The 115,456-nt window shown below is 41.6% G+C and overlaps 1 protein-coding gene and 1 long non-coding RNA gene across 5 annotated transcripts; one reads left to right on the top strand and one right to left on the bottom strand.

Annotated features, from left to right (window-relative positions):
• Window positions 1–2,180: 2,180 nt before the first annotated feature.
• On the bottom strand, window positions 2,181–105,768 carry grid2ipb (glutamate receptor, ionotropic, delta 2 (Grid2) interacting protein, b). 4 transcript variants are annotated; one of them, XR_006314797.2, is made up of 24 exons: window positions 105,530–105,768; window positions 101,083–101,669; window positions 96,383–96,537; window positions 58,874–59,131; window positions 50,384–50,469; window positions 49,768–49,837; window positions 49,077–49,171; window positions 46,530–46,713; window positions 45,227–45,381; window positions 44,214–44,324; window positions 34,555–34,655; window positions 33,350–33,464; window positions 30,153–30,475; window positions 28,773–29,204; window positions 26,278–26,365; window positions 25,480–25,557; window positions 20,565–20,761; window positions 18,258–18,413; window positions 14,407–14,493; window positions 13,844–13,973; window positions 11,990–12,108; window positions 9,986–10,150; window positions 5,729–5,864; window positions 2,181–4,648 (listed from the first exon to the last, which is right to left on the bottom strand). XR_006314797.2 is itself a non-coding variant. In XM_043711733.2 (23 exons), the coding sequence occupies exons 1-23, from the start codon at window positions 105,642–105,644 to the stop codon at window positions 5,793–5,795; spliced, it is 3,879 nt and encodes a 1,292-aa protein (XP_043567668.2). In that variant the 5' UTR covers window positions 105,645–105,768; the 3' UTR covers window positions 2,181–5,792. The 4 variants fall into 4 exon arrangements, 3 of the variants coding, with proteins under 3 accessions (XP_043567668.2, XP_043567669.2, XP_087853881.1); XM_043711733.2 differs by having other exon boundaries at window positions 2,181–5,864; XM_043711734.2 differs by lacking the exons at window positions 96,383–96,537; window positions 101,083–101,669; window positions 105,530–105,768 and adding an exon at window positions 94,006–94,258 and having other exon boundaries at window positions 2,181–5,864.
• LOC122560740 (uncharacterized) lies at window positions 59,201–71,938 on the top strand. Its single transcript, XR_006314799.2, has 3 exons — window positions 59,201–59,292; window positions 65,677–65,735; window positions 71,285–71,938. It is a non-coding gene; the product is annotated as an uncharacterized LOC122560740 (long non-coding RNA).
• Window positions 105,769–115,456: the final 9,688 nt, after the last annotated feature.

The raw sequence follows: 115,456 nt of genomic DNA, 5'->3' as shown, positions 1-115,456 counted from the left end.
ATACAGTCACTACCTATAAAGGGAGCAGTCTGTAATGGGGACATGTACAGTCACCATCTGTACAGGGAGCAGTGTGTAATGGGGACATGTACAGTCACCATCTGTACAGGCAGCAGTGTGTATTGGGGACATATACAGTCATCATCTGTACAGGAGCAGTGTGTAATGGGGGCATGTACAGTCACTACCTGTACAGGGAGCAGTGTGTCATGGGGACATGTACAGTCACCATCTATACAGGGAGCAGTTCATAATGGGGACATGTGCAATCACTACCTGTACAGGGAGCAGTCTGTAATGGGGACATATAGTCACCATCTGTACAGGCAGCAGTGTGTTTGGGGACATTTACAGTGACTATTTGTACAGGGAGCAGTGTGTAATAGGGACATGTACAGTCACCATCTGTACAGGGAGCAGTGCATAATGGGGACATGTACAGTCACCATCTGTACAATTAGGAGAGAGTAAGAAAGCTGCATTTTGGGAAAGCAAATCTTAGCAGGACTTATACACTTAATGATAAGATCCTAGGGAGTTTTGCTGAACAAAGAGACCTTGGAGTTCAGGTTCATAACTCCTTGAAAGTAGAGTTGCAGGTAGATAGGATAGTGAAGAAGGCGTTTGGTTTGCTTTCCTTTATTGGTCAGAGCATTGAGTACAGGAGTTGGGAGTTCATGTTACAGCTGTGTAGGAAATTGGTTTGGCCACTTTTGGAATTTTGTGTACAATTCTGGTCTCCTTCCTATCAGAAGCATGTTGTGAAATTTGAAGGGGTTCAGAAAAGATTTACAAGGATGTTGCCCGGGTTGGAGGACTTAGAGTCATAGAGTCATACAGATGTACAGCATGGAAACAGACCTGTCCATGCCGGCCAGATATCCCAACCCAATCTAGTCCCGTTTGCCAGCACCTGGCCCATATCCCGCTAAACCCTTCCAAACCACATACCCATCCAAATGCCTCTTAAATGTTGCAATTGTACCAGCCTCCACCACTTCCCTCTGGCAGCTCATTCCATACACGTATCACCCCCTACGTGAAAAAGTTGCCCATTAGGTGTCTTTTATATCTTTCCCCTCTCACCCTAAACCTATGCCCTCTAGTTCTGGACTCCCTGACCCCAGGAAAAAGTCTTTTCCCTGGGGTGGGGGAGTCCAGAATAGAGGGTATAAGTTTAGGGTGGGAGGGAAATTTATAAAAGAGATTTAAGGGGCAACTATTTCATGCAGAGGGTGGTACACATATGGAATGAGCTGCCAGACGAAGTGGTGGAGGCTGGTACAATTGCAAATTTTAAAAGGCTACTGGATGGGTATATGAATAGGAAGGGTTTGGAGGGATTTGGGCTGGGTGCTGGCAGGTGGGACAAGATTCAGGTGGGATATTTGGTCGGCCTGGACGAGTTGGACTGAAGGGTCTATTTCCGTGCTGTACATCCCTATGATTCTATGGCTCTAAATAGTGGCTTTGTGAACAATAATCACACCCCATTAAAAAACAAAAGGACGAATGTACTGATTTTGAAAACAAAAAAGACAATGTCCACAGTGAACTCCCTGCTTATGACACATCACCAGATCCCAGGTTTGCAGCTGAAACAGATATATAAGGCAGTGTAGAAAGAAGCGTTATAGCTGAAATGTTGACTTCACCTCCTGATGCTGCCCAGATTGCTGTGTTCTTCCAGCTTCCTGCTTGTCTCATGTGGGATTTAGAGCTACACGATCAAATTCTGCTAACCAATTCCTTTGAACCCCATTACCAGACAGATGTTTTGTTCATTTCCAAAATGCAAATTTTCATTTTTTCCGCTGTGATAATTTAGCAGATGGTTGAATATCAGGAGGGATTTTCTGCCTCTTTGCCATTTCCCCCAGTGTTTCTATAATTCTTCCACTCACCCTTTTGTTAATTTTAATGTTATGATACTCATTTACAAACATTCCTAGTCTTATTCAAGCTCATTTGCTCCAGGACTTCACTTTGTCTCTCTAATAGTGCATATAGGGTGTTAGGACAGCACTGCTGGAGATCATCTACACTCTGGGCCCTCTGTGCATTATCCAAACTCATTCCGTTTCTCAAGAAGCACAGTGGCACAATTTACTACATCAAAAGGGGATGAAGGTGTGGTTGAAATTCAATGTCAATTCCAGAAACAGACAAAAGCATCCAAATTCTGATTAACTAACATTTTTATTGCCAGCTTTAATTACTGATGTGTACAATACAAAATGAAAAATAAGATTAATTCTGCATATTAGGAAGCATGAACCTAATCTCCAGCTGCAGCAGTTTTATAAATAAAATATTATTAATAAATAATATTCACAATACAAACACACTATCTGACACTTGGTTAGGTGCCAGAGAATCACGCGCTGGATATCTCAGATTTAAGTGCCACTCATTTCTGCTCTGTGAAACTCAAAGACATTTCATTACTTTCATACATTTTTGTTTTCACATTCACGGAGTTGGATTATATTTATTTTTCAGGTGGGTAATTTACCTTCTATGTAGCAGATGGGCCTAAGTTATTTGATGCAACGACTCAAAGTATCAAAATCTTCATGTCACTACAGAGACAATTGGAAAAGGGAATGAGGTCAGATTTAATTAAGATTTGGATGTGCCGGTGTTGGACTGGGGTGGGCAAAGTTAAAAATCACACAACACCAGGTTATAGTCCAACAGATTTATTTGGAAGAACAAGCTTGTGAGGCGCTGCCTCTTCAGCAGATGGCTGTCTTGATGAAGAGGCAGGACCTTGAAAGCTAGTGCTTCCAAATAAACCTGTTGGACTATAACCTGGTGTTGTGTGATTTTTTAGATTTAATTAAGGCCTGTTTCCCTTCTCAATCAGACAAAATGTCTGCCTATGTGTGTCCCCAGTGGAGAGAGAGAGAGAGAGAGAAAAAGAGAAAGAGAGAAAAGGGTGAAAAAAAAGCTCCAAATGGTCCTAAGAGCAATTTAATAAAGCAATTAGTTCAGAGGCTACCTCATGATTTGAACAGTGTAGGGTTCAAGTCCATCACATTTAAGCTAGGTTTATGTTCCTCAGACTGAACAAACCTGGCGAGGTCATACCTGTTTGTTCTTTGATACATTAATAAAACACAATAAAGACGTTTGGATGCATGAAACCTCTCTCCAGAGGGGTCTCTAAAGTGAATGCACCATTTGATGTGCAGACGACCCAGCTTCTGGTTCCAGCGGATTACTGCTGGATAGAGAATGCGAGGCAATGGCTCAGCAATCCTGCACCACAAGATTGGAAAACCAGGCAGGCTGCTTGAACCTGCTCGCTGCCTGGCAGGTCGTGTTTGCAAGTTCAAGTGTGCAAGTATCAGGCAGAAATGCTGCTGAAGATCAATGTGTGGATTCACATAAACAGTGGCCAAAGTATTAGAATAACAGCTCGTACTCACAAAACTGTAGCCCTGGAATAATCAGCAAATTCAGAAGCAAACAAATAGCAAAAAGGTTTTTCTTTAAAGTTAACCAATGAATATGCCAGGCTGAAGGTCCCTCTGTTTGGGAAGCTTCCTTTAGATTCACCTGAAATCTATGCAACATTCTTGCACAGAAGGGTCATGACTGCAAGTTGTGAATTATTCTGCTGCCATCTGGGAGGATATCCCTTTAACGTGAGGATGCAGATGTAATGAAACTGAACGGTGCAATGTAAGGGAGACAATACTTACCACAAGTGTTGGAAATCTTCTTGCCAGATGAACACCATGAGGCATTGTCTAGATCATAGCTAACTCTGAATTCAAACCAACTGGTGTATTATTTCTGTGAAGGTTTCTTAATCTGGACCCCAGAAATCATGCTCACACAATAAAAACAGTAATGAGCTTTAAGACCCATAACTGAGCTCTACTGAAATATATCCTGTCGATGGACCACCTGACCCAGCATCAAAGGCAGCACAAGCTAAAAGGGCTGGATTCAGATTTATTCAGCACAATGACCCAGCCAGATGGGATGACAGTTTTACATTTTATAAAAATGACATTATTTGAATAAATAGTGGCTTCAGACCGAATAATCGTTCCCTCTAAATCACAAAGCATATATCACACAGACCAGCTGGCACTTTTACAGGGTTTTAGGTAGAAAGCACAGGTTGTAAAATCCAGCAAGGATTGTCTAAATAAGCAGGAAACATGATAACCAAAGACTTGGGCCAAAACACTTGTACAAAACAGTAAAAGAGCAAATCTTCAAGCAAACTCTCAGAATAGGACCCTTTCCATTTCAGACAAGGTTGGGGAAGGGTTGGAACCACGGCTTCAGAAATGGTGAATGCCCATGATGAAAATTTAACAAAGAAAAGTTAAATAATCTCTCCAGCATCAGCAATAAAGGGGGCAGGGGTTGGGTAGGAGGGAAGCACATTTACTTTTAAAAGTATGAACACGGGTGGAATTTTCAGAGTCCTTGGTGATGGAAAATAACTTCTCCTGTTTCTGGGGTGTCAGTAACAATGGGCCCAAAGTCCAACTTTCTGGATGTTGGTTACTGAGAGACTCTCAAAATTCTTAGGGATTTCAGTTTTCCTCTTCTGAAGCCATTAACTCTGAACTGGCGGATGGTTTCAGATAGCCTCCCATAATTCCTTCAGTCGGGTATTACTCTGGTGTGTGAATGAAGACAGTGAATGTTAGCAGGGTGTTCAAAGGAAGTATTGTATTGGAAGCATCTCCATTTCAGGCGAGAGATTGGGAATCCTGATTGATTGTTTCCTTCCCAACCCCAATGGTGCTGATACCGAGTGTAATCACCAACCTGCTGCTAACATCATATCAACTAACTCACACAGGGTAGAGGGCACATGTTTTGCTCACATTGCTAAGTGCCCTTACCCATCAGCCTATCAGTTGGATTTCGGCCTTAAACGTAGAAAATAGGTGCAGGAGTAGGCCATTTGGCCCTTCGAGCCTGCACCACCATTCAGTACAATCATGGCTGATTGTGCAATCTCAGTATCCCATTCCTATTTTCTCTCCATATCCCTTGATCCCTTTGGCTACAAGGGCCATGTCCAGCTCACTCTTGAATATTTCTAACAAACTAGCCCCAACAGCTTTCGGTGGTAGAGAATTCCACAGGTTCACAACACAGTGAAAAAATTCTTCCTCATCTCAGTTCTGAATGGCTTATCCCTTATTCTTAGACTGTGACCCCTAATTCTGGACTTCCCCAACATCAGGAACATTCTTCCTGTATCTAACCTGTCTAGTCCCACCAGGATTTTGTATGGTTCTATGAGATCCCCCCACCCCATTCTTCTTAAATTGAGTAATTCATGGGCGATCAAACACTACTGGGATGAACTCAATTGATGGTGACCAGGGGCATAAAAATATAAGGAGACCAGAGGAGGTTCCACTGCCTCTCAGTCTGACCATGGTGAAGACGACTGATACAGAAAGCCTCACATTGAAGATTTGGTCTCATGTCCAAGCTTCCAACAGTTGACTATATAATCTGCCTATTGTTGGTGTCCATTGTAACTGAAATAAAATGAGAGTGAAGGTGGGGTGGTTAGGGGGAGCTATGGGACAGGCAGAAGACAGATGCTGATTCTGTCAATGCGGTTAAGTTGCTGCCAAGTTGATCTCAGAACTGCCCCTTCCAATTAGCCATTTCTCTTTCCATCGCTGTCATTACACAGAGAACACCCAATGTTGGGGCTATCTATCATCTTACTCACGTGACAGTCCAACAACACTGCACTTTTTGGCAAAACTGCTGTAAATGGAGAAGCGTCATTTATGTCACCAGGCAAGTGGGGAAACCACCTTCAGGTTCTGCAGGTTCACAGAGGCCTGTATATCGCTGTATGCTTTCTGTAATTCACAAAATATCAATACATGAGTTAGCAAAAGATTATGGCTCACTTCACGTCATCTAATCTAAAAGGTTTGATTTGATTGATATCAGGAATTCCACACTGACCAATAATTCCTCTGTACCAGATGTAAATAATATAGCAACTGCTGTAATCACACAGCTCCCCACTCCACAGGTTTGTCATAGAGTCAAACAGCACTGAAACAGACCCTTTGGTCCAACCAGACCAGGCTGAACATAATCCCAAACTAAACTAGTACCACCTGCCTGCTCCTGGCCTATATCCCTCCAAACCTTTTCTATTCATCTAACTATCCAAATGTCTTTTGTGTTTTGTCAAGCTGACATTGTCATAGGAAAGCAGTTGCAGCATTCTACCCTCAACAGCTGTGGTGACCTGCGTCATCTTAGGTTCATCACACTCTGGGCTACAGGCTTGGCAGATAGAAATATATTTGTAGACAAGGCCCCACAATGCGTCATTGTCCTTAAGCTTTTCAGCAGAATGCTCACTGTCTCCTGTCTTTAGTTATTAAAAGTAATTTATCAGCTTCAAGGCTTGCTCCTCCTGGGATTCCTGTTGAATTTCAGTAGTGGCTGCAGGCTATATGGCTGAGTGTTACAGCTATTGAAATATGTTGTCATCATTCACCATTGACAATTCTTTGGTACTCTAGTGCCAGAGTATAATCCATGGCATTGGACACTGAGACTACATAAACATACAGAAACTCATCTTAAAAATCAGGTAAGATCTAAATGGAAAGAAATGTTGATTTGCTTTGAAAAACTGCGAGGGAACTCAATGCTGGCAAGCTCTACCAGCAGCTCTGCTGGGATCCTCCAAAAATAGTCCTACTAGGGACCCCTGCCAATAGCCCTGCTGGGAAACCCCATCAACAGCCCTGCTGGGAAGCCCCACAAGAATCTCAACCAATAGCCCTGCTGGGAACCTCCAACAGCAGCCCTCTAGGCACCCCCCCCCCCCCCCCCACCCACCCAACCCACCATTAGCCCTGCAGAAGCCTCCACAAGACCTCTACTAACGTTGATGGGAGCCCCCAGCAACTGTCTGATGGGACTCCCTCCAACAGTCCTGCTGGGAAGCCCCCATTAGCCTGTGGATCTCATCCAAAAGCCTGCTGGGAACCCTCACCAATAGCCCTGCCTGGAACCACATCAAAAGCCCTACTGGAATCTCCCACCAACAGACCTGCTATACTGGGAGAAAAAAATAGAGTTCTTTTGGGAAGTAGACTGGAACAATGTGCAATCAAGGATTTTGTGGGAGTCTGTATACTTGAAACAGATGTTCCAACTCCATTTTGATTTAACCCCCTCCCCTTACCCCTACCTCTTCCTCACCTCTGATAATCTGGATTGCCCTTAATGGGCTTCGCACATTAATCAATCAATTGGAGAACACAGGTGATTTACTGTTGGTGGTTAGGAGATGAAAAAGTTCAACAGTGATGAGGAAAGACAGTGTGTGCATTTATGCAAGAGCACTTCTAGATATAGAAAAAAAAAGGATTTTGGTGGAATTCTTCAAATGTTAGTCCAACTCCATCCTATCATAACTTTTCAGAACAGCGAAAGCCAAGTTGGGGGGAGGGCGGGGGTGGGGGAGTGGGGAAGAGCAGGGGAGCGGAGGGGGCATCAAGATCAACAGACTGGACCTGAACACCCCAGGAGTCCCAAGATGTATTGTTGTTGAACTTACCTAACTATGCCATCAGTGAAGAAGCAACTGACGTTTGTAAAGCATTTACCTCCATAAACAAGTTGTACTTTTACCTTCTTGATTCACCCTGTGATCATCAAATACCATTCCCTTTCGACTGTTCCTGTTCACTATCTAATCTATTCACCTTGAACAGTTGATCAACTTTATTACCCTTCTCACCACTAAATTTCAGTCATAATTATACCCTATTCATTTTACTACATTATTCATTTTGAACAATTTTTTTCTTTGTTTTCAACAGCTTTCTTTGAGAAATTGGCTAGGCCACGGTTGGAATATTGTGTGCAATTCTGGTCTCCTTCCTATTGGAAAGATGTTGTGAAACTTGAAAGGGTTCTGAAAAGATTTACAAGAATGTTGCCAGGGTTGGAGGATCTGAGTTACAGGGAGAGGCTGAACAGGCTGGGGCTATTTTCCCTGGAGCGCCGGAGGCTGAGGGGTGACCTTATAGAGTTTATAAAATTATGAAGGGCATGAATAGGGTAAATAGACAAAGTCTTTTCCCTGGGGTCGGGGAGTCCAGAACTAGAGGACATAGGTTTAGGGTGAGAGGGGAAAGATATAAAAGAGATCTAAGGGGCAACTTTTTCACGCAGAGGATGGTATGTGTATGGAATGAGCTGCCAGAGGAAATGGTGGAGGCTGGTACAATTGCAACATTTAAGAGGCATTTGGATGGGTTTATGAATAGGAAGGGTTTGGAGGGATATGGGCTGGGTGCTGGCGGGTGGGACTAGATTGTGTTGGGATATCTGGTCGGCATGGACGGGTTGGACCGAAGGGTCTATTTCCATGCTATGCATCTCTATGACTCTATTACTCTAAATGTTACACACATTTCCAAATCCACCCCATCTTCCTTCTACATTCAAATATGATGATACAATTATCCCAGTTATGCTGTAAACTTATTTCATTCCAAATTTTTGTTCCCTGGACTATCTGTCTTTTGTTACTTAAGGTAACTGTCATATTTCCCTCTGTGTATGTTGCATGGTTAATTATATATTAACTCCCATTTCTAGCATATTCATCTGACACAAATATACTTGGCACAATATCATATACATGATAAGATAACTCTTCTCATATAATTCACGTTTTCCTTTGGTGTCCAAATCCTTAAACAACATTATTCAACCAGATGGGTTTTACAGCAATTAACGTTTGTTGTACTAATAGGCTAGCCTTTGATTACAAATTGTATAGCATTCACCTGCCACGATGTGATTCAGTCACCAGAAATTATGAAGTGGTGGTGTATTACTAGTGCAGAGACATTACTGCTATGCTGCCACCTGTGGGCGTTGCAAAGTACATTGCCTCCAGACACTCCAAAGGTCCACCCTTAGCCCCATTGTCTCCCTCATTTTCATACTGCAGCTTCACATCATCCACAGGCATGGGCTCAACGTACATGCCTGACAATGACACTCTGCTCCATTACCTCTTCTGAGTGTTATTAGCATTCACATAATCCTTACCTTTCTCAAGTGGGAAAGTTTAAGTCTTCAACCTCCATCACAACCGTCATGTCCTTGTCATCAATTTGAATTGTGTCTCCAACTGATGGAAACTGCTCAGATCGTGGAATTCTTTTCAATCCCAATTTTTGCTTCAGATCCATTCCACTTCATTAGAACCTCCACCTACTCCCACATCAATAACATCACCCTCTCAAGTGCTCTCCTCCATTCCTTATCCCTCATCTACTTTGAAGCCCTTAGATATGATTAAATTACTTACAGTGTTGAAACAGGCCCTTCGGCCCAACAAGCCCACACCGACCCGCCGAAGTACAACCCACCCAGACCCATTCCCCTACACCTAACATTACTGGCAATTTCCAATTCACCTAACCTGCACAATTTTGGACTGTTGGAGGAAACCGGAGCACCCAGAGGAAACCCATTCAGACACTGGGAGAATGTGCAAACTCCACACAGTTGCCTGAGGCAGGAATTGAACTCGAATCTTTGGCGCTGTGAGGCAGCAGTGCTAACTCCTGTGCCACCGTGCTGCCCTTGTCTTCATCAACTCCAGTCCAGATACTCTAATGCTTCCTGAACTGACATCTTACCCTCCAATCTCAGTTAGTTTCTGTTCATCTTAAATTGTGCATGTCACATATCTGCTCGACATGTCTTTTATATATTAGGTATCTTTCATATCTTTCCCTGCACACATCACGCAGTCATCATATAATAAATTTTCTTAAAATCAAAGGCAAGCTGAGAGACTAATGTTACTCGTTAGAGGCAACTCAAAGAATTGAAAGCTATAGGATTTTACTGACCCAGAACATTTTGGAATTGTCCAGTGTGATTGGTGGCCAATAACAGCACAAATTTGATGCAGACTAAACCTTACCTCAAACTTTGTGATAAATTCTGCAAATATCCCAAAAAAAGCTTCAGTTGTGGTCATCTTAGAATCTTCCCCAAAAAACGTTGAGACTTTGTGGAATTCCTCAATGGCTCGATTCTGCAGGGAGTCGAGGGAAGCAATAACAGGCTGGGCATCTCCAAGAAATGCCTGATACACCAGTTAAGATAGTAACAGCAGTGCACTCTCAGTCTTGAGAACTTAGGGAATTTTTTAGATCTTGTAGTGCGTGTGATATAGACAGGGTCCAATTCTCATTCATTACAGGAAACATGTTATCAATTGGCTTTCTCTCAAAAATTTGAACTATTTAGAGTCTAGCACTGGAAACGCTTTGTCTCATGTGACAAGCTCCTGTTCCCTAGACATTTCTTCTGACTCTGGATTTTAGCAATTCCCCTCTGAGCTACTTGTACAAATTACATTACAACAAACTCTCATTTAAGTCTCCCATTTAAAGTTTATCACTTTAAAATTGTTTGTTTTATTTTAATGTCCACCTCCTTCATTTAAAAGTGTCATTCACCATTTTCACATCCCTCGCTTCCTGGTCGCATTTTGTATTATTGTGCTTCTCATATCATTGCAACTTATGTCATCGCATTATCAGAAGGCCCCTGACTGTGCTGCTAACGTTGACACTATTGTGCTCTTCACCCTGGAATTGAAGATCATCATTGTTTTAAATAGTTGTCTCTTCAGGTACTGAAGTAAACTTCATTTATAATCTTTTTTAAATTTCTTGGCTGTTTTACCCAAACCTGTAGAGGAACACCTGCGATTTAGACTCACAAAAAGGAATTCTCTGTTATGGTGCACAAGTACAATTGTTGAAGACATGAACTTTTCTTTAAAATAAGCAAGAAGTCTGCACTCTTCACTGAAGCTTTTCTTATTTTGTTTTTTACAACTATTTCAGTTGGGAACATAGGGCTGCATATATCTGACAAAGACATTTACATGGGCTTTTCTGGGCAAAAAAATGCCTTTTCTTTAAAGAATTAGAAGTCCCACAGTGTGGAAACAGGACCTTCAGTCCAACAAGTCCATACCAACCCTCCGAAGAGTAATCCATCCAGACCCATTCCCCTACCCTATATTTATCCCTAACTAATAACCTACACTATGGGCAATTCAGCATGGCCAATTCACCCAACCTGCATATTTTTGGATTGTGGGAGGAAACCTGCACACTCACGGGGAGAATGTGCAAACTCCACACAGACAGTTACCCGAGGCTGGAATTGAACTTGGGTCCCTGGCGCTGTGAGGCAGCAGTGCTAACCATCGAGCCACCATACTGTCTTCATGAATTTAACTCTAGTTCTAATATTAATTCCTCTGATTAACAATAATTCACTTAATATTTTACTTAAATATTAAGTAAATTTGCAAATTTCAGGAACACCGAATTTTACACCCTTTCATTTAAAATGTAAATAACAACATGTACTTAAAGAATTAAAGGAATGTTTTAAGGCCCATTGCCTGTATTACACCTGAGAGTGGTTGATGTGGTAGTGGAGATGAAGCATTACTCTAGACTAAAACCATGCTGTATCTGACCCGAAAATGCTGGACAGGAAAGTAGTACCAAGGTAACTATTTATTCTAATCTATTAAATTGTTAGATAAGAGAATATCAGCAGGTCCATCAAATCTCCAACACACTAATGGCTGGACAATTCTTCTAACAGTGGCAAAAAATATGAAAAGCAAGGGGCAAGAAGGAAAACATGCCCTGAGCAATAACTCTCCAACTCCTATCTCAGGCAATAAAAACCAGCTCAAGACATCACACAAAGGGACGTACAATATAGGCATATGGACGAGAATGGAATAGTGTAGGTTAGATGGGCTCAAATTGGTTTCACAGGTTGGTGCAACATCGAGGACTGAAGGGCCTGTACTGCATTGTAATGTTCTATATAAACAAAGATGGTATGAACCAAGAGTGAGAGGCTCAGAGTTTTCTGTCAGAAAGGATACAGTCATGACTGCAGCAAATCGGTCCTCATCGGTGACTGCCATGTTCTCACAGACTGTCTGTATGTCCTTCCTGATTGTGTGGATGTCATTAATTTCAGAAGTTATCGTTCTCTGATTAACTGGAAAAGAGGAAGAATTCCACAATCTTCTGCATCATTTATCTACCCAGAATGGTTGCAAATCTTATATCTTTAATTGTGGGCAAGTCACGCTTCACTACAATTTTGACAGTTACTTTCTAATCAACCTTTTCAGCTGTGTCATCACATCCCTCTGGAATAGATGGGACTTGAACCCAGGCCTCTGGACTCAGAGGTAGAGACACTACCACTGTATCAAAAGAACCCTTAAACCAAATCAACGTGTTCAGAGATGTGATTGCACAGGAGTAGGTGGGACTTGAACCCAGGTCTCTTGGTTGAGAGGCAGGATACTGCCACCCCTTACCTTGAGATCAAGATAAGTTTTGTAATAATGTAGCGAGGAAGTGAACAGCAAACTGTGTTTTGTAATTGTTTTTAAATGACTGGAAGATACCTTCACAGTCTCACTCCTGCCTTTGAAAAGAGGAGAATCTTGTTATTAAACTTACTAATAAGGTAGAAATGTCAAGAAAATTTATTTTAACAAAAATAAGAAAACACACATTCATAACAATCACACTCTACAGGTATAGATTTCCAGCTAACAGTCTTCCATTTCATTCTGTTTTCCAATCACAGGCGAAAACCGTCTCAAATTTAGTTTTTCCAGATCAGCATAAGCATTGAAGTCTTTTTTTTATTCATGAGGGCATCATCAGTCAATGCCAGCTTTTATTGCTCATCCCTTATTGCCCAGAAGGCAGTTAAGAGTCAACCACATTGCTGTGGGTCTGGGGTCACATGTAGGCCAGACTGGGTAAAGATAGCAGTTTCCTTCCCTAACGGACGAGTGTGAACCAGATGGGGTTTTAGGACCATCAACAGTGGATTTGTGATTGTTATAAGATCTTAAATCCAGACTTTTTTTATTTAATTCAAATTTCACCACCTGCCATGGGGGGATTTGAACTCAGGTCTCTCGGGCTTTACCTGGGGCTCTGGATTAAAAGTCCAGTGATAATACCACCAGGCTGTCACCTCCCCATAGATTCATAGGCTCCTTACAGTGTGGAAGCAGGGCATATGGCCCTTCGAGTCCACACCGGTCCTTCGAAAAGCATCCCACCCACATCCCCCATACCCCATTCCTATAACCCTGCATTTCTCATGACTAATCCACCTAGCCTGCACATCCCTAAACACTACAAGGCAATTTAGCATGACCAATCCACATAACCTGCACATCTTTCGACTGTCGGAGGAAACCAGAGCACCTGGAGGAAACCCACAGACATAGAGAGAATGTGCAAACTCCAAGGGTGGAATCAAACCCGGGTCCCTGGCATTGTAAGGCACTGAGCCACCATGTCACCTCATTATCACTGCCAACAGCCTAACACCCCAACCTTCAATACTCTAGGGATTGCCCCTCACCTGAAGGTTAACTGGACTAACTATATCAACCTTTTAGTTTGAGCTTGGCTGTTTCATGATAAGAGCCTCAACTGTTGAACTCCCAGATCTTCTCAGCATTCTACAAGCCTCAAGTCAGCAGTGTAATGGCATACTTACCTCTCAGCTAGATGGGAGCAGCCAAACAATGGTCAAACATCCAGACAACATTGCCAATAGTGGACAGTCTCAAAGTTCCATCTCATGGGCTTTTAGCAAAGGGCAATACTTCTCCATATCAATAACTTTTTGTTGTATAACTTAAGCACAAACACTCCATTCTCTTTCAGGCAGTCACTGCTTAATGTTTTAAACTGACCTTTTGCAGCAAGGGCCACAGTTGGAATCTCCTTGGCAAAGTCCAGCAGCTCAGGAAAGTGTTGGCTCAGTGATTTGGCAAGAATGTGCAAAAAGGTAGATTTCCCATCTACAGTCTTTGTGGTGTCAAGCTGGGAGAAAGATACATGTCAAATGAGAAATGCAGCAAGGGGATACTTCCCCAACTCAAATTGGAAAATGTCCCAACACGGTTAACATTTAGAGTGCAAGTGTTTCCTAAGGAACACCGGAACAATTACCATGACCTTACCTTTTCCAAGAAGTGTCAACATTGGTAATTATTCATTCCATTTCCATTCCCAGTAGGCAAAGATATTGCTAATTACCCTTTGCCTAGGAGTACCTACACAATTAGCCACTCCCGTTTCCTGTTGTAGAAATGCTGCCATCATTAATCACAACTTCTCCCCATGCCACCCCAGGGTTGCCAATTTACTTAATAACTCACCTTCCCTCTCATACAGGCAAGCAACAATGAAAGCAACCCCTTTAACATTACTTAGTTATATTTGATTCCAGCTGCCCTTACTGTCAATTGCTCACCTCTGTCAGAAAATTAATTTTAAATCCTGTGGTTTTGGGGCTCTTAGGCTGTCCATTGTTGAGATAGTTTCCCATTGCAAGAACAAACTGTCAGAAGAAAGATAAAGAAACAATTATTGAGGAGAAATAAGAGTGCTGGTAACAATGATGTATCAGCTGACAGGTTCTGCTCTGGATTTCCTGTCTATACAGGGGCTCTCCCACTGAAGTAAACCCCAAATTATCTCCAATCACATGAGGTTTCAACTGCAGCATGACACCTTATTGATGAAACAAAGGGACCAACAAATATATATAGATCCATACAGAAAGAGACAACGATCCATAAAGAGACGATGAAGAGAAAAAGACACTCACACAATAACACAGGCCATATTGTAAGGATGCACATTGGATGGACCACCTCCCACCCTTAGGTAAAACACTGCATGATAATAATGGGCCAGCATTATGAAATCATTCTGCTGGACTTTGTCTTTGTTGAAAACAAGTTGATACCAAAACCAGAAACCTATCCAATGTTTTGAACTCATTAACGAATTCATTCACTCCAATTCTCAGTAATTGCATGGGCAAAACATTGGGAGTGATTTATGTTAGGTAAGAGGAAGCAACACAGGAGCAATTACCTCATGCAACTGCAGAATTTGCTGCTGATGGTGGCAGCATCTACCTGTTTGACTTTATTTTTTCAGTTTTTAAAAGCTAACATTACAAATAAGGAGACAGTGAGAGGGAAGCAAGCCAGGAAACAGAGAGGTGAGGATTCTACCTGGGAATCCAGAGTTCCCTGTCCCCTGGAAGATTTTGCACTCCGTAAGGAAACCTTTTACAGTGAGGAGGAAATATGAGTAAGGAGACAGAGGGAGCCAACTGCCTAAGAAGAGGTAGACTCAACAATCCAAACAAGGGCCAGCACTCGACAGACAACAAAAGCAAGCAGTCCATTCTGGGAGACAATTGCCCTGCACAGAGAGTCTACAGGCAAAAGGATGGATTACTTTGAACTCTGAGATCATCAATGTTTTCACAGACTGCATCTCCCCAGGAGGATAGTGACCTCTGTTTGTGAATTACTGGCTGCAGAGATCAATTTGAATTGTGTTGGTAGACACTCTAAGCCCATCACTCTTAAGATGAGAGTGGCCTTGAACTTTTATGCATCAGGGTCTTCAATGCACCTTTGCAGAATACTATAAATTCCAGCTCCTAAGAATCTCAAAGCCCTTAGGCCATTCTCCAGTCTCTCTACAAACAATGACCCTGCATTATTGTTGCTGGCCAACTCCAAAACATCCTCCCGTGGAGTTAAAACTGTCAGGTTCGGTGTTCTACCACAGTGTATGACCTCTCACAGGCTTTGTGAGCCCTCTTTTCCTGCAAAGGAAAAGGAACATTGTCATGTTTCTTCTGTGGAGAAATCATGCCGGCGCCGGTGTGCCCAATCTGTAACTGTGGACACTTCTTAATGATTCTTGCAAAGTAACAGGTCATTGATTTTAGACATCCTGGAGAAACCCTGGTGTCATGCAGTGTATTATGTCTGCTTCCATCCCTTCTATATATGGAACAGACACTGGGACAATCCCTCACTTGTCATCTATTCCATCCTCACACCTTCACTCCTCACTGCCTACAAACATTTCTAACATTCACCCTTGTTAAATGTAAAAAGTCATTCTGTCTCTCACAGCACTGCAAACCACTTCTGCTCTGATCTCCATTCAGGGGCTTTTTTAGTCTGGTGAGGAACACTCACCGATCATTCTCAGACTGAAGGAGCACTCATAGGAAGTCACTGACAAACTGTACGGGCTGTAGTCTCAGCCCTTCCACTTCATCAGACAACTGCAAGGAGGACTTACACCTGAACTGAAAAATGTGTTGCTGGAAAAGCGCAGCAGGTCAGGCAGCATCCAAGGAGCAGGAGAATCGACATTTCGGGCATAAGCCCTTTTTCAAGAATGATTCCTGTAGAAGGGCTTATGCCCAAAACGTTGATTCTCCTGCTCCTTGGATGCTGCCTGACCTGCTGCGCTTTTCCAGCAACACATTTTTCAGCTCTGATCTCCAGCATCTGCAGTCCTCACTTTCTCCTAGCAGACTTACACCTGATACTGCTGCAAAGCGCCAAGTTGACCTTCAGTGTCTGTGAAAGATAAGCAAATTGAAAGGATAGAATAGAACTCTTTTTTCTGAACATTTCTTATCCTCACAGGGAACGGGACAAGAAGTGTGTGCTCAGGTGTTACTTCTTCTCTGGGAAAGGTTCTGAATGATTCTTCTCTGCCACAATAGTCACCAGAAAGGGAAAAAAGAAGCTTTCCTTTTCGGCTGATCCATTGAGTCAGTGTCAGGGATGGAAGGTGCCCACTTCCTATATTTCTTTCAAACAATGTGGATCATTACTTGTGGATTTCGCTAGAAGCTGCCACCAATCTACTGCCAGCATTCCTTTAAATTGTTAGCTGTGGCTGATTTCTGACTTATAGCCCAAGCTCTCTCCCACTTGATGTCCCACTCTTGACTCCTAGTTTCATGCTGGGTTCCCCTACCCATCACTAATGGGTTTCCTTTCTGCCTGATGGCCACTTGAGTTGCTATGCTGAGAGGGTGCGAGTGGATAAACCACATCCATCCTGTTCCACATTTCTCACCCACAAGAAATCATTACATCTGGCCCATAAAGACAGACATTCAGAATTGCACACAAATTTAGAGAAATAAAGAAAAATAACTCACCTTTAGCATCCTCGTGACATGCCAAATATTTCACGACCAGTGAGAGAGTCAATGTTGTGATAATGACAAACAAGGCAACCAATTTGCACATTCTAAGGTCCCGCAAACAAATGACAAATGAATCTGTTTTGATAGTGTTGGTTGAGGAATATATTGGCCATGGCAGGTTATGCTTCACTGATACAGGGCACTGGTAAGATCACATATAAAGTACAGTATTGGTCTCCTTATTTAAGGAAAGATATAAATGCATTGGATACAGTTCATATTACAGTAATACCTGGAATGTGTGGGTTGTCTTAAGAACAGTGATTCAGCAATCTAGACTTGTATCTGCTGGAGTTTAGAAGATTAAGATGTCAATTGATTGAAACATACAAGATCCTCATGGATTTTGATGGGTGGATGTGGAAAGAATGATTCCATGTGGGTGAGAGTCTTGAATTAGGGGTCACTGTTTAAAAATAAGGAGTTGCCCGTTTAGACATAGAAGGATGAAGGGAAATGTTTTCTCACAGAGGATCATAAGACCTTGGAACCCTCTTCCTTAAAAGGTAATAGAAGCAGAAACTTTGAATATTTTAAAGTAGAGATAGAAAGATTCTTGGTAATCAAGGGAGTGAAAGGTTATTTGGGATATATGGACAGATCAGATTACTCATGACCTTACTGAATTTTGGAGCAGGCTCAAGTGGCTGAGTGGCCTCCTGCCCCTAATCCATGATGTGTTTGTCTGTATGTTTACATGAGATCAGGGTATTCATCTACTCGAGTATCATGGGATCTTTCATATCACCTCAGAGGGCAGATAGGATCTCCATTTGATATCACATCTGAAAGTTAGTGTACCTCCAATGGTGCAGCATCCCTTTGGCACTGCACTACAGTGTCTGCCAGGATTACGGACTCAAATCTCGGAATGAGACAAGAATGAACAAGCTTCTGTTTGAAGGCTTACTAACTGCACAGTATGCAAAATAAGCCTCTCAGTATTCTGCAGCAATGTGATCTTACTTTTAACCCCAGTTGCTATTACCTTGTCTCACAGACTGATTTGGTGAAATGTGAACAGCAGCTTATTAAATCCACTAGAAACCCTATACTGTTACCTCAAGAATCTTTGCCAGTTTCTTGCCACTTTTCAGTTCGACTGAGGCCTTGTAGATACACTGCAGTCCAGACTTTATCTCCTCTGTCTTCTCTTGCAATGTGACCTTGAAATGCAAGCTCTTCAGTCTGATTTTATATTCCTTTACTGACAGCATCTACACATGGGCAGGGATATAGAAGGAATAGTTTTTCATGAATCTCTGCCGAAGAAAGAAGCTTTGTGCAAAATATATCACATAGGGTTATGTTTCTTCTTTTTGCGAAGCTACTAATTCATGTTATCTGTGTTTTAGTAAGAACAAACACAGTAGGCCAGTAGTTGTTGCCTCACTACCTCTCACTCCTCTAATACGAATCTTCTCAGAACCTACCTTTTACCCTTTAGATCCTGTATGAAATGCCTTAAGTTTTTACTCCAAAAGGTGCTATATAAATATACCTAATTATTACATGAGGCGGCAATAAGGCAGACTGATGGATTTCATTCTAGGCTCTTATAGGAGTGACTAGCAATTTATTTCTCAAAGCTTGCTTGATTTGGGGATGGAGCTATTAGTTTGGAAGAAACTGAATGTAACTCCTTATATTCAAAAAGGGAGAGAGACAGAAAACAACAGGCCAGTTAAAAAATGCTGGAAGCTTTTATTAAAGTATTTATGGCATGAGCAATATGGTTTTGTGAAAGAAAAATCACGCGTGACTAATCCATTCGTCTTTGTACTTTGGGTAAAGGGGAGCTGGTGAATACATTGTACTGAGATTTACAGAATGCAGTTGATAAAGTGCCACATCAGTGGCTATTACAGAAAATAAAATGCTCACAGTGTATTATGGTATGGATAGAAGATTGGCTGGTTAGCAGAAAGTAGAGGCAGGCATAAATGGACCTTTTTCAGATTGGTAAACTGCATTGAATAATGTACCACAGGGATCAGTGCTGGGATCTCAACAGTTTCCAATTTGTACAAATCATTTAGATGAAGGGTTAAAAGATATGGTTACAAAGTTTGCTAATGATATACGAAGAAGTAAGAAAGTAAGTTGTTAAGAGAACTGAAGAAGGCTGCAGATATGAGACTGTGGATAACAATCTGAGCAAATTCATCAAGACACGGAAAATATCTAGGTTTAGGCTGACAAATGGCAACTAATAGCTGTAGCGTACAAATGCCAGGCAGTGACCCCTTCCAACAACACAGAATCTAGCCATCAGTCTTGACATTCGGTGGCATTGCCATTGTTGAATCCATCACTATCAATATTGGGAGCTGGCTACCATTGACCAAAAACTGAACTGAACGAGACACATAAATACCATGGCTACAAGAGCTGATCAGAGACTAGGAATCCTACAGTGAGCATCTTACCTCCTAACTCCATAAAACCTGTCCACCGCTTACAAGGCACAAGTTAGGAAAAAGTGAGAAAATAATCCCCACTTACCGGGATGTGTGCACTCAAAGGTTCTGACACCACCGAGGACAAAGTAGCTGCTTAGTTGATATTATATTCACATTCATGCTCTCCATCAACAATGCTCAGTAGCACCATCTACAGGATGCACTGCAAACATTCTCCTTAGAGAGCACCTTCCAAGCCCATAACCACAACCATTGAGAAAGATAGGGGTAGCAGATACATGGGAACATTACCGCGTGCAAGTTCCTGTCCAAACCACTGACCATTCTGACTTAGAAATATACTGCTGTTCTGTCAGTATCAATAGGTCAAAATCCTGGCACTCCCTCCCGAACAGCATTGTGGGCGCACCTACACCAAATGGACAACAGCAGTTCAACAAGAGAGCTCATCACCACCTTCTCAAGGACAACTAGGGATGGCCAATAAATGCTGGCCCAGTCAATGAAACAGATGTCCAATGAATGAATAACTAAAAATAAATAAACATAGACAGCTAGCTAAATAAATAAATAATGTTATGTGAAATCATCTGTTTTGACAGGAAGAATAATGAAGGGAACATATTATCTTAATAGTGAGAATCTGTAGAGCTTTGAGACGCAAAAGGATCTGGGTGTTCTTGTGCATGAATCACAAAAAATAGTTAGTATGCAGGTACAGCAAGTAATTCCGAAAATCCGAGTGTTATCCTTTATCATGAGGGTAACTGAATACAAAAGTGGAGAAATTACGCCTCGGTTATACAGGGCACTAGTGAAACCCATTTAGAGTACAGTCTCTCTATATTTGCCTCATTAACTCCAAAGTGTAAGAGAGGTTGATGAAAGTTGGTTTAAGTGCCTTTGACATAGAACAAGAGCTGTGACAGTTTAAAAGGGACCCACCTCCAGGGCGAATTGGTCCGGCTCACTCAGCTTACTGGGATCAGCCATGTGCCGCCTGAAATTCTTCAACTCTTCCTCATCAGGAGCATACAGTAGCAATTGTTTAATATGAGAAGGTTCCAGACGATCATTCTCCATTGTCACAAGGATCCGCCGGAGCTCTGGTGCAGAGAGTTTCAGGTGGGCAATGAGAATAGCTAACAGAGATAAAACCAGCACGAGAATCTGTTATCCCAAGGAAGTGAGAGGTGGAGAAGACATATTGCCACTGCCAAGTGAGTCAGACAAGCAAAAGGGACTGACCCGGAACTGCCAGCCGCTTCTGATGGGATATCGATTAGGGTCATTACTGAGCCAACTACACCCATTATTCTGAGTCTACTGCAATCTCGTGGTGGTTGAGAGATTAAAGTCAAGCTGCAAGGAACCTCATGCCCTCAGAAGGTTGCCCAGCTAAACTTGGCAGGTTTGCCTCCCATTTCCTGCCAAGGCATTTTGTGCCGATCTATACACCAGGCCTCAGATAGAGGACACACTGTTGACTAGAGATTATTGTTATACAGACAACAGTGTGTCATCAGTGTGAAAGATACTATTTGAGACAATTTAACAGAAATATAGAAAATAGGAGTAGGCTATTCAATATTATCATATCTAATCATCCATCCCAGTATCCTGTTATCAGTTTCTCCCCATATCCTCTGATCCCTTATCAATTTATGGCTTTGGATTTTTTTTTCTAATTTACTGTTGTGTAAAGATCAACTTTCTGAAATGTGCTCACTGGCCCTCCGAGTCAAAGGTAAAATGACATGTGACCCCCTCACCCATGTGTAAAGGTTCAACAATTCTGTTTTATAGGTATATAAAAAGGAAAAAGATTAGCAAAAGAAATGCAGATCCATTACAAGCAGTGTCAGAAGAATTTAAATGGGCAAAAAGGAAATGATAAAGAAACTGGACAACATTTTCTGTCTGCACGGAGGGAGGAAAATACTAAAATCCTCCCAGAAATAATGGAAGATCTAGGCATTAGTGTGAATTAGGAACTACAAGATACTAATGTCAATAAAAATGTAATAGAGAAATTAATGGGACTTAATAATTTAACTCCCCGACCCAATTATCTTTTTGCCTAGAGTGTTTTCTTTCAAAATTTGTTAGATTCTGTAACGGTACTAGCATTTTGGCAAATGTAACACTACTATTTAAAAAATGAGAGCAAGAACACACTGTGAACAATGATCTGTTAGTGGAACATTTGCGATAGGGAAATTGCTAGAATCTACAATAAAAGATGTGGTAATACGATAACTGAGAAAATACGATCGGATTGGAAAGAGTTCACACGAGTTTATGAAAGGGAATTCACGTTTGACAAGCCTGTTAGAGTTTTTTGAGGATATAACTAACAGAATAGGAAAGGACAAACCAGGGAGTGTGATATATTTAGATTTTCAGAAGGCTTTCCATAGAATTCCATGCAAGAGATCCATAAACAAAATTTGAAAAACGGAACAGGGGAAATGTACTGACATGAATTGAGAACAGGTCAATGGGTCAGGAAACAAAGTAGGAATGTACGAGTTACTTTCAAGTTGATTCTCTGTGACTAGTGAACTATGTCAAGGTTCAGTACTTGGGTCCCAACTATTCACAAATCACATCAACAAGTTAGATGTGGAAATTAAACATGATATCCGAAAATTTACAGATTATGCAAAACTAGGTGGAAGTGCGGGTTATGAAGAGGAGCAACTCAATGTGCCCTCTAAACTGACACTCGCTGACCTCGGAGGTCCACACAGCAGCAGGGAAAATTAGAGGGAACATGGATGCAAATATACTTCAAGGGAACTTGGAAATGCTAAGTGAGTGAGTGGGCAAGCACTTAGCAGATGGAAAATAATTTAGAGGAATGTCAGGTGATATGCTTTGTTAGAGGAAAAACAAAATTACCAAGCATTTCTAAACTGAAGTGTTTACTTTCAAAAGGGTCTTGGATGCTTTTGTTTAGGAATCACTGAAAGTTAACATGCAGGTACAGCAAGCAATTAAGAAAGGAAATGCTATTTTAAGTTTCTATTACAAAGGAATTTGAGTACTGGAAAAAAATGTCTTACTGCAATTATTTTGAGTCTTGACAAAACCACACCTGGAGTTGTGCAGTTTTTGTTTCCTTACCCAAGGCAAAATATACTTGCCATAGATGGAGTGCAATAATTTCGAATTCTTAAACTAATTCCTGGGAAAGAGGAAGTGCCCTGTGAAGAAAAATTAAATAGACTGGATCTTTGTTCTTTGACGTTTTAAAGAACAGGAGATGATCCCATTCAAACAAACAAAATTCTGTCAGGGTTCTAAAGGGTATATGTAGAAATTATGTTAACCCTGCTCAGAGGTATCCAGAGCCATTAGGCAGTGTCTCTGAATAACACGCAGACAACTTAGGATGCTGAATCTTTGGAATTCCTATAGTGTAGATACAGGCTGTTTGACCCATCAAGACATCACCAACCTTCTGAAGAACATCCCAACCAGATCTGCTCTATCCTCATAATCCCGCATTTACCATGGCTAATCTGTCTGACCTTCGCATCCCTGAACACAATGTGGAAATGTAGCATTGCCAATCCATCTAACATGTACATCTTTGAAAGGAAACCAGACAACCCTGAGGAAACCCATACAGACATGGGGAGAACATGCTTACACCACACAGAGAGTCACTCAAGGCTGGAATTGAATCTGGTCCTTGGTGCTGTGAGACATCAGTGCTAATCACTGTGCTGCCCAGAGGACTGTGGAGGATCAGTAATTGAGCATACCCAAGATTGAGATTGAAAGATTTCTAGTATCTGGATACAGGATGCCTGTTTCAATTATATATTCAACTAGAAATGCTCATGAAAAAATACTTAGCTTATGAATAATCAATTGATAGCATAGAACTTGGACACTGCTGAAAAGAGACATACAGTCAAAGCTTTTCATTTTGCATTCATCAAAACAGTTGCAAGAACACAAAATTTGAAAGGAAACATTAATTTACATAACATGAGAAAAGAATATTATAAATATCAAAGGTTATGGTCTACTGCGGGGAAACAATGCTGAAGTAGAATTAGCCATGACCTCATTAAATGGTAGAATGCACCTGAAGGGCTGAATGTCCTAATCCTGCTCCTGTTTTCTATGTCCTTATTTACTTCCTTTCTCCACCATCATTACACAACATACCACTCCTTCTCTTGCTCAATCCTTCTCAATATAGGCCCCTGGAACAAAAGTTCTTAAACATTGTTAACAGACAAGAAGTTGAAGCTTTTCACTTTGCACTTGTCAGAGCTAGGATGCCAGAAACAGATCTGAGAAAGGAACACCATTTTAGACTGCATGAGAAACAGGTGCTGATTGGTTGGACTATTATTGACATGGAGATGCAAAAGTAATAGTTAATTGTCAATCTTAATTCTAAGACCAAGCAGGTAGACTCTGAATCATCAGTGCATTGCCATAGGGATGCACCTGTCAGTTGGCTGTTTCCATGACCCTTGCTTTGTGAAATGTTGCAATGTACAAGTTCCTTTACCTGCATAAAACAACACCCTGATTATTTATGTACAGAGCTTCTAGCACAAACAAAGCATCTCACTGAGATTGACTGATAATCTTAAATTGGTTCTGGTGTAACTCCTAGCACAGTCTGGATTATTCAACAAATGGTTTCCAATTGTAGAGTCACGTCTATTGGAGGATAGACTCTTGGTGAGGCTTGCAAATATGGGCTAGTTGAGCATGATTGGTGCACTGTCCACTGTGAATAGTCAAGGGGACATGTTAATTGATACAGTTCACCAGTCACTGGGATACGTGACATCACATCAGCACTGAGATTCAAATATCACCTTACTCATTTGTGAGGCAGGCAAAATGTATTTTTGACTTGATAACAGCATCCAGTTAGTGGAAAAAAATTGCTGATAGATTTACTGCATAGAGCAGAGTGCGACAGCTAGTTCGTCTGCTGCTCAAATATTTGAGACATTTTCCCTTTCCAGGGCAACCCAAGGTAGATTGGGCACTACTCAGAACCAAAAGTGATAGACATTGGCTCTTTCTTGAATTTTCATGATATATAGCAAGTGATAATTTGATCATGCTGGTATCCATCATGATGCAGGATAGATTTTTATATGCACCATTTCAGCATCAAACTCACATGGTTAGGGGAAGTGAGAATAGGGCCCTATTCACAAGGTTGCCCATGGAATTGATTTGTAGCCTGTGAGTCTACAGCAATCCCAACAGGTATATTGACAAAAAGACAAAAAGGAGTCAAATCTGATTGGTTGAGGTATTGTCATGGAGAATTGCCAGGGAAACATCGATCCTATGTTTTTCTTTAGTTCAAAAATGGAGCAATAACTGGACATGTTATTTATGCTTGCAAAGGATAGGTGCTGAGTATAAATACATGCAGCATAAAGCATGAGTAAAGTGAGCTACATTGTTAGCGCAGCTGATAATTCTAAATTGGCTGTAAGAATAATTCTTAGCAGACTCTGGATTGTTCAGCAGAGGATGAAGTATTAAATTCAATAGCAATTCCTGGTGCATTCTTCATGGCGACACTTGGCTAACAGAGTCATGTTGTCAACCAATCAGCACTCTTGCCTCATGCATATAATTTATTGCTTCCTTTGAATTTGGCTTTCTTATATCTATCCTAATGAATGCAACACATAATGTTATGACTGGATGTCTCTTTTCAGTAATATTCAAGCTCTGTACTCTCAAGTTGCCATTCAAATATTAACTTAAGTACTTGTCAATGAGCAATTCCAGTTGAGTTTATCATTGAAAGAGGCATTCTGTTCCCATAGCACAAGGTCGAAAGAGGCAGGCAACTTACATATATTGTAGGCCTTCTTACGAGATAGTATTTCCACCACATCCTTCTTCTTAAAGGTTTCAGGTGCAAAACTTGCTTCTGTAAAAAAGAAAATGAGTGTAAAGAGGAATATTCAAACCAGGCTTCTATGAGCATCCGATCACCAGTTGGCAACAGTCCATGCCTGGGCCATGTGACAAAGAGTCCACGTAGACCCATTTAATGATCACACCATATGGACCTTATCTCTGAAGGGGAATAACTGGACTGTAGTGCATTAATCTGGATTAGTGGTGCTGGAAGAGCACAGCAGTTCAGGCAGCATCCAAGGAGCAGCGTCCAAGGAGCAGCGAAATCTTTGACGTTTCGGGCAAAAGCCCTTCATCAGGAATAAAGGCAGCGAGCCTGAAGCATGGAGAGATAAGCTAGAGGAGGGTGGGGGTGGGGGTGGGAAGAAAGTAGCATAGAGTACAATGGGTGAGTGGGGGAGGGGATGAAGGTGATAGGTCAGGGAGGAGAGGGCTGCCTGAACTGCTGTGCTCTTCCAGCACCACTAATCCAGAATTTAGTGTATTAATCCACCACTGGCTTCACCAACATAAAAAGTGACAAAAATACTTCGAGAATGACAAAAATACTTCGAGAAAGTGCTGCAATTTAATGGAGATTATCCACACATGGTACATAATCACTGTTTGGCACATAATATGTGTAATCACTAACTGACAGAGTCTGGTTCACACTGTGTAGACTGACAAGTGCACTCAGATGGTGTGTCGTGTTCTGTTAGGTGCTGTGCAAAGCCTGGCTGTAACTTACTGTTTGGTCTCTGGGTCCCAAAATGCAGCTCCAGATCTAGATACTTGACCATATCGCTCAGCTTGTCATAATCCGAGTCCTCTCCAAACTGAGGAAAATGAAGTGGAAAGAACTGATTATCAGATGATGGCTTCAAATAAACACAATGCAGCACTGAATCCATGCTCTTACATGATGACCAAGCTCTACTGGGTTTTAGTACAAGGGAAATGCTCAGTATGACTGAGTAAAGGTAAAAACAAATGACTGCAGATGTTGGAAACCAGAGTCTAGATTAGAGTGGTGCTGGAAAAGCACAGCAGTTCAGCCAGCCCGAAAATTGACATTTCGGGCAAAAGCCCTTCATCAGGAATACCTGATGAAGGGCTTTTGCCCGAAATGTCGATTTTACTGCTCCTTGGATGCTGCCTGAACTGCTGTGCTTTTCCAGCACCACTCTAATCTAGACTCAGTATGACTGAGCCTGTTTCACATCTCGGTTAACAATTGGAAACCTACCACATGGGCAATGGGGCAAGCAAAAGGACAGTGACAGAAAATTCTGAAAATAAACCACACACTTAGCTCAACGTCTGGGCATAATGTGCTCACTCATTCCTTTTCCTGAATCTCATTGGCATAAGATTCAAAAAGCACCGGTTGTCTCTCAGCCAATCAACCACTTTTCACGTTGCTACCTAGTGGCTATTTGACTACAAGACATACCATAGTCTGGGGTTGATCTGGACATGCATATCTTCAACCAGGTCACTGATTAGTGAGCAGGAGCAAAAACCCTCCAAAATATTCCAACATATTGAAAGAAAAGTCCTACTAATACCACTGTGACTAAGAACAGATAACTGCAAAATAAAATGGAATCTGATTTTGATTTGTTTTATACTCAGTGCTGGTTCTGTATTCAATGTCTCAACAACTATCTTTTTTTCTTGTATTGCTGCAGTATCCAGTTTGAAACAACTTTTTTTCCAACACAGCAACATTGACAGGCAGGAAAAGATCAAACTCCTTTAACTCATTACAAAGATCCCTCATCTCATTATAAGCAGAGAGTCTCCTCCTGAATGATCAAACATGGACCAAATGTTATTGACTAGCCATTTACCTCAGTAAGATGTGATCCCTTCCCTCTTCAAGAAAGGACCCCAACTCCCTCATGAAAACAGAAGGCCAGATTTTCATGGACGAGATGAATACTGGGAATCAGGAATTTTCTCTGTCTCTATCCGAGTCCTATCACCCTACTTACATCGCAGGGAGATAGGCTTGGGCTGGAGACAAGTCTGCTGGGCCTAGAGACAGGCCTCAGGGCATGATGGGAGGTGTGCAAGTGGTGATGTCAACAGTTAGATGTTTACTCGGAAATTGATTCACGTGTACACATAGTTGCCAAACTCTCTAATCTATAAGTCCTCCTCCCCCTCATACCTGGTGTCCCCATTCTCCTATCTCTCTCTCACACACACACACAAACATACACAGTTTGTATGAAGTTGGAAAAGGGTCCACTGGATGTATTTCACTGACAGTTTATTACTTGAAAACAATGATCAAGTATTACAACAGTTTTTCTTTCAACTCTATTGCCCTCATGATCTTTTTTCCAATGAACGCTTCTGCTTTCTGCCCTCTGAAAACACACCCAAGTGTCTTCGCTCTCCCTGTCACTCACTCTTCAATAACCTTCATCCCGCAGTACACCCATTCTCCCCAGTGACACACATATTGTTTAACTAGTCGTTTAACTAGTGTGGGGGAGATTATTTTTCCAAAGGGAATGCCGAGTGCCTGTTTTGGTTCCCAACTCCAGATTAGGGCTCCGCCGATGGTTCACGCGCCTTTGTGGAACAGTGAACAATATTTCCTCCCAAAGCCAGCTTGACTGCATCAAGGTAGTAGAGGATGTGAAATGCCCACCTACAGTGGAGCCAGTAAAGAGTCCAGAGAGCGATCTGGCTTTCAGTGATAATGAGACAGGAATTCCAGAACTGGGTCCTGTTCACCAGATTTATAGTCCTTTCGTCTCTGTTCCAACACAGGCAAGAAATCCAGGCCAAGGTGTCAGTGACCATCAAATTTTGTTGCAGCATTTATGGCCTGAGTGTTGGAGGCACTGATGATATGGATGGAGCATTTGTACCTTTAAGCTTGCAGGTTGAACACCTGCATTGTCAATGACTTGAAATAAGTCGTGGGCCCGCTGAGTACACAGGCTCCACATTGGGCTGAGTATAACAGCTGGAACCACTGACTGCTCAAGCTACTGAACGCATATGTAACTAATGAATCGATTGTAAAGACCTCCCTTCTCCAGATATTTCCCAATCTATCCCTTACCCTTCCTGAAGTCAGGAATATTTTCCCAGTTTGTCTCCACTACACTCACATCGCAGTCAGAGTTCATCCTCTTCCTGTCTTAGGAGTGCTTGACGGGTCAAACTTGGAAGGCCAGCAGAGGAAAGCAGCCTGGACTGTAAAGTAACAACTTCACATACCTGACCCCAAATGGTGCCTTCAGAATTCTCCACTTGTTCCCATCGCAGCCTCTTCACACTCATGTGACTGGATTCACTTCTACGGTGAAAGCCACGGTGCAATGGAGGGGGACCAGTCGAGGGTGGTAATGGAGGAGGAGGAGGTGGTGGTGGGAGAGGAATAGACTGATGGTGGCTAGAGGAGTAAGAGGGGGGTGGAGGTAGTGGAGGTGGAGGTGGGATGACCCTTTTCAACTCAGAGATTAAGGCGGCAGGTTTTGGGTCATTGAACTGTATGGGTGGTGGAGGGGGGGGACTTTGAGGAGGAGGTGGGATAGGATCCGAACATGATGAATACGTTAAGGAGCTTCCATCATCACTGCTACTGGCATATTCACTGGGGCTGCTTGGGTCATTTATGCTATAGATTCCCTGCTCCTCTGGAAAGGTCATCTTGGGAAAGAAAAGAGCAAGTTCAGCCAAAAGTGAAACAGTAAAAGTCTCAGAATCCCTACACTCCATCAGGTCCATACCAACCCTTCAAAGAGAGACTGTCCAGACCCACCCACTACCCTATCCTTGTAACTCTGCATATTCCATGGCTAATCCACCTTGCTTGCACATCCCTGGATGCTGTGGGCAATTTAGCATGGCCAATCCACCTAACCTGTAAATCTTTGGACTGTGGGAGAAAACTCACACAGACACATGGTGAATGTGCAAACGCCACACAGACAGTTGCCCAAGGTTGGAATTGAACCTAGTTCCCTGGCACTGTGTGGCAGCAGTGCTAACCAATGGGCCACTGTGCTGCCCATCTCACAAATCCTTCCCATAAAACTCCATCGTCATGTCTCCTACCCATGTATATATAAATACCCTTCTCAGAAGGACTTTTCAGGTTATATAGAGACCATTCACTTCGGTTTGAACCTTTCCATTATTCCTGGTTAGCTATTATTCTATGTATAAACCATTCCAATTTACAATTAAATTCCATCTTAGAGGCACATTTCTGAAATAACTGTCTTCTTCAGAATCCTGTCAACAATTCAGGTCTGAATATATAAAAGTTATCTATTTGAAATAAATTTAAAATCTTACAAATGTACAAAATTGGACAGGAGAAGGTCTAGCGGCCATGATGTGACCACTACAAACCATCACCCCACATTATCCCCTCAATGAGCCTCTTCATCCCAATAACTTCTCCCCCATTCCCAACACGCTTCCCTCTCGGAGACCCTTCTTCAATGACTTCATCCCCCAGTGACCCACTGACCTTTTAAGTATTTAACACCCAGGAAGATCCCTAGTTCGATTTTCAATGTGAACATGCTGTCACCGCCGATCTAACTGCTTGCTAATAGTCAGCAACTCTATTAGGTTTGAAAAACTTACTTCTTCGTAATCGTTCTCTGGGTTCATGAACTCGTCCATGATGGTCACCTTCTGTCCTAGCTGCTCACTCAGGGCATCCAGAAATCGGTCTGTATCACGGCTGCGAGGAGGGCGGGAGAATGTGAAGAGCTTCTTGCGACGGTGTGGGGGACTGTTCATGACTTCCACGTTCTGGGGTGAGGGGCTAGGGCTGCCGTCTAGGCTGACATAGGGGTGTGGGTCCGAATTAGTCGGGGAGGGATCATTAGGAGCTTGACAACGACAAGAGTGCATGGGATGAGGCTCTGTCTGCCATGACAGAGACATCCCCAACTTTTTACTGCCTGCAATATTAACAAAAACACATCACTTCGAGAATGTGCTTTCTTCAAATGAACAGACATTGAGCAGAAATATGGAGACCCCTCTTTGATGAAAACACCACTTTGTGCAAGGCAAACCTCAGTAGTCAAGACTATTGCAGAGTCAATGGGTCTATTTTCTTTCTACTGTATTGGACTGTTTATGAAAAGACCAATATAACAACTAATGGTGGGAAGCTGCAATTGACTCAGTTCCACAGGCTAGGAGGGAGCTGTCCCATTTCGCCACATTATAACAAACTACAGCTCAAAACTTACTTAATCAGCCGTAAGGTGTTTTCAAATAACCTGTGGTGGTGAAGGTACTGTAGGGCGGCTCAGTGGCTCAGTGGTCAGCACTATTGCCTCCCTATAGTGCTGGGGACCAGGGTTCATCCCAGCCTTGGGCGACTGTCAATGCGGAATTTGCATGTTCTCCCCATGTCAGTGTGGGTTCCCCCTAAGTGGTCTGGTTTTCTCCTACAATCCAAAGATATGTAGGTTAGGTGGTTTGGACATGGAAAATGCAGTGTTACAGGCATATGGTGGGTCTGGGTGGGATGCTTGTCAGTGTGGACTCGATGGGCCAAATGATGTGCTTCTAACTGATAGGGATTCTATGAATACAAGGTCTTCCGATGTGATCCTGCAGCAATGCCTTCAATGCTCATTCTGCTAAATCTCCTCTAATGTCTGCTGTTTTCTTCTGCAGTGTTTCCACCAACAATGTTTTACAAATAAACCAGGCCTTCATGCCTTAAAGATAGGAGTCACTACAGAGAGTAGAGTCAGCCAGGTAACCACTGATCATTTCTGGCCACATGTGACATATTGAAGGAAAACACAGATCCAGTGTGTGGCATACGGGTACTCAAAATATACCAGGTGACAAGTGGATGCATCTCCAAAAGTCCCTAAATCATCTGGGAAAATCCACCAGAGGAGTGACTAATCAGAGAATAGTCACCCCTTCAAGCTAAACAGAAGAAAAGAGTGAAGAGCTGCTCCTTCAATCACAGCAATGTGTTCTGGAAGTCCAAGGACCAGGGGGCTGCCATTGTTTTGCCAAGACCAAGAAAAGGTGGCAGGAGGCACGGCCGGGAACAATGTTGATGCTGGGAGAGGGAATGGAGGACTACCTAATCGCCCTCTGCAAGGGTGTGGGATGTTTGAGCGGACATGGAGGCTGCAAGTATTCTGGGGAGAGATTGGGGATTGTAGGAAACTGGGAGAGGAAGGCCCAGAAAGAGATATGGGGCTACAAGGTTCTAAATGGAGCTGGAGAACTGCAAAGTCTGGGTGGTGGGGGAGGGAATGTTAAGAATGTGGGGGTGGACAGTGGGAGGGGAATGAGGTCAGGTGCAAACAATAAAGGTCACAAGCAGGGTATCGGGTGGATTGGAGATGAGGGAAGATGAGAGGCCACCAAAGGAGCTGTAGGGAAATGGGGGGTGGCTATGACTGCAAGGGGATGGGGAAGCTGCAAGGGGACTGGGAATTGACAAAGAGGCCAGAGAAAAGCTGAGAAAAGAGAGTGAAGCTTCTTGTAAACAGATGCTAGAAAGATAATAGTACAGAGAGAAAGAGGCTTTAGGGCAGTGGGACAGACAGGGAGGGTGCACTGTGAATGATGAAGAGACAGAAGCTATTATTAGGGGGTTGGAAGAGAGAGGCAGGCTGTAAGGAAGGGAAAGAGATAGAGAGGCTGCAAAGAAAAAACAGTTCAAAGCAGTCGATGAAGGACTATGTAGCTAAAGAGGAACCAGAAAGTGCGAAGTAATGAATTACTTGCAAACGAATGTGTTATCTCTAACTTAAGGCTGTACAGTATACATTCAAGGAACGTTTTCATGGATGCTGTTGTAAAGAACACTGTGTCAATGATTAAATGTAAACCTGAGATTGAGATCTGAGATGCAGTACAAAGGGTAGTGTGGCCTACTTATCATATTCCAGTTTTGTGAATATACAATGGAAAGCTATGACCTCACCATTCTGTGGAAATTTTTTTTAAGGAAATGGCTTTTTGTGTGTAGAAATATGTATCAGTTCTTTGGAAAAAATGTTCTTGCTAATTTCTGCCTGTTATCTTGTTCCAATTTAAATACAGGTATCCCCTGCTATCCGAAGGATGAGCGTTCCCAGGAAACCTTTCGTACGCGGAAAATGGCGTAAAGCGAAGGAACATGATTTATATGGGAAAAGTTTGCTGTTTTTCATAAAAGTGAAAAATCCTCTTGAGATTTGCGAAAACAGGTACTAATGTAGGTCTTTTGTAAAAGTGAAGTGGCATAAAGTGAACATTTGAAAAGCGGGGGATACTAGTATTGTCATATCTGAGAGATAAATGCTCTTCAAAGTTGCAACATTAAAGTTTAACTGCATTGATAATAAATGAGGCAAATGATAAATTCTTCTAATTCTGTTGCTATGTGAGTCCAATAGAAATGCAGAAGACAGTGGTACTATCTGACTCTATCACCTGCTTATAAAGGAGTTAGCAAGAGTAATAAAGTAGCCCCCAAAAATCAAAAGTAGATCTCGAGGGCATTCCTCAAAAAAACTTTTGTCGTGTCACACTTTATTCATTAAGAAAAGTCAAAACTGGAAAATCATAGAATCACATAATTTTTAGGGTGCAGAAGCCATTTAGCACATTATGCCTACACCAGCTCTATGATCAGGTGAGGCAGAAGTTAAAGACACACGTGCTTATGGAGCTACTGTCATGGATTATCGTCTCCATTATAGATAGAGCCATGTAACAGCAGTTGGGTCAGGTCCTGATTGAAAGCCACTTCATTGCTGGATGGTATGGATGAAAGAAGTCATAAGCTAGTGGTTGCATCACTCTACCTGAATGGCTCAGTTGTTCAGGTACCGGAGATGTTCTGGGCAGTGACGGTTTCATCATTTTTCCTGCATAGCCAGACCCTCCACGGGTTTCTATTTCAGCATAGACAGGAGATATCTGAGAACAAAGTCCCACTCCAGTCAGCATCATAGAGAGAGAAGACAACAATAACAATAAAGTCTTATAGTTACAGTGCCATTAATATAATAAAACCTGCCAAGTTGCTTCACAGGAACATTATAAAATGAAATCATGCCACATAAGCAGATATCAGACTATATGGTCAAATGTTTGGTCTAAAGGCTAGGTTTTAAAGAGTGCTTTAATGGAGGCGGGTGATTGATGTATGGACACGAGGTAGTAAGGAGGGAATTCCAAAGCAAAGGAACTAGCTAATGAAGGCGCAGCCACAAATGCTGGAGTGATTAAAACCGGAGATGCACAAGAGACTGGGATTAAATGACCACAAATATTTTGGAAGTCTGCAGGGATGGAGGAGATTACAAAGATAGAGGAAGGGGGGAACGGGGGGAGGTCAAGGCCACGGAGAGGTTGGAAGACAAACATTACAGTTTGGAAATGAATATGTTGCTTGATCATGAGCCATTCAGCAAGCACTATGTTGATATAATAAAGGGACTTGGTGTGAGTTAAGACAAGGGCAGCAGGAGTTTGAATTACCTCAAGATTACACAGCATAGAGTATGGGAGACCAGCAAGCAATACATTGGAATAATCAAGTCGAGAGATATTAAAGGCACAAACAAAGGTTTAATTAACAGCAAAATAACCTATAGCATAGGCAAAAATGGATACGTTTTGGAAATGAAAATAGACAAATATAATAATGGCTCAAATATATGGTCAGAAACTTGCTATGGGTCCAATTTAATACCACCAAGACTGTGAAAGGATATTTTTAAGCTCAGGTTGTTGCCAGGAAGGAAGCAAGTCTGTAGCTAGGGGTTTGAATCAGGGACCAAAAATATTGACTTTATCCTTCGCTGTATTTAATTAGAGGATATTATTTGCCTGGTAAGTGGTTGTTGGGTAAGCAGTCTAATGACTTAGCATCAATGGAGGAATTGCAAGAACTGGTGGTGAGGCACAGCTCTTGCACCTCAATGCCAACGTACATGTGAAAATTAATCACTCAAGTTATGTCACAGGGGGAGTGACTGGAAATACATTGAAATGTAGTACTCACCTTTCTCAGGTTGGGTGTCTCAGGGAGAGATGTACCGTCTCCTGATTGTCGCTCTCCAGGAGTAAGGCGGATATACGTATCTACAGCATCCCCAGGACCTCCTGCAAATAACGTGTAGATTTGCAATCATCATATTCTGGTATTTTGACATTGTTACTGTGAGAGATGTGGGGTATATTAGAACACTTAATATATTGATGGGTCTGAAATAAGTCAGTAATTTCTCAAAGTAGTACAGTGTTACAGAAATGACGATAGATCAAGTACACAATGCCATAAGCTACTTTGGTCGAGCAAGAGAGAATCAGAGTTGAATAAATGCTGCTGCAAACAGCTTCACGTTGGCTGGATAAACCTGAGTAACCAAACATTGGCTTGATTCAGTGGACACAATGTTGCCTCTGAATCAGAAGGTCATAGGCCAAGGGCTCACATCAGATCTAGGCTGAGTCCAGTATGGTACTGAGCGATTGCTGCACTGTCAGAGGGATCATCTTCAAAGACAGCATTAGATCTTTGCCCTGTTAGCCATCAGCTGGATATGAATATTCCATTGTACTAATCAAGACAGAGAATAGGCTGTGGGGCAAGGTACAAGCCTAGTTTTGTAGTCACAATTCTAAGTAAGCCTCTGAGAATAACATCTAAATCTTGAATAAAGCTCTCAGTATTTCTTCAAATGTCTCTAGAGACCTAGATCTGTCCTGTCAGATAACAAGAACTGATGATTCACAAGATCTCTTGAATTCCTCCATAAATTGCTTTTCTGGCTGAGCATCAAGGTATTTTTTCTCCTTAAAATGAGCAGCGTTACATTCTTCTCTTAACACAAATCACTTTAATTACCAAATCTGAAAGACGCTGACAGGATCCAATTTCCTCATTTCCATCAGACAATCTGCCTTTTATCAAATACGCTGGAATTCTGCAATTCAACTCTAAACCCAACCTCAATCATGGACAGTAACCATTTTCAAAAGGAGAGTACTATACTGAATCACAAAGATGTAGTGACAACCTTAGCAATAACAAATCTATATGTATGTTCATTTACACACACACACACACACACCTTGTTGCGAACAACATAGCTAAAATCTAACTTACAGAAAACAAATTTAACCTACAAAACAGCAATCTAGACTCAATGCAATGAAGTAAACCTCAAGTACAGGGGAAGTAAAAAGCCCAACTCCAAACTTTGATGGGATTGTCACTCTGGCTGGACATATCTTGGAGATATCAAAGCATAACCCCCTACCTCCAACCACTCTATCCATTCCTGGTGTTGGTCCACCTTAACAAGACCTTACCTCACAACAGCCATGTGCAAACAAATTGACTGCTTTTTTTCTAATGATTCCTGACAAACAGCAGTCAAACATGTCAACACTTTTTGAACTAACAAATACAACTATTCAAATATACGCTGTTAATGCCCCTGTTTTTGCCCTCTCTCAAGCATTATTCACTGCAGTGATCTGCAGATGGCATTTAATTCCTGGAAACTCCACTCTCTGAGTACCAAATCAAAAACAGGCAGTTACATGACGATAAGACCTAAATGGAAAGGGCCTTGGGTTACATGACCTAATTTGTTTATTATGATCAAAAGTAGCACTAAATAAAGCCTCACTGGTGAGACTTCATCTATGTGTAACAAAATGATACCTGGTCTATGGGTACTGAAATAAACAGCATGCTTCATTACTGCATTTGCTGGAAAGGCACAGACTTAAAAGGAGTACAATCTAAATTATTAACAGCTTAACTAATTGTGGAAACGAATGTGATAGGTTGTACAAAACATTGGCCATCAATTAAATTGAGAAAACAGAGAACGAAGATGGTTTTGACAAAGGTTTATTTACAGAGAGCAATCATGAAACAGCAACTTGGGAATGACTGAGTGAACTCACTCCTTGCAACCCTTCAAGAAAGTGTTAGACATGTTTTGTTAACCTATTGGAGATTATGCCAAGGGAAGCTAAGAATAATTAATGGAGTGCAGTTTGTCTTCCATTTGCCTGACAGCCTGAGAGGATGTTTTGATCAAGGTTTCCTGAATTGGCTGCAGTTGGATAGATTTTGTGCAGCTTTTATTTGAAATTCATTTACAGGATACAGGTGTCATTGGATAGACCAGCGTTTAGTATCCATCCCTAATTAAAGATCAGTCATGTTGCTATGGTTCTGGAGTCAAATGTATATCAGACCAGTTATTGACTGCAGATTTCTTTCCCTCAAGGAAATTGTGAACCAGATGGTTTTTAACTTTTTCTAATTGCAGCATTTCTGTTCTGCTGAATTTGAATTTAACCATCCATGATGGTGGGATTCAAACCCTCAGAACATGAACTTGAGGCTTTTACTTGTCTCGTGACATTACTACTATGTCACTGCTTCCCAAAGCTAATTCAACATGGTGTTAGGTACATATTGATTAAGATAAATGGGATAGCTTTTTCATTGAAGCAGCACAGACATATTGGGCTGAACAGCTTCTTGTGGTGTATGACTCATTGATTCTCAGTCTATTTGCACCTGGGAGGAAAAGAGACAGAAGGTGAGTCCAAAAGAAACTGATAAAAGGTTACAAAAGGAGATGAAACATATTTGCTTGGTCTCCTTTTGTCACCTTGTGTATATTGCATAGCAAAACAAACCCAACTGCAAATCAAGAAACAATCTCAGACAATGAATTCAGATTCAGAGACAGTGTGATAAAACTCCAAACTGAAAGTAACACCAAGAAGCAGATAGTCCAAGTGAGCAACTATGCCTGAGGAAAGTGTAGCCAGTCATTGTAAATGGTATGTTTAATGTGATGGTATACTTGAAATCGCAGGATTTGAATGAGGATTGAGACGTTCGTTCAGAAAGTCTCTAATGCAAAACATTAACTTGTTTTCTTCCTCGTTGTCTTCCTCGTTGTTCTTGAGGATGTTACCATGTATTTCAAGCATTTTCGGGTCCTATTTTTAATCTAATTTCTGTTGGCCATAGTCATAAGTTTAATTAAGACAAAGGATGGGAAGAATGTTTGTGATGACTATTGAAAAAAATGTAACACAAGAGCAAAATGTTTTGGAGTGTTTGGTGAGTGACAAAGTGAAAATGAAAAGACAAGGTTTCAAATAAGATTAAGTCTTGGTTGTGGAATGTTGTTTATTCATTTTCTTGTCTAAATGGCTGAGAGATGGAGGAATGTGTGTTGGACTCAGGTTCTCGTTTATCCAACATTGATCCTCTGAGGAATGGCAGCCATGGAACAAAAGGTCTTGGGTTAAGTTCCAGCAGCCACTTTAATCACTGTCTGTAACTGGAGAATGCAAAGTGAGGTTGACTCACAGAGGCAGTGGCAACACTGTGCCTTTGTTAAATAACCATCCTGCTTTGGAAGGACAGCTACTTGGCAAGAGACAGCTCGATTAACATTATCAGTTGGATGCTTCTAAGCAAATGCACCTTTTGCCTTAACAGATGGAGACAGCGTTGCTGTTCATATTTCATCACTTCTGTTGATCTTTTAGATTTCCAGCTGCTTCCTTTATTCCTCATTGTTTACTATAAAGATTCCCTTACAAGCATAGCCATCTTATAAATTCAATGCTGCTGTCTGTTGCTCTTCCTTCAGTGATTCAACATGTTTTCCATGTGTGACATCCTGTACTTGAGGGAATGGGCAGAAAGGCTTTCCTCTTTCCCTGTATAATGGCAGCACAGGCAAGCTACTTTTCTTGAGTATAAAGTGGAACATTTTGCAATGATGACACTGGTGCAGGGATCAGGGGAAGACTGTTATGACTCTTTAAGACTCTTTGATGTCTGTTTCTGTGCTGTACAATTCTATGACTCAATAGGGTGCTTGTTGTGGTTCAGCATATAGCATTTTTGCCAGAATCCCATTCCAGAGATTTGAGCACAATAATCCAGGACAATGCTTTCAGTGTAGCACTGAAGAAGCACACATCAGAGTTAGTTGTGGAGAGAAAAAAAATGTGTAAAGACTGAGAAATTAGGCTTCCTTCATTAACATTGCATTAAGTTATAATCTTCCCAAAAAGAGGTTAAACCAAAGCGCTTTCTAATCTCAGACAGGCATGAAAGATTTCTTGACTGTATTTCAAAGCATATTTCTCCCTGAACTATCATTACTAAACCAGATGATCTGATCATTATCACATTGCTGTTTGCAGACCTTGCTATGTACAGATTGGATGCTGTCTCTCCATGAGTGTATCTCCTGCAGAAGCACTTTAGCATGAAATCTGTGACACTAATGTTATCATTGTACAGCCACACTGCACTGGAGCCAGAACTGAAAGAAGTATGCCCTAACTGTTGGCTCTCCCTTGCTGCCCTACTGCCTGCTCCTAAATTACTGGTCACTCCCATCATTACGGAGCACCCCACTGGCCACTACTCTAGCCACTGGTCATACTCCTATTCACGACTGTTCACTCCCCTCATCACTGGCCTCTCCCCTCATCACTGGCTGATCACTGGCTGCTCCCCTCATCACTGGCTGATCACTGGCCGCTCCCCTCATCACTGGCTGCTCACTGGCCACTCCCTTGGTCATCACTCTCAATATTGGCCACTCCCCTCATGGCTGACCACCTCATTGGCCACTTCTCTCATCACTGGCCACCACATTGACCTGGCCCCTCATCACTGGCAGTCCCATTGGCCACTCCCCTCGTGGCTGTTTGCCCCTGACTTCCCTCCTCATCGTTGCACCTCTCTGACTGTCCAGCTGGCCCACCCCATTGCTCACCAGCCTTACTGTTAGCTGTGTCCCTTACTGTCCCCCTCAATACCCTGCTCATCACTCACTCACAGGTGGGAGAGTGAGTGAAGTACCAAGACCTCTTTCTGTGTGCTCCTCTTCCTAGCCCTTTTCAGGGGTACCAGGCTGCTACATGAGATACGTTTTAAATATTAAGTCTTTGCACAAATCCTGTGTTGCCACTGGAAGTGACCTTAAAGGATCTGTGACTAGATTTCCAGTAAGAGCACCCCCCCCCCCCCCCCCCCTACATGGATGCTGTCTCTCCATGAGTGTATCTCCTGCAGAAGCACTTTAGCATGAAATCTAAATTGCTTCTATGAAATCTAATTACCCCCCTGTGGTAATAAACACAGCCTTCCTACATTACAACAGAAACATCAATCAGACATGGGACACCCTGAGATTATGAAAATCTTTATACAAAAGTAAAAATTTCAGCATTTTGCATTAATATCAATAGGGCCTTGTCAGAGTTGATGAACAATATAGCCATCAGCAACGGTTACCTTCATCCTCTTTTCTGCACCATTTGGAAACTCATAAATAGTTGAAGCTAATGGGTAGGTAACGCGAAAGAGAGCAGAGAGAAGATGCTATCTTATTCCTTCAACTGATGCCCATGTCTGGTAAAGTATTGGTCTCACCCTGTCACCCCTGAAGGTGTACTTTACAAACCTGATGTGGCTGTAAACACTGACATTCCAGCACAACATGAAACTGAAGGAAAATTCTGCGAGACTCCTGACTGGAATAAATCTGAATCTCCTGGGCCTACAGAGCATAAAGAAGTGGCAGGTGGAATACAATGTGGGAAGGTGTGAGGTTGTGCACTTTGGTAGGATGCATAGACTATTTTCTAAACAGGGAAAGGCTTTGGCAATATGAAGCACAAAGGGACTTAGGAGTCTTAAATCAGGATGTTCTTAAGGTCAACGTGCAGGTTCAGCTGGCAGTTAGGAACGCTTTGTAATTTTTGCATTCATTGCAAGAGAGCCAGAATACAAAAGCAGAGATGTACTGTTGAAGCTGTATAAGGCTCTGGTCAGACTATATTTGAAATATTGTGAGCAATGTGGGCTTTGTATGTAAGGAAGGATGTGCTGGTATTGGAGGGGGTCTAGAGAGGGTTTATAAGTATGACCCTGGGGATGAAGGGTTTGTTATATGGGGAGCAATTGAGAACTCTGAGTCTGTACTTGAGGGAGCTTAGAAGGATGAAGGGGGATCTCATTGAAACTTACAGAATACTGAGACACCTGAATAGAGTTGACGTGGAGAAGATGTTTCTGCTAGTAGGAGAGTGAGGACCCAGCCTTAGCATGAAGGGACAACCCTTTAGAGCTGATATGAGGTGGATTTTTTTCAGTAAGAGAGTGTTTCTTCTTATTCGTTCATTCTTATTTGCCCCTCTCTAAGAGTCAACCACATTGCTATGGGTCTGGAATCACATGTAGGCCAGACAAGGTAAGGTTGGCAGATTCCTTCCCTAAAGGATAATAGTGAACTAGATGGTCATCATTAGACTCTGAATTCCAGATTTTTATTGAATTCAAATTCCACCATCTGCTGTAGCAGGATTCGAATCCAAGTCCCCAGAACATTACTTGGGTCTCTGGATTAACAGTTCAGCTCATTTTCACAGAGGACAGGTCATTGAGTGTATTTAAGATGAGATAGATAGATTCTTGATTAGGAAGGGGATCAAGGGTTATGGGGAGAAGGCAGGAGAATGGGATTTAGAAACATATCAGCCATGATCAAATGGCAGAGGGAACCCAATGGGCCAAATGGCTTAATTCTGCTCCTGCATCTTATGGTCTTATATTTGCTGAACATAAGCCATCAGAAATTTCAAGGTCTGCCTTTTTAATGTTCACCTGTCTACTCTATTGATGCCATCTGGCCAGATTGAGGATTTGAAGCAGCCAGTCAGCAGATTACAGTGTGGCGTGTGAAAAGAACAATTATGTTCATATGAAATGAACATAAGATATGAAATGGAATTATCCTTCACACAGTGAGCTAAACAGGTCTTGATAACCAGCAATGATTAATCTGATTAAACTTGAAGACGATATTATAATAGAAAACAATAGGAGCCAATATAGAAAACTAAGACTAAAAAGTAGTAGGAGAGAGTAACTAGTGAGAATGAAATGCATTAAACATACCCATGGTGCAGCTGTGGACATGCATTCTGCCACAGCCACTGACTGCGATGTGTATAATTAGTTTAATCAAATTTTAGCAAAACAGCTTTCTCTATTTCATGATTGTGCTGATTTGTGTTGAGATACAATTCTTGTGCACTGACTCTGTACCTCAGCAAAATGTTTAGTGTGTGAATGCAGTGCCATTTGGAAAATATAGACACAGGAGAAATCATAGGTGAAAGGCAATACTGCAAATTAGGGTTGGGAGTGTGGTGTTAGAAAAGCACAGCAGGTCAGGTAGCATCTGAGGAGCAGGAAAAATCGACATTTCAGGCAAAAGCCCTTCATCAGTAATGGGGCTGGGAGCCTCGGGGGTGGACAGATAGATGGGAGGGGGGTGGGGCTGAAAGTAGCTGAGAGTGCAATAAGTGGATGGAGGTGGGGGTAAAGGTGGTAGGTCAGAGGGGAGGGTGGAGCAGGTAGGTGGGAAGGAAGATGGACAGATGGGACAGATCATGAGGGCAGTGCTGAGCTGGAAGGTTGAAACTGGGATAAGTTGGGGGGAGGGGAAATGAGGAAACTAGTGAAATCCACATTGTTGCCATGAAGTTGGAGGCTCCCGAGGTGGAAGATGAGGCTTTCTGCCTCCAGGCGTCGGGTGGTTAGGGAATGGCGATGGAGGAGGCCCAGCACCTGCATGTCCTCAATGGAGAGGGAGGGGGATTTGAAATATTCGGCCTTCAAATCTCTCCTTTGAAGCCTTCAACTTCCTCCAGACCCCAGAAGGGGATAGGCATGGGCACCCACATGGCCCCAGCTATGCCTGTCTCTTTGTTGGCTACATAGAACAGTCCATCTTCCGCAGTTACACCAGCGCCACTCCCCACCTTTTCCTCTGCTACATTGAGGACTGCATGGGTGCCACCTCGTGCTCCCACAAGGAGGTTGAACAATTCATTAACTTCACCAACACATTCCACCCCGACCTTAAATTCATCTGGATTATTTTAGATTACAGATTAGATTACATTACAGTATGGAAACAGGCCCTTCGGCCCAACAAGTCCACACCGACCCGCCGAAGCGAAACCCAACCCATACCCCTACATTTACCCCTTACCTAACACTACGGGCAATTTAGCATGGCCAATTCACCTGACCCTGCACATCTTTTGGACTGTGGGAGGAAACCGGAGCACCCGGAGGAAACCCACGCAGACACGGGGAGAACGTGCAAACTCCACACAGTCAGTCGCCTGAGGCGGGAATTGAACCCGGGTCTCAGGCGCTGTGAGGCAGCAGTGCTAACCACTGTGCCACCGTGCCGCCGGCACCTCCCTCCCCTTCCTGGACCTCTCCATCTCCATCAATGGTGACACACTCAAAACACTGACATTTTGTGCAAACTCACCGACTCCCACAGCTACCTAGATTACACCTCCTTCCACCCTACCACTTGTAAAAATGCTCTCTCTTATTCCAAATTCCTCCACCTCCACCGCATCTGTCCCAAGAGGACCAGTTCCACTACCAGAACACACTTCTTTAACGACCACAATTTTCCCTCCCACATGATCAATAATGCCCTCCAGTGCATCTCATCCACGTCCTGCACCTTGCCCTTGAATCCTACCCCTCCAACCGCAACAAGGACAGAACCCCCCGGTCCATCCCACCAACCTCCATATACATCACATCATCCTCCGCCATTTCTGCACCTACAAATGGACACCACCACCAGAGATACATTTCCCTCCCCACTCCTTTCCACTTTCCATAAAGATTGTTCCCTCCACGACTACCTGGTCAGATCCACGACCCCCAACAACCCACCCTCCCTTCCCAGCACCTTCCCCTGCAACTGCAGGAATTGCAAACCTGCACCCACACCTCTCCACTCACCTCCATTCAAGGCCCCAAAGGAGCTTTCCACATCCATCAAAGTTTCACCCCCGCTTCCACACATGTCATTTACTATATCCGTTGTTCCCGATGCGGTCTCCTCTACATTGGGGAGACAGGAGGCCTACTCGCAGAGCGCTTCAGAGAACATCACCGGGACACCTGCACCAACCAACCCCACCACCCCGTGGTCGAACATTTCAACTCCCCTTCCCACTCCGCCGAGGACATGCAGGTCCTGGGGCTACTCCATCGCCACTCCCTAACTACCTGACGCCTGGAAGATGAAAACCTCATCTTCTGCCTCAGGAGCCTCCAACCCCATGGCATCAATGTGGATTGCATCAGTTTCCTCATTTCCCTTCCCCCCACCTTATACCAGTTCCAACCTTCCAGCTCAGCAGTGCCCTCATGAACTGTCCTACCTGTCCATCTTCCTTCCCACCTATCCGCTCCACCTCCCCTCCGACCTGTCACCATTACTCCCACCTCCATTCACCTATCGCACTCTCAGTTACTTTCCCTCCAGCCCCATCGCCCTCCCAACTATCTGTCCACCCCGGAGGCTCCCAGCCTCATTCCTGATGAAGAGCTTTTGCCCAAAACGTTGATTTTCCTGCTCCTCGGATGCTGCCTGGTGACAGGAGAAATGATAGACAGGTCTGTTTCTGTCCTCATCTATTGTCTGTACAGATCCTTTCTAGCATAGCTCATTGGACAGAAAACAGAAACAGATACCTTTGACTAAGTCATTACATGAACTAGATCACCAAGCTTTTCACTAAAACATGCGCATTAAATACTGCTACCTGCTGTGGATTCTTTGGAAGCACGAACACGCACACTGCCATGATAAACCGATGAGGTTCTGACAGAGTTACGACGAGGCCCTTCAGATATTAGCTCACCTTCTCCGGACTCTGCAGAGAGGGTCAAAAATGGTCATGTGCTGTGATTAACATAACAAATGTACTCTAAACATTGTGATTGTAAAAGTCAAAAACACACCATAATTCCATGCAGAATTTGAAATTAAATATCATAGATTGCACTGTGTATGGAAATTAAGTACCAAGAGTGGTCAGCACGAGAGAAAAATCACCAGAATCCATCAGCCAGTGTGAGAGGTCACAGTGATCCCTCAAGCGTGAGAGGTCACAGTAATTCCCAGTGATCAATTAGCATGAGAGACAAATCACAGACTGGTTAGGGTGAATGAAAAACCCAGGGGTCAGTCAGTGTGAGTGTGAAATCAGGATTGAACTGCATGAGTGAGATCAGGGATCAGTGGATGAGAAATCACAGGGACGGGTCAGTGTGAGTGAGAAATCACAGGGACGGGTCAGTGTGAGTGAGAAATCACAGGGACGGGTCAGTGTGAGTGAGAAATCACAGGGACGGGTCAGTGTGAGTGAGAAATCACAGGGACGGGTCAGTGTGAGTGAGAAATCACAGGGACGGGTCAGTGAGAGTGAGAAATCATCAGTTCAGTGTGAACAGGAATGAAGAACCATGACACAGAGTCAATTCAGGTGTTTAATTATAGTACTTGGCCTTTGCAAAATACTGCGCTATGGTGCAGGTGCTTATGCTGGAAGGCTGTAAAATGCCAATGGGAGAACTGCCAGAAAGTTCTGATGGAGCTCCTGTGTGAGTTGATATTTTTGACAGGTACTTTATTCAGTGCAGCCAGTAACACAAAAGACTCCTATCTCTTTCTATTCCAATGAAAGTCACGCTCAATTATTCCTCTCTCGGATTCCACAGATCACACTCCTTGGACAGCTTCACAAACCTCCCTTTTCTGATCAACACATCTCACCTGCAGCTGCCTTGTATCCCAGGAATCTGGCAATCTTCTGATGACAGTGTTCCTGCTCCTCATATGTCAGTAGCTGGTAGATGAACTGCCAAATTACCTGCTTTGCTGGCGTATCCAATACAGGGTAGATGTCAACAATCAAAGTATCAATGTTCCTGTGGGAACAGAAACACAGCTTCAGTCCAAAGCTTGGCCAACCCCTTGTAAAGCACAGAAAAACAGCTCTGCCTTTGGAACTTTCAGCAGAAGGTCAGAAAATGTTAACATTTTCCTCTACAAGTGGGCGGCACGGTGGCACAGTGGTTAGCACTGCTGCCTCACAGCGCCAGAGACCCGGGTTCAATTCCTGTCTCAGGCGACTGACTGTGGAGTTTGCACATTCTCCCTGTGTCTGCGTGGGTTTCCTCCGGGTGCTCCAGTTTCCTCCCACAGTCCAAAAATGTGCAGGTTAGGTGAATTGGCCACGCTAAAAAATTGCCCGTAGTGTTAGGTGAAGGGGTAAATGTAGGGGAATGGGTCTGGGTGGGTGCGCTTCGGCAGGTCGGTGTGGACTTGTTGGGCCGAAGGGCCTGTTTCCATACTGTAAGTAATCTTATCTAATCTAACCAAGAGCTACACAAGAGGAAAAAAAAATCTGGGTTCTGATTTTCCTGACTTCTTGTCATAACTTTGGTGAAAGATGGTGGAACTCCCGAAGAAACTGTATGAATGGGGCACCTGCACAACATTGGCATAGACCTGACAGTGTTTGAGATGATCTCTGTGCAATGTCTCCTCGATGTATGCACTGAGTATGATTCTGGATCATGACCCTGACATTGGAAATCACAGACCACACTGTGTGGGTAACAGTACTTCCAACTCCACCCCCAGGTAACCAATCCACTAGGGATGGTTCCAACAAGCCAAAATTTCAGTACATGGTGCAAACTTGTATCCATACAAATGAGACTTGTAGAATAATGTACAACCATAGAACTGGGAGAAACAGAATTCATACATATACTTAACTGCTGAATACAAACATATTAAAGCTCTTCCTCTACCCACCAGGTGCCTCACAATAGTCAATTTTCACAAGGGTCAAAATTCCTGCTCCTGATATCTGAACAGGCCCATAGTGTCTCAGATGATCCCTTACAAACTCCAGTCTATGTGAGTTTATCTCTATATCCAAGATTCTCATGCTGCAATCAACTATAGATTGTTACGTGAGATGAAATCACCATTCTTCTTGGATAAGTCCATACAGTGAGCTTCAAGCAGGCCAAACCTCTAATCTAACAGAAGAAGAGTCACGTACCTGTGCTGGAAGAAGCCCTCAAGTGCCTTACAGACACTGTACCGCTCATTGGGTGTCAGGAGGTGCTCCAGTTGCTGGGTGAAGGTTCTTCCTTGAACCTTTATACTGGGTGGCAAGATTTCAGACACCCACTGTAGAGATGTCAGTGATGAGGAGTATGTGGACGATTCTGCAGGGTCCGGCTCTGAGTATTGTGACACAATGAATGAAAGAGAGATAAGTTTTAATACACTGTCAGAAACACACATATCTATGCAACTAGGAACTTTTGCCCAACCACACATGCACAAATACATGGAGGGACAGTCAGGTACAGATATAGTGCATAATATTTGATCCGTCTTTCATATAAACATAGAATCATAGAAGCATCGCAGCATAGAGGAAACCAATGTACCCAGCCTGTGTTGGCTCTTTGAAAGAATAGTTGTGCTTAATCCCATACCATTATTCTTCATCCCATGTCTGTAGTTTGTAGCTACTGACTATATTCTGGTTGACCTGGGTCACTGAGATTGCTTGGAGCAACCCATGTAGATAATCTGGAAGTAAATCAATAATAGGCTATATAGGAGACAAGAGCTACACTCTGCCATCTTTTGGAACTGTCCATGTGTACGTGCAACTGGGATTTGTAGAATCATTTACAACCTTACAACTGGGGGAAGCAGAATTCATATATCCACCTAAGTGCTAAACACAAACATATTGAAAAATACTTGCCCTTCCTTTACCCACCTCGGCGCCCCACAGTGGTTAAATAGGAGAAAAGTCTGCCCGGAAAAAAGAACCAAATTCACTTGTCTAACCTAACGGGCTGTTAAAGCAATATAGTGATCAGCATTTGTAAAAATGTGGATATAGACAAATATTGTCCAGCAGAATGTGCTATCAGGCAGCACATAGTATAATAATTACACTGCATATCTTTGTCTTGGTATATTGATACTTGGAAAGAGGACATTCAAGCATCAAGTAAAATTTTGTTGCCAACCATCTTTAAATTGTGTCAAACGTATTAGTAGCTACCAATATTTAAGGAGAAATCTACACTCCCTGTAACTAACTGACAAGATTTCAGCTTTTTGAACAAACTTTACTGTATCCAAATAGAAACTAAACAAAACTAGTACCTCTAACTTAATGCTATAGTTAGAAGATATTTTCTAATCAGTTATTACACATCTCTGGAGCAGGTGGGACTTGAATACAGGCCCCCGGCCCAGAAATAGGGACACTTTCATACAATACTTTATAAACTTAGATCCACTTGTTTCTTACGCTCAAGAGTCTCACTATTGAAAAAATAATTTAGACTCGAAGGTCCATTCATTTTTCTTTAAGGACCAACTTAAGAAGTAAGCCTTAGCCTTCCAGAAGTCAGGTTGGCTTCTCTTCAGTGCTCCAGCCATTCTCGGAGATGTATGAAATTTCAAAGTGACCCTTCTATTAGATATTGGTTAAGCATCCTTCCAAATTACCTTAAAGGCCACACAACAGTAGATGCCTTAGCTCAAACCTAGGCTTTTTGTTACGTTTTGGTTCTCTCAACTCAGAGATTTGCAGTCTACACCTGACCAAAACTGCAATTGCCTTTTCTGTGAACCACTCAGACCAATCAAAAAGAGGAACCTATTCTAATCCCCAAATCCCATCTCTATGATAATGTGGCAGATTATAGCATATTCTTAATTAGAAATCTAAATAAATTATTTTACCTTCAAAACAGCTCTTTTATTATGTTACCCATATGCATAATTTCTATTTCTAATGCAATTTTATGCTTCTCTTTCCCCAAATTGTTACCTTTTAGGTACTTTTATGGTGATAACAATAGATACGTCGGCTCTACCAATAGATTCAGAAATGGGTCATTTAGTGTTCTGTGGTTTCACTTCTAACTCTGACATGGAAGACAGACATAGGTTTTTGTTGAGCTGTAATTAACTCTAAGCGTGTTTGAATTGCATTCACTTCAGGATCATTTATGAGTTTCTTGATCAGATGCATCCATTTATCTACAATTAAAATTTTAATTCCTACAATTTAAAGCTATATTTTAAAATGTACGAATTAGGAACTAAAATACTCATAACAGTGGATAGAATCCCAAAACACATGACCCACTACTAAAGATCCCAGTTGGTTTTGTTTCGGTGCCATAAAATGAAGGAAATAATCTTTAATAAGGTTGGGGATGATGAGTGTGCAGGCAAAGAGCTGGATAGTAGGAGAACACTTATGTTCTTGAAGAAACAGTAACCAGCCATTAACCTTTCCCCACAGAATTAATATTTAGGGCTCCAAATTTAGATCCATATTACTCCTGGAGCCAATGCTATGGAAGCAATTTTGTTTCGAATGTATAACCAAACACAATAATGGGAATTTGCCAAGTCGTTTCTCCAGATCATCCCTGTTGTTTCAGAACAAAGCCAATTTACGCAGTTTATATGGGGCTCCTGCCAAAGACCAAGAGAATCCAATGACACATGTTATTGCAATAGCTTTACACTCATTACGCTGTCCAACAATAATTTCACTTACCAAGGGGGTAATTAAAAGGTCCATCTTCCACCACAAGCGTGGGCATTGCTCCACTGCCCTGTAACATTGCCACCACCTTCTCATGGGAGCAGTTTCTAAAACACATGCAAACAAATCAGTGATCATATCATTGCACACAACTGAAACAAACTGTGTACGTTCAGAGCAGCTGAAAACTAGTGGACATTGCACTCCGGCCTACAACTGGATCCAGCCAAGATGGATTTGATGAACTCCTTTCACTTGGTAGTGTCTACACCATTCCAGGGAGATACAGCTCCCTCTTGCCTGTATCTGTCAATCTCAGACTGAGAAGCTCTGGGATGGAAACACTGCACTGACGCAGTAGGAGATGCTGTTCTATAGTTGAACTTAAAGCACATCATTGAGACAAAGGAGAGACTTTTCCTCTGTCTCACAGGTATCATACCTGACCTGGGAGCATTTGATAGGAGAATATAGAGGGCGCTTTATCCTACACACTTCACACTATACTTGACCAGGAAATGGTTCATGTAGCAATGTAGAGGAATGTTTACTCTATATGTACTCTGGATCATACCTGTCCTGGGAATGTTGAATCTGGCAATGTGAAATATTTTTCCTCTATGCATCCCATGCCGCAGCCCAATGGTAAGGTATTAGTGTGTGTTAATATGTACAAAACATGCAGTAAATGTTCTGAACTCACCTCATGTCCAGCCCATTGAGAAACAAAATTCGATCACCTGCCTTCAATCCGGATTTTTCAGCAGGACTTCCTGAAAGGGACACATGAATGAGCAACACAGGGAGATCCAGCAAACTTGTGTTAACTATCACTATTGCTGGAAACTTTAGACAAGTATACTTTTCAAACTTTCTCTTTGCTATTCCCTGTCTCTCCACCCTAGTTTACCTGTGCCTGAGAGATATATTATTGAAACAGCATTCCGATTGGGCAGGAGCCTGGCTCTGGACAATGGATTCAAGCAGTTCTTCAGCCATGACCACTACAGCACTCCATCCCATATACACAATGCCACAGTGCTTGCTGTGCCTCTCAGGATCCCTCCTGGCCACCCCAAGTGCAAGATTGTGCATTTTCTGAAGCTGATCTTATTATCAAAGCAGAGCAAGGATAAGGCAGCTAGCAGAACCCACCTCATTCATGATAAACTTTGCCAAGTTGATCACAGTGAAAAAGAATCAGTCAATGCAGAAATATAAAATCTGCAGCCGATTCTCTACAACAGCTCACTCACAAATTCCTTGGTGACTGTATGCACTGACAAGCCATCGCTTCACTGACACCAATTTAAACTCACCAGGGATAACGGACTCAAGCCATACAGGGCCATGGCCTCGCAGGGTAAAGCCAAAGCTTTTGTGGCCTTTGTACACACGGATCGTTCTATTGAAAAGAAATTAATAATTACAATTTATTTAAAAGATAAACAGCTTAATACAAGAGGAACATTTCTTTGGGAAAATTCTTGTTCTGAAAATGTCCCAGAAGTGATTGAGGATGCTAAGAATGCACATTAGTTTCTGGACATAGTTGAGCTTGGAGCTGTGATTTTTGCCAGTCTGTGTCTCGATGTTCTGGACTTAATTTAAACAGGGATGCTCCTACAGTGTATGCTCCTTCGTAGCTATGTTATGAATGGACAACTATATTTTCATCAAATTACCCAGCATGCAATGTGCCATTGTCCAGTGTAACAGACCACATATTTTCATTTTTGGGACTATAAACTGAAACGCAAGTTGGACTACCAATAAGTGGAAAACCAAGCGAGATTTATAACTTGAAAAATACCAAGTGCTGTATGTTTTGAGCTTTGTGATACAATGTTTCTTCTTGAAACAGTGAGAGGGAGAATTCAAGACTGACTGGCACCAAGAGACTTTTGAGGAAATCCTGTCTGACAACAGCTCTCCGGTTGGTTGATCTGCACAGTAATAAAAAGCCAAAAGTCCAGGGTAGCAGACTTGAGAAACATCCAGAGCCTGTAGACAGAAAGCATCCATCACCCCCTTTCTTTCTATGTGAGAGAAAGAAAGAAAGAGCAAAAAATCTTAAAATAAAACATTCTAAATAGGAAAAGGCCTAGGAACAACTGATCAATTATCAAATCAATGAATGACCATTACCCTATAGACAACAGCACGGCATTGTTGTTAAAATCAAAAGGATTGTAAGCAAAATAACTTGTATCTTGTGGCTTGGATAATCAATCTTCAGAATTTTGTTTACTTGTCCATTTTCTTTTTCCAACTATTGCATCTGCATTAAACCATTTGTTTTTTATATTCCTTAATTGTGGTGGAGTGAAAATGCATTGGGGTTATTGAAGGGAAATAGTTTTAAGTTGTATTGGAGCAGATTTAGAATCCTTTCTCTCCTCTGCTGTTGTTTAAGTTAAATATTTTAAAATGAACTATTTCCAATTAATGATAAAACATGGCATGAATTGCTTTTGTCCTGAATAGTAGTCAGGCAAATTGGTCATTCTGGTCACCTAATTGGGATTTTATGCATTTTACCATGGCTTCAGAAATACTGGGGAATGACTATAGGTACATTTTATCCAAGGTGATATGTGCTATTAGATACATTCTTAGCCAGTGCAATTAAAGCCAGCATTTCTGCTGTCTGTTGGAATTGGAAGGTGGACATGGTATGAAGTATAAGCAGAAGGTTCAGATATTTGCTCTGATAATCATTACCTGGATCAGGCATATATTAAAATATAGTCAGAAACCAACTTTGGCTTTGATTAGTATTTACTGCATGGTCCCGCTAGCTGCAGGCAGTGTCCTTGGCATCTGCTCCAAAAAGTAGATTAAAATCTGACAGAGCAGCCTCAATATGGATTTCTGGCTGGTTTTATGGGTAGAGTTTTCTTTTTCTTTCCCATCCTCTGGCTTAAAGTGAAGGCTGGGCAGGAACTACACCCCTCCTCAGCCACAGAGGATGTGAATTATTAGGTGCTTTTCAAACAGTGTTCTTCCATTTTCTTCCTTCACTCCATGAAGATCTAATCTGTCGTAATTGTAATAAGATCAGCCTGGTGGACACATAGAATATGAGCTCCCTGACTGGACCAGGCTAATAGCCCCATGTGGTGAGTCCTTGACACTGATCCAGTTTACTCAGAGGCACCTCTTGATGAACAGGGTGTTTGACATTCCTGGGTTTTTTTCTTTCTATTCACCCTCGTCTGTGAGGGATTTTCTGCCAATGATGAAATAGTCCCTGAAATAACCCCATAGAGGTCAGTATCCCGTCACCAAGTCACCCTTCATTTACACGGGGAGAGTCATTGACACTGATCCAGCCCCCTCAGAACCAGCTCTCAGGGTGAGCAGAACCTCAGACACTCCTTTTTTTCTCAGTCTCCTCTTTAACACAGAAAAATAGAGAGTCCTTCACTCACTGATCCAGCTCCCTCAGCCAGCTCTCAGAATGAACAGAATGTCTAAGACTCCTTTTTTAATTTTAATTTTGTTTTTCTTTTTCATGTGTGCAGGTGTCGGACACAGAGAAAAAACAACAAGTGTGTAAATCTTTATTTATATTCCATCACCAGGAAAAGAGGAAACACCCGAGTGGCCAGTGACAAGCAGTGCCCTTTTCAGAGGGCAATGCTGCGTGATCAAACAGTGACAGGGATTAAATCAAAATAGAGTTGGAGGGGGAAATAATACACTCCATTCCTGCAGTGCCCACCTTTCCCTGAAAAATCTCGAGGGTGTTGGTGGACACTGCGTGCTTCTTCTCCAGAGACACCCAGGCTCTGACATAACTGCGAACATTCCTGTTTATATCGGCTGATCAGGGATCCCTGATTGGGTCTGTTAGCCTGGTCCAATCAGGGATCTCTGACTGGCATTTAAAAACAGGAATGTCAAACATTCTGTTCACTGAGAGCTGGCTCCGAGGAAACAGGATCAGTGTCAAGGATGCTCCATGTGTAAGTAATGTGAGACTTGGTGATGGGATACTGGCCTCTGTGGAGTTTTATTTCAGAACCTTACTGTAAATAACACACCAGCACAGCATTGATGAAATAATCAATGAAACAGCTCTGGCCTGTTTACTTTGCCACCCCAGATTCAGTTGCCAGTATTTCAGAAATAACTCCCCACCTACACCCTCAATATGTGGGGTTAGTTATCACAGTTTTGTCTCCACAGCAGAGTTGTCATACAACAAGCATCCATTCAGAACAGAGAGACAATAATGAAATGCCTTTGTATTCCTTTGGTCACATTGCCTTCTAAAGGCAGTCACTGATTATCATTTTGTTTGCGTCCAGTTCTCTCCAAGTCACTTGCGTGAAGTAGCTGAATGAACAACCACATTTAAGGACATGACTGAGGAGGCAAATTTGAAAATCTGCCTCTTCTTTAAAAATTAGATTTGGCATGTGAAGTGAAGAGGAAATACACAGTGAAAAGTAAGAATGAGATGGACAATGCACCTACAAGAGAGCAAATTATGAATGGTTTTGACAGAATAAATGAGGAGAAGCTGTTTGTAGTGGCAAAGAGTTCAGGGACCAGAAGACAAGTTTATAATGATTGGTTTAAAATAAAAGCAAAAAAGTTACACGGGGAAACTATTTCCCCAAACAATGGTTAATGTGGAAAGATTGATGCAAGCAGATGCGATAGTAATGTTCAAAGGAATTGGATATAAACCTGAAAGGGGAAAATAAACAAGTTTATGAGAAGACAGCAGAGGGAGTAATTGGATAACTCCACCAAAGAACTGGTGTAAGTACTATTCATGTTCCCTCCAAACTGTGGAGCCACAAGGATCCACGCATGCCAGTCAGCGTGCTGACACTGTGCCAATATTTCACTTTCAATTTCTCCAGACACTGCCAAGCATGGACCTTGGCAGTCAGTGCAGCAGTGGGAGAAATTAGAGTTATGATGGGCCAAATGGCCTTCTTCTGTGCTGCAACATTGTATGATTTTAGGAGAGAGAGAAATCAAACTGAAAAAGAGTGGTCCTACACAGTTGACAAGAGAGGCAGAACACTGACACAAGAGATGAAGACAGATAAGAGACTGTGTTGGAACTAACTTTTTATCTCACACACATTGGTACAATTGGAAGGTGTATGTCATTGGACTAGTTATCCAGAGAATCATGGCAGATGGTGAAATTCAAATTGAATTAATAAGTTTGGAATAATAAAGGAAATCTAATGGTAATTATAAAACCATTGTTGTACAGAACAAGTTCATACATCAAATGACCTTTCCAGAAGCTTCTTTCCCTGGTCAAGTCTGCATGTGATACCAAACCTACAATTTGAGTGACTCTTATATGATCTCAAAAGTGCATCAAATTGCTATGATATCAAAGAAAAGGAACACATGTAGATGGACTATGCAGAATCAGGCATTAGAAACAACACCAGCAAACACAGCCCTCTCAATCTTGCAAAATTTGATTTACTAACATGTATTAAAATTGGGAGAGTCGTCCCATAAGCCTGACATAGTCATACTCAGGAAATTGTACCTTACAGACAACGTCCCAGACACCATTATCACCATCCTTAGCTAAGTCCACCAGAGGTGTTGACACAGTGGTATGCAGATGGAAGAAGTTGTCCTACAAGTGCTTAACATCGATTCTGGACTCCGTGAAATATTAGAACATCAGGACTAATATGGGTGCTGCTCTGCTAGAATCACTCCCCTACCCCCAGTGCTTCCCTCAGCTTCAACCATGTGAAACACTAATTAGCAGAAGCTCTGAGCACAGAAGGTGTTGTGTGTGGGGGACTTCAAAGTCCATCACTACAAGTGGTTTGGTAGCACAACCATGGACGAAGCTGTGGAGACCTAGGGGACATAGCTGCTAAACTGGAGCTGCTGCACGTGGTGTTGGAACAAACAGGAGGGAAAAAAACGACTTGACTGCATTGTCCTCACCGACGTACCAATTAGAGAAGTATCTGCCCATGATATTATCAGTAGGAGTGACGACCACACAGGCATTTTGGGGACAAAACATTGTGTGGCACTATTACTGTGCTAAATGGGTAAATTTCAAACAGACCTAGCAATTCAAAGCTTAGCAGCCAAGAGGCGCTCTGGGCCAACAGCAGCAGGTTATTCAAAAATACTCTGTAACCTCTTGGCCCAGTATGTTTTCCACTTTACTCATTCTTATAAAGCCAGGGGATGAACCAGGCTCAATGAAGAGTATAAAGGGTATGCCAGGAGCAGCACCAGGTTTAGGTGAAAGTGAGGTGTCAACCTGGTGAAGCTCCAAGCAGGAATACTTGCATATCAAATAGCGAATGCATCATGTGACAGACAGGGCTAAGCAATTCCATAATCAAGGGATCAGACCTAAGCGCTGCAGTCCTGCCACATCCAGCTGTAAATGGTGGTGGACAACTAAACTAGTAACAGGAAGAGAAGGATTTGCAAATATTCTCACCCTCAGTGATGGGAGGGCCTGGCCTTGTCAGTGCAAAAGACAAGGCTGAAGCATTTTCGTCTAGCATCAGCCGGAAGTACCGACTGAAGATTGATCTCCCCCTCCTCCTGAGATCCCCACTACCACAGATACCAATCTTCAGCCAATTCCATCTATTCCGGCTGATATGAAGTAAGATACCATTAGGAACTGGATACCATTAGGAACCCTGACATTTTTCAGCAGCAGTACTAAAGATTCACGTTCCAGAATAAACAGTAACCCTAGACAAGGTGTTCCATTAAAGAAACAATACTAGAATCTTCCTAGTAATGTGGACAACTGGTCTAGGTATGACCTGCACATAGGAAAACAGGGTTCAGTCTATTCCAGCCACTTACTGTTTTGTCACTCTACTTTCAATCATCAGCAAATTGTTGGAAAGTGTCATTACTAATACTACCAAGCAGCACTTGGTCAGTAATAACCTCTTCATTGATATTCAGTTTGGGTTCCACTAGAGCAACTCAGCTCCTGACCCCATTGCATCTTTGGTTCAACCATGGCTAAAAGAGATGAACTCCAGAGATGAGATGAGAGTGACTGTTTTTGACACCAAGGTAGCATTTGGCAGAGTATGGCATCAAAGGGCCTTAGTGAACTTGAAATCTCTGGGTGTTGGGAGGTAAAGTTTCTCGTTTGCAGTCATACTAACACAAAGGAGATCAACCATCTCGAGGTCCAGCAAATTGCTTCAAGTTCCACAGACTGCTGTCCTCAACCCAGCTATATTCAGGTTCTTCATCAATTATCTTTGGGTCATAAGGTCCAAAATGGGGATGTTCTGATGATTGTTCAAAATTCAGCTCCATTCACAACTCCTCAAACCCTGAAGTAGTCTATGTTCATATGCAGCAAGTCTTGGACAATGTCCAGGTTTGGGTTAATAAGTTACAAGTAACATTCATGCCAGATTAGTACCAAGCAATGACCATTTTCAAGAAGAATCCTTCACCCTGAGTGCACAGTTGACCAGAAACTGAACTGGACTCACTGCATGAACATTGTGGCCACAAAAACAAGTCAGACACAAAGTATTCTGTGGGAAGTAACTCATCTGCTGTCACCCCGATGCCTGTCCACCATGACAAGGCAGGGGTGTGATGGAATACTCTGCATTTGCCTGAATGATGACAGTTATGATGATACTCAAGAGGTTCAACATTATCTAGTACATAGGACCCTCAACTACCATATTCACCATGGGCACCCTTCATTATTAATTCACAGTGGCAGCAGGGTGAGAGTCATGGAGTACGAGAGTTATTGCAACACAGAAAAAGGCTCTTCAGCCCATCATACTGATGTCAGTCATCAAAAATCCCATTTTACAGCAATTTGCCGGTAGCATTTAATGCTATGGAGTTTCAAGTACTCATCTAAATAGTTCTTAAATGTCTTAAGGGTTTCCACCTCTAGCACACTCTTAGGTAGTCAGTCAAAAAACCTACAACTTTCTGGGTGATTTTTATTTCTCTAAACCTCCTGCTCCTTGCCTTAAATCTGTGCCCCCAGTTACTGTCCCCTCTATAAGGGAAAAAGTTTCAATTTCTTCACACGTTCTCTGTACACCTCAATCAGGTACCCGCTTCAGCCTTCTCTGTTCTAAGGAAAACAAGCACAACCTTCCTAATCTCTCTTTATACCTAAAATGCTCAACCCAGACAACATCCTGCTGAATCTCCTCTGTACTCTCACTGCTACAATCATATCCTTCCTTTAGTGTGGCAACCAAAACTACACACAATAGCTGTGGCCTCACTAGCATTACATACAGCTCATTATAACCTCCCTGTTCTTGTATTCAATGCCTTGAATAATAAGGCTAAGTATCCCATATACTTTCTTAACCAACATAACTATCTTTTCTGTTACCTTCAAAGATCTACGGACTTAAGATCCACTATCTACAAGATGCACTGCTGCAATTCACCAAGGATCCTTTGACAGCACCTTCCGAACCTACGACCCTATACCACATATATTACTATTAAGTAGGGAGCTCCAGGATTTTTACCTGGGAACACTGAAGAAACAGCAACCTACCTCTAAGTCAAGTTGGTGTATGATTTGAAGGAAAACTTGCCGCTGAGTGTTCCCATGCATTTGCTGCTGGCACACAGGAAGGAGACAGGAGGTGTAAATGAGTCTTTGTTCAGGTTTGCAAGATGCAATGAGTGGTGTACCAAAGGAATTGGTGCAGGGCCCTTAAATGTTTACAATTTGTATCAATGACTTGGATGAAAGGGTGGAAGGTATGGTCACTAACTTTGTTGCAGGACATGCCGGAAAGCAAGTTGTGAAAAGGACATAGGGAGGTTCCAAAAAGATATAGGTAGACTGGGTAAAGATCTGGCAATTGCAATGTAACGTGTGGAAATGTTAAAATGTCCATTTTGGCAGGAGGAATAAAAGTGAAGCATATTATCTAAATGAAGAGAAATCCTAGTGCTCCAACTGCATGAATCACAAATATTAACATGTAGATAAAGTAAGTAATTTGGAAAGCTAATAAAAATGTTATTATTTATCATAAGGAGAATTGAATACAAACATAAGGATGTTATGCTTCACTTATACAGGGCACTGATGAGATCACATCTGGAATATTTTGCAGGTGTTGTTCATTTGTTTAAAGAAGGATGTAAATACATTGGAAGTAATTCATAGAAAGAGCACCAACCCATTCACAAGGGAGCTCAAGACACACTCGCAACGTGAGAGAGCACCAATCCAGTCACTACCACAGTTTCCCATCATAAGCATAATACAACAACAGGGAACCAATATAGATAAAGCACAACAAAAAAAGAAAAAAAAAGACTCTAAAGTTCACAGATGCAAGCATGGCACGTCAATGCATGATAAGGCTATGTTAATGACATGATGATGTACAAATGTAAACATGATACAAAAACAATTCAAAACAAGGATAAGTCAAGATAGAAAATTGAAGTTGAGAGCCCATCAATGGAAACATTGGATAATAGCTCAAAACATACTGCACAAACATGTACCAACTCAAACAAAATATGTTATTCGTACATCTGAGAGACGTAAAGACACTAGCAGTCTTCAAGGGGCATAATAGAGCCTCATCCTATAAAGACTTTTAAGTTCAGATAAAGCAAAGTAAGGATACAGCTGTTACTACCTTAACAAGTTAATGAAATCTAACTAATGTGTGGTTACAAGGGTTGTTTTTCATGTCAGTCATAGTTGTAGTGTCAGTACAGAGCTCTGAGCATCCATATTACAATATGTGACTGACTGCAAGTTTGAAAGAGGCAATCTGTCTCCTTACCTGCGGGAGGTTCCTGCCCTCACGCTTCCTCCTAAGATAGAGCCTGTCTTTCGGATGCTCTGCCCTGGTTCCTCCGGATTCCGAGGAGTTGAGCTGGCACGGGTGGAGACAAGCAGGCGTTCTTGGTGGTCTTCGCTCCTGCTTCTACGTAGCCGGCTGCTGCTGTCAATCCTGTTCTTGCTGCTGCGAATCTTGCTGATAAGACTCTGTGAGACCACCTCATCGAACCGCTGCCGGTGCTTCTTTGGAATAAAAATCCTGACAAACATGATAGAGAAGAGAGAAAGGACACATCAAGCCTTCAACACAAGGCACAGCTGACTGACTCTGAGCAGGTGTGAACAAACAGTCAGGGAGGATTGAGCTAATCACCTCCTCCGGTTAACATTGCTTCATCTGCAGTCATTTACCTTGCCCACGTGAGTATCTATTTTCTGAAACCGTGGGTAGTGCCAGGCTTTCAGTTTAAGCTGACAATCTTGCAAAGTTGACATTTTATTTACTCACTTACACAGGCAGCTATTCTAACACACAAGGCACCTGCACTGGCGGTGTATTAATACTGGTTTAGCACTCAGATTGGCAGTTTAATAGATTCAGAGTAAAAAGGCTAGATTGAGATTGCTTTAGCTGCCCTGGCTGAGTATTTTCTACAGTAGAGGCAGCTGAGGTTTGAAACTTACAATACCAAGGGCACAAATGCTCTCTGTGCTAGTCAAATATGTTTTCGTGTGAGCATCTACACATTGTACAAATTTACTGGAATCACAGCTCTTAAGCCAGCCTGCCTCTTTAAGCTGTTCCAAGCATTGTCTGAAAGGATAGGTGGAACTTTGTTGAGGCACCAGTGGTCTTATGAGCCAGCTGGTCGGTCAGTGAGAGACACATTTGGCCTCTTTGAGAGAAAGCCCACAAATTCATATGCCAATCAAGTTGTGGTCAGACCAGCAGTCAGCCTTTCCCGAGAATGAAGACAGAGGTCAACAGCTCTTGTGCTCTGCCAACACTGCAGAGGAGACTGGGACTGTAGGTAGATTGATACCTCCAGCAACCCCAGATCATACAAGGCCCTGATCGAAGATAAATGAAATGGAAGAGTGGGGTTCTCAGATTCCAATTGACAGGGAACAGGGGCCAAGTGCTTCAGAAGAAAAGGCAAGAGTGGGTCCCAGGCGATACCTTGAGTCACCTGTCTTCCAGTGTCCAGTCCCTCAGACAGGCACTGAGCATCTTTGATCCAGGGCACCCATCCACAAGGTGACAAACCTGCAGGAGAGCAGCTATTGGTGATACCTTATGACAACAGGAACACCTAAAGGTGGGATAATCCTGAGACCTCTCAAGTGGTCTGATGCTCTCAAGTGGTCTTTAATTGACCATTTAAGGTCTTCTCTTGGTGGGTAGGAAGATGAACAATGGACCTTCCAACACAGAGCTTCATTCTGGTGGAGGTAAAAAGAGATTAGTTTGAATGCATGACAACCCCTAATCAAAGACCCTTCCTGCCTAAAGTCTGCCACCACCTGAAGATGATTTCACCCCGTGATGGTTTTAAGGAATAAGAGAGCAGCTTCTAAGCAAAACTGACTGCAGGGCAATCTACGCACACAACATAATGATGCACTTAGCTTCTGCTGATAGAGATGAATAGACGTTTTTACACAGCATTTCACCAGCTGAGAAGCCCAAAGCTAAATGCAACAGATGGTCTGGTCCTGATGTGACCCTTAGTGATTAAGACCCCACAAAAAGGAAGGACATGCAGTGAAACTGGACGAGAAAACTCAGTTGCACTTGTTAAATTGATTTTGTGGGAGTGGAAATTCTACGATTTTTAAATGTCCTCGTTCAAGCCCAGTGACTGCATGGCAAATTATTGAAATTAGCCTTCTGACAAATGCCCCAGTGGCTGTTTGCAGCATATTCTCTGAGCACCTGCATGAAGTGATCATCAAATAGCTTCCATGCTGATTGCAATGCAAGTGTCTGATCTGTGATTATTGCATGTTACTGTTTCTAACTTAATAATGCTGAACTTGAATCAAGTAACTAAAGCTGTGTTTTTTCTTAAATCCTGTGAGAATGGCTGGCAAGATTAGCCCTTGTTGGCCATCTAATTGTCTTTGAAAGGTGATTAACGAACTTCTACGTTGCTGTTTCATGCTATTCAGCCAATTAGACAATAGAACATAGAACATAACAGAGCAGTACAGGGCCTTTGGCACTCAATGCTGCGCTGACCTGTGAAACCAATCTAAAGCCCAGCTAACCTACACTATTCCATTATCATCCATATGTTTATCCAATGACCATTTAAATGCCCTTAATGTTGGCAAGTCCACTACAGTCGCAGGCAGGGCGTTCCACGCCCTTACTACTCTGAGTAAAAAACCTACCTCTGACATCTGTCCTATATCTATCACCCCTCAATTTAAAGCTATGTCCCCTCGTGCTAGCCATCACCATTCGAGGGAAAAGGCTCTCACTGTCCACCCCATCTAATTATCTGATCATCTAGTATGCCTCTATTAAGTCACCTCTGAACTTTTTTCTCTCTAGTGACAATAGCCTCAAATCCCTCAGCTTTTCCTCATAATTGCAGCACTTCTGCTGCTTCACCATGATCTTACCACTGGGCTCTGCCCATGATTGTTCTGGGTCCTGACAGAAGTTGGGAACAGCATTTCTGCCAAAGAGAAGGAAGGCGGTAGAACTTGCAGCTCATGTGACTGGAGGGAATCCAGGAACTGTTTCATCCCACGTCATCAAAGCTATTTCAGGGCTGCAGTCGCTACCTCCACTAGTCTACACATCAGCAGAGTAGCCATCAGTGAGATTTGTAACTTTCTGGAAGCTGGTTACACTAGATCCAAAATGTACAGTCACTCCAATTACAATGAAAGTAACCACAATAGTGACAATTTATGTCATTTATGCCACCATTGTAACAATCATTTTAATGTTGACCCATCAATTCATAAAGCAGGTCACTGAGCCTTGTTTACGTGAACAACAGGCAAAATCTGACCACCTTAGTCCCTGGAGGAATAACAGGCGCAATTTTATTTGGAACAGGACTTGTGATTACTCTTTTCCAGAACAAATTAATTAACAACCCACCTCTGGGTGAAAAAATTGTGAGGGAAGAGAAGCTAGTCCATTTAATGAAGCAACAAAGGTCTGCTACTTAAAAGGAATTGGTAGCAGTGTATGATGTGATTTAATCAGCGAAAAGCAGGAAAAAGGAAGACAATGTCAGGAAAAATGGATAAACATTGACCCAAAACCAATAAATAAAGAAATCTTTTAATTTCATTAAAATATCTAGAAAATCAGTAGTTTTTAAGAATGTTTGAAAGGGACTTAACAGTGTGTGTCAATTGCAAAAGGATCAATTGTAATTAAGATAACAAGAATTGCTGATCCTTATGATGTGACAACCATTGACCTAGAAGCAGAATCAACCAAAATAAACTTAAGGTATGGACACTGTGTGACCAGAGACAATGAAGCTACAGGAGAAGGAGAATGGAGGAGGCTTATTTACAGGGAGCTGTGTGTCGTACCATTAAAAGATACAGGAAGTTGAAGGCAGGGTTTCAGCAGGGATTGTGAATTAGGCAATTCAACTAACATGCTTCAGTTTAGTAAGAACTGACCAGACGATTGATGAGATTTATTAAAGGGGTCAGATAAAGGAGTCATTGGAGAATCTATTTCCATCAAGACCATCATGAACCTAGCTAAGGAGGTTCTGTAGGTGTATGCCATTTGTGTGATGCTGACCATCTTTGGGGAACTCTGGAGTGCAACAACTGTTGGCAGGAGACTTGAGCACCAAATTCATTGAGTGGGAAAAGTGAAAGATCTGACATGTTAAGATTAGTTGTAAAGACTAAGAAATAACATGTAGTGCCACATACGTACAGGGAGTGATACAATTGCTTGTAATCTTATGAGAAAATCTTGTTTACATCTGCTAGTCCATGTATGATTTATAGTTACTACTGATTATAATTTGTTAATTCAGGTTTAATTTGCATTGATTCTAATTCAACTAGTAGTAAAGTTAGAAAAAAAGTGATAATTACTTCATTTGGGGGTTGTTTATTAAATTTAGCTATTTTGGTTCAGTTTCCCCATGGAAAAGGATTCAAAAGATAACACCACAGTCCTTGAGTTGATGCAGGGAAAAGGTCAAAGTTGCCTTTTTGGACAGTTCCAAGAGTTGGTCAGCTAGACAACCAGACTCAGTAAACAGGCTTGTTGTGAGGCTGTTTAGGTTGTAAACAGTTGGACTATGATGCAGAGGACTGCATCCAGTGCCTGAATGGTCTAATAATTTCCTGATGTCCAATAAGAGTTAGCCCGTATCATTCTCACACTTCCTCAACAATCTTCCAATTGATATAACATTCTCTAATGACCTCTTCTGAAATCTCCATCTCAACAGACATTAGTTCACAATTACCCATACCCTGGTGCCCTCTCATTTTTTTCTCCTCACAAACAACTGTCTCAAATTTCTTCCTGCTGTGCAGTGTCATCACGTAATCCCTCAATGCCTTCCCTCATTGCAGGGTGAGAGCATACAGCTATTGGGAGAGGAAGAGAGCTTGGAAATGGTTCTGAAAATATTGTCAACTAGACTAGAATGGGAGAGCAAGTTGTGGATACCAGTGGGTTGACAGTTCAGGTCATTGCTAATGGAGGGTTAGAGTAAGCTCTGAAGCCTTACATTAGATATGACACTGCCACTTATGAATCAATGGATTGGGTTTTACAGCTCCTAGTGCATGTACCCTCAGCAGCCAGGCCATGTAAAATACATCAGATGACAAGCCATCCTCTGGACCACTCCAAGTGGTCCTCTATAATTTGCCAAATGGGTGGGTACTGAAACAGCAACCTATTTGGGATATTTAAATAAATAATTAAAACTCGATTAGATTTGATAGCTAGCCCATTGACTGTGATGCTGAGTTGGAGGCCATTGTTTGGTTACTTAGATGAGAAATGTGGGAAGGAAAGCAGGGGACAACATTTGGAGCTTGCCCTGTGTACAGTGAGGGCACACCCCACTGCCACCACAAAAACATTACCTCCCCTTTTTTCTTTGCCACATTCCCTGCAAAACCCAGTCCTCCACCCCTGCAAGTCTCCAAGTGCTCCTGGCCAAAAGTCTATGGGCTTTTCTTTCTGAGACAGCAACCACTCTCCTTCATGCTCACTCTTGAAGCCACAGCAGCACCCAGGACTGAGCTCTGGCACTGCCTGAACTGCTGGAGCTGCCAGTCTCGGAGAGGAAGCATTGTGTACACTCATTGAATGCAGTCCAATGTCATCAATATTAATAGTTATGATCTTGGTGACTTGGAGCCCTATTCCCGAGATGTAGGCAAGATTGGAGGGGGCAATAGCCTCATGGTATTATCACTGGACTATTAATCTGAAATAATGGTCTGAGTACCCAGGTTCGAGTTCCATGAAATAGAATTTGAATTCAACAAAAATCTGGAATTAAGAGCTTAATGATGACCGTGAAACTATTGTTAATTCTTCAAAAAACTTAACTGGTTTACTAATGTCTTTTAGGAAAGGAAATCTGCCATCTTTACCTGGTCTGGCCTACATGTGACTTTAGACCCACAGCAATGTGAGTGACTCTTAACAACCCTTTGGGCAATTAGGGATAGGCAATAAATGCTGGCCTGGCCAGCAACACCCACATCTCATGAATAAACTAAAAATAAATTGCAATTTTCATCTCCTGCGAGTGCTGGAGTCATGTATAGGATGGAGATGGCAATATCCTTTCAGTACTAGTGCTGTGGAGTTCCCTCCAATGGTTGTCCTACCTGCACCCACAGAGGGCCATACTTTGTCTTAGAGCAGAATGTAGTATTCTGCCAGGGAGGGAGAAGTCCCTAGAGGAGGAGAAGCATCATCAAGGGTCGCATGCTCACATTCCACAGCATCGAAGGACACAAATCATTTGATTCAGATTCACAGCTAGACATGGTTGAACACAGTGTCGACCATATTACACATGAGCAGGAAGCAGTACTGGAGAAAGGGACAACTGTGAAGGGTCTGCATTTAAAGGCAGCTGGGCACAGATGCTGAAGCCACAATAATGGCTTGCACATTTTGGCTGCCACTTTTCAAAGCCTTGATCAAAGATACTTTAATGCTTTGCCACTCTTGGTTAGCTCGAAGTGGGAAGAGGGAGAAAGGGACGATGGCTGTGCAACGAACAAGCTCCACTTCACAGCCCCTGCCCTCAGCACCAGCAACAGCCCCTCTCCACTGAACCCTGGCAGAGTGGCACATGATGTGTTCTGCCCAAGACCAAGTCTGCTCCTCTATGGATGCAGATAGGACAATCATGGAAGGGAACTTCACAGGCTCCAGTACTGAAAGGGTATTGGCATATGCATCCCATTTGTCAGAGCAGGAGAATGAGCAAATTGCATTTACTGAAAGCACAGGAATAGAGGCACCTAGGAGCAAGAAAAAGCAGACATTAAAACAGTTTTAGTTACACAGAGAGAGAAACCTGAGTGATTATTATGCTGTTACAGTCACATGAACAATGTTTACTGTAATGAAGGTATGCATTAATGTGACTGAACTGTTCATTCTCATTTCTGAGAAGAAAATTTTCCTCCGCTCAGTCCTGAATAGCCTGCTCCTCATGTGCCCTAGTTCTAGATCCAGCCAGGGAAAACATCACGCCACATTGAAAATGTTCTGAAGAAGGATCACTGTACTTGAGTGTTAACTCTGCTTTCTCTTCACAGATCTGCCAACTTCCTCCAGCAATTTCTGTTTTGTATCACACCACATTGACCGTGGGCAGGTAAATGCTGTTAACTGGCCTGAGAAGTATTGTTGTGAATTTAAAGCTCTGAATGTAACAAGTCTACATCCATCTATTATGAAGCTATTTCACTGTGTGGGGCAGGACAGGGAGGCTATTGGCTGTTGGCACGGTTCGATAGGAATTGGCACGGGGACAATTGCAATACTGCAAGCATAGTTTACAGCTGAAGCTGGATGAGGTCATTGCGAGAATCCTGAGCATGTACATCATTGGCTGCAGATAGTAAGAACTATTCAGGATGATTCTTTCCTTCTGAGAATACCAGGCAGGCATTCCCCAACACTCTCTGATACCATTTTCAGTGTTCTCTGCACGGCTGCATTGTACAGGGTGCAGCAAAACACCAAGCACGTTCGCCAGGCAATATTAAAGGGTCCCCTAACCTCACTACCTCATTTGCTCAAGGCAACTGACTTCCACTTTAAGCAAGTCAAAGGTTCGCTGTACTGTGACCTTTGTGGTGAGATGTCATCAGTTATACTTCTGCAGTGCCTCTGTCCTCAACCTTGAGTAGACACCCTTATGATAATGATGAGCCTTGGAAGTCTTGAGTAGGAAATGGGGAGAGAGAGAGAGATTTAGCTATTTACCTTTTGCTCTAAAAGGTACCTTCCGGTGCCCCTCCCCGACCTCTCCAAGAGCCATCCAATGAGACTATGGATGGAGGGAAGAGCTGCAGCTCCTGAGATTGCTGAAGGATGAATGCTTCATACTAGCTTCCCAAATACTTAGGACACCATTTTGTATCCTCTTACAGTGATCACATACCAGCAGCACATTCCAAAGAGTGATAAAATGCTTGGCTGTATCGATGGTGTGTTGATTGTCATATGGGTGCAGTCTACAAATCACTAGACCTGTGACGGAGGTAAAGACAGCCTTTACATTCTGCCTCAAAATTTATTTGTTAGAAAACCTTTGCAAACAAGGCATATTTGTCAAGTGTTTGTAGTGGGGCTACTTCCAGCTTCACCTTGGTATTAGCTTCATCTTGGGTCACAAGAAAACAAAGGAACAAGCATTAAAATACTATTACAAGGCCAACATGATACTTTGCAGACATGTAGCAGATGTGGTTACTTATTAATCCTCGACTAAGTGTGAAGAGCTTAGCAAGACAACAACGTTCAAGAGTACTTAGTTGACATAAAGCCACTAAGTTCTAATTCACCCTCTTCTTCAGTGGCATTCCAACCAGTTAGCTGGAATGTTTATCACCAATTGAGGTGACTGAGGTTCGGTTGTCAGCTACCAGGCAGGGTCCTCTCTTGAATGCTTTGAGAAATCATTAGTCTTTCAAAAGCAGCTCAAAAAATGCTTTCAGTCTGAAAGTACCTAGGAAACACGCACTTTCAGGAACATAGAACAGCAGCAGAACATTTTTCCCATGAGCCCATTCTGCCATTCAACAAACTTATGGATGGTCTACAACTTAATTCAATATATTTGTTTCTGTTCCAAAATCCCCCAATGTCTTTAATTAATAAATCTATGAATTTCAGATATAAAATTCAAAACATTAACCTAGCATGAATGCTACTTTTTGGAGAGTTCCAAACCTCTTGACAGGGTAAACATAGGAAAAATATTCCCAATGACCAAGAAGTCCAGAACCAGGAGTCAATGATTAAGGATACAAGGTAGTGCATTTAGGACTGAGGTGTGGAGAAATATTTTCACAAGGAGTAGTGAGCCTGTGGAATTCTCTGCTATGGAGGTCAAAACATTGAGATGGTTCAAGGAGGAGTTAGATATTAGGGCTTATAGTTCTTAGGGCTAAAGCGATGAAAGGGTATGGGGAGAAAGCAGGAATTGAGAACTGAATTGGACAGTTAGTCATGACCATAGTGTATGGCAGAGCAGGATCAAAAAGCCAAATGGCCTACTCCTGTTCCTATTTTCTATGTTTCTGTCACTTTTTATTTGTAGAATTAACTTCAGTACTGAAAAATATTTCTGTAATTTTAAAGCATTTTCCTCTAGCTTCAGTTTCCTTAACCAACAGAAATAGTTTATCTCTATTAGATCCCTTTAATACCTTAAAAACTTCAATTATATTATCTTTAACCTTCTAAATTCCATCAATAGTTAACTGTTTCACTTAATTTCATCCAAATTCTTCAAATTCTCTCACTTCATTGGAGACTTTCGGAGAGTTCCAGGCATAAAGGAATTGCCCAGAGGTATCACTAAACTCACAGGCAATTCCTTTGATATGTAAGATTGGGATTCTACAGAGCCCCCAAGCACAACTCCCACCTAGACTGGAATAAAGACTGTCAAGCCATTGGAAAATCTGGGTCATTACACTCCCACAGTTATCTGTAACATTTGTGTGATTGATTTCAGTGGGACACCTACATTCACCATCGTTCATAAACACCAATATTAAATATTTACTTAATTCCATCCTTTGGATATGATAGACCCAAGGTCCCATCTGCTCTCTCAGCTGGATGTAAAATCCAATAGCACTATTTGAAAGAGCAGTGGAGTTCTCCCTGTGTCATAGCCAATATTTATCCCTCAACCAATTTCACTAAAAAGCTAATCACCTCTTCGTGTGACCAAGCTGTGCACAGATTGGCGTTTCCTACGTTACAACAGCAACAGGGTTTCAAAATTACTGTAAAGCATCTGTGACATCTCACGGTCATAAAAGGTACTATATTAATGAAAATGTTTCATTTTTCACACATCCCTCAAAGTACATGATTTCTTTTTAACATTGATGTGGAATTGAAAGAATCTCCAATCTATTGGAATTAACAGTTTTTCTGTCCATGTGAAATATGTCACTCAGTTGTAACTATGTAGGAGAAAGGGAGTTGGGAAAACTGTCAAAAGGATATACTCTCTCCTCCTAAATATATATCAGGGTGACAAATTGAGCTTAACTAGATCCTGTCCACGATAAGATGACCAATGCATCACTCATGTCTGACTTAAAAGGATAGAGGCCAATATTCTATAAAGACTTGTCACTATCCTCCACAGTGCTTGCACCCATCCTGCAGAATCTTTTTTTCTTCAGTATGAACTTCTTTGACTTAATTAGATCCAGGTCTTTAACACACTTATTTATTCAGAGTCATAGAGTTATACAGCAAGGAAACAGATACTTCAGTCCATCTCATCTGTGCTGACCAGACATTCCAATCTGACCTAGTCCCATTTGTCAGCATTTGGCCCATATCTCTCTAAGCCATTCCTATTCATATACCCATCTAGAGGCCTTTTAAATGTAATTGTACCCAGCTCTCCCGCTTCTGGCAGCTCATTCCTTACACGCACCACCCTCTGTGCGAAAAAGTTACTCTTCAGTCCTTTTGTAAATCTTTCCCTTCCCACTTAAACCTATGCCATCTAGTTTTACATTTCCCACCCCAGGAAAAAACCTTGGCTATTCAAACTATCCATGCCCCTCATGATTGTTAATTGTATCAGAGAGAAAGAAAGCAAATACTTGCTGAGATGAGTCAATACTAAACCTTTTTAAAATCAAATGAAGATACAGAAGAACAGGTAAGATTGTACCAGTTCAGAAGGAGCCTCACTGGACTTGAAGCGTTAACTCTGCTTTCTGTCCACGGTACGGCCTGACCTGCTGGGTTTCTCCAGCAATTTCTGTTTTTGTTTCAGATCTTCAACATTTACAGTTCTTTGTTTTATTTGAAGTTTATATTCACTTATTTCCATTATTTGCTGCTTTCACAATTGCCTATTCTATTAAAATCCAATTCCATTTCTTCTTGGAACTTGTAGATAATTGGTGGGTGCATGTAAATAAGGCCTCATTTCCATTCATAATCCTAGTAACTGCCAGTTATCAAAGGCTCCCAGTGCAGAGAGTTATTGTCTGACACCATGGAGTCACTTCTACTCAAAGAGTGCAGCCAACACTCTGATGCTAAACTGTGAGAAGCCCTGTAAAAAGATCCTTCACAAATTTAAAGCTACATGCAAAGAGATTAAACACAAGGGGACGGAAATTCATTTAGGCTCTTTTCCAGGCACAGGGATCATAATGTGTGATTGTGCTGCACCCAGCCCTTTTGAGGGCTGCAGTATTAAGATTAGATTCCCTACAGTGTTGAAACAGGCCCTTTGGCCCAACAAGTCCACACTGACCCTCCGAAGAGCAACCCACGCCCCTCTGACCAACGCACCTAACGCTATGGGCAATTTAGCATGGCCAATTCACCTGGCCTGCACATCTTTGGACTGTGGGAGGAAACCGGAGCACCCCGAGGAAACCCACGTAAAGACATGGGGAGAATGTGCAAACTCCACACAGACAGTTGCCCAAGGCTGGAATCAAACCTGGGACCCTGGTGCTTTGAGGCAGCAGTGCTAACCACTGAGCCACCATGCCAATTGTTGAGAAAGTGACTGTTCCCTGACTTGGAATCGAACGCAGGCCGCGGTGGTGAAAGCGCCAAATCCTAAGCACTAGACCACTAGGAAATCATTTTTTAAACCAGGGTTTCCCACCTGACAGGCGGGGATACTAACCACTATAATACTGACAACTGGATAATTAACACAGTGCACATATATCCTGTGCAACACTGTGGGGCATGCTACATACTCAACATGATCCAGCATGACACGAGGCTACCCTGCACCCATTAAAAGGTACTTTGCATCCTTTCTAAGTGAGCGATACTCATTACACAGAAGCTGTCTATTTTCTCAAAAGGGACAGAGAGAAGGAAGAGTGCAAAAACAGAGCAAAAGAAAGGAATTCTGAGTTTTCTGATGTGGTGTGGCTGACATTAGTTCAATACTGGACAGGGAAGACACCATGTTTCTGCAGGTGATCAATTCCTGTTGTCTGGCCCAGAGTTCCTGCCTGGGGTACTACAAGAAGTTCAGTGACCTCACATAGCTGGTCAAGAGTAGTGAATCCATCTTCACATGATTTCTCCTACCCCATCCTTTCATTTATTAAATGCATTAAATCCCCATTCAAAATTTCTCGCAATCAGGACATATGTTTAACTTTGAGATACCTCATTCATCTTATTACGCATTAATACTACCAGCCTCATGCCTAACTCTTATGTATCTCCACATTCTTTCAACTATTCAGCCATGGCAAGCTCATCTTCTAAACATTCTGCAATACTTGCTGACATTTTTATCTCTTTTACAGGGCAGGATGGTAACATAAACACAAGGCACCAAACAGAAGTGGTAGCTGCAGGCATATCTGATCGCTTTCGCCCCCTGGAGGAGACAGTGCTCTGCATCATAAGGCCAGCTGTGACAGATAGCTACACCTGACATCAAGTATGTTCTAGATAGAGTCAAAGTCAAACAGCATGGAAACAGACCCTTCGGTCCAATCAGTTGAACATGATGGCATGCACAGCCTGTCATATGCCCCTTCCCAAACTGAAATGTATCCTCACCCATGAAAAGACAGCTACAGATAGTTATGGCAGTGAATCTCTTGTTTTCATGTGCTCCCCTCCTCCTTTCCTTCCTCTAACCCTACTCCTCTGCCTTTATGCTTCCAGAAACATACCTCCTTGCTGATTGCTGCAGTCTCATCATAAAGGATGGCAGCTACACCTTTGGTGAAAAACACTATCACTTGCCATGATAATTGTAGCCACCAGGTGACATACTGACCCTGTCTTAAAGGAGCAGCATGTGACAAGTCAACAGTTGTGAGTAGGGGCAGCTGGACCAAGAGGAAAGGATACTTTGCATGCTGACATATCAATGGGCAAGGCCACAGATGACATCTACTGCAGAGGCTCAGATCAGAGTTTCAAGCCAAAATGCTCAAGACAATGGTGATGGACATGCACAGCAAGATGCTTGGTACATTGATAGGCCAGACTTGGTGAACAAAACTGGACATGATTATGAATTATAGAGTGATTTACTCAATGACAAAAAACCTGTGAGATACTAATATAAATTAGGCTAATGACGTATTCAGATACAACTACATCCTCGGTCCTATCTCAGATTAATCAAAACCATAGAGAACTTTGCAACACGGACACTAAGGACCCTGAGGTGACCGAGGTGGGGTCTCAAGCTGAAAAACTGGCTTAGCAAGATGCCACTTTGTTGAAAGAGTTGAAGTCTATACTAGAAATGATTGCTCAGAGGCTTATTAAAAAGCTGTCACTTCTCATGCTTATTAAACAGGCTGCACACTGTTGCAATTAACACCCTCGCCTAACAGCAACCATTTGTTTGAACTTAGACATAGTGATTTAAATCAAAGTCAAAGTGATAGTCATTAGTCATGCTCATTGCTGCTGGAGGTCGGAAGCAAACTTCAGGAAAATGTCAGAGACTCACTTAAACATTTAGTGAAGACTTCACCAATAGTTACTAAAAAGGACAGACAGATTAACACAACTTTTCATTTTGCACTCATCAGGACAAAAACAAGAATGCCAAATTTCAAACAATTCATAGCGCAGGGAAAAAGGGTGCTTTCAGAAGTCAATCCTGATTGGCCAAGACATTTATGCCCTGTTTTCACTCTTTGCCCAAAATAATTCCCATCAAATATTGGGAGCAATATCTGGAATATATGTTCAAGAAGGCATCAGGAAAGAGAAACTAGTCTCTGTCAGAAAGGTTCAGTGAGTAAAGTATTTCCTTGTGTGATTATAAAGCAAGAGGATTCACAGAACTCTACTTGTTTGCATTGAAATAAAGATCTTTATGATGCTATGAAGAATCATTAATTTAGAAATCAGCAACTCAAATTGACAAGGTGAAAACAGAATTTAGAATTTATTTTCCCAAAGAGACCTGAAAATGTGGAACAAACACAAAGCAAGGCAGCTGATACTGTGCCAATTATAAAGAGCTGCATAATTATCTTTTATGGAACAAATTGAAGGTTATATAGAAAAGCATGGAGGATCAAACACACTACACCACAAGCCTTTCCTCTCCTGCTTGGGCCAGGAAATGCACTGCCCTTGAAAAAGGGAGTTAAGTACCTGAGTGCATTATTTCCTTATTAAATTGAGCAAGTAAGATAAGGTTCATGCAAGAGCAAACTGTGCTACTATTAAAGGGAGGATGCTTTTCAATATTGCTTTTTCATATTTAATGACTGTAACAGGGACTCTGGAGGGTGGCTGTCTGTATTATTCCTAGAGCACAGATAACAGTAGATTAAGGGAACACCCACATTAATTGAAATAGCAGCTACTGGCAGGAAGCCATCCCTCTATACTCAGGATAGAAATATAAAATGGCCAATACCAGAGTTCAGAAAGTGACCTGTATTCACTACATATTGAAACTGTCTTCAAATATCTGTTCAATGCCCTTTTAAGATTAGTGATGTTATCAGTCTCAGCGTGAGACCTTTCCAAAAGATTCATCAGTTTCAGTGTAATTATATTTAATCTGGCTATTCAACTTCCTGTTTCTCAGCTGGAACCAATGATTCCTCAAGATTATTCACAGCTTCTCAATAAGGTCCTGTGTGTTGCACACCCTGAGGGTACAGAAAGTTTTAAATGCTCCTGGTTACCTGGGTGGCAATAAACACAGGAAGTACTACTAGTTTGGCGAGCTTGAGTAGAAGCTAAAACAACATCCGGGTAACGTAAAGCTAGGAGTTACATGGATAGTAGTATTATTTTAGCTTCAAGAAATGCATTGAGGAACAGAATGAGTGATGACCAGTCAGAAAAAGGGAAGAAAGCAGATAGCCAGAAAAGCTCCAGACTGCATCTCACTCATGAACAGTTTTGTGTTGGAAAATGGTAAGAATGATGGTTGCACTGGGGAGTGCAGCCAGAACCCAACTACATAAGAGGGAGGCAGAAAGTGAGGAAGAGCAATAGTGGTAAGAGACTCACTAGTGAGGGGTACTGCATTTCGTGTAACTCTAGGATAGTCTATTGTCTCCCTGGGGCCAGAGCCAAGGATGTAAGTAAACTTCTGCAGGGCATTCAGCAGAGGAAGTGCAAGCAGTCAGAGATCGTGGTTCACACTGGTATCGATGACAAAGAGGATGAACGATAAAAAGGAGGTTGGGCAATAGGAATTTAGGGAGCTAAGTAGCAGAATGAAAAGTAGGACTTGAGGGTTCTTATTTCTGGAATACTCAGTGCCATATGCTAGTGAGTGAAAACAAAATAGGCAGAAAGTAGCAGCTGAGTGCAGGGCTGGAAAATTGATGCCAGAGGGAGCTCTTTAAATTCCTGGACATGTGCATGTATCTGTTTGCTAGCATTGTTGATGGGTGTTTAAAGTAACGACAGGGGGATGGGAGACAGAGTGGAGATACAATAGAGGGTGATACACAAACAGATATAGAAGAAAACGTAAGTCAGTCTGGAAGACAAAGTCAAGGCATGAGAATGCATAGCAAGGCTTGATGGCATGTATGTCAATCAAGGAGTCTTGAGAGTAAAGTAAATGAATTGAGAATGCTGGGGATTAGCACATGGGGATTATAATGTTATGTTATCGTGATGTTATCATGAAGACATGGCTGAGGGAGAGACAGGACTGGCAGCTTAGTATTCCAGGGTGTAGGATCTTCTGGCAAGCCAAAGGAGGGGTGTTAAACAGGAGGTGGTATTGCAATAATCATCAAGGAATCAACTATTACAATAAGAAGGAATGGCTCCTCAATTGAGGCCTCATGCGTAGAACTTAAAATCAAAAAGGGAAATCACATTGTTGTGAATGTATATTAGACCCCAAACAGTCAGATAGAGATAGAAGGTCAGATATTTAGGCAAATCACAGAAGTGTAAAATTAATAGAGTACTAATGGTCGAGGATTTCAACTTAACTGGGAGAGACAAAGTGTAAAAGGCTTAGACAGGGTGGAATTTTAAAAGTATATGCAGGAGAGTTTTTAAGCCAGTACATAGAAAATATTACAAGAGGGAGAATGGTACTAGACCTAATTTTAGGAAATGAACCAGTCAAATGATAGAAGTTTTGTATCGAAGGCCATTTTAGTGATAGTGATCATAATTCATTACAAATTTGTAGTAGTCATAAAAAGGACAAAGATGGGCCAGAGCACAGATTTTGAATTTGAAGGTGAGTTTTAGCATGACAATGCAGGATGTAGCTTGACTGGACTGGAAGTAGCTACTTGTAGGAAAATCTCAAGAACAGTGGGAGTCTTTCAAAATCAAAATAGTGGAAGTGCAGGGCCAACATGTTCCAGTAAAGGATGGGACAACAAATTCAGAGAAAGCTGGGTGTTGATGAACAGAGACAGTTGGATGGCAGGAAAAAAGGAAAGAAACAAAAAAAAACTATAGATGCTGGAATCCAAGGTAGACAGGCAGGAGGTTGGAAGAACACAGCAAGCCAGGTGGAATCCGGAGATGGAGAAGTCAATGTTTCGAGTGTAACTCTTCTTCACAAAAGCTTAAGGTAGACATTGAGGGCTAAAATACTGAAAGCCCTAGAAGTATAAAGAAAGTACAAAGGGTTGCTGAGAAACAGAAGTTAGGAAAGTGAAGAGAGGCATAAAAAATCAGTGGTGGGTAAAATAAAAGAAAAATGAAAAGGCATTTTGTAATTATATTAAGGGCAAAATGATACCCAGGAAAAGCATTAGGCCCATTAGGGGTTTTAAAATATACAAATCACACTATTGAACTGCATCATTTTCAAATTGTTCAACACCAGCTTCTCATTGGCATCTTCAAAGGTTGCACTATCTCACCCGGCTTTCTTTATCCTAAATATATTTGTAGGAGTGTCACGAACAGGATGAGAGGGAAATTTAATTATTTTATTGCTCTTCCTGTCCATTCATAAGCTGAGTTTTTAAAAAAATTTCTATGTTTCTTTTGAAATTGCAGGAATGTGTTTCCCCTAAAACTGTATATTTGTGAAATCCATTTTAAAATGACTCCCAGCAAACTCCTTACGGTTAAAATAGAAATATTGTTTTCAAGCAATCAGATCGGGGGATAATTGTCACTTCACATACACACAAAGGAAGATAGAAAAGAAGGAGGAAAGGAAAGGGCTTTCAGAATTCCTTTTAAAGTCGTAGAGTCAAACAGCATGGTAACAGAACCTTTAGTCCAACTCATCCATGCCGACCAGACATCCCAATCTGATGTAGTCCCATTTTCCAGCATTTGGTCCATATCCCTCTAAACCCTTTCTATTCATATTCAGGGTGCCTTTTAAATGTTGTAATTGTACTAGCATCCACCACTTCCTCTGGTAGCTCATTCCATAAATGTACCAGCCTGTGTGAAAAAGTCACCACTACGTCCCTTTTAAATCTTTCCCCCTTACCTTAAACCTATGCCCGCTAGTTTTGGAATCCCCCTCCCCCCCAACCCAAGGAAAAAGACCTTGGCTGTTCACCCTATCCAAACCCCTCATGATTTTATAAATCTCTATAAGGTCACCCATCAGTCTGCAACCCTCTAGTGAAAACAGCCTCAGCCTATTCAGCCTCTCCCTATAGTTCAAACCTTCCATTCCTGGCAACATCCTTGTAAATCATTTCTGCACCCTTTCAAGTCTAACAACATCCTTCCTATAGAAGGGTGACCAGAATTGTGTGAAGTATTCTAAAAGTGGCTTCACCAATGTCCCGTACAGCCACAACATATATCCCAACTCCGATACTCAATGTTATGAGCAATTAAGGCAAGTGTGCCAAATATCTTCGTCACCATCCTGTCTACTTGCAATTCCACTTTCAAACAAATATGCACCTACATACCTAGAGCTTTTTGTTTGGGAACATTCCCTAGGGCTCTACCATTAACTGTATAAGTCCTGCCCTGATTTACCTTACAAACATGCAACACTAAATTAAACTCCATCTGCCACTCCTCTGTCTATGGGCCCATCTGATCAAGGTCCCGTTGTACTCTGTGATTATCTTCTTCACTATCTGGGACACCAGCTATTTTGGTGTCATCTAACCATGCTTTCTGTGTTCACATCCAAAGTTTTATGGCACCATCCTATAACCAAACAGGGTTTGGAAATTGCGGTTACAGTATCTCTGTGATTTCTATCCTTGCTTCCTTTAGCAACCTAGAATGCAGCAAAGTTCCCAATTGCTTTTCCTGTTTTTAATCTCCTAGCAAACCCAGTTCCTGTAGTTTTTATACATTCCCTGATGTACATTGATAACAAAATATAGCATCTCAGTTACATCTTCTGCCTCCACATATTTCTCCATGTTAGCTCCTTATCAGCTCCATCAAAACTCTGATAATTCTTCTCCTCTATTTTGGGTTCTCATTTACATTAGCTGCTAATGTATTCTTGTATGGTTGCATTGTCTTGTTAGCTTCTTGTCCATTTCTCCTCTAACTTATGATTTCCACCCTGATTCACTTTGTATTATTAAGGTGGCATTATCAGAGGCTACCTTAATCGGTATCATCTTAACCTCCAGGTCCTCAGGTATTCACGGAACTTTAACATAAATAGACTGCAACCAGACCACTTCCTTTTTAAAGGCCACCCATTTCTCTTCTATATTTCTGCCTGTCAGTCCTTGACTCTAACTTATCCAGTCAGATGCCTCTGAAACTTATTAAAATTAGCTCTCCTCTAGTTTTAAGTAATTTTATTCATGGTTGCCCCTTTTGCTTCTCCATAACTAATCAGAACTTTAATTGCAAATTGCCAAATGCTCCCCACTTGTGACACACTCCACTTTATCTATTTAATTCTGAAGGACCAGACCCAGCAACACTCTGCTTCCACATTAGTCAGTAAATATAACAATGAAGGAACAAAAACAATTACTGGAAAAGCTCAGCAGGTCTCACAGCATCAGTGGAGAGAAATCAGAGTTAATGTTTCGGGTCCCAGTGACCTTTCTTCAGAACAATGAAATATCAGAGCACAAGAAGCATCAGTTACTTGGATTTCAGGAAGGAACACTTGCAAAGATAGATAAAATCAAATCAAGCCAAAATGAAAATAATTAAATAAAACTAAAAGGTAAAATAAAGTTAATGCAAGCCAAGTTAAATAGAATATAGAACATAGAACAATACAGCACAGAACAGGCCCTTCGGCCCTCGATGTTGCGCCGACCTGTGAACTTATCTAAGCCCAGCACCCTACACTATCCCATCATCATCCATATGCTTATTCAAGGACTGTTTAAATGCCCCTAATGTGGCTGAGTTAACTACATTGGCAGACAGGGCATTCCATGCCCTTACCACTCTGAGTAAAGAACCTGCTTCTGACATCTGTCTTAAATCTATCACCCCTCAATTTGCAGCTATGCCCCCTCATACAAGCAGATGTCATCATCCTAGGAAAAAGACTCTCACTGTCCACCCTATCTAATCCTCTGATCATCTTGTATGTCTCTATTAAAACCCCTCTTAGCCTTCTTCTCTCCAATGAGAACAGACCCAAGTCCCTCAGCCTTTCCTCATAAGACCTATGGTCCGTACCAGGCAACATCCTGGTAAATCTCCTCTGCACCTTTTCCAATGCTCCCACATCCTTCCTGTAATGAGGCGACCAGAACTGCACATAATATTCCAAGTGAGGCCGAACTAATGCTTTGCACAGTAGCAGCATGACATCACGGCTCCAGAACTCAATCCCTCTACCAATAAAACCTAACACACTGTATGACTTAACAGCACTATCAACCTGGATGGCAACTTTCAGGGATCTATGTACATGGACACCAAGATCCCTCTGCACATCCACACTACCAAGAATCTTTCCATTGACCCAGTATTCTGCCTTCCCGTTATTCTTCCCAAAGTGAATCACCTCACATTTAGATTAGATTAGATTCCCTACAGTGTGGAAACAGGCCCTTTGGCCCAACAAGTCCACACCCACCCAGACCCATTTCCCTCTGACTAATGCACCCAATACTATGGGCAATTTAGCATGGCCAATTCACCTGACCTGCACATCTTTGGACTGCATTGAACTCCATTTGCCACCTCTCAGCCCAATTCTGCAGTTTATCCAAGTCTCCCTGCAACCTGCAACAGTCTTCCACATTGTCCACCACTCCACTGACTTTACTATCATCTGCAAACTTACTAACCCATCCACCTATGCCTGCATCCAAGTGGTTTACAAAAATGACAAACAGCAATGGTCCCAAAACCGACCCTTGTGGTAACTGGAATCCAGGCTGAATACTTTTCATCAACCACGACTTGTTGGCTTTTTACAGAAAGCCAGTTTCTAATCCAAACTGTTAAATCACCTTCAATCCCATGCCTCTTCATTTTCTCCAATAGCCTACCATGTAGAATCTTATCAAAGATTTTACTGAAGTCCATGTACACCACGTCAACTGCCCTACTCTCACCCATATGCTTGGTCACCTTCTCAAAAAACTCTGAGGTTTGTGAGACACGACCTGCCCTTGATGAATCCATGTTGACTATTTCCAATCAAATTGTTGCTTGCTAGATGATTATAAATACTATCCTTATAATCCTTTCCAAAACTTTTCCTGCAACAGATGTAAGGCTCACTGGTCTATAATTACCTGGGTCATCTTTACTGCCCTTCTTGAACAAGGGTACAACATTTGCAATCCTCTAGTCCTCTGGTACTAACCCTGTAGACAATGACGACTCAAAGATCAAAGCCTTAGGCTCGGCCATCTCCTCCCTAGCTTCCCAGAGAATTCTCGGAAAAATCCCATCTGGCCCAGGGGACTTAACTATTTTCACACCTTCTAGAATTGATAACACCTCCTCCTTATTAACCTCAATCCTTTCAAGTCTAATAGCCCGTATCTCAGTCTTCTCCCCTAAAATATTCTCCTTTTCCTGAGTAAAAACAGATGAGAAATATTCATTTAACACCTCTCCAATCTCCACAGGGTCTACACACAACTTTCCACGTATGTCTTTGACAGGCCCTTTTCCTACCCTAATCATCCTTTTACTCCTCACAATCCTTTAGGGTTCTCCTTTATTCTACCTGATAAAGACTGCTCGTGTCCCCTCTTGCTCTTCTTAACTTTCTCTTTAAATCCTTCCGAGCTACTCTAACTCTCCATCACCTTATCTGAACCATCTCGCCTCAACGTCACATAAGCTTCCCTCTTCCACTTAACAAGAGATACAATTTCTTTAGTAAACCACGGTTCCCTTACCTTATCACTTCCTCCCTGCCCGACACCGACGTACCTGTCAAGGATACTCAATATCTGTTCCTTAAACCAGCTCCACATTTCGATTGTCCCCATCCCCTGCATTTTGCTGCCCCATTCTATGCCTCCTAAGTCTTACCGAATCGCATTATAATTGCCCTTCCCCCATCTATAACTCTTACCCTGTAGCATGTACCTATTCCTTTCCATCGCTCAACTAAACGTAGCTGAATTATGGTCACTCTCTCCAATGTACTCGCCTATCACTAAATCAAACACCAGGCCTGGTTCATTACCAAGTACCAGATCCAGTGTGGCCTCCCCTCTTGTTGGCCCCTGGACATACTGTGTCAGGAAACCCTCCTGCACACATTGGACAAAAACTGATCCATCCAACATACTCGAGTTATAGCATTTCCAGTCAATGTTGGGAAAGTTAAAGTCCCCCATTTTGACCACCCTGTTTCTTTTACTCCTGCCCAGAATCAATTTGCCAATCCTCTCCTCCACATCCCTGAAACATTGTGGAGGCCTATAAACAACTCCCAGCAGTGTGACCTCTCCTCTCCTGTTTCTAACCTCAGCCCATACCACCTCAGTAGATGAGTCCTCGTCAAACGTTCTTTCAGCAAAGAAATTGCACATAAGTTTTTCTAACAAGTATAGCAGAAGCTGAAAACACCTTTCAGAGTTACGGATGGGCTTGCGGTACATGTACAGTCATGGACATACCTTGTGTCCCATCTGCCAGAAATATCACCAGCTGCACCAGTTTGAGATCTGAGTTTAGGAACTTGAACTGTGGCTAGAATCGCTATCATCTATCCATGAGGCAGAGGACTATGTGGATAATACATACAGGCAGGTGGTTAGAAGTGCAGGTTAAAAGTGTAGAGACAGAAAGGGAATGGATAATCACCAACCAGTCTAAAAAAGACAAGGCAGATAAGTGCAGGACCCCTGAGTCTTTCATGCTTGTCAATTTTAGAGACTATTGAAGGTGATGGTTTCTCAGCTAAATGCAGCCACAGACAGGTCCATGTGCAAAGGATGTCTCAGTGATGGGAAAGAGAAGAATGCAAGGTCACTAGTAATCAGAGATTCCATAGTTAGGGGGTAAGACAGGAATTTCCACAGGTTGGTGTGCTGCCTCCTTGTACCAGGGTGAAGGATATCATGGAAGGGAGCTAAGCTGGTAACTGAAAGTAGAAAAACTAAGAGAGAGACTAGAAGAGAAATAAAGCCAAGCAGAGTATACCTCACATGCAGAATAATATCAACAAGATAAAGTTAAGACCACGCTACACAAGTACCCGCAGCATTCCTAACAAGACAGGTGATGTAAAAGCATAAATAGAGGTAAATGGTTATGATTGAACTGACGTTACAGAAACATGGCTGCATGGTGACCAGGACTGGGAACTGAATATTCACCAATTAGGAAGGACAGACAAGAAGATAAAGGATGTGGAGTTGCACTACTAAAACAAGATGGGATCAGTTTATTAGTAAAGACGGAACCTCAATTTAGAAGAACAATGTGTGGAATTTATTTGAATGGAACTAAGAAACAGCAAGAGGCAGCAAACATTGGGAGAAGTTATTTATGGGTCACCAAATAGCAATGGTGGTCCAGTCGTGTATACATCAGGAGATGAGAAAAGCTTGAAGCATGTGCAACGCAGTGATCATGAGCGGCTTCAATCTGGGTAAACAAATTGAGCACTATAGCTGGGGAAGCCAATGGCCTTAGTGAGACCACACCAGTGTGCAGTTTTGGTCTCTTTACATGAAGAAGGATATTCTGTTTATGGAGAGAGTGCAACAAAGGTTTACCAGACTGATTCCAGAGATTGACATACAAATAGAGACTGGATTAGTTAGAACTATATTCACTGGAGTTTAGAAGAATGTGAGGTATCTCAGCAATAGCTACAAAATTCTAACACTGCTATACAGGGATAATGCAGGAGGGCATTCCTGATGATTGGAGAGTGCAGACCCAGGGTTACAGTCTAAGGATACAGTGTGGCACTTTTAGGATTGAGGTAAAGAGAAATGTCTTCACCTGGAGAATGGTGAACCCATGGAATTCTCAGCCACAGAAAGTGCTTGAGGCCAAAACATTGAATATTTTCGCAAAAGTAATGGATACATGGTGGCACAGTGGCTCAGTGGTTAGCACTGCTGCCTCACAGCACCAGAGACCTGGCTTCGATTCCAGCCTCAGGTGACTGTCTGTGTGGAGTTTGCACATTCTCCACATTTCCACATGGGTTTGCTCCAAGTGTTTTGGTTTCCTCCCATAATCCAAAAATGAACAGGTTAGGTGGATTAGTCATGAGGAAAGCAGGATATTAGTGCGGGGGGGGGGGGGGCCTGGTTGGGGTACTCTTTGGAGGGTTGGTGTGGGCTCAAGGGACCAAATGGCCTGCTCCCACACTGTACGGATTCTATGATATACCCCTTAGGACGAAAGGGGTCAAAGGGTATGAGGAGAAAGTGGGAACAGGTTACCGAGGTGTATGATTAGCCATGATCATACTGAATGGCAGAGAAGGCTCAATGAGCCAAATTGCCGACTCCAAACCTATTGACGATATGTTTCTGAGTGTCTCAGGAATGGTTTACTAAAGTGGCACATTGAGGCGCCAACTAACGATTCAATTTTATGTAATGAAAAAGGGCTTTTTTAATCATTTGTTGTCAAAGACCCTTTAAGGATGAATGACCACAACATAATCGAATGCCACATTATGTCTGCAAGTAAAGTCGTTCAATCTGAAGCAATGGCATTAAATCTGAATAAGCAAAATTATGAAAGCCTAACACACAGATTGGCTGAGTTGGATTGGGAACAGATATGAAACAACAAAAATGCACATAGGCAATGTACAGCCTTTAAAAGAACTATTACTTAGTTTACAGTAAATAGGTTCCTTCAAGCTGCAATAACTCAAAAAGAACCAGTCAACAATGGATGACAAAGTAAGTTGAGGATTGTATAAGATTAAAAGGAAGGCTTTTAAAGTGGTCAGAAATAGTAACAAATCTCAGGATTGGGAGTATTTGAGAATGTAGCAAAGGAGGACCAAGAAACTGATGATGAAAAAATTGAATACAAATACAACCCATAAAATTACATAAAAATGGGCAGTAAAAGTTTCTACAGCTGCATAAAAAGGAAATATATAGAAAAGATAAATGTTGGCACATTAAAATTAGAGTCAGAAGAATTTGTGATGATGAATGGAGAAATGACAAAGAAGCTCAATTATTACTTTGCGTCAGTTTTCACCGAAGGAAATACAAAAAATTCCCAGAACTAGCGATCTAAATAACTAGGGAGAATAGGGAGTTGAACGATTTGAGTAATGATAAGAAGCTTTGTTTGGATAAAGTTATGGAGTTGAAAGTTGTTTAGTCCCTGGGGCATGATATTCTACATCCTAGAATATTGAAGGAAATGGCTATACTCAATCATTGGTAGTCATCTTCCAAACTTCCACAGAATCTGGAATGATTTCTGCAGATTGGAATTTCTCCCATGATTTAAGAAAAGAGCAAGAGAGAAAAAAAAACAAGGAACTACAGACACAATCAGCCTTACATCAGAAGTAAGGAAAACACTAGAATTTAACATCAAGGATCTGATAAAAGGACACTTGGACGAAAACAAACTGATTAGGCATAATCAGAATAGATTTGGAGATGGAAAATTATGTTTCACAAACATGGAGTTTTTTGAGGATGTTACTAATAAAATTGATATGGAATATATGTAGCATATTTAGATTTTTAGAAGGCTTTTGATAAACTTTGGCACAAGAGGTTGACTAACAAAATTAAAGAATAGAGATAATATACTGGCATGATTAACGATTGAGTAACTGACAGAAAACAAAGTGTGAATAAATAGATCATTCTCACATTGGCAGACATGACTAGTGGGGTTCCACAAGGATCAGTACTTGGGCCCAAGCTATTCACAATATTAATCAGTGGGCCCGAATGTAATTCTTCCAATTTAGAGAAGATACAGAGCTAAGTAGGACTATGTATTGTGAAGAAGATATGAAAGTTTTTCACGAGGATTTGGACACATTTGATGAGGGGGCAAGAACATGGTAACTGGAATATAATGTAGAAAGATATGAAGTTATCCACTTTGGAAGGAGAAATGGTTGTGCATAATATTTCTTAAATGGAGAGAGGAAAGTGTAGAAATGCAAATGGTATTGGGAGTCCTTGTCAATAGGTCAATTAAACTAAAATGCAGGTGTAAGTGCAATTAGGAAGGTTAATGGACTGTTAGCCTTTGTTGCAAGAGAATTTAAGGACATGAGTAGTGAAATCTTGCTTCAATTACATAGGAGTTTGGTTAGACTACACCTAGAGCACTAGAGTACTGGTTTCCTTATATCAGGAAAGCTATTATTGCTGTAGACAATGAGCAATGGAGGTTTACCAGATGTGATCCCAGGATTGTGGTACCTTTCGAAGAAGCAAGACTGAGCAAACAAATTTGAAGAAAAAGAGGTGATCACAATGAAACCAATAATATACTCAAATGGATAGCCATAGTGGATGCAGGTAAAATGTCTCCCTGGTTGCTGAATCTAGAACCAGAAGGCACAATATAAAAATAATGTGATGTCATTCAGGACCAAGATGAGGAATGCTTTTACTCAGAGGATGGTGAATCTTTGGAATTCTCTAGCCCAGAGGCTGTAGAAGTATTTGAGTAACATTAAAGGAGAGATTGACAATTTTTTGTTTATTGGTGGCCTAAAGGGTTATACATATAGTGTGGGTAAAAGGCATTAAAGTGATTGATCACTATGAATAGATTAAATGGCAGAGCAGGCTTGATGGGCCAAATAGCTCACTCTTGTTCCAAGTTCTTAAATAGGGAAGTAGCAAAGACCTTAAACTGGTAACACAGATGCAAGAGCTGAAATAAGCCAAAATGTAAATAAAAATGGAAAGAAAGACATAGGATAGATTAAACTGGGGGAGGAATAAATGGTCAAGGAATATATAAGGTTATCAAACAGGCTAGTATGTCAATAGTTAAAAATAAAGTGATTATTAAAAGCTATTAAAATAAATTAAACTGCCTATACAGCAACGTACAGTGTCCAGAATGAAACAGATACATAAGGGTTGAATAAGTACATTGCAAGGAACCAAATACCATAGGGACACCTGAGCTCTGGCTGAAGAGATGTCCATCTACAAATTAAACATCATAGGGTATAACAATTAGAAAAGTAAAAAAAAAGTTAAAAATGGGAAAGTGAACAAACTATATTTATTGAAGATAAAAGTGACACACCCATCAGAAAGACAGAAAAAGAATCTATGCGTATAGTTACAAAAGATAATGAAGGGATATTCTAAAGATACCTCATGACAAAAGGAAGGTGAAGAAAGAACCAGGAAAACTAATTAGAAAAATGAGTTTAAAAAATCATGGAGGATTTCAATTACCCCAAAATTAATTGGCCAGAAGAACTATGTATAGGTATTAAGGGAATGGAGCTTTTGCCATGTGTGTAGAATTAATTTCTAACTCAAAATGTGAAAAGCTCAACAAGAGGGGATTTACTACTCACTCAATCTACTAAGAGGAATAAACCAGAGCAGGTAAAAGAAGTAAAAGCAGCAGAGCATCTAGGCGACAGTAACCCAAGCGTAGACTAAATATATGGACCGCTGAAGTGAGCATGACCAGGGAGAATGCAGAAAGAGTAGAAATCAAAACAAATTAGAATGACAGAAGAATGATGAAATTAATATTAAGAAGGAATATAAAACAGGAAAAAATTCTATATGTGCATAAATTTAAAAAGGGCACTAGGATAAAATCACAGGCAGCAGTAGTGAAATGGTAGAAATTTTAGACACAGTAATTACTTTGCTTTACTGTTTTGCCAGAAAGACAGTTCAGGTGGATATGCCATCCTAAATATAACTTTAAATGCAGTTATATTATGTTTAATCAGAAGAGGATACATTTTAAATAATCAATCTCAAGAGATGATAAAACTCTTGGCTCAGATAATGGTGCATCTTAGAAATCTAAAGGAGAGATTGCTGAGATATTATTACACAGATTTACGAGTTTGTCAGAAAAGGGCATCGTTCCTGAGTACGAGAGGGTAGTTTATCATTATATAAGTACAATATAAAGCTAATTGGTTGATAACTCCCTAGACATCAGAGATTGAAAAAATAATGGAATACCCAATAAATGAGAAAATAATAGAGCAACTTTAGAAACCGCAAAGATACTAATCAATAGTCAGGATGGATTTCAAATTGATAAGTCTTGTTTGACCAACCTCACTGAATTCATTGAAAAGCTAACAGAAAAATGTAGGCAAATGAAGGCACAAGATACAATTAATCCAGTTTTCAAAAGACTTTCTTTAAAGGTACTACACAATGTACTAAAGAATCATGTCAGAACATATGGAGTCAAGAGGGAAGCAGCAGAATGAATAGTTGGTTGGCTATAAGATTAAGCAAGAATAAAGATAGCTATTCAGAGTCTTAAAAGGGTGAAAGGTGGGGACACACAAGGATCAGTACCAGTATCATTGTGTTCTGAATTTTTATTAATAATGTAGTCTTTGGGATTAGGACTGAAGTATATATTGGGGTCGGCTGACCAAACCTCAGTAAATGTCAGGGTGAACACCCACTCTATGTTTGGCCAATTCATCCTGAATTAATCTTATGGGCAATGGGTTTTTTTTATTAGAATGAAGTGGGACTTCCATCCATTTCCAGAAGAAAAAGTGCCTCAAAACTGCTGGCCAGTCAGAGGCTCGTAGCTCCATGCTACTCCAGAATTGGTGGCCAGTAATACAGGATTTCAGGAAACCCAGGAAAAAGGGGAACTACAAGTTCCCCAAATCCAGGTAAGTTCAAGATCTTGCGAAGGTCAAGCTGGTAGGCACTGGCAAGAATTGTAGAGAATATGCTGGTTAGGGAAAGCGGTGAAAGGACAGAGAGAAAAACTGAGGAATAGAAATTAATTTCCTAATTAAGGTCTTCAGTGAGTGGATACCTATTAGAATTGTGGCACGGACAGGTGAGTGGGCAGCACACACATTGTCAATAGCAGTGTGTCTTGATTTACAGGCCCACTTACCTTTCACAAACCCATGGGTAGCTGATTAAATGCAACTCACTTTTATCTAGGTTTGTGAATATTGTTGAATAATCAACATTGACGGAGCTGCAATTAATTAGAAGACATTAATAAACTGGCTGAATTGGCAGATAATTAGCAAACATATTTCAGTAGGTAAATTTTTGATAAACATAGAGGTCACATATCAAGGAAAATAAGAATCTTCAAAGTTTGTGAGAAGATTTGTAGCTCGGATGCTCGTTGTAGTTCTGTTCGCCGAGCTGGGAATTTGTGTTGCAGACGTTTCATCCCCTGTCTAGGTGACATCCTCAGTACTTGGGATCCTCCTGTGAAGCGCTTCTGTGATCTTTTCTCCGGCATTTATAGTGGTTTGAATCTGCCGCTTCCGGTTGTCAGTTCCAGCTGTCCGTTGCAATGGCCGGTATATTGGGTCCAGGTCGATGTGCTTATTGATTGGATGAGTGCCACGCCTCTAGGAATTCCCTGGCTGTCCTCTGTTTGGCTTGTCCTATAATAGTAGTGTTGTTCCAGTCAAACTCATGTTGCTTGTCATCTGCATGTGTGGCTGCTAAGGATAGCTGGTCATGTCGTTTCGTGGCTAGTTGGTGTTCATGGATGCAGATCGTTAGCTGTCTTCCTGTTTGTCCTATGTAGTGTTTTGTGCAGTCCTTGCATGGGATTTTGTATACTATGTTGGTTTTGCTCATGCTGGGTATCGGGTCCTTTGTCCTGGTGAGTTGTTGTCTGAGCGTGGCTGTTGGTTTGTGTGCTGTTATGAGTCCTAGTGGTCGCAGTAGTCTGGCTGTCAGTTCAGAAATGTTCTTGATGTATGGTAAAGTGGCTAGTCCTTTGGGTTGTGGCATGTCCTCATTCCGTTGTCTTTCCCAAGAACATTTCTGAACTGACAGCCAGACTACTACGACCACTAGGACTCATAACAGCACACAAACCAACAGCCACGCTCAGACAACAACTCACCAGGACCAAGGACCCGATACCCAGCATGAGCAAAACCAACATAGTATACAAAATCCCATGCAAGGACTGCACAAAACACTACATAGGACAAACAGGAAGACAGCTAACGATCTGCATCCATGAACACCAACTAGCCACGAAACGACATGACCAGCTATCCTTAGCAGCCACACATGCAGATGACAAGCAACATGAGTTTGACTGGAACAACACTACTATTATAGGACAAGCCAAACAGAGGACAGCCAGGGAATTCCTAGAGGCGTGGCACTCATCCAATCAATAAGCACATCGACCTGGACCTAATATACCGGCCATTGCAACGGACAGCTGGAACTGACAACCGGAAGCGGCAGATTCAAACCACTATAAATGCCGGAGAAAAGATCACAGAAGCGCTTCACAGGAGGCTCCCAAGCACTGAGGATGTTACCTAGACAGGGGACGAAACGACTGCAATACAAATTCCCAGCTTGGCGAACAGAACCACAACAAAATAAAAATCTAAATGGAACAAAGGGATATAAAAATACTAACATACAAATCACTAAGTTGCAATGCAGATTAATAAAATCATCAATAAAAGAAAAAATGGACTGGTATTTATTTCTCAAGGGATAGGACACAACAGCAGATGTTTTGCTGAAGTCAAAATCTTGATTTTCATCAAACTTGAAAACAGAGATGTATTGATTCTAGGAAAGGTGTAAAAACTAGACAGTATTTATATTAGATCAAATTTGGGAGAAACTTATTTAAGGAGTGCTGAGAAGATTTAACTCAGTGCCAAAGAAGTGTTAGATGTATTGTGATATTAAATATACACATGCAAATGTCACAAGCTATGCAATTTATTTACTAAAATTGGCTTTTGGCTTTTGCGTTAGTAGCATTTGTTTCTTTTTCTGTGTATCTAAAGTTAATAATTAACGTGTATTTCTGTAGTTATGGTGATTTTTTTAAAAAATGGTTTAAGAGAGCTACTTTATCAGCCCAATTGGTTCATGTTTACTTTAGGATTTTTAACAACCTAGCAAGGTAGACTATTGTGCTCTAATTTCTATTAGAAATGTCTAAAGTGAGTTTTCTTTAAGCTTAGAGGAAAAAGTCCATATCTCAGAGGAAGAGGTTTCTATGTCAGTTTACCCGACACCCTTGGATGAAGATGGCTATATGGACCAGTGTTCTTGATAAGGGGCGAATATAAAGGGGGAAAGAGAGCAATGAGGTAGTGATAGTCCCAAACCAGAAATGTTGGGATAATAGACAATAGACAATAGGTGCAGGAGTAGGCCATTCTGCCCTTCGAGCCTGCACCACCATTCATTATGATCATGGCTGATTCATCCTCAATCGGTATCCTGTTCCTGCCTTATCTCCATAACCCTCAATTCCACTATCCTTGAGAGCTCTGAGATAAACCCCTGAAGGTGTTACTTGAAGCTGAGTAATTTAAACTTCGCTTCTTTCTGGAGTTTTCATAACCTAACAGCATTTCCACTCTAGGATTTAAAATCATTGCTTTCCGCAGCTTAAATCTTCTGATACAAGGAAAACATTTTCTACCTCCAGTAAGAGTTTTGTACAACAAACACTTTTGGATTCATACAAAGAAATGTTGGGGATTTTTTGGAACTTGTAAAGGAGCATTTTTGAATTAATGGAATTATACTTGCACTGTCTGTTAAAAAAAAACTTTGAACTTGTGTTATAAATAAATAGTTTGGTTTATTCTAGCTTATCTTAATTTACTTTGCTTAATAAACTTATTTTATTTTTAAAACAAAATCTGCAGCATTGCATGCTTATGTTTTAGTGAAAGACTACTTTGTTAAAACCAAAGCCTGACCAATCAAGTCAGGTTCAACTTGGTATCTGACTTACCCAGTAAGAACATCAGCTGGGATTGTGAAAGTATTTAACAGGAGAATAGGTAAGTATCTAAGGAAGATGATGATAAAGGGTCAGCGTCATAGAATCAGCTGAGGAAGGATGAGAGGACACCTGAATGGAGTACAAGCATTGAGAAGAAGGAATGATTTGGCTAAATAGCCTGTTTCTATGCTGTGTACTTTATTTAAATTCATATAATTCTGTGAAAAGCTCAGTAAAGCTTCCTCTACTCTTCCTATCAAATAAGGGCATGACAGGATGGCAAAGATTAGATGCACAGTAAGACTATTGCATTATAGTCACGAACCATTCCAGGCAAGTACAGCAGAGGTAAAGTAGATGCATTGCAACTTTGTGATTTGCACATTTGTATTTTCAGATCCTTTTGTTCCTTCAATTCATTTAGATTCTTATTTTCCTTGAAATGTGACCTTCTTTATGTTTTTCAAAAATCAACAGCATAGGTAAAGCATCCTCTTCCACTGCTAGGACACCAAACATGAATTTAAATCAAAAAACTCTTTAAGCTGGAAGGAAAAGTGGAGAATTGTGAGCATAACACACCAAGCTCCCAAATTTTTGCCCATTGTAATGGCATATCTTCTTAAATTCACAGAAACGAGCAATCTAATATTACTAAATTGGACACATTTCAACAAGCTTCTCTGTTAATTTCATTTAAATCCCCTGTTCATTAACATTATAACCTGCCCTTAATTAGCTGATCACTTCCAACATTTCAATCAACCAGAAGGATAAGAACTAAAGCTATAAATTACACCACTGGAACTAACCCAAATAAAGCCCCTCATTCCACACTTGATAATGATCCACATTGCTTGTGTCATTAACATGTTATGTGATTAACCCTTAAAGCACTAAAAGGTGAGAGGTAAATTTACTGAGATCATTACCATTGATTTCAGTGGGTAACTCTGTTCTCATGCATATAGAATTTTTACCAAAATTATATGGTAGAATAGGAAGTTTCCCCGGGACATTTGCCTATAATTTTATTATAATTATGACAAACTGTGTGCGCCTTGTAGGGCACAAATGATTGATTGACTGGCACAATCCATTGCCACATCAGAAGCAGAAAATCCAACAGAACAAGCAATCCTTAACATTAATGAAGCGAAGCTACATTTAAGGTATGTGGTAAATAAGGCCTCCATTGAAGGAACTGAAAAGGCAGTTGAAATAATTTAGTTGCTAGACTACAACTGAGTGCTATGTACTGCACCTAAAAATATTCCTAGGTGAAAGCTACTGTCACAGGGAAAACTACTGTCCCTCAATTTAGCAATTGGACATGCATGAGGCACTGTGGGCCATCAACAGCAGCAGAATAGTATATCAGCATAATCTGCAACCTCATGATCCCCCACTCAATCATTACCATCAAGCTAAGAGATCAACCTGGGTTCAATGAAGAGTGCAAGAGGGGAATGCCAGGAATAGTACCAGGCATATCTAAAAATGAGGTGTCAACCTAGTGAAGCTACCAAACAGGACTACTTGCATACCAAACAGCACAAGCAGCAAGTGATGGACTGAGTTAAGCAATCCCACAACCAATGGATCAGACCTAAGCTCTATAGTCCTGCCACATCCGATCTTGAATGGTGGTGGAAACAACTGACTGGAGGAACAGGCTCCACAAATATCTCCATCTTCAATGATGGAGGAGCCCAGCATATCATTGCAAAAGATAAAGCTGAAGCTTTCACAGCAATCTTCAGGCAGAAGTGCCAAGTGGATGATCCATCTCAGCCTCCTCCAGTGGTGCCCAGTATTACAGATACCAGTTTTCAGCCAGTTCAATTCACTCCATGTAACATCAAGAAACGATTGGAGGCACTGGAGAATACAAAGGCTACAGGCCCTGACAACATTCTGGCAATTGTACTAGAGACTTGTGCTCCAGAACATTCTGCTCCCCAAGCCAAGGTGTTCCAGTACAGTTACAACACTGGTATCTACCCGACAATGTGGTTAATTAACCAGGTATGTCCTGTAAATAAAAGACAGGACAAATTGTATCTGGCAAATTACTGCCCCATCAGTCTCCTCTCGATCATCAGTAAAGTGATGGAAGGTGTCATCAACAGTGCTGTCAAGCAGCACCTGCTCTGCTTTAATCTGCTCAGTGATGCCCATTTTTGGGTTCCGCCAGGGGAACTCAGCTCTGGACCTCATTACAGGCTTGGTCCAAACATGGACAAAAGAACTGAATTCCAGAGATGAAGTGAAAGTGACAGCCCTTGACATCAAGGCTGCATTTGACCAAGTGTGACATCATGGAGCCCTAGCAAAACTGGAATCAATGGGTATCAGGGGACAAACCCACTGCTGGTTAGAGTCTTACCTGGCACATAAGAAGACAGTCGTGGTTGTTGGAGGTCAGTCATCTCAGCTCCAGGAGTTCCTCAGGGTAGTATCCTAGGCCCAACCATCTTCAACTTGTTCCATTAATGACCTTCCCTCCATCATAAGGTCAAAAGTGGGGATATTTGCCAATGATTGCACAATGCTCAGCACCAGTCACAACATTTCAGATACTGAAGCAGTTCATGTTCAAGTTCAACAAGATCTGAACAATATTCAGGCTTAGACTGACAAGTGGCAAGTAACATTCATGTCACACAAATGCCAGGCAATGACCAAGAGATAATTTAACCACGGTCCATTGACATTCAATGGTGTTACCTTCACTGAATCCCCCACTACCAACATCTTGGGGTTACCATTGACCAGAAACTCAACTGGACTTGCCACATAAACATAGTGGCTACAAGAGCAGGTCAGAGGCTAGGATTACTGCAGCAATTAACTTACCTCCTGATCCCCCAAAGCCAGTCCATCATCTTCAAGGCACAAGTCAGGAGTGTGGTGGAATACTCCCCATTTGCCAATAACACTGGAACCTTGAAGCTATCCAGGATAAACCTGCTGCTTGATTGGCATTACATCCACAAGCATCCACTCCATCCACCACCAACATTCAGTAGCAGCAGTGTGTACTATCTACAAGATGCACTGCAGAAAATCACCAAAGATCCTCAGACAGTACTTTCCAAATGCGGCAAACATTTCCATCTCGAAGGACAAGGGCAGCAGATATTTGGGAATACCATCTGCAAGTACCCTTCCAAATCCTGACTTGGAAATATATCACCGTTCCTCACTGTCACTGGGTCAATACCCTGGAATTCCCTCCCTAATGGCGTTGTGGGTCAATCTACAGCAGGTGGATTGCAGTAGTTCAAGAAGGCAGCTCACCACCACCTTCTCAAGGGCAACTATGGATGAGCAATAAATGCTGGCCCAGCCAGCGATGCCCACATCAAACAAAATAATTTAAAATATCAGCAATTCTCCCTTGGAAGATTTGACTCAGGTTTCGTCCTATCCTTTGCTATATTTTGCAATGTGTGGCAAGAATAGTGACCTCATCTGTACTCGTCTGGCCAAATCCTATTGGACACTGGTTAGGCCAGGCAAAGCTTAATTGTGATATATTGGGCTCCTGTACAGCAGCCCAGTAAAATAAGGGTTAAAATACACACCAGATGATGAACAAGTCTCTCTTCCCATTTGTCTAACTGAATAAGAGGGGCTTGAATAACCAGTGACTAAATTAACAAACTAATATTTGCGATAAGTTTGTGGATTTCCAAGAAAGAGGCATCAGAAATAATATTCCAATGATGCATTCTTTAACATAAATCAATGCTCATAGGTCTTGCTGCTAATGTACAGCTCAAAACCACAGCCGCATGTTGAAAATCAACAAAAGCCTCCGAATTTAGAAAAGCAAAAATAGGGAGTTATTCAACCATAACTTTTCATCAGACTGCTCTGTTAATATAAATCTTTAAAATGAAGGAATACAGCCTCTCTAGGCCTTCCTATAAGCAGCGTCTAATATAATCTTTAAGCATTTATAAAATCTATTTTCACTGCACAAGAGACATTAAAATTAATTAAAATTAATCTATGCTTCATTATAATTTTTGACAATCTATTTCTACATCCATCCATATTTTAAAGGAGAACCCAGCTGAGGCTCTAATACTATAAGAACTTAAGATTCATACCGAAAGTGCCGTGACAAATTTCTGTCTTTCCCCATTTCTCAAAAGTCTTCAGTATGCAGCACACACCTTGCACAGCAGTCGGGCAAACATTTCATCCCAATGCACCACCACACGGCCAGAGGGGAGGAAGCTTCAAAGTACAGGTCAGTTGCGTCTCACCGGTCTGCTGGATAGAGTGCCCAGTTCCCTCTCACTGAGCATCAGAACACAAACTAGCTCTGCTGCCACACTTGGTGATTTTCTCTCTCTCTCTCTCTCTCTCGCAGACCCAGTTTTCACAGGAACAGTAAGTAGCACGTTGGCTCACAGAGTGCTGGTTAGAGAACGAGCTGTGTTGGAATGTGTCTAGCAGTTGAATTAGCTCGATCTTATAAGTACAGGCAGTATATCTGAGAGATCAAACTGAGAAAGCAGAAGGTCCCCGCTGAATATCATATTCCTCTATCAATTTGTCTGGCAAAGTGTACAGCTTTTGATAATTAGTTCAACTGAGAGACCGCTCAGATTAAATGGAATGGTTCAAGGGTTTCCTGTATTGAGGGAGAAAACTCCCAGGTGCATCCACCTCCAAGGTAGATAGCAATACTAATGTACTAATCAAACTCACTCTCTGAAAGGGTACTCCTTAACTGATTAACTTTTCCTTCCTTTCCAACCCAAACAGACCTCTCTAAAGGAAGCCATTGTGGAACTAATATCAACGGGACATTTGCTGAAGATGGTGGCTCTGCTCTCAGGATTAGGGCTGTATTAATTATAGTACAGGACTGGCCAGTAATGGCAGTGGAGTGATCAATTAACAGCCATTGGAAACTTGACCAAACGACAGAGCAAGTGTTTAATCAACCAATAGTGAATAGTCTGTGGAGCAGTATAAGAATATTACAGAGGATGTATTAAGCTCAACTGTTGTAAACATCAAGCTTCACTAAGAAGTATTGAATCAGTTGCAGCCTTGAGCTCACCAGAATGGAAATCAGCTGAGCAAAGCATTAACTTCAGTTGGTAGGGGACCGCAGATTGGCAACAAAAGCTAAAGGTTGCATATCGGCATCTGACGTGGGGAGAAGGAGGAAGGTTAGAACTCAATAATTTCACTTACCTGAGGAAGCACATCACACAAGATAACAGTGTTTCATGCTCTGCACACATCTGCAACCATTAGTAATATTCTAAATATGTAAGTAGCTCACTCTGTTCAGTATGACTGACTGACTAACACCCTTCTCTTCCTAATCTTCCAATGACCTATTTCTGCGTAAATTAGGTAAGGAAATGTTAGGAAATCCAAAAGAAATTAAATAAGATTCATAAAATAGAGAGATGAAGAAAGCTGAATATTGGCCAAGCAAGTGGGAGGAGCGGACACTGATCCACAGTATGAGCCTGAGGATTTTTTCCAAAGATAGCACAATGAAAAATAGAAAAGAAAATCTAGTTCACAAGTTGGATATAAATCTGCAGTGTCCCAGAAAATGAAGTTGGACAGTGTGGAGAAAGACAAATAGCCTGAGATCCAATGAGGTCAGAACTAAGATTTGTTTTTTGTCACTTACTGTAGAATAGAGAGAGAGAGAGAAACAAAGATAGACAGAAGGCAAGAAAATATGGAAAGACAAATTGACAACTGAGAACTAAAATAATCAGAGGAAAGAGAGGGACAGCAGAAGCAATGTAAAGAGACAGAACAGTCAGAAACAGTCTGAAAGAATAAATTCAGAAATGAATAAACATAATGAGAATATTGAGCTTCAGAAAAACAAACCAGACATACACAGAGATAGGAGAACAAAGAATGAAAAAAAATAGAGGAATAAAAAGGTAGAGGGAAGTGAAAGAAATGGAGGAGTACATGAATTCCAGAGGGCAATTGTGTTGCATTGATTGGAGTACAGGGGATGACAAAGTAATTATAAAGTGTGAGGGTTCACATGTTAATTTCAGTTTGAGGATGGTGGGTGGAGTGGGAGTTCACCAACCTAAGAAGTGACCAGCCTCCAATGGTTCTTAGCCAGAAACTTGTGCCTTTTTAAAATTCTTTGCAATTTTCTCCTCCTTTTCACTGATCTTTATTCTCCGCTCTGCTTGTCAGCCAGTGGGTTGATATGTGATAAGTGGGCCTGGTGGGGCAAGTTTAGTCCAGCGCAGAAGTATAGTGTAACCTTGGCTATGGGAATTGATCAATTTGGCTTTCCATCTCTCATTGTGAGATTCAGTGGAAACACCAATGGATGGGCAGGCACAGAGGATGCTTTTGTTTTGAGGTCTGAGTTAACTTTGAGTTTTGTGTACCTATGTTGCAGTATAATAATGTAGTAAGAAACGAGTTTGATTTGAGTAGACTTCTGTTTTGTGATGTTCCCTCTGTAGGTCCTACCTGATGTCATCAATGAGCTGCTGCTGCTCTTCGCTACACAATATCATAGGGAGTCCATAGGCCAAGTAATCAACCTTGCGTTCAGCTGCATACTGCTTTAGGAGGGTGTATAGCTTCTCTTTCACTTCAGGCTGCTCCCCAAGCATAGCTTCAATCTGCATTCAAAACAGAAATTTTAGTTAGCAAGCTGGCAGAGCTAAGAGCAACATAGGAGAGTGAGAAACATCTAGATGCAAGGAAGTGGCTTCAAAGATATCAGATTCTATCTTATTTCACATTCATCCTGTCACCAAACTGACACTCTCCTTCTTTGCCAGACGTGAAAAAGAAAGAGAAGTGTACCTTTTCCGAGCACTCCCAGGGCAAGTTGTGACAATAAGTGGGCAGGAAGACCCACTTCTGATTTTCAATTGCAACAAAGGAGTTTTTCTATGCCTACTTGAAAGGGAAGCTATTTGCTGTGGGTTTGATCTCAGGACCTTGATTTGAAACCTGGCACTGCCCAGTTAAGTGCTGATTGTTTCTTCAGCAGGTCTTCATGAAAGAAAGTAGGATTCTAGCTGACCTGCAGCAAGACCTGCACTATCTCTATTAAAAAACCACCCAAAACCATGCCTAACCAATCTTGTTTTTTAAAATTGATTAAGTACTTTGGGATATCTAGTCAGCATGGACGAGTTGGGCCGAAGGGTGTGTTTCCGTGCTGTACATCTCTATGACTCTATGACTCTAATGCAAAAATAAGTTATAAAAAGTAAAGGATATTAGAGTCTGAAGCAATTTGTTGGTGTGAGATACATCATAGTGTTGCAATATGGAATGGATCACAGAGCATTACAGTGGGGTTTATTATGGAATGTTCCAGTTAGACATAGAACATAACAGCGCAATACATTACAGCCCTTCGGCCCTCAATGTTGCATCGATCTATGAAACCAATCGGAAGCCAATCTATCCTACACTATTCCATTTTTATCCATATGTTTATCCAAAGACCATTTAAATACCCTTAAATTTGGCGAGTCTACTACTGTTGCAGGCAGGGCGTTCCATGCCCCTACTACTACTCAGAAATTACCTCTGACATCTGTCTTATATCTATCACTCCTCAATTTAAAGCTATGTCCCCTTGTGCTAGCCATCACCAGAGGAAAAAGGGTCTCACTGTCCACCCTATGTAACCCTCTAATTATCTATGACACATTAGTTTGTTACAGTGAAGAGTATGGGTCAGCAGTTTCCAATACGTGGGTTACAATTCTACAGCGAATGCTGATTTGATCAAGGTATCCATTAGCATGTGTGATGGGGTATATAAGACCTATCCCCCCCATCAAGCTTACATAGAAAATAGGTGGCTAGAATCCTATTCATTAGCTTTCAAATAAGATTGATCCTGTCCATGTGAGACCGTAGTAAGTATATTGACATGTAAACTGCCCAGTGATGTGTTTTACTGATATGACGCACCCATATTGCCCAGTGAACAGAGCCTTTCAATAGATAGTAGTTAAGAACTAATTGTTCTACTTATCAACTAATTCATCAAAGAAAGGGAGCTGGGAAGATTGCTTCATTTCAATGGTAAATTTTAGCATAAGATGGAGCAAGAAATGCACTGATGTGGCTCTTGATTCAAATATCACAAACATCTCATCTATATATCAGAAATGTGCAAAGAGTTGGAGGTTAGTGGTCACTCCATTGAACATGTGTACCTCATGGAAACCAAGATTGATGTTAGCCAGGGCTGGGCATTGAGGGGATCTCATGACAACACCATCTATTTGGATATATCGTCATCACTGAAACTGAATTCAACTGCACACGTTGTTAAGTTCAGAGTTGGATGAAAACAGATGTAGAAACAAATGGCACATTTAGATTCCTATGATATATTAACATAAGGCAGATATCAAGGGCTTCTTTGAGTGTATGCTGATTAATCTTCAAAATGAAATAATTAATTGCAAGGCAAAGTGCAAAACAGGATGACATTTTGCATTTAAAGTTGAAATCAAGCTCCAATCAGACTTCCATTTGATGTCTTTTACTGATATGACATACCCATCTGGTCAATTTACTGATTTCTGGAGAATGCAGATTTTTCCTGATTATGTCTGCAGTCAGATGAATGCCTTTCAAAAGCTACAGCGACATAACTGGTGTAAAAAAGACTTGCAGGTTGTGATTGTGTCTCATTAGACCTGGTAAGTACAATAGTTATTACAGAACACTTCAAATACACAGATTTGTGTATTTATATGATACATTATATATTCAAACTTTATATACAGAATGTTACTGTGATTTGTTGCTGTTTCCGAAGAATCATAGAGTCTCTACAGTGTGGAAACAGGACTTTCGGCCCAACAAGTCCACTGTCCCTCCAAAGAGTAACCCACCCCAGACCCATTCCCCTACCCTATTATCCTCTATATTTACGCCTGACTAATGCAACTAATCTACACATCCCTGAACATCCCTGGGCAATTTGGCATGGCCAGTTGGACTGTAGGAGGAAACTGAAGTACCCAGAGGAAACCCATGGAGTCAAGGGGAGAATATGCAAACTCCACACAGTCGCCCAAAGGCTGGAATCGAACCTCGGTCCCTGGCACTATGAGGCAGCAGTGCGAACCAATGAGCCACATTTTTGTTTCTTTAAGTCTGGGTGGAATTAATTTTCAAGTGTTAAAATGGGATTGAATTTGAAAATAGTTTGGGAGGTGATGGTACAGAGTATATCAGAGTTTGAAAGTGAGAGGTGTAGCAATATCAGAGAGTGCTACACTGGATGTAGAGATATAGAGTATACTGGATTATATCGGAATTGACCCCAGGCCCCAGCAAACTTTAGTCAGTTCCAAACATCTGACCTAGAATACAGAGGAAGTGGTCATTTCCCCAGTCCTGGTTAATGTCTGGTTATCATTTCTGAACAAGTCATATTGGCCAACAAACAAATGAGAGATTGCAGGGGATGCAGGAGTACAAATAAAAGTGGAAATAAAATACTGTTGGGAGCATATATTGTCAGGTTTGTGTGAACTGGTCTCTGGCGCTGTGACTAACAAATCTGCAACAAGTGATGCTCATTCCCCACAAATTCAACACAATAGCAACTCTGCTGCAGTTGTAACGCCCAGAATAATGAAACAAGTGTCTCCAGTGCTCAAACGTCTCCAAATTTAATCAAAGGGTTTCGATTTCAGTTTCCACTTTTGTTTTCAATCACCCAGGTGATTTGACCACATTGGAGCTGTGAGGAAGTGATTATCCTTGAATTTAACTTGTTCTATTGAGCGAGGAGCAATGTACTCATACAAAACCTACAAAAACCACCTTTATATGCTGTCATTGGGATTCAACTGCAATGTGTCATTGTGTGGGAAGACATTCAGGAAGAGGAACCAGTGCTGGAAAAAGTTCTTGTGGAGACAGGAGAAGCAAAAAGGGTCTGGGGACCAAATCTGTCACCTATCAGATTCAGCTTTTAGCCTCTGGAATACATAAGTTTTTGACCCAAAGTTGTACTTGGAATAACAGAGGATGTCAGACAAGCTCAGTAAGTCTGGCAGCATCAGTGGAGTGGGAAACAAAGTTAATGTTTTGAGGCTGGTATGACTACTTCAAAACAGTGCTTGGGAAGTAAGTTATGGAGGAGTTGGCAAGTCTCCATTTCACCTTTCTACCCACCTCCCAGCTTTAAAATCCAGTTTATTTCTGAATCTAACAGTATTGTTTTGTTTGAGTTTATGTCCCTCAAGAGTAAGTATCAGTCGAATAAAGTTAAGAAATCTGGTATTTATACAGTTAAAAATCACACAGCACCAGGTTATAGTCCAACAGGTTTAATTGGAAGCAATGGCTTTTGGAGCGCTGTTTCTTCATCAACCACCTGATGAAGGAGCAGCGTTCTGAAAGCTAATGCTTCCAATTAAACCTGTTGGACTATAACCTGGTGTTGTGTGATTTTTAACTTTGTACACCCCAGTCCAACACTGGCATCTCCAAATCATGGTATTTATATAGGTGACTTCAAGAATTTCTATAACATCACTTGCTGAAACTTTTTCTCACATTTTACCTTGTCAACGATATTTGAAAGGACTGTTTGAGGAAAAGTATTTATTTTAATTGGCCAATGAGACAGTAATAATGAGCCTGACAAGTTATTTCTTGGGAGGATGAACAACTCCAAATCCCATTAAACGTGTGGAGCTAGTTTCTGTTTTAAGGGCCAGACACAAAATCAATAAATCTCAATGACTCAAACTGACTTCAGATGACTCAGAGGTAGTTGATTCATTACAGTGCTGTCAATGAAAGGAACTGTTTTCTGTTAAATATCATATTGTAAATACCACACATTTAAGAGCCTACTCTCATGAACAGCTTTTGTACCCTTCCCCAGTGCTATTTTACACACATGGAAAACAGAACCCAGGGAAAACTGTTTGTTTCAAAGTTTGTAACTGCAGCAAAAAGCTTAAATGTAAGTCTACATAAGGTGTTTACAATTTAAACATGGACAAGCAGGAAAGGAAAGCCTCTTTGATGTTGTCAAGACTGAACTAAAGCATTTTATTTCACTGGGTAGGTGAGCCCTAATTATCCACAGATCCCAAAGCTCCAGAAACTTTGCAATCACCTGTTCCCACAAACATGTCTTTTCTGCTTGGCTGGTAGTCTCCTACCTTTTTATTAAATTCCAAAGCTTGAGACTTCCTCTCCTGATGTATCGCATCAGCATTTTGAACATATTCGCGGATACTGCTGCTGATCCGTTTTTGTCTCTTCCCCAAGCATAGGACTCCCAGTTTCAATGGTTTCCCATGATTGGCCTTTATCATTGCAGCTGCAACTTCATAGTTTTTTACTGGGATCCCGTTAACCTCCATAATATAGTCACCACTCTTGAGTCCAAGTTCGGCTGCAGGCGAATCTGGGAGACAATCCTCAATCTGCAGAGGACTGTCACCACTCAGGTTAAAACCAAATCTTCCATCTGCTGCAGGCAGGAGGTCTATCTGCTCAATACGAGACACCACACCAACACTCGGAGGAACAGTTTTACAATGTCTGGCTAAATTGATTATAGTGTCACTGCTCAGGGATGACACATCCTGTCCCTCAATTTCCAGAATCTGATCTCCTGGCTGCAGACCTGCAACATGGGCACTACTGCCCTCTTGCACAGAAAGGATGTAGCATGGACCATTCCCGCTGATATGAAATCCAAACTCTTCTGGCCATCCTTGATTGTTGCTTGCCATCGTAGGAACTAGAGTGAAACAAAAGGGGGCATTTTAGATTCCAAAAGAATTAAGCCTATTGCAAAAATTTTGGAATCCAGAATATAGAAAGCAATGTTATGAAAAACTGTTTAAGAAACAGGAAATAGAAAATGTCGTGAGAGGTATAATATCAAACTAGGAAGGTGTTTTTGGAACTCAAAGGATGCTAAGGCAATAAATACTTTCTTAGCCAACAACAGCCACATCTCATGAATAATAATAGTCTTTTTCTAAAAGAGGCACTTTTTCCCAAGGGGTGAGGTATCAGTAATTAGAAGACAAAGGTTTAAGGTGATTGGCAGAAGAACCAGAGGCAACATGTGGTGAGTTACAATAATCATAATTGCAATGTTTGAGAGGATAGTTGAAGCAAAGACAATAATAACTTTCAAAAAGGAACTGGAAAATACATTGCTGAATTAAAGAGAAAGAACAGGGGAGTGGAATAATTGGTTAGCTCTCTCAAAGACCTAACACAGACGCAATAAGCCAAATGGCCTCCATCTCTGCTGTATCGATCTACTGTTCCATAAATAATTGGATTTCAATGATAAAATATTCAATCCCACTTCAGATTAGTTTGTAGTCCAACAGCTTAATTCTAATCCAATATTAGGTGAACAATTCCATTTCAGGTTCTGAAGGTTTAATTCAACAATCCCATTACAAACAATCCAATCACACATTTCCTTATGCAACCTAAAACCTAACAACCCCACTTTAAACTTTTTTTACACTTCATTTCCAATTGGTTTATAATCAAATAATTATATTTCATTGAATTTATAGCTCAAGAGTCCCATATTTGATTTGCATATAGCACAAACCAGACCACAGCCCAACAACTTGGCATCTATGGACACAGAGTGGTTAAAGGAGATAGCATGACCACATTTAAGAGAAACCTTGATGCACATATGAGGTGGAAGAGAATAGTGGGATCAGTCATGCTGGGAAGAGGTAATACCTTCTGCTGATAAATGCAATATGCATGTTCACTTAATCAAGTAAGGGACTATTTTCCTTCTTCATCTTGAAAAGTAAAGGTAAATTTCATGGCACCTTTGGAACTTTGTTTTCAGGAGGTCAAAGTTGCAAGATTGAACTCTTGACTTCCTACACCAATTTTGCAGGATCAACAAAGTCAGGATGAGAAGAAATGAAAGAGGAAGGTTTACATGAATGGTGTCTGACCACAGAAATGCTGTTATGCAAATCAGAAGCAATTATCCAGGAAGCTGCCATGATAAATTAATTGCTCAGTAATCCATGGTGTCCAATTTACATAAGGAGAATAAACAAGACCAGAGCTATATTTTGTATCCACACCATTGACTGTATCGAATAGTAAAAGGACACCTTGTGTGGCTACATCAGCAGTTAATCATATGGTCCATCACTTTCTTTAACCTTCAACAAAAAAGATGTAATGCAACTTGGGTACATTGCAAGGGAATGTTCAAAAAGATGATGATTGTTCACAATACTGTACTTGAAATAGGCATTCTCAGTTGGAATCAATCTCCCCAAAGATGTCTTTCCATTCTTCATGAGTCCTACAGGAATATGAGCACAAGGCTGCAGATGGTTACATGCAGTTCCTTATTGTGGTACTTTTTAAAAACTTGTTTGTAACTAGGTACTAGGGAATTGGGCAACGTCGTTGATTTTCTCTACATGCAAGTAGACACCTGTACTTTTAGTTTCATATAGCGCCATTCTCCTGTATGGCACCTCCAACGACTGCATAGGAACATATGCACAGTAAAACATCCCAATCGTGTGAAGGGCCTTTATTATCAAGCAAAACCTGACACCATGTCTCATTAGGGGAGATAAAACAGATGATCAAAAGTTTGATCAATGACATAGGCTTTAACGGAGAAGGACAGATAAAGTCTCAAAGAAGGGTAGAGCTGGAGAGGTTTTCAGAGGAGCAAATTGCTGAAGGCATGGTTGCCAATGGAACAATGGGATGAATATTAAAGGGATGGGGATGAATATTAAAGGAACCAATATTGGAGGAATGTAGCCTATGTGTATTTTAGGGGATGATGGAGTTGGAGAAGGTTACAGGAATAGGGCAGACCAAGGTCATCAAAGGATTTGAAAACAAGGATGAAAAGTTTAAAACTAATCCCATTTTAAGTAACACCTCAGTGTAGGCGAGTCAACTAAGTGGTGATAAGTGAAAGGGATTTGCTGTGAGTTTGGAAACATACAGGATTCTGGATGAGTTTAACTTTATGGCAGATGAAAGATGATGTGTACAGTGTCTACTTTTATTTGGTATGCTGTGTGGACAATTAGATATCCTTCAGTCCAATACATAATTCATTTTTATAGCAAGCAAAGGTCCTTTGAGAGCTTAATTCTCACTGGACTTTCTGGTGTTTAGTAATGTATGCTACAGTAGAACCTTTCCAGTGACCTGTGGTTGTAGCTTATTCAAAATAATGGGTGTGTCTTATTTTGCAAAAATTCAATTTGGGCCCTTTCTGATAAATATTGGGTCAGGTCCATTCATGGTAAAGGCACACACTCAATATCTGGGTTAATATATATAACATCTAGAATTTTAAGATGGTATAATGCTTCGCATTTTTATCCTTTGTGCTTTAACTGCCAAAAAAGGAAAGCCAAATATATCAAGAGCAAGAAGAATCCTCCCAGAGGTTTATTTGACAATATTTTGATTAATGTGCCTTTCCTTTTTGTACCTGAAATTTCACTCTTCCATGTTACATAATCTGAGTGTAAGCCATTTAATAAGAAATCATTAGATGAAATTCTGGGGTTCCAGTTCTGGCAGATAAGATAACCTAAAGACAGTATAAGCACAGTTAAACGGACAGGACCTAAGAAACATTTAAAGTCATTGAATGGTACAAAAAGAGAAAAACTGGACCAAAACCATCTTCAGAATGATACTACATGCTCAGAATTTATTTTGTATCATAATTTTACACAATATTTATGAAAGCAAAAAAAAAAAAGCTGCCTACACTTACTCATTTGGATTCAAAATGTGACCTATTTTCATTTGTCATTCTCTTAAAGATAGATGTGAACTGGAATCCATCTTACACTTGCTCATAATTCTTATTCTCATCTTCCACCAATGTGAAAAGCCCCATGGATAATTTAAAATGTTGTTGCTTAAAACCCACATGTTTTCAATAAAAAGCATTTAAATTCATTCCCAAACATGGCAGTAAATTTAAAATAAAAGACAGAAATGTTGTAACTTGAAGTCATGTTTAGTCTCTGAATAAACCAATGCAGTACTGTTTCAGCTTAATAAACTGCCTTGGAAAGTTCATTACAAAAGATAGGTGGCAAGCAGTGTAATAGCTAAACAAGTCTGAGCTTTAATATCTAACAGTTGGTGGGCAGGTTTCCTTGACAACACCTAACACTTTTCATCATACTAAACAAAGTTTCAGATTTAACATTGATTTATCACTATCTGTGATCCACATCCTGCAAAGGTAACCCACTGGCAAATGTTCTTAATAGCCTGGAAGAGATGAAGAACTCTAATCTAGCAAGTCACAGACCCAAATCCTATCCCCTGAAGCCTAACACACTGGAGAATTTCCTCTACTTTTAAAATTTAAGTCTGCTACTCGTATTTGTTGTAGATTACATATTACGTCCTAGCTTCATAACCCACAAAACACACCTCCCCCAAATCCTTAATCAGCTGATTCTTCACATTACTTGTTGAAACCACAAGGTTTGCACCACAGAAGGATCCACTGTCATTAGGCATGGTTGCTATGGAGATGTAAATCAACAGATTAAAAGCCATTTGTGAAAGAGCTCACAGCAGCGAGACACTTACAGAAATCTTTGGGCGAAGAAGGTAAGTCACCTGGGCCCTGACTCAAGCCATGTCTGGACTTTCGGCTTCTCAGCAACCTCTTCATTCGGCTCACAATACTTTCTCGTTTAGCCATAGTTGTAGATTTATAACTATGGCTGTACTGGACATAGGATCAAACAGAAGTCCTGGATTCAACTTCTCCTTGAGTGCTTTTAAAACAAAAACTTTACACCATCATTTTTCAAAGCAGAGAATCCTGTCGGCCATGACTTACTGTCACCACTGTCCTTCCCGTACGGTCGACTCCTATGCACCAGATTCATACGTTGTCTTTTACAGTATCTCTGATATACAAGAGGAAGTCCTGCCTCTTGCAGAATGAGAACACGTTTCCCTTTGAATTCATCCCAACAGCAGCTGATGCAGGAGGAGCTGCACAGTGTCCAGAAAACAGACACACACGTGAAGTGCAGGATCACCAATCATTCTGCTCTTAATTGCTGCTTTAAAAGGAGCAGCTGGGGATATTCAGCTGTAAATGGAATTAGAGTCAGGAGACTTCTAACATGGATTATATAGGAAAAGAACATTATGGACTCAGAAAAATTAGGGAAGTGGATCATCACAATGTGACTGACATGAAAATAATGTTGACATTTTCTGTACATTGATCTAACTCAAGAATAGGCTGTCAATACTCCCCAAATCCTAAGTAAGCTTTGGAAACACGTCATTATCCAACATTTCCTAACAGAGCCTTCAATTTTTTGTTTCAACTGAGGGGACCTCCTTGATTTTTCTCTCAGATATTAAAGTGCAAATATCAAATATATAAAACCCTTGAGTTGATAAAATGATGTGAAAGTGTGTTACAACCATAGTACAGAGGTTAAGGGAAGGCTATCAACCAATGGTCAAATTTACTAAACAGTGAACTAGTAAATAAATACTACTCTGTACAAAACTGCATATTTACATATGTTATGTCATTAAACTGTCAACATTACAATCGTTCACAAACATCATTATTCTCAAATGGTCTAAATATCAAAGAGAATTTTACTCCATCAACTTTCATAAACGTAATCCTTGAAATCTGTAATTTATCTCACAAGCACAGTCGGCTGAGCTGAGTGACTAGGGTAATCTCTGTCTCAGATATACCATTTAAATCTTTTTATTTGAAGATGTACTGAAAAAAAACACATTAAAATTGCTTTTCTCACTACTACATTAAGTCAGCAGCCATTCAAAAATTATATAAGAATGTCTGCACATCTTTTCCAAAACATATCTTAGTCTAATAAGAGGTTCTATTAATTTAGAGTCATAGAGATGAGTGGGCGGCACGGTGGCACAGTGGTTAGCACTGCTGCCTCATAGCGCCAGAGACCAGGGTTCAATTCCCGACTCAGGCGACTGACTGTGTGGAGTTTGCACATTCTCCCCGTGTGGGTTTCCTCCGGGTGCTCCGGTTTCCTCCCACAGTCCAAAGATGTGCAGGTCAGGTGAAATGGCCATGCTAAATTGCCCGTAGTGTTGGGTAAATGTAGGGGAATGGGTGGGATGCGCTTCGGCAGGTTGGTGTGGACTTGTTGGGCCGAAGGACCTGTTTCCACACTGTAAGTAATCTAATCTAATGTACAGCACAGAGACAGACACTTCAGTCCAACCCGTCCATGCCAATCAGATATCCTAAATAAATATCGTCCCATTTTCCAGCTTTTGGTCCATATCCCTCTAAACCCTTCCTATTTATATACCCATCTGGATGCCTTTTAAATGCTGTAATTGTACCAGCCTCCACTACTTCCTCTGCCAGCTCATTCTATACATGCACCACCCTCTGTGTGGAAAAGTTGCCCCTTAAGGTCTCTTTTATATCTTCCCCCCTCACCCTAAACCTATGCCCTCTAGTTCTGGACTCCCCCACCCAGGCAAAAGACCTTGTATATTTATCCTATCCATGCCCCTCATGATTTTATAAACTTTTATAATGTCACCCCTCAGCCTCTGATGCTCCAGGGAAAACAGTCCCAGCCTGTTCAGCCTCTCCCTATAGCTCAAATCCTCCAACCCTGGCAATACCCTTGTAAATCTTTTCTGAACGCTTTCAAGTTTCACAACATCCTTTTAACCGGAAGGAGACCAAAATTGCACATAATATTCCAAGTGGCCTAACCAATGTCCTGTACAGTCACAACATGACCTTCCAATTCCTATACTCAATGCTCTGACCAATTAAGGAAAGCATACCAAACGCCTTCTTCACTATCCTATCTACCTGCGACTCTACTTTCAAGGAACTATGAACCTGCACTCCAAGGTCTCTTTCTGGGACATACATTTCACTTGCAAAACCAGCATATATTTACAAGTCAGGATGGTGCATAACTTGAAGGGAAACATGTAACAGGTGGTGTTTCCATGCATCTTTGTTCTTCCAGGCAGACACAGAACTTTGAGAGGTACTGTCAAAGAATCCTTGAGAAGGTGATGCAGTGCATCTTGTACAATCAGTACAGCCCATGAATGCCAGTGGTGGAGGCTATGAATCTGTAATGTGGTAGATGGATTGCCAATCCAGCAGATTGCTTCTTTTTTGTGGATGGGGTCAAGCTTTTTCTGCGTTGGAGCTGCAGTCTTCCAAGCAGCTGGGTGGTATTCCAGGTCATTCTGGACTTATGTCTTATCAGTGATGGGATGTCATTGGAGAGTTAGGAGACAAGTTACTTGTTGTAGAACACTCAGCCTCTAACCTCTTGTATTCACTTTTTGCATGTAGCTGGTCCAGTTAATTTTCTGGTCAATGGTCACATCTAGGAAACAGATAGTAGTAAGTTCAGCAATTGTCATGTTGTTGAAACTCAAGCAGTGGTGATTAGACTCTCTCTTGGATGGAGATGGTCATGGCTTGGCACTTGTCAGAGTAAGCATGATTGTTGTCCAGGTCTTGTTGCATGTACCTTCACGAACTTAAACATTTTATTTCAATCCAAACAAGTTAAATCAATGAACATCATTAATTCCAGCTTTATAATCGGATCATTGAGGCAGCTAAAGTTGTTTGAGTCAAAGACATTGACCTGAAGAACTTCTGAAGTTGCATCCTGAAGCTGAGTTAATTGATGTCTGACTCAAGTCAAATGTTGTCTGATGTCAAAGGCAGTCACACTCTCATTGCTCTGAAATTTACTTATTTTGTCTGTGTTTGGACGAAGAACATAATGCGGTCTGGAGCTGAATGATACTGACAGAACCCAGACTGTATTGGTGAGCAGGTTATTGTTCAGAAGGTGTCACTTGATAGAACTGTCAACAAGATTTCATCACTTTGATTGACAATAAATTGATGATCAACTGGTTTGGAATTGTCCTGATGTTTGTAGCCAGGGTGTACCTGGGACATCTTCCATTTCTGATCAAAGAGTCAAATTCTCTAAAGTGAGCAGAACAATACTTAAGCAGAAAGGGTTCAGGAAATACTTCTCAGGAACAATGCATACACTGAGATGCTTTTGAATATGATACAATACCTGAGATCTTCTCTTTCTTTAAATTAATGCTTTGGGAGGTGGCAGGCCCTGTGAGGACCAGCACCACTTTGTATCACTGAACAGTGCTGAAGACCAGATGCAGCAGAAGGTAACTCACTTTGTGGGAGGAAAGTGAGCGGAGGGGTATTTAGATTTGAAGGTAAGGGCAGGGAATAGCATTCAGCAGCCATCCGATCTCCACCCCGCCCCCTCCCCGCCACCACAATCACAGACTGAGGCATATTAGGTTTTCCTCAACCCAGAAGACGGGCCACCCCATTGTAGCAGTTGAGAAGGTGGTTACTTTGTTTATCTATATGGACCACAGTTAATTGCACTAGTACAGAATGAAACCCTTAACTGATCATTTATTGACCACTTAAGTATCTTAATTAGCTGCAGGTCAGGAAGGCTGACGAGGAGCCATCCCACACAGAACTTAATCCTCCAGGTGGAGAGAAGGGAGCAACTCCTCTGATTATTTGACCTACCCGCCACTTTCCCTGCCATTTCCAAGTGGGTACCTCTCAAACAATGTATCTACCTGTATCCAAGAAATATGGGTATTTATAACACAAAAGGAGGACATCACATCCTTGTCAGAACTGAACTAGAGTGATCTAAAATAAATTCCATTGATGTATTCGCTTCTCTACAGCACTGTCTCAGTCAATGGCTTCAGTTATTTATCCAATTTTATCCAATTATCCAGTAAAACACTGTTTACAGCAAAGCCATTCAATCTAATACTCTCTTCCTACAGACATTTTTCCCATTTCTAATGACAGTCCCTTTGTGACAATTTTAAAATGTATTCCATATCAGCACTGCCTCCTCAGCCAGGGAAATAGATTGCCCTTTTCACCAAACCTCTCAGGTTATGAGATACCTTTGTTAAATTTCCTCTGTAATTTCTCTCCTCCAGCAGATTTCATTTCCTGAGAATACTGGAACAATTGTCACAGCTGTTTAGAAACCTAGAATACCATATGCCTTTTTCTTTATCAACTATATTCCCATATTTAACAATTTCTGTATTTGTTTTACTCTGCTGATTGGTGTATAATCCTTGTTGTTCATCCTTCCATGCCACATTATACTTATCCACATGAAATAAAACGGACTGAAATACAGACAGAGAGAGAACAAGAAGACAAAAATATGAAGAAAGAGACAGAAAGAGATATGAGAATAGAACTGAAATAACATGCACACAGGAAAATTGAGAGTTACACTATGAGAGAAAGACATATGCAGAAAGAAATGTAAAGCAACACAGATACAGACTGTGAAAGATAGAGACGTAGAGTGTAAAATTTACAGTGGGTATTACAAGTTAATTATGATGGGGGAGTCAAGATCCAGCAAGGCCCCACACTAGGACCTTACCATTAAGTGTATAAGGCCCCCTACTACTGCATCTGTTTGAGCAAGAATATTTGAATTCTTTTTGTTAGTGGGCGGCACGGTGGCTCAGTGGTTAGCACTGCTGCCTCACAGCGCCAGAGACCCGTGTTCATTTCCCGCCTCAGGCAACTGTCTGTGTGGAGTTTGCACATTCTCCCCGTGTCTGCGTGGGTTTCCTCCCACTGTCCAAAAATGTGCAGGTTAGGTGAATAGGCCAGGCTAAATTGCCCATAGTGTTAGGTGAAGGGGTAAATGTAGGGGAATGGGTCTGGGTGGGTTGTTGTTCGGAGGGTCAGTGTGACTTGTTGGGCCGAAGGGCCTGTTTCCACACTGTAAGTAATCTAAAGAATTCCAGGGTTTTTGCTTTCACTGTTGTAACTGGGAGTCTATTGAATATTATACATTGCCATAGAGATGTACAGTATGGAAACAGACCCTTCGGTCTAACCTGTCCATGCCGACCAGATATCCAAACAAATCTAGTCCCACCTGCCAGCACCCAGCCCTTTTCCCCCCAAACCCTTCCTATTCATATACCCATCTAAATGTCTCTTAAATGTTGCAATTGTACCAGCCTTCACCACATCTTCTGGCAGCTCATTCCATACACGTACCACCCTCTGCATGAAAAGGTTGCCCCTTAGGTCTCTTTTATATCTTTCCCCTCTCACCCTAAACCTATGCCCTCTAGTTCTAGACTCCCCGACCTCAGGGAAAAGACTATGTCTATTTATCCTATCCATGCCCCTCATAATTTTGTAAACCTCTATAAAGTCACCCCTCAGCCTCCGACGCTCCAGGGAAAACAGCCCCAGCCTGTTCAGCCTCTCCCTATAGCTCAAATCCACCAACCCTGGCAACATCTTTGTAAATCTTTTCTGAACCCTTTCAAGTTTCACAACATCTTTCCGATGGGAAGGAGACCAGAATTGCATGCAATATTCCAACAGTGGCCTAACCAATCTCCTGTACAGCCGCAACATGACCTCCCAACTCCTGTACTCAATACTCTGACCAATAAAGGAAAGCATACCAAACGCCTTCTTCACTATCCTATCTACCTGCGACTCCACTTTCAAGGAGCTATTAACCTGCACTCCAAGGTCTCTTTGTTCAGCAACACTCCCTAGGACCTTACCATTAAGTGTATAAGCCCTGCTAAGATTTGCTTTCCCAAAATGCAGCACCTCGCATTTATCTGAATTAAACTCCATCTGCCACTTCTCAGCCCATTGGCCCATCTGGTTCAGATCCTGTTGTAATCTGAGGTAACCCTCTTCGCTGTCCACTACACCTCCAATTTTGGTGTCATCTGCAAACTCACTAACTGTACCTGTTATGCTCGCATCCAAATCATTTATGTAAATGACAAAAATAGAGGACCCAGCACCAATCCTTGTGGCACTCCACTGGTCATTGAAATATACATAATACTGAACACTCACTATGTGAAGCAGTATTTCCTGATATTAGCCAGAAATGTACCTTTTTTTAGTTTGAATCCAAATCTCAGGAGGGGAATGCTAGTACACTAACTGGTTTATTCTATCGACTTATAAGGTCTTAGTGAGGCTAAACCCTGTACAGAAGTAACTGAGTGAACCAATTTTTGATTACTGGACACAAGAAGCCATCATTGTCTCCCAAATATAACAGGAAGATTGATTGAGTTAAAGTCCTGAGTGCAAATCAGCATTGATCTACATCACAAATGTACCAATCAACTCAGATATCACCAAGAGTTTTTGGTGAAGAAGAGAACTAAATAGGTCCATTGGTGTCTGTTTGCAATGCAAGTGTGGTTAAGGGCTAATGTTGTCATACCAATGAATGAGGGTAAGCCAGTCACCACTTCAAGTCCACATCTTCCAAAGTATTATCGACATTATCCTAATTATTCCCTGATTTTCTGAGTGAGAGGGATAACCACAGACAGGAGCAAATGAAGAAAAGATTATCTCAATGGAGAAGGCATGCCAAAGTATCGTTGACCAAAGGGTGTCCACTTAAATTAAAGAAATGTTTACAATATTGATTGTACCAATGGCTGCCTTATCAGCCTCCTATCTTCCATAAATTCTGAATTATCTGCCATTCATATTCAAGCTTATATTAAGCTTTGTTCACCCACTACCCCTATATCTACTGACCTGGATTCGTCTAGGTATAGACATTTTGTGAGGTAGAAAAGTTAGAGGTTAGTGGAGGGAATTCCAGAGCCTGGGGCTTATCTCCCCAGGCTCTGGAAGGCCTAGTCTCCCAATGGTGGGGCAACGGAAATTGAAGATGCACAGGTTGTAGACTTGCAGTAATACAGAGATCTTAAATTTCAGTAGATTTCTCAACCAGTGAATATGCTGTAACCATTTTCAGGGAGGAGGCAATTGGTGCATTTGCTGTGTTTGTGTCAAGTCAGTAGAAATAATGTGGAGCCAGTCTGCCCAGGCTACGACTAGTGCTGCATAGAGTTACTGCACTGTGATTAGAGGTTAGCCTTATAATGGGGCCAGCACCAAGTTGCTTTGACCTACTTTCAGCATTTGGTACAGCACAAGCTACTTAGCACCGGCTACAATATCCAGCAATAGTGCAGCAAAATACTACTTTAAAATCAGAAGGTTGAAGCTTATTTTTTTTTGGACTAAGTCTAAGTTGTATCAATCTTCTGGAGGGCTTTTTGTCGTGAGGCCTAGCGTTTTTCATGGGTGCTGTTATTTTGCTAAGTTCTTGCATTAATTACCTACCCCATCCTCATGGTGTCTCTCACATCTGATTTCCCACCCTATCTAACCATGTGCCTTTCCCACAACAACCCGCCACTCAACAGATACCTGCTGAAACGCCGGCACCCTGCACCAAATTTAAAAGGCTGCTGTGTACCCAGCCAAGCAGTGGCATTCCGAAGCTGTCCTGTTTGTTGACTGACAGTGTCAGATCATGGCAAAGAAGAGAAAGATTCTCTGTACTTGTATGGGAGGCTGACCTAGACTTACAAAGTTGGGACCTCCTGACTGATGGCTGCCAGCAAGAACTTCATTGAGGACCACACTCCTAAGACATTGTTGTCTTCTTAACTTGCATGCAGTGCATTTGCTGTGTAAGCTACTGGCACGTGGAGCAGGTATAAGATTGATGTAGCACATTGCCTAATTGCAACATCCTCTAAACTGAGTTACTTACCAACAAGGCCTGATTTTGTGACGGTGCTAACTGGCATGGCAAGGCAGGGTTGTTATGAACACTCATGAAGGTTCTAAGTGAGTTAATGCTTTCAGACCAAGTGGGCAGACCTGAGAAGCACTGGTCAACGATACGAGCTGTAGTGCCTGGGTACAAAGAGTCCCACTGAAGACTTTCAACACCAGTTGATGGTGTGCCCTGCAGTGGAAGTCTGTGCTTCCAGAGCACAACGCCAGTGAACAGTAGAAGAGTCAGGATGGTCATGTTGTATTAGCAGATGCCAGATGTCAACATCCATGGACAAAAGGTGCATGTGGCAAGTCCCAGTGGATTATGTCCTGAGATGTTGTTGCCCAGTTGAGAGTGTGGTGCTGGAAAAGCATAGCAGGTCAGGCAGCATTCATTTATGTTCAAGCTTACATTAAGCTTTGCTCACTCACCACCATTGTATTCACTGACCTGGATTGGCCTAGGTACAAATGTTAAGTGAGGTAGAAAGGTGAGAGGTTAGTGGAGGGAATTCCAGAGCCTGAGGCTTATACAACTGAACGCCTAGTCTCCCAATGGTGGGGCAAAGGAGCAGGAGAATCAATATTTTGGGCAAGTGTCCAGTGTCCAGTGTCCAACCTGGCGGTGGTTCAGAGGTGCTCATTCTGGTTCCTTTGCCAATTTTTCCCAATGTCTGGCTTGTTTGGTAAGTTAGGATTCTGAATATTAACATATGTTGTGGCATCAACAAGGTATTTAACCTGCATTATCCCTGCCAGTTGGCATTTCACTGTTACCTAGCGAGAATTTCATCCTGTCGCATATGAAAAGCATAAAAGATTAGATTACTTACAGTGTGGAAACAGGCCCTTCGGCCCAACAAGTCCACACCGACCTGCCGAAGCGTAACCCACCCAGACCCATTCTCCTACATTTACCCCTTCACCTAACACTACGGGCAATTTAGTATGGTCAATTCACCTAACCTGCACATTTTTGGACTGTGGGAGGAAACTGGAGCACCCGGAGGAAACCCACGCAGACACGGGGAGAATGCGCAAACTCCACACAGAGAGTCGCCTGTGGCGGGAATTGAACCTGGGTCTCTGGTACTGTGAGGCAGCAGTGCTAACCACTGTGCCACCGTGCCGCCCACAGTGATAGAGCGAGATGATCTCATTGTTGAGATGGGCCTCACTGTACTTGTCGCCTGATTTTACCATACAACTTGCTGTAGCCTACACTGCCTAGATTCCTATAAGATTCTGCCCAGAGTCTGTTAATAACAGCCTGTACCATGAAAACACTCAAACTTCACTTTGAATCTTTTTTTTGCATCTTTTAGAGTGGGCCTGAGGGAAAAAGATTGCAGATTGTTGGAGAGGTCACAGGAGACGAATATGGAATTAAAATGTGGCAGGAGCTAAGAAGTGGCAGACTTAGATGCAGCAAACAGAAGGGGTAGGGGTAAAGCAATTAGGAGAGAGGATGGCAGATGAGAGGTGATTTGTAGTTAAAAAAAAGCGATTGAAAATGCAACATAGATGTTTGAAATGGCAGGGATATAAAGAAAATGAAGTACTGTTAGAAATTGTGGGTCGGATTCAATTAACCCCTTCACAATCCTGTTTAAAATTGTTTGAAGTGACATCTGGATTGGTGGTTAGGTTTTATTCAGTATAAGTAAGACATGAATTATGCTAATAGCTGAACAGCAGTATTAAAGCACTACAATAATACCATTATATTCTGCTTAGAAAGACCATTTCTGTGGGACTACCCGTCCTGGCTATGTTCTATGTATTCTTTTCAGTCAATACAATACTTGTAGCCT

This window comes from Chiloscyllium plagiosum, unplaced genomic scaffold (genome assembly GCF_037043375.1).
Source record: "Chiloscyllium plagiosum isolate Xiang-an unplaced genomic scaffold, Cpla_swu_hap1 HiC_scaffold_20, whole genome shotgun sequence".
Classification (NCBI taxonomy): domain Eukaryota; kingdom Metazoa; phylum Chordata; class Chondrichthyes; order Orectolobiformes; family Hemiscylliidae; genus Chiloscyllium; species Chiloscyllium plagiosum.
This window is presented reverse-complemented; position numbering and strand designations above follow the sequence as displayed.

Coding starts and splice junctions, on each gene's coding strand:
- grid2ipb (XM_043711733.2), bottom strand. CDS start 105,644: ATGGCTAAACGAGAAAGTATTGTGAGCCGAATGAAGAGGTTGCTGAGA. Junction 49,172..49,767: donor CTCAATGGGCTGGACATGAG/GTGAGTTCAGAA, acceptor CATGTGTTTTAG/AAACTGCTCCCATGAGAAGG. Junction 30,476..33,349: donor TGAACAACTGAGCCATTCAG/GTAGAGTGATGC, acceptor TTAATATTGCAG/GCAGTAAAAAGTTGGGGATG.